The 106294-nt window shown below is 39.6% G+C and overlaps 4 protein-coding genes across 5 annotated transcripts; all 4 read right to left on the bottom strand.

Moving 5' to 3' along the window:
* Positions 1-11217: 11217 nt before the first annotated feature.
* On the bottom strand, positions 11218-34326 carry LOC124877870 (leucyl/cystinyl aminopeptidase). The gene is made up of 22 exons (XM_047381468.1): positions 33938-34326; positions 31570-31664; positions 30089-30291; positions 28004-28115; positions 27650-27907; positions 27373-27563; positions 27078-27216; positions 24030-24164; positions 23786-23906; positions 23549-23700; positions 23340-23453; positions 23133-23264; positions 20743-20877; positions 19800-19954; positions 19636-19724; positions 19369-19552; positions 17902-18058; positions 17500-17684; positions 17151-17312; positions 15548-15688; positions 15354-15435; positions 11218-14008 (listed from the first exon to the last, which is right to left on the bottom strand). The coding sequence occupies exons 1-22, from the start codon at positions 33963-33965 to the stop codon at positions 13877-13879; spliced, it is 3102 nt and encodes a 1033-aa protein (XP_047237424.1). The 5' UTR covers positions 33966-34326; the 3' UTR covers positions 11218-13876.
* A 5484-nt stretch (positions 34327-39810) lies between these two features.
* LOC124877198 (endoplasmic reticulum aminopeptidase 2-like) lies at positions 39811-67173 on the bottom strand. The gene is made up of 21 exons (XM_047380257.1): positions 67086-67173; positions 50662-51013; positions 50369-50555; positions 50126-50295; positions 49907-50045; positions 49690-49824; positions 49463-49583; positions 49226-49380; positions 48994-49107; positions 48751-48882; positions 48369-48500; positions 43240-43308; positions 42969-43144; positions 42786-42865; positions 42518-42701; positions 42284-42440; positions 42014-42198; positions 41120-41281; positions 40850-40990; positions 40534-40615; positions 39811-40167 (listed from the first exon to the last, which is right to left on the bottom strand). The coding sequence occupies exons 2-21, from the start codon at positions 50829-50831 to the stop codon at positions 40021-40023; spliced, it is 2838 nt and encodes a 945-aa protein (XP_047236213.1). The 5' UTR covers positions 50832-51013; positions 67086-67173; the 3' UTR covers positions 39811-40020.
* On the bottom strand, positions 58382-68261 carry LOC124877197 (endoplasmic reticulum aminopeptidase 2-like). Of its 2 annotated transcripts, XM_047380256.1 has the most exons (22): positions 68204-68261; positions 67894-67970; positions 66468-66819; positions 66175-66361; positions 65932-66101; positions 65713-65851; positions 65496-65630; positions 65269-65389; positions 65016-65170; positions 64777-64890; positions 64562-64693; positions 64217-64348; positions 61808-61876; positions 61537-61712; positions 61354-61433; positions 61086-61269; positions 60852-61008; positions 60582-60766; positions 60261-60422; positions 59999-60139; positions 59684-59765; positions 58382-58779 (listed from the first exon to the last, which is right to left on the bottom strand). In XM_047380256.1, the coding sequence occupies exons 3-22, from the start codon at positions 66635-66637 to the stop codon at positions 58633-58635; spliced, it is 2838 nt and encodes a 945-aa protein (XP_047236212.1). In that variant the 5' UTR covers positions 66638-66819; positions 67894-67970; positions 68204-68261; the 3' UTR covers positions 58382-58632. The 2 variants fall into 2 exon arrangements, with proteins under 2 accessions (XP_047236212.1, XP_047236211.1); XM_047380255.1 differs by lacking the exons at positions 67894-67970; positions 68204-68261 and adding an exon at positions 67086-67227.
* Positions 68262-72241: 3980 nt separating this feature from the next.
* Positions 72242-81741, bottom strand: rgmb (repulsive guidance molecule BMP co-receptor b). Its single transcript, XM_047380260.1, has 3 exons — positions 81228-81741; positions 77072-77613; positions 72242-74956 (listed from the first exon to the last, which is right to left on the bottom strand). Exons 1-3 carry the CDS (start codon positions 81343-81345, stop codon positions 74198-74200), a joined length of 1419 nt encoding a protein of 472 aa, XP_047236216.1. The 5' UTR covers positions 81346-81741; the 3' UTR covers positions 72242-74197.
* Between the last annotated feature and the right edge of the window lie 24553 nt (positions 81742-106294).

Raw genomic sequence — 106294 nt, 5'->3', positions numbered from 1 at the left:
CCTAAGACTCAAGGTAGCTGCTACGCAGAAGCAAAACCAGAAAAACCGTCTTTTTAAGTTTGAAATCTTTGACAACCACTTCAGGCTTTTCAATGTCTGTATTACAGCAAGTTGAAAAAAGACAGCAATACAATGAATACAATGAATAACTGCTTGATATTGATGTACTAACTTCGCTGCCATGCAAAGGCGTCTTTGAAACTATCTTTTAAATTTTCATTTTAATTTTATTTTATTGTGATTTTATTTGACAGATCCATGGCAAAGTACTGCATAATTGTGAAATAGTAGGAAAATAATTTTTTTACATTGTCTTTTTAACATGAAAATGTTTTGCTGTGCATGTAGAATCACCTCTAGCTGCCATTTCTGCTGCAAGTCTTCATCTAACAAGCAGTGGACAACATAGCTGCATGTACTGAATAAGATAGGATTGTCAGAATGAACAGGATTTTTTCATCTGGACTCTTTGTGAAACTTTAGAAAAATCTTTGAAGGCTGCAGCTTTCTTACCAGTGTCCAACTGTGCTGTTCAGGGAAGTGGGAACTGATTCAGAAGCTACAGAACTTCTCACTTCTTAGGTATTTCCTACTATTATGTTCTGGGGAACAAAGTTGAAGTCCTGCATGTGGAGGTGTCCAGTAAAACATCGGGGAGGAAGCAGAAAACAAAAGACAAAAGCCCACTTAGGGTTCTTACGGGACACCACAGAAACACTGCAAATAAACTTTAGGGTAGAGCTGATGTGAGATCGGAATCTGATGCCAGGATATTTTTTTGCAGAATATGAGGTACAAAAAAAATAAACTAAATAAAACATTTTAGAACTTGAAGTTCTTTACTGCCCTGCATGTTTTAGACGTTTCCTTGCTTTAACATGCCTACTTCAGGTGATTGCATTTCGGCAAAAACCTGTTAATTATGGAAGAAAGACGGAAACATCTAAAATGTGCAGGCCAGTGTGCCCCGAGGACCAAGGTTGAAAAACACAACAACAAAGTGCTTCCAATACGAACCGTGGAACATGTACAATCTGCATCAAAAGGCATCAATTCTCTAAATACTCCATCTTAGCTGTGTGGTGCACTGATGTCAATTTGCAACAATATAATGCAAAGGCTATTAGTGTAGGACTTTTTTACAGCCAGCAAAGATTTTTTATAAAGAACTCCAAACTGTGTGAACATAAAAGGTTTTTTATTAAAAAAAATTTATTTTATGTGAATATTTCCCTTATATTTTTCTTTATGGTTTTCTTTGCATTTAGTTTTTTATTATTATTTCTTGTGTTCTTTTTATTTGGAGTTATTTCTTTTAGTATTTTTTGTTGGATTATTCATGGTATCTTTGCTTTATCCCAGCTACAGGGGTTGGACAATGAAACTGAAACACCTGTCATTTTAGTGTGGGAGGTTTCATGGCTAAATTGGACCAGCCTGGTAGCCTGTCTTCATTGATTGCACATTGCACCAGTAAGAGCAGAGTGTGAAGGTTCAATTAGCAGGGTAAGAGCACAGTTTTGCTCAAAATATTGAAATGCACACAACATTATGGGTGACATACCAGAGTTCAAAAGAGGACAAATTGTTGGTGCATGTCTTGCTGGCACATCTGTGACCAAGACAGCAAGTCTTTGTGATGTATCAAGAGCCACGGTATCCATGGTAATGTCAGCATACCACCAAGAAGGACGAACCACATCCAACAGGATTAACTGTGGACGCAAGAGGAAGCTGTCTGAAAGGGATGTTCGGGTGCTAACCCGGATTGTATCCAAAAAACATAAAACCACGGCTGCCCAAATCACGGCAGAATTAAATGTGCACCTCAACTCTCCTGTTTCCACCAGAACTGTCCTTTGGGAGCTCCACAGGGTCAATATACACGGCCGGGCTGCTATAGCCAAACCTTTGGTCACTCATGCCAATGCCAAACGTCAGTTTCAATGGTGCAAGGAGCGCAAATCTTGGGCTGTGGACAATGTGAAACATGTATTGTTCTCTTATGAGTCCACCTTTACTGTTTTCCCCACATCCAGGAGAGTTACAGTGTGGAGAAGCCCCAATGAAGCGTACCACCCAGACTGTTGCATGCCCAGAGTGAAGCATGGGGGTGGATCAGTGATGGTTTGGGCTGCCATATCATGGCATTCCCTTGGCCCAATACTTGTGCTAGATGGGCACGTCACTGCCAAGGACTACCGAACCATTCTTGAGGACCATGAGCATCCAATGGTTCAAACATTGTATCCTGAAGGCGGTGCCGTGTATCAGGATGACAATGCACCAATACACACAGCAAGACTGGTGAAAGATTGGTTTGATGAACATGAAAGTGAAGTTGAACATCTCCCATGGCCTGCACAGTCACCAGATCTAAATATTATTGAGCCACTTTGGGGTGTTTTGGAGGAGCGAGTCAGGAAACGTTTTCCTCCACCAGTATCACGTGGAGGAAAACGTGATACTGGTGGAGCCATTCTATCCTGCAAGAAGAATGGCTTAAAATCCCTCTGACCACTGTGCAGGACTTGTATATGTCATTCCCAAGACGAATTGATGCTGTATTGGCCGCAAAAGGAGGCCCTACACCATACTAATACATTATTGTGGTCTAAAACCAGATGTTTCAGTTTCATTGTCCAACCCCTGTATAATTCTACTGTCACTTCCTCCCACTGTCATTGTGATTACCCTCATTCTGCCCGCCTGCGTCATGCCAATCAGTCTCCCTGTCTCACCTGCGTGTGACACTATTTATACTCTTCAATTCTGTTTACTCCTCGCTTGGGAAATCATGTCATAATCATGGCAAATTGTTCATGTTCATGTCCATGTTCTTGCCTGCTCCTGCCACCTCATGCCAAGCTGTATGCTCCTGCTTTTTTATTCAATATTTTCAACTCACCATTTTGCTTCTGCCTGTCTGTCTGCATTTGGGTCCTACTCCAAGAGCTCTTTGTAACAAGCACAGAAACTTATCTTAATGTTAGCAAAGCAAACACAGAAAATGGAGACAGATGTAACTTTCATTTGTAGACTGGCTTGTCTAAAGCTAAAACATTAAATAAAACCCAGAATGACTAGTACGGCAGACTGAACCTGTTTGAACCTTGGTGAGGAAGTAATAGTTTGCTAGGTAAATATCATTACAAACTAATATATGCAGAAGGGTAAATATACTGCTTTATGATATAGAGAAGCATGAAAATGATGAATAAATTGGAAAATGTTACTTAGCTGTCTATATGATTTTATTGATGCAATAACAGGCCCATTGTTAATATTAATTGCCCAAAGTAGGTGTCACGGTTTACTTCATATTGAACCCCACAATGCAGACGAGCAGGCATCGTGATGGTAAGTGAAGAAAAGGTTTAATTACAAAAACTCACACTCAGCAGGAGGCAGGAACAAAACAAACGGGCAGGCAAGACAGGCATGGCATGATCAAAAAAAGACAAGACTTGGTTAGAGAGCTAGACATGAGCATGAGACTGAAAGATGTTTCCGCGAAGACAAACAGAGCAGGTGTGAATATATCGAGTGAAAACCAGGTGGAGCAAGGGGACAGATTAACTTGGACAGGTGAGCCGAATAAACTTAATTGACAGACAGAACAAAACGTGGCTGCGGCAAAAACAGAGACTTTAATAAACAAACTAGAAAAACATGAAGCAAAAGCATAACCAGATCCGAAAACCAAACTTGACAAAACATGAACAAGACGACAAAACTAAAGCATGACCAGGAAAATAACAGAAGCATGATTCAAAATCTAAGAAGAATAATAACAAAAGAACGAGTCAAAACCTTAACTGTGAAAAACATAAGAAGAAACCCGAAACCCGAAACCAAAAACCAAACAACCCTACATCATGACAGTAGGTTTGTCATTTGAAAAGAAAGATGGGTCTTAAGATGAGCTGCCTGACAGTCTGGTGAGGTATATTGATATTGGTAATGGTATACTATTAGTATAATTCTTCAAGATGGGGCCTTGGCACCTCCAACCCCTACCCTGAAGTTCCCCCCTACCAGCCCCCAACCCACGCCATCCAGGAGAGGGACGTCAACAAACTCTTCAGGAGACAGAACCCCCGGAAAGCTACTGGTCCGGATTCTGTCTCACCAGCCAGCCTGAAGCACTGCGCTGATCAGCTGTCTCCAGTCTTCACAGACATTTTTAACACCTCACTGGAGACATGTCATGTGCCAGCCTGCTTCAAGTCCTCCACCATTGTCCCTGTCCCCAAGAAGCCAAGGACCACAGGGCTTAATGACTTCAGACCCGTCGCCCTGACCTCTGTGGTGATGAAGTCCTTTGAGCGCCTTTTGCTCTCACACCTAAAAGACATCACCGACCCCCTCCTGGACCCCCTGCAGTTTGCCTACAGAGCCAACAGGTCTGTAGATGATGCAGTCAACCTAGCCCTTCACTTCATCCTCCGGCACCTGGACTCCACAGGAACCTATGCCAGGATCCTGTTTGTGGATTTCAGCTCTGCCTTCAACACCATCGTCCCAGCTCTGCTCCAGGAGAAGCTCTCCCAGCTGAGTGTGCCCGACTCCACCTGCAGGTGGATCACTGACTTCCTGTCTGACAGGAAGCAGCGCGTGAGGCTGGGGAAGCACGTCTCTGACTCCCTGACCATCAGCACCGGTTCCCCCCAAGGCTGTGTTCTCTCTCCTCTGCTCTTCTCCCTGTACACCAACAGCTGCACCTCCAGTCACCAGTCTGTCAAGCTTCTGAAGTTTGCAGACGACACCACCCTGATCGGACTCATCTCTGATGGTGACGAGTCTGTGTACAGATGGGAGGTGGACCATCTGTTGGACTGGTGCAGCCAGAACAACCTTGAGCTCAACGCTCTAAAGACAGTGGAGATGGTTGTGGACTTCAGGCAGAACCCAGCCCCACCTGCCCCCATCACCCTCTGTGACTCCACAATTGACACTGTGGAATCTTTCCGCTTCCTGGGAACCATCATCTCCCAGGATCTCAAGTGGGAGCCAAACATCAGCTCCCTCATCAAGAAAGCCCAGCAGAGGATGTTCTTCCTGCGGCAGCTGAAGAAATTCAACCTGCCAAAGACTATGATGGTGCACTTCTACACAGCCATCATTGAGTCCATCCTCACCTCCTCCATCACCATCTGGTACGCCGCTGCTACAGCCAAGGATAAGGGCAGGCTGCAGCGTGTCATTCGGTCTGCTGAGAAGGTGATTGGCTGCAGTCTACTGTCGCTCCAGGAACTGTACACCTCCAGGACCCTGAAGCGGGCAAGGAAGATTCTGGCTGCTCCCTCCCACCCTGGTCACAGATTCTTTGAGACTCTCCCCTCTGGCAGGAGGCTGCAGTCCATCCGGACCAAAACCTCACGCCACAAGAACAGTTTTTTCCCATCTGCCACCAGCCTTGTTAACAAAGCCCGGAAACCACCCTGACACTCTCCCTTTCCCCCACACCCCCCCTTTTTTGCTGACAGGACACCTGTAACCTGTAATCTATGCGTTACATTAACGCTCAGCATGGACTCCTGCTTTACTTGCACTGCCATAATTGCACACTGATCATCTGCACTGTTGTATTGCTCTTGCATCCTATACTGCTCTATATTTACTCTCACTCACTTAAAACTGTGCACATATATTTATATTATATTATATTGTAGATATGTTTATACTGTTTAATCTGTATTGTATTGCACCGACTACGCCAAAACAAATTCCTTGTATGTCCAAAAACGTACTTGGCAATAAAGCTTTTCTGATTCTGATTCTGATTCTGATCTATGTCAGAAACAGTAAAATAGTGTATACCGTGGTCTCAGTTTTATGGAGATTCTGTAAAACACTTTTGATTATTATGCACAGCACAACATCGATTTATTTCATTTACATGTTTGGCAGCATAATGTCAAGAAAGCATAAATATATCCTATTGAGTTTTTATTTTATTTTATGAATACATTTGGTGATGGGTGCCCTTGGATGCCCCCAAAAATGTCTGTGCACATGTCTGATGTGTTATGATTTGGGGTTGTTTGGTTTTGGTTGCGGGTTTTTCCTCTTATGTTTCTCACAGTTAAGGTTTTCAATCATGCTTCTGTTTATTATTTTCCTGGTCATGCTTTATTTTTTGTCTTATAGTTCATGTTTTGTCAAGTTAGGTTTTTGGATCTGGTTATGCTTTTGTTTAATGTTTTTCTAGTTATGTTTCTATTAGTATGTATCCTTGAATTTCTGTTTTGGTCCAGGCACGTTGTGTTCTCTCCTGTCTGTCAGTTAACTTTATCTGGTTTACCTGCACTAAGTAAATCACTCTCCTCGTTTAACATGGTTCTTGTTCTATATATACACATCTGTTCTGTTCATTCCTCGCGGAAACATTTTGGATCACCCTCTCTGTTCGTGTACAGTCCTTCGCCCATGACAAGCCTGTCTTGTCAGCCTGTCCATGTTTGTTTTTTTTGCCACCGTCTTATTCAGTGAGTTTTTGTTCAGTAAATCATTTCATTTACTGTCATGCTGCCTGCTCGTCTGCATTCCGGGGTCCTCCATTATACAAGTCCTAACATGATGTTCTCCACTTAATAATCAGCCTTGTTCAGTTTAATGTTTTCACAAATGTAACCTCCATGAGGTCTTAATTTCAAGGTATTAGAGTAGAGGGAGGTGAATACAAATGTAAACTAGAACTCAGTATAAAGCACTGCACCTGCATGTTCTCATGCTGCTGATACAAAAAAAATTAAATAATGTTTATGTTTCCTCGTCCACAGTAATACTGAAAATACTGATGGTGGAGGTGCAGAAACCTTCCATATCTACGTGGAAATTCATCAGATTGTAAGGATATGACGATAGTTGCTGGATGACAGGATGGCCAAGAAGGCCTACCTATGTGCCAAGTACTAAGATTGCAGTAGGGTCGTGCTTGCCCTCATACTGAAATGAGGTTTCCAAATTTGCAGCAATCCCATGTTCAAATGCTCTGGTAGGTCTAGAAGGTTTTAGGGTGTATTTTCTTATCAGGCAATGTAAGTGATTTACACATTTCTGGTCAAGGTTCTAAAATATCACAATATCACAAAAGCTTTGCTCTAATTAACCTATGCAATGACAGCCGTTAAGGAAACCTGCTGCACCTCCTTCATCAATCCAAACATTTGAGCTAGAAAAACATGATAAGTGTTGGATAAGATTAGATAACTGAACATACCATGCCAAAAGCTTCCAGATGCTTCTGCAGGAAACTTGGGCAGTAAAACGGGCAGTCTTTCACAGTCATGTGCCTCACAGAGAGATTATATAACACTCAACAAGTATCATTCCTCTGTCAAATGATGTAACATTGTTCTGCCATTTTGATAAATAACAATGGTCAGATTATGTCCGTATTTTAACAAGAATATAATTTAGAGAGAGACTTAGAGCAACATAAAGCAGCTCCTCCTGACATTTGAAACATTTCTATGTTATTTTTAAGTATTTTACCAGTCCAAAAAAAAACTTTATACTCACGTGTTACTGAACACAGAGCACGGTAGGCTTGATGAACAGTTAGTATCGTTGTCCTATTGCATTAGGTTTTTGAGTTTGAGCTTGCATAATGGTGGGTTGCCTGTCAGTGTTCAGTAGGGGAAGTACTCCATAGTTATATGTCACAACCTGCCACATTTCACTGAAATCCCACTTAGTATATAGGGAAGACAGAAGTTAACCTGCAAGAAATTAAATGTTAATATTCCAGCAAATACCAGGGCCTCAGATTATTCCTCATTGTAATCACAGTTTAATTCTGTCCTGTGTGGTCATCTATGTGCTCACAGCAGATATATTCTCATGATGAGCAAGTTTGTTTTTGTGATGCAGAGTGGACACCGCAAAAATGTTTGCTTTCTTCAGGTTTGGGCGTTTCAATAAAAGGTTAGAAGTTTGGTTCTGCCAAATCAACCGGGATGAGCACCATTTTTTTCTCCCTGGCCACACACACACCAAACATGTGATGTCATTTAGAGAAACCCTTAGTATGGTGGTAGGGGACAACTCCATTAGTGCAAGGCAGCTATGCTATGAATGCCTATGTGACGTCAGTTGAAAAGGCAGTTTGACAAGTCCAACGTTAGACAATCATGCGGACTGAAACTGTATAGTTTAGACATATCATGATGAGCTCTATAGTAAAGACGTAACAGCAAAAAAAGAAGAAAAAAAAAACAAAGTCTGACATTATGAAATTGCACAGGATGTGCAATTTCAAATTCTTAGAATAATAGAATAACTTTATTGTGTCCCCGTAGGGAAATTTGTCTTAAATGTTTTGCATTATTTCCAGTTGAACCTTTCCACATCGTATAACAACCACAAACCTCAGTGTGTTTTAGTATTTTTTGTATTAGACCTACAGGAAATAGAACAGTTATTTTAACGCATTTGTTACAAACAAATATTTGAAAAGTGTGGGAGGCATTTGTATTCAGCCTGTTATAGTCTGAGTAAGACAGAAATTCAATTCAATTCAATTCAAAAATACTTTATTAATCCCAAATGGAAATTAAATGTTGTTGTAGCTCATTATGAGGGTTTCTTCAAAGAGCCGTTGTAGATGTTGATGGCTGTGGGCAGGAAGGATCTCCTGTAGCGCTCCGTCTTACAGCAGATCTGAAGAAGCCTCTGACTGAAGACACTCTGTTGTTGTAGGACAGTCTCATAAAGAGGATGCTCAGGGTTCTCCATAATGTTCTTCATTTTATGAAGAATCCGTCTTTCCACAATGATCTCCAGAGGTTCCAGAGGAGTCCCCAGAACAGAACCAGCCTTCTTTATCAGCTTGTTGAGCTTTTTTAAGTCCCTGGTTCTGATGCTGCTTCCCCAGCAGATGATGGTAGAAGAGATCACACTTTCCACAACAGACTTATAGAAGATATGCAGCATCTTGCTGCAAACACCAAAGGACCTAAGCTTCCTCAACAAGTTCAGTCTGCTCTGTCCCTTCTTGTAGACGTCTTCACAGTTGCATCTCCACTCTAGTCTGTTGTCCAGGTGAACACCAAGGTATTTATACTCCTCCACCACCTCAGGCTTGGTCCAATAAGGCACAAAATCTTGTCTGCGCGTTGCTGGTTAATCCGTCATAGTCCATCTGTTTGGCTCCTTACACTATCTTGTCATCACTCTACACACTCTGTTGCTCGCTGACTTAGCTCTCATCCACACACAAGACCACATCCACATTAGATAGTTATTAGAAAGGTCAGTTCTTATGCTGTTCTTTTTATTTATTTCATTTATTTTTTATGAACAGCTGTTTCTGTTGTATATACAGACATAGAATTGAAACAAAAAGCAGTTTTTCTGCTCCTCAACTCATTTGCTACAACTTTACAACAAAGTTTCTAACATAAAGGTTAATAATTTGGTAAGAAAATATACATTGCCCCCAAACTTAAGCACACAAACAAAAACCACAGAGAAACTTTTTTGAGGAGCCACACTGCCATTTGCTGGTAAGAAATATGGTGGCTTGCAAACATTTAAAAGCAGCAGGAATGCCACTTCAAGCAGTTTTTTTGTTGTTGTTGTTGAAAGCACTGCTGTGGCTCTGAAATTTACGTCTATTTTATATAGATATACATGTAGTTTCTCTCTGTTAGTATGTGAAGATGGGATTTTAGGCTGCTGCTTTCAGATCCCTTTCAGTTTTCATCAGATGAGGTTTTCTTACTGAAAAGCCTAGATTTTCATTTCCAGGCATAACTATGAAATCCATTTTTAACAGCATTTAAATTTTTACTTTTACATTTCTGATTTAGAATGTTTTATTTATAATAACGCTATCAAAACCTAAGGTAAAATGGACTGGTGTCACTTTAACTCTGTACTTTCTTTGTCTTGGTAAACATGCATGTGAAACAAGGGAAGATTACATAACAGGAAAAGTTAAATAATTTCCCTAACTAGAGCTAGCATGTTTAAAAACAGGGTTTTAGAACACATGGTAAGCACACTGATGCAGACTATTGCATTGCATCAAACAGAAAACTAATAAACAAAATTCAAATCAATAAAAATGGACAGAAATCTGTCCATAAGGATCTATCCAATGCATTAACAAAACCTGAAGGGAGAGTGATGAAAAGGTGGGGAAATAAAACCATTTGTCACATAATAATGAGAAATCACTTAAATATTAAAAAAGAACTTGAGGTATTGCATATAAAAATGTGTACTGTTCAGATAACATCTCAACAGTGAAGCTAAAAAATGTTTATTAAGGCTTGAAACTAATATGAGCGATTACAGATATTAGCTGCTATAGAGAGATAGGGGAGCATTTGAACAAGAGCAACAGATAAATTAATGCACCGATTATGCTTTTTCTAATCCTCAGGTTGAAGTATTATGATCTGGGGTTGCTTCAGACGCCCTGGTCCGGCTGGGTCCTGAGGACTAGAGTTGGCTATCAACTGGTTTCATGCAAGATCCATGTATCAGATTGATTATATTCAGATTAGTAAAGAGTGGTTTTTAGAACAGGTGCTAGATATCTATATATATATATCTATATCTATATCTAGATATATCTAGATATAGATATATATAGATAGATAGATATCTAGATATATCTAGATATAGATATATCTATATCTAGATATAGATATATCTATATCCAGATATATCTATATATATCTATCTATCTATATATAGATATATCTATATATCTATATATAGATATATCTATATATCTATCTATATATAGATATATCTATATATCTATCTATATATAGATATATCTATATATAGATATATCTATATATCTATCTATATATAGATATATCTATATATAGATATATCTATATATCTATCTATCTATCTATATATATCTATATATATATATATATATATATAGATATATATATATATATCTATATAGATAGATAGATAGATAGATAATGTTTATATATATCTATATTATAGATATATATAGACATATATAGATATCTATGTATATATAACATATTATGCCTTCTGTCACCACCCCCCAAGAACGTGGTATAGCAAAACAGCTCAGAGGGTACACAAGTCAAAAAAGGAACTACTGAAATACAGAATACTACTAAAATATCAATGAAAACAAAGGTTTTCTTATTTGTAAGGCAGTATATATTACAAAAAACACTGTTGTTGTACAATAATGCCACTGAAGAAAAGTTGGATGCAGCTTAACTTTATTTGGAGTGTCAAAAATTATTATCAATGAACAGTTTGTTTAATCAAAAAGGCTTGCAAAGCAGAGAAACTTGAACTTCGGTCAGTTTTTGGAAGAAAGAAGAAAAAAACTCAGTAAAAATAGAACAGATGAACAATGAAGGAAACTCTGATAGATGATGATGGAGTTCCCTTTCAATTCTATTAAAAACAAAAGCAATGTTTTTCCCAAAACTGCTTAGTTCAACAATTTGTATCCATATCTAGCAATTAAATCTCCACAGCATCTACAGGACACCATCTCAGTGCAAAAACAGACCATCTGACAGTTGCACTACAAACACGGTGCTCTCCTAAAGTCCTGCATATCACAGAAAAGTATCTGAACACTCAATACCATCAAAATAAACAAAAAAACCAAATCTCTCACAAAGTACAGTGAGAGGATGACAAAATGACCGGCTGCAATATTGATGATCTTTAAACAGATTTAAACTGTGATGAGATCCTTTATAGTCTGATTCAGTAATTCGTTTTTGTCTCAATTTCTTATTTGGAAACTTGCAAATTGTTATCCAGGATCAAACCATTACCTTTTACAAATTTCCTAACTTCCAGAATAAAATTTCTAGATTTATTTCTAAATTTTTAAATAAATTTCTACATAACTACTTGAACCTGCTTGAATAATAGTCAGGTTTTATTGTGTGTAGGTGTGATAATGTTTGGAGTCTGGCATTGGGCAAATGCTCTTGAAGGATCTAGACTAACTTCAGCTCTGTTTTAAAATCTAAACTTTTTGGACATGTCAATTAAGTTAATATCCTTAACAAATTGCAGATTTTTAAAAGTTGTTTAGAATGATTGGTGCCTTTATTTTATTTGTATACATTTCTAAAAAATATACGTTTTATATAAGACTTAATATTTTAAACCCAGTTTAGGAACCACAGGTCCAGTTTAATCTAAATTTAAAGCTGTCTAGAGACCAAACAGGGAGTAAAATAGTACGTCTTCAGTAGATTTCTGACTGAGTATGCATTCAGTCATTAACTGAAGCCAAAATACTCACTAGTAACATGTCAACATGTGTGATTTGGCAAGTCAAATGTAAAGCATGGAAATTTAATACAGATCAATGTAAAGACATTTGGAAAATGTATATAAAAAGAAAAAAAAAACACTTTAGCAAATCCATACTTTTTGAACATATTTTTGTCAAGTTGTCTTTGAAGGTAACATTAAGAGGAACGTTTTCACAGATCTCTTGAGATGCCTTTGAGTGTAACTGGCACTCAGTATTATGTAACCACACTGTTTTCAACATGTGAAACAAAAGCTTCAACAGCAACATGTTGATAAAGGTAACAAGAAAGTGAATCTAAAGAAAGTACCTCTCTGGACGTGAATCTGTCTTTAAATAACATTTCAGAAAGAAATTTTGTCACATGTGAATAAATAACTAATTCTGAGGACTGACATGCCTGGTTAACACCACAGCAACCTCTGTGTTTTTTAGACTAATAAACAGCAAATCATTAATAAGCACAAACACATAAACACATATGCCTTGTATCTCTAATATGCACAGTAGCCCTTGTAACACGACATTCATTAGCAAATGACCCCCTTTTGGTTGTCTAAATAAGGAATTATGGAAATAACAAAACAGCTTTGACCTGGACTCAAAATAATTTGGACTTTACACTGTACACAAACAACAGAAATCAAATCGTAAAATATTAAAAGTCAACATGTCCAAAATGGTATTTCCAAAAGCACATTGCTGAACATATTTACATCATAGTTACAACTTTACACAGGAGTGGACAACAAAAAAAAGAGCGGAGACAATAAAAGTAGAGCAAAACATGTGGATCAGAGCTGAAGTTGGAGAAACTAAATAAAGAGACCAGTGGCTCCAGTGTTGGCTGCCTGCTCTCACCTGCTGTAAGACACATTGGGTGATCTAAACCTGCACTGGTTTTCAGTACATCTTTTTCTGCACACAGTGGAAAGGTTTCTTACTACATTCACTAACTAATGCCAAAGCAGTTTGGCATTTTAAGCTATCAACATCTCACCTGATTATGATCAGCATGGCAAAATGCTTTAGTTCCAGGAGTGATAAGGATTTATTTAACGCAACTGCATCTCACAGTTCCTCACTGCTGCGGAGCATCACACGGCTTTGTCTTCCTACACAAACAGGCTGTTCTGACACAGTGATGTCAACGTTAATTTTAACTTGTATTTATCGAGAGAACATTTTAACATTTTATAGCTTAAATGGTTGGGAGCCTGAGATGCAGCAGGGACTAAAGGAGGTTAGTGTCATTATTTGAAGCACGATTGTCTAATAAAGCACAAGGTTTAGATGAGAACTGCAGAAGTTTGGTTGACAGCATAAAACACAAGGCGTGTGAGTTGAGTCTCACAACAATAAGTCAGACGGACAATCAGAACCACCCTGAGCTATCAAGTAAAATTGACAGGACTCATCTCAGAAACTTTTCATCCAGCAAGAGCCGTTGATTAGTGCTCTGGTCTGGATACTGGGAGTTAAGGGACAGAGTCCAAAAATAGTGCAAACACTGCTGCTGTCGTGAAGGTGCACCACACCTGTTTGTTAACAGGGTGAATTACGGTTAAATTAACCTTCCTAATGCCATTTTCCAAAATCTTTCAAGTTGCTCTCCATCCACCGTTTGTTCAGCCTGATGGTTTCCAGAGCCTCCTGCACGCTCCTCATCTGAGAGCCACGCTGCTTCAGGCTAGAGAAGAAAGCCTGAACCTGTATAAGACAGAAAGTGATGAAAGAAGTCGCTCCTAATTCCTCATAACAAGTTTACAGACTTAAATATCCTTTGAACTTATTCACTTTTTGTCACATTACAACCTCAGTGTATTTTATTGGGCGTTTATAATTGTCCATACGACAAGCAGTCCATAATCATGTCTCATACATGGCTTTAAAAAAAAATCTAACAAATAAAAACCCCAAAAAATGTGTGGATCTGTATTTAGCCCCAAAAAGTAAGCGCTTTGTAGATCCACCTTTTTTTAGATGTCCTTCCCAACTTTGCACATCTACAGACATTTCTACAAATTCTTCTTTGTAAAATAGCTCAAGCACAGTCAGATTATAACGAGCCATTAACTGCCACAAATTCCCTACTTCATATCTGGATTAGGACAAGGCCATTCTAACACATGGGTATGTTTTGATCTAAACCATTTCATTGTCACTCTGGCTCTATGTTTAATCTCATTGTTCTGCTGGAAGGTGAACCTCTGCCTCAGTCTCAAGTCTTTTGCAGGCCCCATTAGGCCGTCTTCCAGGATTGACCGTATTTAGCTCCATCCAGCTTTCCATCAACACCTGCCAACTTCCCTGACCTCATTGAAGAAAAACATCCCCAGCGCATGATGCTGCCACCACAATGTGCTTCACTATAGGAATGGTGTGTTCAGGGTGAAACCTCTGAGGCTTTCACAGAACAGCTGGAGTTATATTGAGAATAAATTATACTCAGATGGAGTGTATTAACCTCTTAAGAGGTTTTGTGAAGTTTGTGCTCGAAATAACACACCCAAATCTAATTGAGTTTTTCTCAGAAATTACAAACCTAATGTTAATAATTATATTTTTTAATTGTGAGTGACAATTCTGGTCTTTCTTTGCTGCTGGTTGAGTAAATGTTGGGTGGATTGAGATCTCTGCTTTCAGCAGACATGGTGTTTGTGTGCGTAGAAGCTGTGTGGTGAACAGCGGGGACCCAGTTTTCCAGTGGTGCCATTTTGCGGAGTTTGTTTTCTTTCCGATTCAACTGCTTGTAGTTTCAACTGTGTTTTGTGTTTGTAGAAATGGTTTATATCAGCTTTTAGCCAAGATTCAAACACTTCAGTGGATACCACATATATTTATGTTTAACTAAGGAAACTAACTGTAATAAAAGTAGAAAAATAAAAAAGTAAAATTCTTCCCTCAGTTTGGGAGGCTGGGGGTCAAGGCAACTGGTGTCTTTTGGGTCATCAGAGAAGAGGGGGTTTCTTTCAGTTCACATTTATGTGCTACTTTGTGTTGGTCAATCATATAAAATAATCGTGCATATTTCTGTAATACAGTATATACATACCTGATCAAGGTGTGCCTGTGTGGAGAACTGGGAGGTAGTGGATTTGACGATGGTCTGGATGGCAAAGGAGCCCACAGGAAACCTACAGTCAAAAGCATAGAAAGCTCTAATGACACTCAGAAGTACTGATTGTTTAATTATCAGCTAAATTGATCCTAATATGTATTTTAAGGAATGGATTTGATGAGACTTACTTCTCTATGAGGCGGTCCCAGTTTACTTGTATAAAATCCCAAGCAAACAAATAGCCAGCAAAACCATTACACACGGTGTTGATGATCAGAGGAAGCTCCTGTGTCTGGATGATATCCCCATTCAGACCTGCCTTGAGAATCCTGCACAGATCAACATAAAAAGCACAAATACTGCTCACAATGCACTTCTAATCGAGACCACAATGCAACAAGAGTAAAAGTTTGTAGTAAGAAGGAAGACATTGCGAGAGGAAAAGAAATAAACAGAAAATGTAATCTTGTACAGTGTATGTCAACCATATGTCGGTAAATTGGTTAATGAGTTTCTTAATGTATGAGAATGTATGAGTATGTAATCAATGCATGAGAAATGTATGCAGCTATGAAGCTAATCATATTTACAGCAGCTTGTAAAGTATTTATAACTTTTTAACAATTCTTAATTTTGTCACATTACAGCCACAAACATCTAAGTATTCTACTGGGATTTTATGTGACACACGGACACAAAGTTGTGCATAACTGTCAAGTGGAAGGATTAAAATACATTTACATCCCTCTTAGAAAATACTTTGCAAAACCAACTTTTGCTATAGTTATTGCTGCAACTCTTCTGGTGAACAGTATGTCACTTTTAGCTTTGTACATCTAGAGACTGAAAGTTTGCCCATTCTTCTTTGCAAACTAGCTCAGATTCAGTCAGACTAAATAGAGAGAATCGGTGAAAAACAAGTTTCTTGCCACAGATTTTTAATTGGAAGAAGGTCTGGAGTTTTACTGGGCCCTTCTAAAGCAGAAATTTGCTTTGGTCTAAACCATTCCATTGTAGTTCTGCCTTTATGTTTAGGGTCAATGTCCTGCTGGAAGGTGAACCTCATCCCAAGTCTTTTGCAGCCTCTAACAGCTTTTTTTCTAGGGCTGCCCTGTATTTAGCTCCTTTCATCTTCCCAACACCTTTGACCAGGTTCCTTGTCTCTGCTGAAGACATGCATCCCCACAGCATGGTGCTGCCACCCTCATGTTTACTGCAGAAAAGGTGTGTTCAGGGTGGTGTGCAATGTTTTCCACCACAAATAGTGTTTTGCACTTAGGACAAACTGTTTAGTTTTGGTTTTAATCTGATTAGAGCACCTTCTTCCCCCTGTTTGCTGTGTTTCCATAGCTTGGGGCAAACTGCAAACAAGACTTCTTGAGGCTTTATTTCAACACTCTTCTCATCATTCTTCAGTAAAGGCCAGATTTCTGGAATGCATGACTAATAGTTGTCATGTGAACAGATTCATTCTCTGCAGCTCCTCCAGAGTTACCAGTTAGAGTCCATTTACTAATTCTTCGACTTCTGAAGACAACTTACCGTACTGAATTTTATTTAGGGGCATCAGAGCAAAATTTATATCACCAAAAACAGTTGAAAAACATACCTTATTTCTTCTACACTTCCAGAATTAAGCACTACTTTGTGTTGGTCTGTCACATGAAATCCCAATAAAATACAGTGAGATCTGATTTTGTTATGTTTGTAACACAGAATTTGCAATACTTCAAAGAGCATCAATTAACTTCAATGCAGATATATACCTGTTTAACACAAAGAGACCCTTACCATGCAATACGACGTGGGTCTTGAGTGAATGCCAGGCCTTTTAGCATCTTTCGCTTCTCAGCATCATAGGTGGTAGCTGTGTACAACTGGAGCAAGGTTTCCCAATCATCTTCGGACTGAGCTGCCACTGTAAAGACAGCTTGCTGCAAATCACCTGGAATCCTGCAGAAATAAATATAAAAACACAAATGTAAGAATGTATTCAGTTCAGGGTTTCTGCTTTAGTCTTTATCCTAAAACACATTTACATTCAAGTTCTGTCAATTCTTAGATTATTTCTCTCTGTTAAAAGATGTTTAGGTTATATTGTTCATTTGAAGTCCATGGAGTTCTTGAGTTCCTTGCTTACTTGATGGTGAAATTGGAGTCATGGTACTTTTTGAACAGAGATTTGGCTTGGTCAGTGCAGCTTTCTTCATTCAGGATACAGGCTGTCGAGACGAGGGCTGAGCGCAGTTCCTGTTTTGATAGACTCTGTTCCTCTCCCCAGGATTGATTTTTCATCAGAGAACCAAAATGATTCAGAATGTAAGCCTTTAAAAAAAGAAAAAAAAAATCCTGGATACATTATCGATGAAACGTTTCTCCAGTCAAAAGTAGGCAAACAAAAGTGAGAATATAGTTTACAACTTCATGAATTGTTAACGCTTTTAAATTTGGGACTTACAGACAATCGAAAAACAAGCATTTGAACGTTTTAGATGAAATTTAAACACATACTGACTTTCTAAAACATTTATAAGTAAAGTACCTTCATTCGAGCTGCCAAGCCAGACTCCTGTCTTTTATCCAGCAGTCTGTAGATACTGTTGAGCTGCAGAAGAGCTTCTGTCACAGGAGAAGGCTCTGTTTCACCAGACATGGAGTTCAACAGGTGGAGGACTTGTTGAAAAGGTACACGTCCGAGTCTAATGACCAAGGCAGTGAGAAAAGGTGGAAGATTAAAGTGAAATATTGGAGAAAAAATGCTTTTTGCTTTCACAGAATAAAGATGTATCTCAGCAACGTGGAAGATAACTGAAACATTAATGTATTTAAGTAATTCAATTTAAATCTGTTTGTATCCAGGCATATTAATGGAAAGTTGAGTGGAAGGAAAAAGTGTGGTAGTAAAATGTGAATGAGAAACAGAGATAACCGAAGTCTCCAGAAGCTTATGAAGCAAAGCTCATTCAAGAGCCCGTCTGAGATTCACAAGGTGTGAACTGTATCTGAGTGAGAGGTTCAAGAACCTCGACATACGGAGGTATCCAGGACATGGTCAAAACCGTTACAATTCTGTTGTTATACAACTCCTGAACCAGAAATAACATCGAAAGTGTAGTACCAGGGGTAAGGAGACTGTTGTTCAGGGGCCCAACATCGTCTTGTCAGATTAAAATTTAAGTTTGCATTTTGTTTGGAAATCAAGCTCCCAAATTCTGGAGAAAATGCAGAACCACCAAATCCATGTTGCTTGAGGTCAAGTATTGAGTCTCCACATTCAGTGATGATTTGGAGAGGCAAGTCATCTGCTGGTGTTGGTGCGCTGTGTTTTATCAAGTCCAAATTCAGTGGACCAGTCTACCATGAAATTTTAGATAACTTAATGCTTCCTTCTGCTGTCAAGCTTTATGGAGATGCTGATTTCATTTTCTACTAGGACTTGGCACCTACCTACACTGCAAAAACTATCAATACCTGCTTTAATGACCATGAAATCACTGTGCTTGACAGGTCAGTAGACTGGTCTGACCTTAAACCCCATACAGAATCGATGTGGTAGGAGACAATCCAGATGACCTGAAGGCTGCAATTAAAGTAACTTGGGCTTCCTTCCGGAGCCAAAGGCTGATCACCTCCATGTCATGATGCATTTATTCAGTAATTCAGTTTAAATGAGCCCCAACCAAGTACTGAGTGCATATACAGTACAGTGCATTGACAGAGCTTTCAATAAGCTGACATCTCTATATTAAATATTGCCTTTTATTGTTCTAATGAAATATTCTTGTGTTTTGAGAAACAACTTTGGGTTTTCATTAGCTGTAAGCCAGAATCATCAATATTTACAGAAATCAACGCCTGAGAACATATCATTCTGTGATGAATTCAAGTGATGCTAAATAATGAGTTTGACGTTTTGAATTGAATTATTCAAGTAAATTCACTTTTCAATGATGAAATTTATTTTGGTGAACTAAAGTTAGAAAACAATGTTCAGATGTGTTGTGAGTACCTGGAGAGAGCAAAGATGTTATATATGAGCGAGGCCCGGTCTTCAGGTGTGAGAACACTGATGTTTTTGGACAAAGCCTCAATAAGAGCATTCCAACCGTCATTTCCATAGTCAACAATGTAGAAGCCAGTATTCTTGTAGTTTAATTTTAGCCACTTTACACTTTCTGGCACCTTGAGATTTTCTAAAACACACAAATATTCGTCAATACGCACAGTGTCCTAAACACTGAGATATATTACGGCAGGGTTAAGCTTTGTACTGTACCTGTCTTGTACTTCAGAGTGTACATCTGTCTGCATTCGAGGGCCAAACTACAGCTGTCGTTCACGTATGTGATGGGAATATTCCACAGTCTGAAACAGAGATCGCAGCACAGTTGGGTTTTATGTTGAAATTCTCAGACTGATGAGCATGGTGATGAAACCCACCTGGATTTTTGTGTGGTGTTGTCAGACGTGAGCAGGAAGGGTTCCTGAGAGATGGTCACCTGATCTCCTTTGCGACTCACAGTGACCAATGGGAAGCCTTTCTGTGATGTCCATGAACTCATCATCTCGGAAATATTTTGAGGTGGTGTGGAAACCTCAACATGCAGGCAGGAAAGAAAATAAGCAAGATGGTAGAAGGAATCATTTGAAGTGTTACAGATAAATGATAAAGATTTTATTGAGGAAAAAAAATATCTAACATGAATGACATATAAACACAGGAAAAAAACAGCAAAGCTTTAAACAGCAAAGTATATAAGCTCAAAAGAAACAACCCACTTATCCTGAATAGTAAAGATAACAAAATAAGGTCATTATTAGGTGAAACTAAGTATTGCTTTTAGGCTGCATGAAAGAGTACTGATGATAAAAACCCATGACTAGAGATGCACCGATCAGGTTTTTACATGCCAGTGCCGATTTCCAGATTTCTCAAGGGTTGACCTGTTCATTCCGATTTAGTTTTTAAGCCCTAGATTCAAACTCATTTGTTTAAAATTTTTATTCTGAACTTTAACACTGACCATAAAAGACAAAGTGCTGCAGGCAAATTAACAGAAATTCCTGTTTTAAATGTAGCAGAAAATATACTACTAAAGTATCAAAGTAAATACTCCTCATCTTTAGCTGTTTGTTTTAGTAAACCTGAAAACAAATTGCAAGAACATACTATGTGTTTGCAGAATAAAAAAGGAGTTTTCAGTTTTAATGAATTTACTGAACATGAAATCATTTCTTAAGTGTTTGACCTGCATATAAAGGATAAGAGCCAATCGAGTGGACTAGTAATCAATGACCAACGGATTGGTGCACATTGATAACTTATGAAAACAACATTATAATAAATGCACACATATCAAACCTGGGTAAAGCACACACATACCTGTGTAAGGCTGTTCCAGAGGTTCTCAGTCTCTGTATTTGATCCACTATATGTGTTCAAATACTGAATAATGCCTTTTTTGAACTGCTGCTCCTTTGGCAAGGACGCATTCAGCATCAGGAGAATCGATGCACCCTGGAGAGCAGACCCACAAAGCATGCACAATTAGAACCAAGATAGATCATTAACTACAGCTATAGTATAGTGTTAGGTCCAGTTGAGAAATTTCTTAGAGGTAAATAATCAGATATGAGTGTTTAGCAGAAGGACACAAAATCTTTAGTTAACTAGGCAAGTTATAAACTATCTTACTATATCTTTATACTTCGCCTTTGAGAAATCATTAAAGCTGTCTTGATCAATAGTTCTCCAGGCTTTTAAACACCTTTTAAATCATATTTTAATCATTTTCTGTTCACTTTTTCTGAAAAGTATTTTAAAATAATTGCAAATGTTGCAGTGTGAACTTAAAATAGGAAATCAGACAAATGGGGGACAAAAGGAGAAGCGTCAGGGGAAAACAAACTATCATCAGCAGATAAGGTAAAGGTTATCTCTTCCAGAAACTGAAAATTATCCAGTGAAGACGTAGGACTTGGGAGATGCGTCTTTCTTCTGTTGGTCATATACTGTATGCCAGAAATTTAACTAATAGCTCTTTGGTAATAACCTTGTTGGTGTTAAAATATGATTGTATGTGTCAAACTGTATTATTTTTTAAATGTTTACAAATTAAACATAAAAGATGTTAACAAATCCTTTTTTTAACAGCCTAGATTTCACTCTTTACTCTTGATGAAGGTTGATGAAGATGTGGTGTGGAAGGAGTTTCCCTTTTAAATGGAGAGTAAAAGATGACCTACCAGAGCGACTGGAGATGAGTAATTCCTGACCATGATAACATATATACAACCTAACCTAACACATAGAGCCTAAAATGCATAATATTATATTGATTCATTGACTTCATGCTTTTTTTCAGACATTTTTATGTCTCCACTGAAACATTTATCTCAAGACTTGGGCCGCTCTCTCATAAAACTATAAATGTAATAACATTTTTAAAGAGCAGTTCCTGCTTTTATTTTTCTGGTAGAAAGCTTTTAATATTTGCATGCTGAATTCCTCCTCCATGAAAGAAGGTTTTTTCTGTTGTAAACCAGAATTAAACTGATAAATAGGTTACAGGAAGGAGGTAATGTTCTTCCTATAGTGTGATATTTATTCAGGGGATTTCTCGAGCCGATTGTACCCACTGTGCTAAACGTACTGAACTGTCTAATTTAAATCATGAATTACAATAAGAATTCATTCATTCATCTTCTATATCACTTATTCCATAAGTATGGGTCAAGGGGGGGCTGGTGCATACCTCCAGCAGTCTATGGGCGAGAGGCAGGGTACACCTTGGACAAGTCGCCAATCCATCGCAGGGCAACACAGAGAGATACAGGACAAACAACTATGCACACACTCATTCACACCTAAGAGCAATTTAGAGAGACCAGTTAACTTAACAGTGATGGACTGTGGGAGGAAGCCAGAGTACCCGGTGAAAACCCACAGGAAGAACATGCAAACTCCATGCAGAAAGACCACCAGCCGGGAGTCAAACCCACGACCTTCTTGCTGCAAGGACTGTGCCACCATGCAGCTTTGAAGCAGTGTTTTGTATATTTACTCAATGGTGTGGCAGCGCTAACTTCAATAAAGCACTGTGTACACCAGCTAATGGTGGTCACCTTTTGGCTGTGGTGGAGCTTTTAAGGGTTAAAATCATCAGTGTTTTTGTTACATTGAGCTCTATGACGTAACACATTATTTGCTCTTCATTAAATCTCACATATCAAGTATGTTACGCTACATAATTAAGCTTATCAAGATCACTGTAGCAAATGAATCTAATAAATTTAATTTGGATGAATCTCAACTCCTTAATGGTGGAATAATAGCATCATTCAGGTGGGTGAATATATCTGAAATTTTGAAAGACATCAGCACACCTGTTGATGTCTTGTTTTGCTGACAATCCTCTGGCACGACTGTGTTGATCTGCATTTAAATAACGGGTAACTATGATCCGATTACTCAGGAAGGATTTTATGTCACGTGAGAATAGTTGTGATTTTCACAAGGTCTACTTTTGACAGAAACAGCCAAGATGCACGTTAATACCAGCTCTAAACAGGGCCTGTTTATGCATAACTGATATATATCAGGTATAGGTCAGAGTTAGAAGGCCTTACTAACAAAAAGTGTATATCTTGGAAAAAGTGTATTTCAGGAAAGTCTAAGTCTCCTTGGAAGCAAGATATAAAGCAATGAGGCATTGCCAAATATCTTTGCATCACATTGTATTTCTGTATTGCATATAACACTCAAAGCAGTACCTTTTCATACGAGACAGAGTCAAACATTTCTTCAACTTGTTCAGGTGTATTAACCTCTGTCGACACGGGGTGGGAGGAGTTTAGTGCATCTTTGTCCATGGCTCTGAACCGCACAGACAGGAATAAATTACCCTGCAAAAAATGTAAAAACAACACTTGTTGCAAAAGTACACAAATAAATCTGCCAAGTAAAATGTTCCAACTTACAGTGTCAAGATTAGGCAATATTTCCTGCAGTGACATGTACTCCATGTAGGTGGCGAAGCCTTCGTTGAGCCAGAGGTCATTCCACCAGCTCATGGTTACCAGGTTTCCAAACCACTGCAACACAGAGATGGATCAGCAAAATGAAAATAATCACAGTCTCTGCTCCTTTCACAGAGGTGTCAAATAACCAAATAAATAAAAACAACTACCTGATGAGCGAGCTCATGAGCTATTACAGAAGCTACTACTTGTTTTTCGAGATGGGAAGAATTGCTGTCCAGCAATAAGGTGGTCTCCCGAAAAGTAATAAGCCCCCAGTTCTCCATGGCTCCTGCCAGGAAGTCAGGAATGGCCACCAAATCTGACAAAAGAGAAATGAAGCTAAATAAAATAATACCAAGAGGTGTAATAAGACACTTTTTGTGCAGATGTGTGGTTCTGCTCACCTAGTTTCTTCAGGGGGTATTCAATCTCAAAGAATTCATTGTAAAACTGCAGCAGTTTGGAAGCTGTGGCCAAAGCAAAGCCCGTCTGTTCTTTCTTCTCTGGTATAGAATATACAGAGACCTAAAACCAACAGATGTGGATATACATCACAAAAACATTGAAATTGCACAATGTTTTCAAACTAATTATTGACGATCCTGGCTTGAACTGACAGCAAAAAAAAATGCTCATTTGAAAACCTACATTTGTTCCTTTGGCATTGGTGCTGACAGAAGTGAAGTTACCAACAATGAAGGCCACCAGATATGTGCTCATGTTGACATTGGTCTTCTCAAACTCATCCTGCATAAGGACGTTGGAAATAGGTGTGGTTTTGGCCTGAAACGGAGAGTGCTGGAATTATGTCAATACAAGCCCAACTTGCAGGTAAATAAAGGTGGTTTTGAAAATCAGAAAGCAAGCAATTAAAAACAGTGTGCCGACATTAGGGGCTGCCAATCTCTGTTGGTTATAGTCCTTAGTATAAGCCTAACCATAAATCTGCCTAGCTAACCTTGTATAGATAGTGTTTAGATTATAGTTGGTTCTAGTCATAGACTGTATCATGGTATGAACATAACATTTAACACAAACATGCATAACATGAGCTAGATGTAAAACTGAATATAAAGTATTCCTACTGTGGCAAAAAGTATAATTTATTACATTTCTCAAAAATTATTTACATTGTTATAGATCCAATATACAATTGAAACCAGATATTTACATGCCCAGCATAATCAATCACACTTTATGAGCAGACGTAGGTCCATAATTACACAGAGTTAAATGCACACACTCATTCACACCTTTATCTCAAGACTTGGGCCGCTCTCTCATAAAACTATAAATGTAATAAAAAAATGAAACAAAGCCCCTTTTACTAGAACTGAACGGAAGCTCAACTTAAATCTGATGATCTTTGCCTCACTGTAAAGCTTACAACATTGTCTGTATGCATCATCATCGTTCATTGGATCAGTAATAAATAACCAAGGTATTTCACCTTTTTATAAACCTCAAGAACATTGCTGGACAGTTTAAACACAGGAACATTTTGCCCATTATCCTGCTTGGTTCTACATTTCAAAATAACACGTTTCACAACATTATACCTTATTTCATATTGCACACCATAATCAGTACACATATTAAGAAGCTGCTGAAAACCAGCCCTACTTGGGCTGAAGACCACCAGGTCATCTGCATACATAACATGGTTAATCTGATGTATGCAGCATCCATCCAGTGTTACAGGCTCTTAGCTGCATGGGCAGGCCATCATATAAATTAAATAAAACTGGGGAAAAAAACCCACCCTGTCTAACACCAAAGGAGGCAAAAATACTGCTTCCCCATTAAACCTGCATCTTCTGATGAGCAGTAAGGGAGGACCTTCACAATATACCCAGGAAATCCCTGTCGCTTTAATTTTCCAAAACGTTTTCTGTGGTTCATGTAATCAAAAGCTTTGAAGAATCATACAAAAATGTTATTTTTTTCTTATTAGTGCATATGTAAACACATATCAGTATCATGCTTTGGTTTGAAGCCAAATTGATTATCCAGGGAAGATATGTATACGCATCGACTTTGGAACCTTTGATAAAATGGGTTCTTTCCAGGACGATCTAGCCTTATTCTACCTGACCATTTTATGAAATGGTCTGCAGTATTGTGATCCAAACCACAGGCTTTATTATCAGGTCATTTATGAATGGCCTCGTATACTTCATGGGTCATTATACTTATAGATTCATTGCCCATGTCAGGATCATTCACATATGTTTCACTTTTGAACCAGGCCTTTAATATAAAGGCATCTTCATTGAATACCGGCTAGTCTAATTTTACAATAGTTATACTATTGGTGACTTGATTATTAATATTGCTGGCAATTGCTCCACATTTATAGTAAGAGCAAAATGTACATGGTCTGACAAAGCTACTCGATACTTAGGCATGTTTTCTAATGCTGCATGCTTATCAGCTGCACAGATGCAATGGCCCAGCCATTATCTACTGCGCCAATGTTCAGACAAATAGCCTTTTTTTTCTCACTTACATTAAATCAGACCCATGTATTCCTTTTTTAGGAAAGTTGGGATTTCCAGAATTATTTCAGTAAGCTTCAGGCCAGAAATAATGAGAAATAGGTTTTTAAACTTTATTCAAATTCAAACGTTTCCATGCACTCTCTAGTATTTGGTATGATTTCCTTTTAACTGTCTGACTTGGCTCAAATGTTTTGAATATCCTTCCACAAGCTTCTCACAATAGTTTTCTAGAATTTTGGCCCAATCCTTCAGGCAGAACTGCTGTAAGCCAGTCAGGTTTGTAGGTAAACTTATTTGAACCTTTTCAGCTCTGCTCACCAATTTGTGATTATGGGAATGATACTGGGACTTCAAAACATTGATTGTATTGTCCTCAAGCCATTTTTCAACTAATTTGGGTATATATTTTGGGTCATTGTCCATTTAAAAGACCTGCTGGTACCTAAGCTTTAACTTCCTGGCTGATTTCTTGAGATTTTGCTTTAATGTTAGCACAAATGTTATTTTCTCATTTTGCCATCTCTATTTTGAAGCCCACCAGTCCCTCCTGCAGAAAAACACCCACAAAACTTGATGCTGCAATGCCTGTACCTCACAGTTGGGATAGTGTTCACAGGCTAGTAAGCTTCCCCCTTTTTCTTCAAATGTAACAAAGGTTATTGTGGTTAGATTTTTTATTAGATTTAGATTTATTAGATGTATTTATTTTTCACACCACAGGACATGTATCTAAACTATAAGTCTTTGTCCCTGTGTATATTTGCAAACTGTAATCCATTCTTTTTCTGAAAAAAAAAAATCAGCTCAAATCTAAAGCTGTTTCGCAGCTTCTACCTTTCTTTGACTGGTGGAAACATGTCTTTGCTGTTGGGTTGCTAATCATTTCACACTACCCAAATCCATACAGATTTTGGTTGAAAATGACATTTGATTTGATCGGTTCTGTGCCACTTAACACACTTGCAGTCTCCAGCCTATGCCGAATTCAAGTTCTGCTGATCGTCCCAACTAGTGCAGACAAATGCAGAACTTTCTCAACACAATTGCAGGTAAAATCAGGGGGGGAAAAAACAGTCAGGTCATTTTTCTCCAGCATAAGGTGCAAAAATTACTGTCATACAGACTAATGAGAGCAGAGCACTACAATATGTGCACCCTCTTTATGTTACAGGTTAAATCCCTAGTAGAACTATACCTGAGGCATGTTTGAAAGAGTCATATAGCTTGGATTTCTGTTGATTCTTATCAGGAAAGTGGCTTTGAAAAATGGCTCATCAAAACAAGGGAAGGCCTTTCTGGCTGACAGCGGCTCAAACTGTGTTGCAGCAAGGACTCTATGAATAAAAGATGAAAGTTATTAGGCACATAAAACAGTCAAACATCTGTTTTAAGTTGTTGTCTTTACAGCATTTCCTTCAATTAGGTCCCATTAAGAGTGTAGATAATTTTCTACATGTAGTAATAACACAAATATTACTATTGAAATGTACCTTTTGTTTCCATCTTTATCAGTGTACGAGCTGTTGTAGAAACCATCATAGGTGTGTGAAAGATTAGCAGAGTAATCAAAGATTAAAACACACTGTTGGCCTGTTTTCAGCTCCTCTGGGAACTTAACAGCAATCTGCTGTCGGGGTTTGTACTCCAGCACAGTCACATCATGGGCCTGCCCATCCCCCAGCTGGAAGAGAGGGCATATCCAATCAGCAACAAGACAGAGGGCAAAGTCAGACATAAATGTTTTAACTACTCCCCTTTCAATCCAACCTTAAACATAGCTTTGGTAATGTTGAGATTGGCAGCATGGAGCACAATTCGCTTTGTGCTATGAAGCACAGACATTTTGATTACAGTTCTGCCAGTAAAGGTCATGTTGTCGAGGTCGGGGGTCAAGGTGAGCTCATAGCTGAGTGGTTGGATGCTGTGCGGCAGTCGGAGTTCGGCCCATGGAAACAGTTCACCGTTTGTGGAATTAGGGTAGACTGGCTCAAGAGGTGCAGTCTTATTTGACTTAGGACAGCCAGCCTGCAGAAAGATTAAGGTTAAGAATTGAGCCACGGAGTCAGGCATTGATGGAGCAAGAAGTAGTAGAATAGACTTTTTAAAAATTATTTTTCCTACCCTGGTAAAGGTACAGCCAGGTAAGAGGTACATCACCATGACCAGTGAAGCTACTATCACCAGGACTAACACACATGCAACCATGGTGCAAGCTGAAGGTCGTGAACATGTCCTAAGGCCAAAAATTGATTAACATTATTTTAAAATGCATTTTTTCTAAGTAAAACAAGGTTGCAGTCAGATAAATGTAAGACTTTTTAAGATGAAAATCTTAGATCAACATTAAACAGAAAAAATTAATTATGTTAACCCAACAACTTATAGTTACTTTCTTTAGAGAGGAGGGAGCTCCTGTTTTAGCATTTATTCATTGGCTTTACATTTGACCATCAATTCAAATTTTTTGTCCTCACTTTTAAAGCAGTCGATGGTCTAGCCCCAGCATACATTAATTACGGTACCTTTCAGTGCTCCATCACACATCCTATCTCATCCCAGACCTCAGATCAGTAAACCAGAGGCTGCTGGTGGAACATCTGACTCCTTTTAAAACCAGAAGTGATGTGTCTTTTAAAGTCGAGGTCCACGGTTGTGGAACACCTGGGCCACCTTCGTTACGCTGCACTGATTCACTACGTTCTTATAAAAAGTAGCTAAAGACACCTCTTCTGGACAAGCTTTTACTGAACAAGAACTGGACTGTAAGGTTTTATTTGAATTGTTTATTTTATATCACATGCTTTACACTTTTCTGGGTTTGTCATTTATATTGTAATTATGAAGCACTTTGTTGTTTTTGTCCTGTGATAAGTGCTATATAAATAAAATTTACTTCATTACTTTCTACCTTAATATCTTTATTATGGAAAATATTTTTTCAATTTTTAGGTGGTATGACAGCAGAGGTGGGCAATGTGGCAAAGGTTTCATAACATCAAAACACTGCTCTAAAACAAAATATATTTAGGCAAAAACACATTTTTATCAGATTTTCATCTATTTGTGCAATTTTGCCAACTTGTGTCAAATAAAATGGACTTTTAAGACCTGAGTTACAGACGAACCTAAAAACTGCATTTTGATTTAAAAGTTAAATAACATATCTAGGTAATGTGCATGTTTGTTACATAAATGCTACCCTTATGAAGCTAAAGGGAAATAAAACTAGAAAATAAAACTCCATCTGGACAAGACCACAGAAAAAGGACACAATGTACTTTACAGATGATATTACAGCCTCTCTGCTATGGTGCATTGTTCTCCTTCACATTCAGACATCACCAGAGATGCAGCGAGGAATGGGCCGATCTGACAGGCTGGTCAGAAACTCAATAATCTGATTGTTTTCCATTAGGTAAACCCACCAAACCAACTGGGTCACTCTGACAATATTATTCTTCAGTGTGGATGATGTTAACGAATGAAGAGCATCAGTATAAGAGGAAACAAAGATGTAAAATCTATTAGATGTAAGATGCCGAAAGGTCTATTTGAGACATGTCAATAATTCATTCAGATTGTAAGAAGGCAAGATAGAGCCCAGTAAATAACAGGAAGGCTGAATGGAGCGCAGCAAAAAATCTCTGTTTTTTTTTTTTTTACTTTTGGCCTGTCAGCCTGCGTCTATGATGGAACATCCTGGATTTGGAAATGTAAGTAGCCTTTTGGAAATCTCAGAGTAAAAGTAAGGAACTATAAAGGAATACACACAGGGATGGATAAAATCACTGTAACAGTAAGACCCTTTTTTTACAGACACTTCCCTCTCCTACACAAAGTGTGGCATCAGCTGTGCTCCTAACATAAATAACTATTAATTTTTCAAGGCAGAAATATTTTAATTGTTCTTCTTTTATTTACTTATATTATAGTGCTTAAAGAGAAATCAGAATCAGTAAAAATCATTACCAGCAGGTCTAAGCTTCAGAAAATCCTGTAATCAGAAACTGGACACAACTGTGCATCTCTATAATCATCACGTGAACCCTCCATGTATGAGAATGTTATATGAAAAATTCACTGATAATTCCCAAGACCTGACCATAACTAACTTCCAGAAAACAACTGAAGATAATAAAGTTAAGAAATATATTTTAAGACATCAACAGCAAATAAACATTTTCTAAGACCCTGTTAGAGTGTTACCTCGGTGGAGACTGCCTGATGTAAGGGGAGGAGTTAGATCTGTGAGCAGAGCTGCGGTTCATAAAAGACATTCCTAGGAGACGTGCAGAAGACTCGCAGTCCTCTTCATCATCATCCATGTCGTTTTCTCCCAGGCCACGCACCAGCAACCGTGAGCTGCGAGGCTCATATGCCACCTCATCAGGGTCGAGAGTGGAAAATGCCTACAGAGATGACATCAATTCACTCTGTCATTATTCAGAAAAAAATGCCTTTGTGTGTAAACTATTTAGCATGGTGTGCAGTGGGGAGAGAAGCAGCATAAACAAGTAAAAAGCCAGGAACACAATTACAGGTACAGCTCAATTTTTCACATTATGTCACAATACAGCCACAACTTTTAAAGTATTTTAATGGGATTACATGTGATAGGCCAACACAAATTGGTGCATAATGTGAAGTGGACGGAAAAGCATGTATGGTTTTTAAAAACGTTTAACAAATTAAAATTCTAAAGGTGTGCATTTTATTTCTGTCCGCTTTAGGTCGACACTAAATAAAATCCGGTTAAATCAGCAGCCTTCAGATGTCACCAAATTAGTAAAAGACTCAACCTTGTGTAATATAACCTCTGTATAAATACGGCCATTCTGTTGGTGGCAGCATTATGCTGTGGGGATGCTTGTCTTCAGCACGGAAAAAAAGCTGATTAGATTTGATGACTAAATACAGGACAATCCTGCAAGAAAACCTTTTGAATACAAAAGAATGCAAAAATGCAAAATCCAAAAGAATTGGAAACAAAATAGCAGAGGGTTACCTTCCAGCAGGACATCCAACATAGTTTAGATCAAAGCAAATTATTGTTTTAGAATGGCACAGTCAAAGTACAGAACTAAATCCAATTGGGATTTGAAAATTGCTCTTCACAGATCCCTTCCATCCAAATTGATTGAGCTGGAGCAACTTTGCAAACAAGAATGGGCAAAAACTTCACTCTCTAGATGTGCAAATGTGGTAGACATACCCCAAAGGTTTTGCAGATGTTACTGTGAAAGACACTTCTACGAAGTACTGACTCAGGGTTGTTAAACACACGCAACATTTTTAAATTAGTTTTCTCTAAAAATCTCCTCATATTCCTTCTGCTTCACAATTATGCAAAACTTTGTGTTGGTCTCTCATATAATCCAAATAAAATATAACAAAGTTTAAGTTGTAAAGTGAACAAATATGAAAACATTTGAGGCGTATGAATACGTTTGCACGACTCTATAAATAGGATTCAGTTCCGAACAGACAAAGGTAAAATACAGCAACTAAGTATATGAACACAATAGGAGTAGGCATTACAGTGTTTTGGATTGGCAATCTTTTACCAAACATTCTTCATGTTCGCCACCACATATGTTTGGTGACACTTGGTAGCAACTAAACTTAAACATTTGCCATTTGGTGCAACTTCAGCCTTTTACAATTATCAAAATATGAAACGGGCATACTGGAAATGTGTTGGAGTCTTTGGCTAAATCCACCACATCAGGCTCTTCTTCGAACATGCTGTTCTCGATCATGTTCCTCGGCAGGTTAGTTCGCTCTGCGAAGCACAAAGAAAGAAAAACTGACAAATGATTCTCAAAAAGGGAATCAAGCTGTGTGTGTGGGAGAGGTATACTCTAACAGAATACAAATGTTGAATTATATTGGCACAAGGCGTGTTTGATCTGTTTATGTTTGAGTTTTTTTTTCTCACAATGTGGTGACAAATCTGCAGTATGAATGCAAACACTAGCTTCACTGACTGGATTTCTGCAGTTTCCTGTAAGTGCACTTTCTACTGTTTTTCCCCATTTGTGGCACTCTGACCTCAATAAAACAGGTTTGTCTGCCTGCAGAGATATTTTTGTTCTCATCTATTGAGACTGGCTATCATTAAACAATCTAACCTAGGTGGTTTATTTAGCTGCCACAAAATGAAGCAACTTCAAAAGTCGTTACAAACTGAAGCAGCAAATATTCAGTCCTTGTTTTGTCACATGCCTGCTGAATAGAAAAACTGTCACTTCCTCAAACCAAAATGCATCTTCAGCAACAGGAAAAGAATAAAGCTCTGTTTTACTAAATGCATGGCATTTTGAGGCAGTCAGACTCTTTACTACTGAAGTAATTTGTGAAACAATTGGAAGCATGTTCAGCTTCCTAATTCGATAACTATAGTAGTAACTAGGTAGCAGTGCACTAAGTCCTCACAATTCAAGCTTTTACAGGTGATGACCAGTGCATTATCTCAGTATCTGATGGATGTGAGGGGAAAGCAGAGCGAGTGGAAACACCCACATGCTGTTCACTTTAAGTTAATGACAACAAACAAACACCGCTGAGCTTTAACTCCGCCAAACCATGTCAACAGCCCAGACATGTGAAAGCAGCATTATCTGAGTTTAGTTACAGTGTTTCTGATATGACTTCAGTACCGTCTCTCTGTCTGGACCACACTGCTGTGGTATGAATGTCTATTAATAGGTAATGAGCTAAGTAGTTCAGTGCTGTGTTATTTCCACAACAGTTTATGAAAAAAAAAAAAAAGCCATACAGTCACATTATGCTTTCAGTGCTGGCACAGCTTTAGTGCATTGCTGTGTTATCACAGTAATACAAGTTACGTAAGCCGAAAGACATGTTTGGATGAGAAAGGAACTGAATAGGGTGGTTTTCACCAAACCAGGCAAATATAATTTATGTCTTTAAATATGTTAACGGCTGTCAGTGGTTTTCCTGTCACTCAAAACATGTATCATCTTCACCTTCCGCCACGAGCCTCTACAGTGTCTTGCTAATGTATTTGTACCTCTGTACGTTTTTCACATTTTGTCATTTATGACCACAAACTAAATGGTTTTTTGGTTGCTGCAGCATCACGCTGTTGGGATGCTTTTATTCAGCAGAGACAGGAAAGTTGTTTAGAGCAGGTGAGACAATGGAGGAAGCTATAGATTATTGACTTTGGGGGGGTATAAAAGTGCAGGGCACAATTTTCAGATTTCTATTTTCCTTTCAACTTAGTACAACTTTGTTTTTATCTGCAACATACAACCACCCCAGAAACATTAAAGTGTATGTTTTTAAAGTGACAAAATGTGGATATTCTTACAGTGTATGTCTACTTTTGCAAGGACCTACAGCTACATATGAATCGCTTAGCTACAGTCTGTTCCTTTATTCATCTTATGGTCACCACAGGTCACCACAGTACGTGGCTGCAGAGGACTGACATTTATTTAGAGTTTTGTTTTTATATTCTTTCGCTATCTGATCAAAGATGTGATTGTGAAATTCGTGTTTGGTCTTGTGCTGAAAAAAAAACCTCATAACTAAGATTTCTCAAAGATAAACAAAAAGAGAAGTTGAATGGCTGTGATTTAACTGCTTCTCAGTTTGCTTTAGAGTTGCTGTAGTGTCTGTAATTATTATTGTTTGTTTTAATAACGCCCTGAGACTAAATCAGTGGTTATGAAACAGCTGACTTATATCTCTTTACAAAACATTTCTAGCCTTAAACTAACAGGCTTTTACCTAAGTAAATATATAAGGTAACATCACTGCTGTGCTTTCACTTTGAACAGGAAAACAAGTTCCTGTTTATTAACTGGATCTTATCTTACATATCCTGATCACAGCGTCGTTAAACACAAATAACATGTAAGTTTTCAACTTCATATAAGAACATTTCTGCTTCTCACCCAGTAAAAGAGACAGTGATTGTAGTTGTAAATGTCATCGTGTCACCGCAACACACACTGACCCGATAGTTATTAGCTGGCCTATTGCTGTTAGCTCATGACACTGTTACCCACCGTCTTCCGCTCTTACCTGCAGTGTTACTGTCAAACAGATCCATAGTGATTTATTTCAAAAGACTCCCTCCTGTCCAGACGGAACTAGAAGAACTGAACGTTCAAGGACGTCCGACCGAGGCGATGTTTTATGGAGGGCCACAACCCACCGCAAGCTCACAGTTGTTATCAGCAGCCTCCCCCCACTGTAACAGGCTGAAAAGCATTCAGAGGGCTAATGTTAGCTGCTCACAACTTTACCCCTCATGATTGGCTTTTAAAAAAACAGATAAACACAGTAAATGTTTCTTTATAGTTAATTATAAAAAAAAAAACATAAAACAAATCTCAGTCCAACGTGTTAGGCTAACTACAGCTGGATAAATGACACTTTTCCTCCTCTCCGGACCAGTTGTTGACAACGTTCCGTCTAGTTACAGTGCTAACATCCTATTGGATGACACTATCAGGGGGCGGGGCTAGCACGCAATACGTACAACTGTACTTGAGCACGCTATTTGATGCTGCTGTCATACACTAACATCCGCTAATATAAGAAATGTATACGTTTAAAGGACTTTATAGTAATACAATTGAATACGAAAGGCATGAATGATAAAATAAAATAATTTTGGCTAATAACATCTGAAACCAGATGTTCACATACACTGTAAAAAAAAATTTAAAAAAAAGACACACCACCTTTTATTGATATTGTCAGACATTAATCAGACTTAACCGTTCCTGTATTAAACGACAGAATATTGAGCAAGACAACTAGTAATGAGAATTTTTTTTCACACTTCTTCAAACTCAGAAGTGTAAATAAATGTTCTTAGTATTTGCTAGATTTTTTTAAACTGTACGACCTGGGTCAAACGTTTTGGTTTCCTTCTACAAGCTTCTTTCAAATGTTTGTTGGTATTTGGACTCAGTCATCCTGACGGAAATGGTGTGCCTAAATCAGGATTGTAGGCTGCCTTTCTCACACACACCTTTTCAGCCCAAACTACATATTTTCTACTGTATTTAAGGATGCTTATTCATGACTTTATCTCTTCAAGATTAGTTTATAGTAATGCTCTTTTCTCAAGTTTTACAAAAGAAGAGTCTGTGAGGTCTTAAGATGGCGCAAAATGCAGCAGCAAAGCAAGACAGGTACCAGTAAATATTCACGAATCATTCCAGTTCTATAACCTCTGTACTGGCTTCCGATAGATGTTAAAGTACATTGTAAGGTATTTATTTTAATGTATGAAATAGTCAATGACATTGGGGCTGCATATCTGATCTGTTGATCCCCTATACACCAGCATGTCCGCTGCAGTGGGTAGTGATTTGTTCAGCATCCCCAGGGTTTGCATTAAAAACAGAGGGTGGGCAAGCTTTTTCATATCGGGCACCAAAATTGTGGAACAATCTACCTCTAGTGGCAGGCATGTTCACTCAGTGTTTATAGGTCAAAATAAAGACCCATTTGTTTATAGCTTTGAACTGTCAGTATTCAATTCAATTTTCAATTCAGTTTTATTTATATAGCGCCAATTCACAATACATGTCGTCTCAAGGCACTTCACAACAGTCAGGTTCATACATTCCAATTAATCCTAACAATTGAACAGTGCAGTCAGAGTTAGCTTTTTATTCAAATTGGATAAAAAGTTTTTCTATCTAAGGAAACCCAGCAGATTGCATCCAGTCAGTGACTTGCAGCATTCCCTCCTCCTGGATGAGCATGTAGAGACAGTGGACAGTCACTGGCGTTGACTTTGCAGCAATCCCTCATACTGAGCATGCATGTAGCGACAGCGGAGAGGAAAAACTCCCTTTTAACAGGAAGAAACGTCCAGCAGAAACCAGGCTCAGTGTGAGCGGCCATCTGCCACGACCGACTGGGGGTTTGAGAGAACAGAGCAGAGACACAAAGAGAACACAGAAGCACTGATCCAGGAGTACTTTCTATGGGAAGGAAAAGTAAATGTTAATGGATGTAGCTCCTTTAGTCGTTTCACCTAGAAAGAAAGAACAGATAAACTCTGAGCCAGTTTTCAAGGTTAGAGTCTGAAAAAGAGCACATAGAGTTAGTTACAGTTAAGATCAGTCAATTGCCATGTCTAGGAGAGAGAAAGGGTTAAACACTAAAAGACAGGGCCAAGTGGATCATCGGTAGAGGGTGAGCATTAAGTTGTTGCCAGCAGAAGCTTGGATGATGCCCCTCTCCAAAAAGGTGTCACAGGTAGATACAGAGTCAGGCCAGGTGTAGCTTCTAGGAAGAGAAAAGAGAGAACAAGGTTAAAAGCTGAAATAACAGCAAATAATGCAAAATTGGAGAGTAGTGTGAGAATGTAGCGAAGTGTAAGTGGTCGTTATGTCCTCCAGCAGCCTAAGCCTATAGCAGCATAACTACACAGATAGTTTCAGTTCAGATTATTTAGTTAAGCGGCACTTATTTACAACAATGTCGTCTCAAGGCACCTCACAAAGGGTCCCACTGATGGTCATTGTTATACTAAAAACCACAAGGATTGGGATACTTCCCTCTGTCAGACTGATTATAACCATTGGAAAAGAGAAGGGGTCATACAGGTAGCAGAAATGGAGGGTGTGTTTGCACCTCAACCATAACTGAGCCGGTTTAGGCTAAACCTGACTTCCCCTTACTCCAACCAACAGGGAGGGAAGAAGACGGAGGTAAAAAATAAGGAAGATAGCTCAGGATAAACTAAGCCACTCTAACTATAAGCTTAATCAAAAAGGAAAGTTTTAAGCCTAACCTTAAAAGTAGACAGGGTGTCTGCCTCACGGACTAAAGCTGGAAGCTGGTTCCACAGGAGAGGAGCCTGATAACTAAAGTATCTGCCTCCCATTCTACTTCTAGAGACTCTAGGAACCACCAGTAAACCTGCAGTCTGAGAACGAAGTGCTCTGTTAGGAATATATGGAACAATCAGATCTCTGATGTATGATGGAGCTAAATCATTAAGGGCTTTATATGTGAGGAGGAGAATTTTAAATTCTATTCTGGATTTAACAGGGAGCCAATGTACTTCACACTGTCTTGTTTATGCTTAATTTAGGGTAAATTTGATTACTTTTGATGCGCTGATCTTTTTTAAATTTAGATTTTATTGTTCTTATCTTTACTCTAATCTTTTTTATGTAATTGTTTATGATTTTATTGTCATTTTTATTGATTTCATCTTAACTTTGAGTATATTTGCTTTTTAATTATATGTGTACACTTGCCTGTATGTTTATTCTATGTCTGTAAAGCACTTTGACTAAAAGTGATATACATATTAATGGTTTCTTCTTATTTTTTTATTATATAAATCTATATACGTACTGTATATCTATATAGATATGTATAGATATATATAGTTTATTCTTCTTATTATTGTTGTTATTACTGAGATCAGGTCTTTGTAATGACCACCTACAAAACATTGACTTCGCTGTCCCTTACCCACTTTATAATGAATTCAGCAGTATTAGCAGGGTAATACATTGTCCATTTGGAAGACCCATCTGCACTTATGCTTTACCTTCCAGGCGGATGTCATGAGATGTTGCTTTAATATTTCAATATCATGTTCTTTCCTCATGATGCCATATATTTCATGACATGCACCAGTCCCTCCTACAGCAAAACACACATACACAATGCTGCCACTCCAGTATTTTAGAGTTGGGTCAACATTTTCAAAACTTTAACTTTGGATTGGAGATCAGACCATCCGACCACATTTCCTGTGGTCTGGTGAGTTTTCTTTTAGAATAATGGGTTCTTCCTGTCTCAGTGGCATTTCAGCCCATGTTGGTTCAGGGTTAACTTAACTTTCCTTCTGTCCTTGGTTGAATAGCACATTTCACACCAAAACACGTATATCTCTGGGGCACACAACCTGTCTCATTCATTAACAGGTGGATATTGACATGCTGTTTTTATTAGTGTACTATTGTTTGAATAGATGAAAACAACCCCTTCAGGAACACATCTGGAAGTTATACTCAAGGGTAAACCAGACTTCTAAATACCTTTCCTGATCAACTGGCTGATTTGTTGTGGTTTTCCTATGATGATTCACAAGGAAGCAGTGTGTCTGAGATATACAATATGGTGTGTTCTCCTTCTCCTCGGAAGTCTGAAGAATTTCCGGTCGCAAAAACAGAGGGAACGTCCCCTGAAGTCAGAATTCGAACAGCAAAAGTCAGAGCTTGCTGAGCAATCCTAAATTTTTTGTCCAATATGGCCGCATGTATTTAGAATATAGTAGTTCATGCAAAGGCCAAGGTAGACATTTGGATAGACTGTTGATTAGCGGTTTGTTTCTCATTAAACCAGTGGCACATATAATGCTGTAAATTATCTACATGTAAATGGGTTCTTTTTGTGTTTACATACAGAAGTTGGAGAGAACTTGGCTACATTGTTATTGGCTTGTATTACTAGTAGTTACCATAATAAAAAGCAGATCCTATTGCTTTCTGACTTGCAACAAGAAAGCTTTAAGCTTGAGTGGGACGTCAGTCCCAGTTTTTGAGACAAATCGAATGCAGCATTAAAATACATCCACAGGTGTGCCTCCATTGAATACAGATGTGAATTTGTCACAATGCACTAGTGCTTGGGCTTTGGTTTTCATTTGTTTTTGTATTGCTGTTGTTTTGTTGTATTTGTTTTTTTTCTTTAAATTTCCTAAAGAGATATGCTGTCCAGTACTGTGCAAACACAGTAACAAATGGTACACACACTTTCCAAAAGATGGCATGTTCTCGAGAAAATGAGACAAATTTGTCCCAATAAGGTACTAAAATTTGTAATGTGATAAAAAAAAAAAATAGTGTGATAAACAAAACAAAAATATTTTAACTCTGTCCTGTTAGTGTGATCTGGTCAGGTGCACTGAGAAAGTCTGTCCCATTCAGGCTGTTTCAATTATTCCTTTAAAAACCAGATTTTCTGTTTGTTTTATAATCATTGTCATGTTGGAACATCCAATAGTGCCCAAGTTTTAACCACCCTTTCCAGACTGTCACCCTCAGATGAAAGAAAATAAGGGTTTGGATGTTCAATACCAACGCACTAACTACCAAAGCTAATGTTTACCACAAACTGGAAACTGCTGGAACACAGATTCTATTCTCCACAGTGGAGCCAGTTTTACAGTAATATGGACCAAGTGGATATTAACTAAGAAATAAGAATAAAGCAAATACTCAACTGAAAATATCTGCTGCCCACATGCATAATAAAAAGTAAAGAAAATTGCAGCCAGATGAGACAAAGATTGAGCCATTAATCTACATAATCAAGAGGTATGTTTGGAGGAGTTAATCTGAGGCGTTTAAACCTAAGAACACTGCACCAACTGTCAAGCAGGCATGCGGGCTGTAACAATGTGCTGTTTTTCCTACCAGAGGTATTGGTGCATTGGACAAAGGGACTAGCTAATGAAGGATGACTACCTCCACAATCGTCAACTTCAAATCAACAATTTGGCAGTTGAAACAGGAGCTGGTGCCTATCTCCAGGAGTCTACGGGGTACACCTGGACAGGTTGCCAGTGCTATCGCAGGGCAACATGCAGGACAAACAGGCATACAATTGTGCACCCAAATTCTGTTTTTAAAACTCATTGAAATTGTTTGGTGTCTGTTCAACCCTAAAGAAGGTTAATAAAATAAAATAAAATAATTTAATGGTCATGCCCATGATGTAGATACACCGATAATAACTGAACCCATAAGCACAGGCACAATAAAAGAGTGAACATATTGTATACTCCAATAAACTGCAGCAGTTAACAGAAAAAACAAAGGTGCTAGTTGATACAATAAATCCCTTTATCATCTATTTGTTGATCTTTGCTTTCTCTCAGAATGCACAGACACACACTGACAACAAAGTGTTTATGATATGCACAGTCTGCCATCTGCCAATTTTAATTAACTTTTACTCTAACAAAGATCATCCCTGAAATTTACAATTTCACAAATACAAAATAGTTTTATTATCCTAAAATTAACATTTCCAAGGTTGCACACTCAAAAACCTCAAAGATATTTGGAAAGTCCTCAGATTTTTCCCTCAGATGACTTGCATGTTTCTGCTGTCTGTCATTTCATCTGCTCACTCAGCCAGTTTCTCAGAGTTTCCAAGTTCCTCTGAACCCAGCGAATGTTTTTCTGCAAATTGTCCAGAGCAATCTGCGTTGCTCTCAGCTGAGAAGCCTGCTCTTTGATGGATTCAAAAAACTGCTGCACCTTTAAGACAAAACATACACAAAGAAAATAAATTACCTAAATAAGGGGCTTTATATTTCAAGTTTTTAGCTCAGTTTATATTAAAGAATCATATTTAAAACAAGCTCAGCAAGTTAAAGGACTAGTCCAAGTATATTTGTTGTCCAACAGAAGGACTTGTTTTTAACTGGAATTTCTTTGGGTCTGAAGCCAATTTAATATTAAAGAAAATGTGCATTCCTTAGGCTTTCATACATCTAGCACCCATAGTTGCAAATATTCTAATACTTCCATTAATGCAGTAAATTATTCAATATGTTGTTAATATATGTTACATCTTTAAAATAAACATATAGGTATTAAAAAATTATTAAAGTATTAATTTACTTCATTGAGCTCCTCTGGAAATGAAAACTGTCCCGTGGTCCCAACAATCATGCTCCTGATACAGGATGAACCTAACTGGAATCTGCATGTAAGAAAAAAAGGAGAAAGGATTTCAGAAATCCAAAACCTTACAGGATGGAAATAAAACCCATATCTGCTCCAGCAGATACTGGACCGCACTGAAATGTTAAGTTGGTTTTGCAAGGTTAGAGGCTGTTCATCTGAAAAGTTCGATGGGCAGAAAACAGCTTTCAGAAAATATGTATAGAGCGTGACACTGATGGCATCACATGTTATGAAAATGAGTCATACAAACTTTTCAACCAGTGTGTCCCAGTTCTGTTTGACAAAATTCCAGGCGAGATGATATCCCTTCGGGTTGCGGGCCACCATCCAAACAACATAAGACAGGTCCTGTGATCGGATAACCTCCCCTTCCAGACCCATTACCAGCAGTCTGCAACATAAATACACACAAGAACAAACTATTGATTTTAATCTGCAGCAGTTATGACACCAGACATGTTTTTGGCCATATGATGGCAGCACCATCTGTTTAAAAAAGCTAACAAATACCCTCCAGCACCTTTGCAGCTTGTCTGTGTCTCTGCTGGTTGCCAAAGCAAAGAGGATCTTTTTCTTCTGGGCTTCAGAGAGGGAAATCTTGTATGTGTGTAGGAGCGAGGTCCATCCATAGTCATCCTGAGCTCCCACTGAGAACACCGTCTCTGCCACATCTGTGGGCAAACTATATTAAACACAACACACAGTGATGATGGAGACGCAATGATATTAAAGTATACAGTCCATCCTTTCACAGGACATATATTACTTTTTAACACAAACAGAGAATCAGCTAATCACATGGCATCACCTCAATGCAATTAGCCATTTAACATTGTGAAGATGGCCTGGTGAAAGTCAAACTGAGGATCAGAATGGGGTAGAAATGTACTTTAAATGAATTTTATTTGTGGCCTGGTTGTCAATGATTTAGAGGCAACACCAGCTTAAATAACCACTCGTTACAACCAAAATATGCTAAATAGCATCTCTGAACACACAACACATCAAACCAGAAAGCAGTGACCCCATCAGGTGCAAATCCAGTCAGCTAAGAACAGGAAGCTGAGGTGGCAATTTAAACAAAATTGGGCAATAAGAGTTTGGAAGCCTGGCCAGATAAGTCCTGATTTCAGCTGCAACATTCAGATGCTAGGATCAGAATTTGACATGAACAACATTAAAGCATTCATTAATCCTGTTTCATATTAACCCCACAGACAACCTAATTATTTATGCTTATCATATCCCATAGTTTTTTGACGGGTGCAGCATGCAAGATAATGCACCATGTCACAAAACCCAAATCCTCTCAAACTGGTTTCTTGAACATGAACATTTGACTTGATCGAAGTACATCCAATAAAGATATTGATGAGTGTAGAATGATATTTGTTACAATGTGATTCAAACAGACTTCAATGTTCCGTTGGATCGGAGCCAGTCTTTGAAGTGTTGATTAGCACGCTCCACACAGGGGGGATAGTCCAGGTGACAAGCCAGGGACAGGACCTCTGACCTCAGACGTCGCTCAGACACAGTGCCACTGTCGCTCCATGTCTGCTGGTCGATGACAGTACGGAAAAACTGCAGGATGTACTTCTGCTCAGAGACAGAGAAACAGCACGTCTCATTCAGATATCATAATGAAATACATTTGAAAACCTATGAGATGCAGCTCTCTTACCCCTAGATCTTTAGTTAAACTGGGCTCATCTCTCTTCTCGATAATGTGGTAGAAGAACTCCAGATACCCCAGTCCTTGAAGGAGAGGCACCGTCTGTTTCTCCAGTTGTAGATAACCAATCAGGTCCAAGGCTTTATCAAGTGGGAGATGTCCGGCCCTTTAAAAAGATAGAAAACCAAATCATTACTTTTGCAGACATACAGAAAACTTGCGTGTGCAAACATTCTTACTTACGTGACCAGCTGAAATGCATTGTGTATCAAGTGAGTCCTGTCCTTGTAGCTCAGAGCTGTGTGATTTTCCCTCAGTAGTTTAACCATCACATCCCAACCATCATCAGCATAATGAACCACATAATAACCAGTCATATCAGAGTTTATTTTCACCCAGCTGGCTTCTTCTCCAATGTGTATACTGTCTAAATAAAACAAACAGCAAGTGTTGGATAATCACAAAGTAAAGCTGAAAACGAGCTAACTTTATACAGGATGTTATCTCTTACCTGTGGGAGAAGTCATCAGATGTCTGTGGATGGTGCTGGATGTATCGGTCTTGTATGTCAGAGGAATATGCCAAAGGAAACTATTCAAAAGAAATGTGTGTATAAATCTGAAAATGTGTTCATTTTACAAAATAAACCCACATTTTGAAAGGCACCTTAAATTACTAATAGTTGTGAAGTTACCCCTGTTGCACAGCAGACCACTGAGGATCAGAAGGAAGAACTGTCCTCAAGAACCGATCCTGTCTCAGCAGCAGTCGAGGCCCCTTTCTGGTTACAGTCACCAGAGGAATCCCTTTCTGTAAAGTCCAAGTGTTCATCATGGCTGTCAGGTTCAGGTGTTCCCCTGCAAACAGATACTGCAGGAGGGCATAAACACTCAACACTTGTAAATACAACTGTGTAAATGTTGCAACATCAGGACGGTGAGTGAAGGTTTAGATGTTTTACTCACTGCATTCTTAGAGGCCTGGTCACTGCTGTAACAGTGTTTTCCTGAGATGAAGTCATCTTCTGAGCATGTCTGAAAAATAATGAACAAGATTCATCTTTTTATAAACTACATCACTTTGGATGTAGTTTGTTTGAATAACATGGTCAGTGCTATGACCTATGCATACATATGAACCTTTTTACATTGTGTCATGTTACAGCCAAAAACTTGAATGTGTTTACCTGGATTTTATGTAGTAGACAAACACAAACCAGGGACATTTTTTTCTTTTTCATTTGATTTATCAGTAATAACTGTCTAAAATGTTATTTGGACTGCTTGTACTTCACAAATTTAAAAAGATTGTACCTTTAGCATTAGTCTTTTCTAAAGGAGTTTTTACACTTTTTATCACTAATCAGAATAATTTATTTTGCTCCACTAAAACCAGTTTTCTTTTTCATGAATACATGTGTCAGTGTTGATACTGTAGTCCTATGTTTTCATCATAAATACACTCAAAGCAGAGATGTCTTTTTTTAATTAGTTTTGGTAGGTAAAACCAGTTCTTCTTTAAAAATGTTTATGGTTGTAAAAAAAAAACATATTTTATTATTTTATGTTCTTGCACATCTCAACCGGCCAAAGGCACCTGCATTTTAATATTTCCTTCTTGTTTTAGAGCTTGTTGATGCCTGATTTTATTGTATTTCTAATTTAATGTGTCCCCGAATTCAAATTAACACTTTGAACAACTCAAAAAATGTAACAATCACATCTTTTACCATATTTCAAATAAAGTCTTCCAATAAAAAATATTTTACAAGGACAAATGGTGATAATGGTAATCTTGTTTGGCTTCTATGTACTGAGTTATATACCAGTCATTTAAGGACATTATTATAATAAGTAGCCTAACAGTACTTCTACAGTGATTTCAGTGAGTTAATCTACATATTCTAACATATTTTTCACAAATAAAAATCTGAAGTGACTACATTAATTAACATCCAGTTCAACCAATTGCCTTTGGAAGTCTCCTCATTAGGAAATAGAGTGCATCTATGTTTAATTTAATTCCATTATATGACCAGATGTTCTGTGAAGACCTCAGAGCTTTGGTAGAGATCATTAGTGAATGAACGGCATCATGAAAAGAAAGGAACAAAGCAGACAAGTTACGGACAAGTTAAGAGGATTGGTGGTTTTAAAATAATCCCCCTAAGTTTTCAAACCTATCAAGACATAAACTGACAGGCAGGGAAAAGATTAATTGGATTAGTTAAAGAGGAAGCCAAGAGGCAAATGTAATAATTCTGAAAGAGCTGCAGAGATAGAACGCTCAGGTGGGAGAATCTAACAGTGGGACCATTATTTATCATGCATTTAACAGATCTGGAACTTCATTGACTAGTGACAAAGAGAAAGATATTATGCTAGTCAGAGACCATGTAATATAACACAGCAAATGGTCTGGTCAGATGAGACCAAAATGTAACTTTATGGCATGAAAGCAAATTGTTATTTATGGTGGAAAACTAATGCTGCACGTCACCCTGAGCACACTACCCACTCTGTAAAACAAGACAGTGGCAGCCTCATATTGTGGAAGGCTTTTTTTCCTTAAGAACAGGACAGTTAATCAGCGTTAATGGGAACTACAGGGGTTGGACAATGAAACTGAAACACCTGTCATTTTAGTGTGGGAGGTTTCATGGCTAAATTGGACCAGCCTGGTAGCCAGTCTTCATTGATAGCACATTGCACCAGTAAGAGCAGAGTGTGAAGGTTCAATTAGCAGGGTAAGAGCACAGTTTTGCTCAAAAATATTGAAATGCACACACCATTATGGGTGACATACTAGAGTTCAAAAGAGGACAAATTATTGGTGCACGTCTTGCTGGCGCATCTGTGACCAAGACAGCAAGTCTTTGTGATGTATCAAGAGCCACGGCATCCAGGGTGTCAGCATACCACCAAGAAGGACGAACCACATCCAACAGGATTAACTGTGGACGCAAGAGGAAGCTGTCTGAAAGGGATGTTCGGGTGCTAACCCGAATTGTATCCAAAAAACATAAAACCACGGCTGCCCAAATCACAGCAGAATTAAATGTGCACCTCAACTCTCCTGTTTCCACCAGAACTGTCCGTCAGGAGCTCCACAGGGTCAATATACACGGCCGGGCTGCTGAAGCCAAACCTTTGGTCACTCATGCCAATGCCAAACGTCAGTTTCAATGGTGCACGGAGCGCAAATCTTGGGCTGTGGACAATGTGAAACATGTATTGTTCTCTGATGAGTCCACCTTTACTGTTTTCCCCACATCCGGGAGAGTTACGGTGTGGAGAAGCCCCAAAGAAGCGTACCACCCAGACTGTTGCATGCCCAGAGTGAAGCATGGGGGTGGATCAGTGATGGTTTGGGCTGCCATATCATGGCATTCCCTTGGCCCAATACTTGTGCTAGATGGGTGCGTCACTGCCAAGGACTACCGAACCATTCTTGAGGACCATGTGCATCCAATGGTTCAAACATTGTATCCTGAAGGCAGTGCCGTGTATCAGGATGACAATGCACCAATACACACAGCAAGACTGGTGAAAGATTGGTTTGATGAACATGAAAGTGAAGTTGAACATCTCCCATGGCCTGCACAGTCACCAGATCTAAATATTATTGAACCACTTTGGGGTGTTTTGGAGGAGCGAGTCAGGAAACGTTTTCCTCCACCAGTATCACGTAGTGACCTGACCACTATCCTGCAAGAAGAATGGCTTAAAATCCCTCTGACCCCTGTGCAGGACTTGTATATGTCATTCCCAAGACGAATTGACGCTGTATTGGCCGCAAAAGGAGGCCCTACACCATACTAATAAATTATTGTGGTCTAGAACCAGGTGTTTCAGTTTCATTGTCCAACCCCTGTAATTGTCAGAACTAACGGATTGAGGTAAATGCAAGACAACCCTGAAAAAACCTGTTAGAGGCTTAAAAGAAGTTGACATTGGGGGTCCAACAGGACAATAACTCTGCAATGAAGACACAGCATACCCATGTGTTAGAAAGGCCCAGCCCAAATCCAGACATAAATCTGATTGGGCATATGTAGCAAAACTTGAAAAAGTTGACATGCTTCAAAATACTTGCAGCAGCAATTGCATTAAAATGTGGCACTAAATAGTTTAAATTTATATTGTATTTATATATAACCTTTAAGCAAATATTAAATAAACTTCATTAAGCATACAGTACAGACCAAAAGTTTGGACACACCTTCTCATTCAAAGAGTTGTCTTTATTTTCATGACTATGAATATTGTAGCTTCACACTGAAGGCATCAAAACTATGAATTAACACATGTGGAATTATATACTGAACAAAAAAGTGTGAAACAACTGAAAATATGTCTTAAATTCTAGGTTCTTCAAAGTAGCCACCTTTTGCTTTGATTAATGCTCCGCACACTCTTGGCATTCTGTTGATGAGCTTCAAGAGGTAGTCACCTGAAATGGTTTTCACTTCACAGGTGTGCCCTGTCAGGTTTAATAAGTGGGATTTCAAGCCTTATAAATGGGGTTGGGACCATCAGTTGTGTTGTGCAGGAGGTGGATACAGTACACAGCTGATAGTCCTACTGAATAGACTGTTAGAATTTGTATTATGGCAAGAAAAAATCAGCTAAGTAAAGAAAAACGATTGGCCATCATTACTTTAAGAAATGAAGGTCAGTCAGTCCGAACAATTGGGAAAACTTTGAAAGTGTCCCCAAGTGCAGTTGCAAAAACCATCAAGCGCTACAGAGAAACTCGCTCACATGAGGACCGCCCCAGGAAAGGAAGACCAAGAGTCACCTCTGCTGCGGACGATAAGTTCATCCGAGTCACCGGCCTCAGAAATCGCAGGTTAACAGCAGCTCAGATTAGAGAACAGGTCAATGCCACAGAGTTCTAGCAGCAGACACATCTCTAGAACAACTGTTAAGAGGAGACTGTGTGAATCAGGCCTTCATGGTAAAATAGCTGCTAGGAAACCACTGCTGAGGACAGGCAACAAGCAGAAGAGACTTGTTTGGGCTAAAGAACACAAGGAATGGACAGTAGACCAGTGGAAATCTGTGCTTTGGTCTGATGAGTCCAAGTTTGAGATCTTTGGTTCCAACCACCGTGTCTTTGTGCGGCACAGAAGAGGTGAACAGATGGACTCTACATGCCTGGTTCCCACCATAAAGCATGGAGGAGGAGGTGTGATGGTGTGGGGGTGCTTTGCTGGTGACACTGTTGGGGATTTATTTAAAATTGAAGGCATACTGAACCAGCATGGCTACCACAGCATCTTGCAGTGGCATACTATTCCATCCGGTTTGCGTTTAGTTGGACCATCATTTATTTTTCAACAGGACAATGACCCCAAACACACCTCCAGGCTGTGTAAGGGCTACTTGACCAAGAAGGAGAGTGATGGGGTGCTGCGCCAGAAGACCTGGCCTCCACAGTCACCGGACCTGAACCCAATTGAGATGGTTTGGGGTGAGCTGGACCACACAGTGAAGGCAAAAGGGCCAACAAGTGCTAAGCATCTCTGGGAACTCCTTCAAGACTGTTGGAAAAGGTGACTACCTCTTGAAGCTCATCAACAGAATGCCAAGAGTGTGCGGAGCAGTAATCAAAGCAAAAGGTGGCTACTTTGAAGAACCTAGAATATAAGACATATTTTCAGTTGTTTCACACTTAGTATATAATTCCACATGTGTTAATTCATAGTTGTGATGCCTTCAGTGTGAAGCTACAATATTCATAGTCACGAAAATAAAGAAAACTCTTTGAATGAGAAGGTGTGTCCAAACCTTTGGTCTGTACTGTATATATATATATATATATATATATATATATATATATATATATATATATATATATATATATATATATATATATATATATATATATATATATATATATATATATATATATGACAAAATGAACAGGAAATTAATAATGCATAATTTTGTTCCTTTTTTGACGAAAAGAACTTGTTCAACTGCAAAAGCAGAAGAGCAAACAAATATGACAGATGCACTGCACAGGTCTATAATGCTGCTTCTTTTCAAGATGAATACATGATAAAAGGAAATAAAATAGTTAATCTTACATTAGATAGACTGTCCCACAGGTCCTGATTGTGGGCATTTCCATAGCTGTACTTGCGGAGGTATCGCACTATCCCTCCCTGAAACACCTCTTCAGTCAGGAAGTGTCGCAGCATGTGCAGGACGCACGCTCCCTGGAAAGGTTTTAGCTATTAACTATGAGATGACATGAATACCAGACTGAGGATGTGTGGGTGTTGTTTTCTCCAAATGTGTAAAAAGTGCTTTTGCAACATCAAATATAGTTAGGTCACTCATTAGACTGTTATATTCAAATTGTATGAACATTTGAACTCAAAAAGGGCAAATTAAATGATGTAATGAATATTCTCTACTTTTGTTATTTTTGTGTCTGCTTTTGTGACTTAAACAGAGAGATCATACCTTGTCATAGGAAACTGTATCAAACATCTCTTCAATTTGGGTGGGGCTCTCTGCTGGGCTTGAGATTGGCCGAGAGGAGGTCAAAGAATCAAGACCAATCGCTGCAAAACATGTGTGCAGCAGATACTCCTCCTGCCAGAATAGGTTAGGTAACCTCAATATCAATCATCTACTTAGGGAATAATTGTGATATATATAGAGAGAGATATAGATATAGTTATAGTCAAGCAATTAACAATTTACCACTTTGAGAATAGGGTAGGTGGCCTCTACTGAAATGTACTCCATGTATCTGGCAAAACCTTCATTCAACCAAAGATCGTTCCACCAATCCATGGTGACCAAGTTTCCAAACCACTGCAGAGCAAACCAAAGACTTTAAGATCTGACTCTTCGTCAAACTCTATTAAATCTAAACTAGAAAAGTTAGACAGTGATCCTAATCCACCATGGATTTCCATTTTTATGTTCCCACCTGATGGGCAAGTTCATGACCAATGACCATTGTAACCCAGAGTTCATCAGAAATGGAAGATGTGAGGGGGTCATAGAGAAGGCTGGTCTCTCTGTAGGTGGTCAGGCCCCAGTTCTCCATTGCACCGACCTGGAAATCTGGGATTGCAATCAGATCTAAAAGAGTACAAATAAGTAATAAAGAACAAAGAGTAAAGATTGGACATAAGAAATAAGACAGAAAATGATTTATTGTTACCTTGTTTTGGTAAAGGATAGCGAATGTTGAAGTACTCCTCATAGAAGTTCAGCATTTTAACAGCAACCTCCAAAGCATAGTGGGTTTGCATCCACTTCTCAGGGGCTGCATAGATGGACACCTACAGTGAAATCAAAACCAAACTGTTGAACCAGAATTTATGATTGAGACAGTAATAGTTTAAACAAAAAAAGTAACAACATGTTAGAGGATCATGAAGATCTTACCTTCACCCCAGACGATGTTGTTGCACTGACAGACTTGAAGTCACAAACAATGAAAGCTACGAGGTATGTGCTCATCGTTACGCTTGGGGCGAACTGATCTTCAAGAAGGTTTCTGTTCAGTTGTGTTGTCTTGATCTGAAACCCAGAAGAACTTTGAGGACTTTTTTCTATAAATATTTGAAACCTATACAATATCTTTCAAAGGTTCAGCACGCACTACAGGCATGTTGGAGAGAGAAATGTACTCCGGGCTCCTCCTGATCCTCACAGAGAAATTGGCTTTGAAGCTCGGCTCGTCGAAACAAGGAAAGGCCATTCGAGCGCTTGTGGGTTCAAAGTGAGTGGAAGCTAGGTTTCTGAAAAGAGATTGTTGTGCTGTTGTTGTGTGTTGGATAATTTCTCCAGTGATGCTGGGAAACAGGAATCCTGCTCTTACCTGGTCTCTCCTTCACTGGTGATGTAGGTGCTTTTATAGAACCCATAAAATCCCTCAGCTAGCGCTGCTTCAAACTCTATATACAAAAAATACTTTTGCCCGCTGCTGAGAACCTTAGGAGAAAAAATTCCTATTTGCTCGTGGGAAGGGTTGTGAAGAACTGGAAGAACCTAAAACAGGATAAGATTGTTAAGTTGATAAGTGACAATAAGAAAAGGTAATCCCCCTTGTATTTCCAAATACCTGATCAGATAGATGAGCAAGGTTATGGTCTAAAATTGTGGCCTTGGAGATTTGAAGACCCTTGCTGTGTAAAACAACCCAGTTTGTATTGTTCTGGACATCAATCTGGATCTGCACCGTGCCTGTGAAGCTGAGAGTGGTGAGGTCGGGGTGCAGGAGGAGGTGGTAGTGAAGAGGAACGATGTACCTGAGACATAGAAACATGACAGTTAATAAGTGAGTCAAAATACTGATATTTCTGGGATTTTTTTCCATCTGATTGAAAATGGCCATAGAAAATGTGCAGAGTATACCTTGGCAGGCGAAGACGGCTCCAGGGAAAGGACAGATTACCATCATCCAGGGGAGATTGTTCTCCAGTAGGACTAGGGGGGCTTGTTACCTGCTGTGAACTCTGGGAGGGCTGAGACCTAACCAGACACACCTTGAAAGCCAAAACCACTAAAAGCCTAACTGGAATCATTGCAAAGAGAATGTCTGTCAGCAAAAAATCTAAATGATGCCAACCCGTGTGACAGGCCAAGTGTCAGCAATGAACTCATTTAATCATAATCTCAACATTGGGGTCAAGCACAGTAAGGACCACCCAATATCAATGGTAAATAGAAATAGAGTGACTACTCCTTTGGGATTTGTCTTTTGAACCTGAAAGACATAAACCAAGAAATCAAAAAGTCAGAAACCTCTTGAAAGATAATGTATCTATGCATATATTAATTTTATTTCCGGTTACAAAGTAAAAAACCTTTCCCATAGAAAGTATTCCTCCCTCAACACTGAATCTCACTGTATCTAACTGGAGCTAAATATGACTATATGATTGGATTATTTTAAAATAAATTCAACAGAACGACCAAAATGTTTTGTGTAACTGAATATGGCTGGGACTCATTTGTCTTGTTTTGTTTTGAGATGTTTCTTATGAACATGGCTAATAATGATAAAGAAACAATTGTTTTAATATAGACAATAAATTATAAAACTAGGTTTTAACAGGTTTTTTTTTTTTTCTTTGAATAATTGTGCTGAATTTTCAGAACAGACTTCCATTAAATTTACCAGTAACTTTTTTTAAATCTATTTTCTTGTCATTAGGTTGGAAACAATCTGCTTGTTTTTTTTTACATTATTTCCCACAGTTATCCAAATGCCATAGAAGAAAATATATCCATCCTCAAAGGTGCAAAGGTTTTATGTTTTTCTTAATTTAAACCATAGAAAAGAAATAAAACAGGGATTCATTAAATATGCCAACAAATATCCTTTAGTATATTTAGCAAAATTCTAAGTTGTCTTTTTCCAAAGGTTATGTAACAGTTGTGGCTCTAAACGAGTTTATTTAGCAGGACTGAGGGCATAAATGGCTCCTTGAATTATAAAGGTTTTAGACTTCTGCTTTAGAAACTCTTGTAGCTATGAATTAGATTTCTAACTCAGTACACAAAATAAATAGACTAAATTATTCTTATGGAGCAGGTGTAGAAAAAACTGCTAAGAATAACTGGGCCGTACTGAGCACATGCTTAGTTAATTCTGGCACATAGAGCTTAGCTGAAAACCAGACCACAGCAAATCTCTTCCTTTAAGAGATTCAAACATGATGGCAAAAACAAGACAGCCTTCATTGTGTGGTCAGATAGAAAGAACAGGATGGAGCTATAACTGAGAGTAGGTGACAGCAGCTGCCGGAGCTCAGCTACAGTTCAAATCAGGTTGCAGGAGCATTCTTAAAGCAACACTGTGCCAAACTTATCATTTAAAGCTATAGTTGCAGCCTCTGACATATCCACACCCTAAATACAATGTTAGAGATGAGACAGATCTTAGCTCTGCTTCTGCTGTAGGAGATTTAAAGAATTGCAAAATGAGTATTACCTCGATTATTTTAGCTTCATCATGCTTCCTTAAAGCTCCTGTTGTTCAGTTTCACTTTCTGTTTAAAATGCCGCCCGCTGAAGATAAAAAAACTGCTTGTTTGTGTGTGTGTGTGTGTGTGTGTGTGTGTGTGTGTGTGTGTGTGTGTGTATTTGAGCCATCAGTCCATCCACTGTCTTTAAATAATGTGAGGTTGGGTTGCTGACGCAACTGGTTCAGGAGAAAAACCCTGACATTCCACTCCACAGCGACCCTCACTAGTCATACTGTGGGATTCCAAGTAGTTCTCAGGCCAGAGGGGAAATATAATACCTCTAATGAGTTCTGGGGCTGCCACAAAGTCTGACTTCCCAGTGATACATGCCAAAATGTGTCACAAACATTTAACCCTAATCATACTGTGAAATTAGTTACAAACTGACCCAAGGACAATGAATTCAATGTTTAGGAGAGGTCATCACAAAGCCCTGATCTTAGTAACATAGAAAATTTAAGGTGTGTGTGAGCAAGATGGCTGATAAACCCAACATTTACACCAGATTTTTAAGAAGGAAATGGGCTAGAATGTTAGCACCAGTCTGCTGGACTGAGGTTGTAGTGCAGTTTATTTTCGCAACTTCCCCATAAAAACAAGCAATTTTACCCCTAATATAGTATTAAATACATTAATTTCAGGAAACCTGGTTTATGTGGGTGAAATTCACAACAAAAGTTCAATCATCTGTATTAAGTAAGATTCATATTTTTATTAAACGGTGAAAAACAGAACCAAGGTTTGTTAATACCATATAAAGATCTTTCTTTATGTATATATTTTGATAAAATTCAGTATAAAATATCAAACTATAAATATCAAATACCCATGTAGTTCTTTACTACAAGTGTGTGCATTAACACCATTTTACTGCTATTTGTAATATAGAAACAAAATAAAGAAAGCAAAATGTAACAAGATAGAAGAGAAAAAAAGAGCACTTGAGTTGCTTTGGCAAGAACAATAATCACCAACCGCACCATAAAATATAACAATTAAAGCAAAGCACAAACGGTAAACAACACTTAACTGTAAAAATTTACCAAATAAAGTATGCAAACATTTTGTTGCCCCACTCATTGTTATGTTCTTGAGCAAGGAGCATATTGTGTCCATCCTCCTCCTCTCTCCCACTGCATGCGTCGGCAATGTTGTGGCACCCAGTTCGCACTGAGGGTGTCACACACGTGTCTGCCACCATGACACATGACGAAAACAAACAGTGAGCAATAAGGAAACGCTCACTTCACTCTTTCTGTTTCCGCATTTAATCGCCTAAGTTATTTAAATCATAATTATAATAATAAATATTATTTTAAATTAAATTAATTTGAAAATGTAGTGTTATAAGCAAGCAAAGTAGTAAAAAACAAAGAATGTCACTAACTAATACTTGAGTCCTGTTGTTCGAGGTTAACAGCCGTTCAAAAGAATCGGATCGTTCGTGAACGTCACATCAATGATAAATCATGGGTCTCTGTTTGACAGTAACACTGCAGGTAAGAATGGAACACGGTGGGTTTCATAATTTACTCACTTTACAATTTAAAACTTTAATATATTTCATTGGGATTTTATGTATGAGGCCACATAGTTTTGCATAATTGTAAACCAGTAGAACGATAGGTGTTTTTCAGATGTTTACAATAAACTAATTTGAAAATTTTGCGTGTATTTGTTTTCAACTTCCCTGAGTCAGTGCAGTACTTAATTAAAATTGCTGCGGGGTATGTCTCTACCAGCTTTGCCCATATAGAGACTGACGTTTTTGCACATTCTGGTTTGCAAAGTTGGTCCAGCTCAATCATTTGGATGGAAGGCGCCTGTGAAGATCTATTTTCAAGATTGCCACCAGTTCCCAATTGGATATAGTTCTGTACCTTGACAGGGCCTTTCTAACACAGTAATATGCTTTGATCTAAACTATGCTCAATGTCCTTGTTGTGCTGCAAGGTGAACCTCTGCTCTTTTGCAGTATTTAACAGGATTTCTTGAAGGGTTGTCCTGTATTTAGTCATAAAATCTAATCAGTTTTCTTTTTCCTGCTGAAGAAAAGCAGCCCCACTGCTGCATTATGCTGTAAAAATGCATATTCTGCTGGTGAATAAATTAGGACTTCACACCATAAGTGGGGACCAACAGCTGTTCTGGTGGTCAGAAGAAACAGCTGTATTTATACAGAGGTTAATTTACACTCACAAACACACACACACACACACACACACACACACACACACACACACACTAATATTAATACCCTTTAGCAAGAGGCACCTCAAATGCTGACTCAGAATCAGGTTCAGCTTTATTGCCAAGTTCGTACAAACAACAAACGAGGAATTTGACACTTTGCTCTCTGGGTTTCTTTTTTTTTGTTTTTTGCGTTATAAGATATTTTCTGCATATATCTTTATGTCCTTAAATACATATATACAATATACACATATACAAGGTGGAATTGCGACTTCAGAATGAGGTTGTTTTGTACTCTATTGAATGTTCATCAGAGAAACAGCCTGGGGGAAGAAACTGTCTCTGTGGCGGCTGGTTTTAGTGAACAGTGCTCTGTAGCGGCGGCCTGAAGGTAAAACTCTAAACAGTTTATGTGCAAGGTGTGTGGGGTCTGCAGAGATTTTAGCAGCTCTTTTCCTGACCCTAGACCTGTATAAGTCCTGGATGGAGGGAAGGTCAGCCCTGATTATTCTCTCTGCAGTCCTGATTATTCATTGCAGTCTGGACCTGTCCTGTTTTGTGGATGAGCCAAACCACACTGAGATGGATGAAGACAGGAGAGATTGAATGATGGCAGTGTAGAAGATCACCAGCAGCTCCTGTGGAAGGTTGAACTTCTTGAGTTGCCTCAGGAAGTACAGTCTCTGCTGGGCCTTCTTTCGAACAGTGTCTATGTGTGAAGACCATCTCAGGTCCTCAGAGATGGTGGTTCCTAAGAACCTGAAGTGGTCCACGGCTGACATGGTGATGTTGAGGATGGTGAGGGGGGTGTATGGAGTGGTGTTCTCTGAAAGTCCACCACCATTTCCACAGTCTTGAGTGGGTTGAGTTCAAGGTAGTTCTGACAACACCAGTGTACCAGCCGATCCACCTCCTATCTGTATGCAGACTCATCGCCGTCCTGGATCAGTCCAATAACAGTGGTGTCATCTGCAAACTTCAGGAGTTTCACGGACGAGTCTGATGAGGTGCAGTCATTTGTGTACAGGGAGAAAAGGAGTGGGGATAGAACACACCCCTGTGGGGCACCAGTACTTATTGATCTGGATCGGGAGAAGATGCTCCCCAGTCTCACCTGCTGCTGTCGGTCCGTCAGGAAGCTGTTGATCCACTGACAGGTGGAGGCTGGGACGTTAAGCTGCGTGAGCTTCTGGTGGAGGATGTCTGGTATGATGGTGTTGAAGGCCGAGCTGAAGTCTACAAACAGGATCCTGGCGTACGTCCCTGATTGGTCGAGGTGTTGCAGGATGAAGTGTAGACCTAAGTTAACAGCATCATCTGCCGACCTGTTTGCTCGGTAAGCAAACTGCAGGGGGTCCAGCAGGGGGCCTGTGATGTCTTTCAGGTGCTTCAACACCAGCCGCTCAAAGGATTTCATGACCACAGACGTCAGGGCTACAGGCCTTGTAGTCATTTAATCCTAGGATGGTGGGTTTCTTGGGCACTGGGATGATGGTGGATCGTTTGAAGCAGGAGGGGACCTCACACGTCTCCAGTGACTTGTTGAAGAAACAAGCCACTGGATCATGGTGGCACAGTTGGTAGCACTGTTGCCTTGCAGCAAAGAGGTCCTGGGGTGAAATACTGGCCTTGAGATGAAGTTTCCCTGCTCTCCTCTGCCTACCCCAGCTTCCTCCCCCGCTGTCCAAAAACAGTTAGGTTTATAGGTCTCTCTGAATTGTCTTTAGTTATAAGTGTGTGCGCATGGTTGTGTGTCCCTTGATGAAGAAATGTGAAGAAATCCTGACTGAATATTTTACTTTTCTTATCAGAAACGGTAGATTTCTGTTCAATTATTTTGCTGTCTTGTATGATTCTGGCCTTTAAATATACGTCACAAATTATTCATAAGGTTAAGGTGAAGGTTATAGGAAGGACATTCCAGTGTTGTTTCACATATTTGTTCCACCTCAAAACAAATAAAAAATATAAATGAACACAAATTTTAAATTTTCAGGCATTTGGACAGTGATAAATATTTAATGTTTTTTATCATAATGTGAACCCCTCACCTCTAACACATATTCTATCTAGTCTATCTACACATATTATTTGCCAGCACATGGTAAGGAATGTTTTCTTGAGTATTTACCAAAACAATTCTGGATTTTCTTGTTTTGCATTTTTTTGTTGTTGTTGTGTTGTCCGGTTCTGTGGTAATAAAGTAATGGATGGTGCGAGTACAGAGAAATTGGGACCAATTTGTCCTCATTAGGTCCAAACATTTCTAAGATTATATATCTGCTGCCCAAATGTATAATCAAAATGTCTTCTAAACAACAGCAGTCAGATGAGACAAAGATTGACAGAAAGCATGGTGGCAATAACAGAGGGGTGTTTTCCCTGCCAGAGATATTGGTGTGTTTGCACAAAGGGACTACAATAATGAAGGAGGACTACCTCCACAGCCAACAACTTCAAATCAAATCAACAATTTCATAGTTGCAACAGGACAATGATTTGTTTTTGGAACTGATACATGTACATATTACTCCTTTTAACCTTATTTTTATCTCAACTAAAGTTTATGTATTTCTAATTAATGTCAGTATGCTGTGAAAACTTAAAACAGAAGTCATTCCTTATTTGTGCACATAATCCTGGCTAATAAGGCTGATTCTGATGAACCAGACTGTTACGACCCCACTTGGTCTAGGGGTAGGGGGAAGTAAACATTCAAACCAGGTGTTGTTGGTTTTATGAAAGAAAGAGTAATTTATTTCTTTTTAGTTCAGTTTCCGTTACTTTTAACAAAACAAACAAAAGGAGGACACTTAACAAAGTACAAACCGTTTGAAAATAAAAAGGGGTAAAACCCAAAATACACAATAACCATAAATTTAACAAAATACACAACCATCAGTAATTTAACTAAAAATAATCCCCCAAAAGGAGGGACAAACTAATTCAACAGTTTCCTAAATCAAAAACGTCCCTGCTAACAAAAAGCAAACAAACAAATCAAGACAAAGCCCAATCAACTTTAAAGAGACTCCTTTGAGCCAAGATGGAGTCATCAAGCAGGTGAGCACACAAAAATAACCAAGCTTCCCAACGAGCAGGCATACAAAATACCCAAGCTTCCCAACAAGCAGGTAAGCATACAAAAATAACCAAGCTTCAAAATTTTACAACATCAAAGTCAGAAGTGGCGAGCTGTTCTGTCCAAATACCAGCTGCCTTTAGTGGCAGGTGCAGAGAGTTTATATAATGTAGTCCCTTCTTGATTGGCGGCGAATTCAGAAGAACCAGGAAATGAATAGTCCAACATGAACTCCCGGAGACGTCCAGCAGGAGGAGTGCAGAGCACGCAGGGAGATCAGAGTCCGTCAGGAACAGCGAAGAAGAGGGTATCCAGCGAAGAAGAAATCCGATCCTATCAGAAACAGCGGTACCGATAGCACGGAGGAAAACGGTGCTTTTCAGCGACATCGGCTGGCCAGTCTGTTGATGATGGTACAAAACAAACACACATACGGCCACCAGCCGTAACACAGACTAACATAAAGCTCCTGGAATGGCCTTCCCAAATCCACAAGCAAATAACAACAGAAAACACTGTTAGATGAGTGGCTGAATAAAGAACCTAAAACCAAAAATTAGTCGGGTTGTATGTGTACATTTCAGCCTGTATGTGTAATTTTAGCCAGTATTCATAAATTCTGAATTGTGCACCCAAACCCGAAGTTGTTTTTTTTTGTCTGTTCATTCCACCCTAAAAATGGTTCAAAAATAAAAGATTAATAATATTAATTGTGATGCCCATGATGACTGTATATACTCCTTTGACAACAACTGAACCCATAAGCATAGACACAAATGTATCCTCGAATCAAATGCAGCAGGTAACACAACACAAAGGTGCCAGGAGGTACAACGAATCCCTTTATTGTCTACTTGCTGATCTTTGTTTTCTCTCTGATGCAAGTGTTCATATTATCCACAATCTACCATCTCCCATTTTTACCAATCACATTGTTTGCTTTATTTCACGTAAAAAACTGTTTAATTATCTTAAACAAGAACATTTCCAAAGCCACATAAACAAAACCCTCAAAGTTATTTGTAACACTGTAACTTTTTTGTGGTTTTTGGTCAACTGGACCCTTCTTTTTGCTGTCTGTCATTTCATCTGCTCATTCAGCCAGTTTCTCAGTGATTTCAAGTTCCTCTGAACCCAGCGGATATTTTTTTGCACATTGTCCAGAGCAAGCTGTGTTGATCTCAGCTGAGAAGCCTGCTCTTTGATGGATTCAAAAAACTGCTGCACCTGTAAGACAAAACACACTCAACTAACAACAAATAAGCCAATCATATTTATCAAAATACTAGCACACGACAATGAGGACTAACTGAAGTAAATGTAGTTTTTTTGTACAGAATCAGTTTTTATAACTGTCATTTTATAGCTGCGGGCCTGCATGGTGGCACAGTTGGTAGCACTGTTGCCTTGCAGCAAAGAGGTCCTGGGGTGAAATACTGGCCTTGAGATGAAGTTTCCCTGCTCTCCTCTGCCTACCCCAGCTTCCTCCCCCGCTGTCCAAAAACGGTTAGGTTTATAGGTTTCTCTGAATTGTCTTTAGTTATAAGTGTGTGCGCATGGTTGTGTGTCCCTGTTCTTTAAAAGCTCAGTGGAGAAAATATGCTAGAGTCTATAAAAGTGGCAGGAGGTCCACCTTTCAGCAGTAAAGAAACACTAGAGGCCATGTTGAACTCTAGATTTAATTACAATTGAGAATTTGAGGCAAGACTTAATTTTTTTCAAAGAAACTCAATCCAATCTGACTAAGTAACACCCCTTGCAAATAAGAAAATTCAGTCAGATGTGTAAAGCTAAAAAATACACCCAGCTCCTGGTTCAGTTTATGGTCATCTCCCACCATGACTACTGCAATGGCCTCCTAACTGGTCTCTCAACCTGTGCCTCTGCAGAGTCCAGAATGGGGCTTCTGGTCTTCAATCAGCCTAAAAGAGCACACCTCTCTGTTTGTTGAGCTCCATTGGCTACCTTTAGACGACCGCATTAAATTCAAGTCACTGATATAAAACGCCTTGCTATATCCTCATTTGTAAGTCGTTTGAACAAAAGCGTCAGCCAAATGCATGAACATGAACATTGCGTAAAATATATTTAATATTTAAATAATAAAGAATATGAAGAAAGTGTGAATTACTTCAGTGAGCTCTTCAGGAGATGAAAACTGTCCTGTTGTTCCTATAATGATGTTTCTGATGCAGAATGAGCCTAACTGGAACCTGAATGTTAGAAAGAAAAGATAAGAAAATAAAGCAAAATAAAATTGCTGCTTGTAGAATATAAAAGATATCTGCACTGTTAGAGGCTTGAAATACTAATACAACTTCTACTACCTATACAAATCTAAGCTGCACAGTTGGATCCTATTCCCCTGAGTAGATTGATGAGAAAAAACTTTTTAAAAGTCTATATACTTTTTTGCCATCATGGTATAACAATTATTTACACTGACTTTTTAACCAGTGTGTCCCAGTTCTTTTTGACAAAGTTCCAGGCGAGGTGATGTCCTTTTGGGTTCCTGGCAATCATCAAAACAAGACTGGAGAGGTCCTGTGATCGGATCACGTTCCCTTCTAGACCCATTGCTAATAGTCTGAAACACAAATACATCGATCCACATTATTTTTGTAATCCACTGTGATGAAATTCATCTTTTTGCCACATGATTACAGCACCATCAATTAAAACTAAAGCTGGAGAAGGTCCTAGAGCACCTTTGTAGCTTGTCTTTGTTTCTACTGCTTGTCAAAGCAGAAAGGATCTTTTCTTTTTGGGCTTCAGAGAGGGAAATCTTGTACGTGTTTAAGAGCGAGGTCCAGCCATGGTCATGCTGTGCTCCTACTGAAAACACAGTTTCTGCCACATCTGTAGGTAGGCTACAGAAACAAAGACAGTCATGTTATGGACCCAATAACACACCAAAGCATGCATTCTTTACTTTCAACAAATAGCATGATTGGGATTGGGATTCATTTAGGTATTTCTCTGGTGCAGGCTTATAATGACATTTATTACAATATGATTCAAAAACAGACTTCAATGTTCCGTTGGATCGGAGCCAGTCTTTGAAGTGTTGATTAGCACGCTCCACACAGGGGGGATAGTCCAGGTGACAAGCCAGGGACAGGACCTCTGACCTCAGACGTCGCTCAGGCACAGTGCCACTGTCGCTCCATGTCTGCTGGTCGATGACAGTACGGAAAAACTGCAGGATGTACTTCTGCTCAGAGACAGAGAAACAGCACGTCTCATTCAGATATCATAATGAAATACATTTGAAAACCTATGAGATGCAGCTCTCTTACCCCTAGATCTTTAGTTAAACTGGGCTCATCTCTCTTCTCGATAATGTGGTAGAAGGCCTCCAGATACCCCAGTCCTTGAAGGAGAGGCACCGTCTGTTTCTCCAGTTGTAGATAACCAATCAGGTCCAAGGCTTTATCAAGTGGGAGATGTCCGGCCCTTTAAAAAGATAGAAAACCAAATCATTACTTTTGCAGACATACAGAAAACTTGCGTGTGCAAACATTCTTACTTACGTGACCAGCTGAAATGCATTGTGTATCAAGTGAGTCCTGTCCTTGTAGCTCAGAGCTGTGTGATTTTCCCTCAGTAGTTTAACCATCACATCCCAACCATCATCAGCATAATGAACCACATAATAACCAGTCATATCAGAGTTTATTTTCACCCAGCTGGCTTCTTCTCCAATGTGTATACTGTCTAAATAAAACAAACAGCAAGTGTTGGATAATCACAAAGTAAAGCTGAAAACGAGCTAACTTTATACAGGATGTTATCTCTTACCTGTGGGAGAAGTCATCAGATGTCTGTGGATGGTGCTGGATGTATCGGTCTTGTATGTCAGAGGAATATGCCAAAGGAAACTATTCAAAAGAAATGTGTGTATAAATCTGAAAATGTGTTCATTTTACAAAATAAACCCACATTTTGAAAGGCACCTTAAATTACTAATAGTTGTGAAGTTACCCCTGTTGCACAGCGGGCCACTGAGGATCAGAAGGAAGAACTGTCCTCAAGAACCGATCCTGTCTCAGCAGCAGTCGAGGCCCCTTTCTGGTTACAGTCACCAGAGGAATCCCTTTCTGTAAAGTCCAAGTGTTCATCATGGCTGTCAGGTTCAGGTGTTCCCCTGCAAACAGATACTGCAGGAGGGCATAAACACTCAACACTTGTAAATACAACTGTGTAAATGTTGCGACATCAGGACGGTGAGTGAAGGTTTAGATGTTTTACTCACTGCATTCTTAGAGGCCTGGTCACTGCTGTAACAGTGTTTTCCTGAGGTGAAGTCATCTTCTGAGCATGTCTGAAAAATTATAGAAATTTCTCTTTTTTAAGAAATATTTGACTGTGTGTGATGTAATTCATTTGAATCACATGCACATTACTATTTATACTGACTCATTAAAAATATTTAAAATGAAGAAAAGTCAATGTTTCCAAATGTTTTGTTGCATGTTGTAATCTTTCAGTGCAGTTTGGACCCAGTGTTTCTTATTACAGGGCTGCACTGTTGTAGCATATATATAATGTGGATTGGCAAAAAAAAAAAAAAAAAGTAGCAAATAAACAAAATTAGTGGTACCAAAGCACGTATACTGTTTCTGTATTCACAGATGTGTATTTTCCCAAATGCTCTAACATATCTACATACTGTTACTGATGCTACGTTTTGAGCTCCTATTTATCCCACAGCACATAACTTCTTGGCCCATTACAACGAAATACAGAGACACACAGGACAAAGAACCATCCACTCAAACTCAAGGAACATTTAGTGTAACCAGTCAATCTAAAAGTCATGTTGGGAGGAAGCTGGAGTACCTGGGGAGAACCCACGCATGCATGGGCAGAACATGCAAATTCTATGCAGAAAGATCTCAGGTGGGGATACGAGCCCAGGACTTTCTTGCGACAAGGCAACAGTGCTACCAACTACGACACAGTGCAGGTAACAGGAAGCTTAATAAAAGTAAAACAGATGCGGACATAGAGTCAAAATATTTCAAGAACTCTCAGAATTGACTAAAGTGGACATAGACTTAACCAAGACTTAAGCAATGTTAACAAACCCAAGCTAAACCAGAAAACCAGATGGATATGTTAACTTCTGTGCTGAGAGACTAGCAAACTAATGTTAGCAATACAAGTTAGAGACAGAGTTTTTCTTTGCATTTTAAGTATTGAAACACACAAGGGAAAATATAAACTTTATAACTTTCAAATAAACAGCTTATTAGTACAGCTGTTGCTATGTTTTAAAAACACAACAGGCATATTTGTCAGGATCTGTCTGTGTTAGGTTTTTGCTTTTGTTAACTTTCCGCTCAGCCAGGTGCTTTTTGGTTTATTTATGGTTCCTGAGATTCCTTCTGGTTAGTTTTGTTGTTTTTCTGTGTTCTGGAGTTAGATACGTTTAGTTATATTCTGATAAATCTGGTTCTTCTTGTTTATGTTCTTAAGTCTAGTCACTGTTTTCTTGTAATCTGGTCACCTCCCTGCTCTCCTTGCTCATTTGTGTTAATTGGTCACTCTCCTCAGTTCTCTTGCATCCCTGGTCACCAGCTGTCTCACATTCTCCTGATTAGCTCCTCTCCCAGTTCATTGGTTCACACTCCCTCAGTATTTAAACTCTCTGTGTTTTATTGTTTGCTTCTGGTTCCTCCTGATATCTACATGGTTTGTTTATCACACTGATCGCTACCTGAATATTACGCTGTTTGCTACCTGGTCTGTTTGTCATCCGGATATCTTCCTGGACATTATCCTTCTTGCTACCTGGTTCCAAGTCCTCTGGTCATATACCTTTCCTGGCTGTTTTCCTGTACCAGGTCAATCTGTAAGTTTATGACAAATTAAATCCTCCTCATCTACTACGCTCTGCATTTCTGTACATTTTTTAAATGCATCATGACAATAAGATTTTGATGCCAGGGTTGGTAAGAGGCCTTTGACTCTCCCACTTGGAATTTTGACTTCAGAAGACTCTGCGTCCATTTTGAACTTAGAAAATCCCACGGTAGTGTTTAAAAATGCCATTCAGTGTGGTATCACTTATTATTCAGTATTTAATGATCTTATAACTATTATAGAATTTAAATAACTATTGATATGAACTAAAAAAAATAATATCTTTGAGTCACTGTTAAATACCGGTTAACCTGAGACTTTTGTTATTAGCAGTATTTTGACACTCATTCCTATATGTAGTTTATTAGCATTAATAATAACAAATTGGGCAATAAAAGCAGACATATTCTTTTCACTGATTTATTAGAATTGACAAAAGTCTCTGAAGATGAGTTATTTTTCATAACAAAGTAAGTAACCACCTAAAATCTGTAAGGATAAAAGCCAAAAATGCCTTTTTAGAAGAAGTTTAAAGCAACCCAAATTTGTAATACCTGTATCGTCAAGACAATAAGAATGAATTTGGAGCTTAAATATTCTGTGGATGAAACTTTACCTCCTTTTTGTGATAATATGCAATAGTGCAAATGCAGACAAAGAAGAACACATAAAACCTGCTCACCTGTAGCTACAATTTAAACAAATACTGTTTATTGTACAGCTCCACTAAGCAGCTTGTTTTCTAAGAGGCCTCTAAGAATACAAAAAGATGAGAAATGACTTCAGACTCTCTTACATTGGCAAGGCTGTCCCACAGATCCTGATTGTGGGCATTTCCGTAGCTGTACTTGCGGAGGTATCGCACTATCCCGCTCTGAAACACTTCTTTGGTCAGGAAGTGCCGCAGCATGTGCAGGACGCATGCTCCCTGACAGGAGGCAGAGAAGGTATTTATTTTTAACAAGAGTCATGAAACGTAATGAAGGCAGACATTAATCTTTGTTGATGTTCTATAGGTAAGCTGTTTTGTGTTCCTAAATACAAACAAGCCACTAACTTTACTATCAATCGATATTTTAAGGTAAGGCAGCTGCATGTGATAAAAACACGTTTCATGTTTTTTTATGCACAGAAAACATACTTTGTCATAGGAGACTGTGTCAAACATCTCCTTGATCTGGGTGGGGTTCTCTGCTGGGCTTGAGATAGGTCGAGAGGAATTCAAAGAATCGTGACCAACTGCAACAAAACATGTGTGCAGTAGATACTCCTCCTGCCAAAATAGGTCAAACATGAAGGTCAAACATCTCTTGGTAGCTTATTACTGATTTATCTACAAATGATTAAAGCACATACCACTTTAAGTTCAGGGTAGGTGGCCTCTACTGAAATGTACTCCATGTATCTGGCAAATCCTTCATTCAGCCAGATGTCGTTCCACCAATCCATGGTGACCAAGTTCCCAAACCACTGCAGGCAAGATGGAGAATACAGAATAAGCTCCTACGTTAATTAGGGATTCTGGGCCACCTGAATTAAGGCAGAATACATTATTTAATTTAATTTGTTGTTATACGGCACTCTCATGTTCCCACCTGATGGGCAAGTTCATGACCAATGACCATTGTAACCCAGAGTTCATCAGAAATGGAAGATGTGAGGGGGTCATAGAGAAGGCTGGTCTCTCTGTAGGTGGTCAGGCCCCAGTTCTCCATTGCACCAGACTGGAAGTCTGGGATTGCAATCAGATCTGAAAGAGTGAAAATATGTAATAAAGAACAAAGAGTAAAGATTGGACAGAGTAAAGATTGGACATAAGAAATAAGACAGAAAATGATTTATTGTTACCTTGTTTTGGTAAAGGATAGCGAATGTTGAAGTACTCCTCATAGAAGTCCAGCATTTTAACAGCAACCTCCAAAGCATAGTGGGTTTGCATCCACTTCTCAGGGGCTGCATAGATGGACACCTACAGTGAAATCAAAACCAAACTGTTGAACCAGAATTTATGATTGAGACAGTAATAGTTTAAACAAAAAAAGTAACAACATGTTAGAGGATCATGAAGATCTTACCTTCACCCCAGACGATGTTGTTGCACTGACAGACTTGAAGTCACAAACAATGAAAGCTACGAGGTATGTGCTCATCGTTACGCTCGGGGCGAACTGATCTTCAAGAAGGTTTCTGTTCAGTTGTGTTGTCTTGATCTGAAACCCAGAAGAACTTTGAGGACTTTTTTCTATAAATATTTGAAACCTATACAATATCTTTCAAAGGTTCAGCACGCACTACAGGCATGTTGGAGAGAGAAATGTACTCCGGGCTCCTCCTGATCCTCACAGAGAAATTGGCTTTGAAGCTCGGCTCGTCGAAACAAGGAAAGGCCATTCGAGCGCTTGTGGGTTCAAAGTGAGTGGAAGCTAGGTTTCTGAAAAGAGATTGTTGTGCTGTTGTTGTGTGTTGGATAATTTCTCCAGTGATGCTGGGAAACAGGAATCCTGCTCTTACCTGGTCTCTCCTTCACTGGTGATGTAGGTGCTTTTATAGAACCCATAAAATCCCTCAGCTAGCGCTGCTTCAAACTCTATATACAAAAAATACTTTTGCCCGCTGCTGAGAACCTTAGGAGAAAAAATTCCTATTTGCTCGTGGGAAGGGTTGTGAAGAACTGGAAGAACCTAAAACAGGATAAGATTGTTAAGTTGATAAGTGACAATAAGAAAAGGTAATCCCCCTTGTATTTCCAAATACCTGATCAGATAGATGAGCAAGGTTATGGTCTAAAATTGTGGCCTTGGAGATTTGAAGACCCTTGCTGTGTAAAACAACCCAGTTTGTATTGTTCTGGACATCAATCTGGATCTGCACCGTGCCTGTGAAGCTGAGAGTGGTGAGGTCGGGGTGCAGGAGGAGGTGGTAGTGAAGAGGAACGATGTACCTGAGACATAGAAACATGACAGTTAATAAGTGAGTCAAAATACTGATATTTCTGGGATTTTTTTCCATCTGATTGAAAATGGCCATAGAAAATGTGCAGAGTATACCTTGGCAGGCGAAGACGGCTCCAGGGAAAGGACAGATTACCATCATCCAGGGGAGATTGTTCTCCAGTAGGACTAGGGGGGCTTGTTACCTGCTGTGAACTCTGGGAGGACTGAGACCTAACCAGACACACCTTGAAAGCCAAAACCACTAAAAGCCCAACTGGAATCATTGCAAAGAGAATGTCTGTCAGCAAAAAATCTAAATGATGCCAACCCGTGTGACAGGCCAAGTGTCAGCAATGAACTCATTTAATCATAATCTCAACATTGGGGTCAAGCACAGTAAGGACTACCCAATATCAATGGTAAATAGAAATAGAGTGACTACTCCTTTGGGATTTGTCTTTTGAACCTGAAAGACATAAACCAAGAAATCAAAAAGTCAGAAACCTCTTGAAAGATAATGTATCTATGCATATATTAATTTTATTTCCGGTTACAAAGTAAAAAGCCTTTCCCATAGAAAGTATTCCTTGCTCAGCACTTCTGGTTAAGTTGTGTCTTTGTCCCGGGCAAAGCCATCAGCAGAGATATTGCCAACATCTTTTATGTGTTTTTCTTTTCTTTACTACTAGTTCTGTCATTAAGCCTAGTATTTCTTTCAAAAAACGCACTCACTGCCAGTGGTTCTCTGGTTTTGAATGTTGTTCCTGCCTCCGAAACCTCAGCCAGGTATGGCAGGTGGTTGCTTATTCTTCCTGTTAACAGGGAGTTGTTCCTCTCCACTGTTGCCTCATGTTTGCCAGGGATTGCTATATGACCTGGAACTAGACTGTATATAACTGCAGGTAAACATGAAAAGATGATTGGATTGTTTTAGTAACATTAAACTGAAAGAGCAAAATGTTTTCTGTGTAACGAAATATGGCTGGGACTGATTTGTCTTGTCTAAGATGTTTCTTATGAACATACACTCTAACAAACTAAGCACAACATAATTACAGAGTCATAAATATGTGTATTATATGTTTTGTTCAATTTAGAAACTCTTGTAGCTATGAATTAGATTTCTTACTCAGCGCCCAAAATAAATAGACTAAATTATTCTGAGGGAGTAGGTGGAGAAAAGCTGCTAAGAATAACTGGGCCGTACTGAGCACATGCTTTGTTCAGACCACAGCAAATCTCTTCCTTTAAGAGATTCAAACATGATGGCAAAAACAAGACAGCGTTCATTGTGTGGTCAGATGGAAAGAACAGGATGGAGCTATAACTGAGAGTAGGTGACAGCAGCTGCCGGAGCTCAGCTACAGTTCAAATCAGGTTGCAGGAGCATTCTTAAAGCAACACTGTGCCAAACTTATCATTTAAAGCTATAGTTGCGGCCTCTGACATATCAACACCCTAAATACAATGTTAGAGATGAGACAGATCTTAGCTCTGCTTCTGCTGTAGGAGATTTAAAGAATTACAAAATGAGTATTACCTCGATTATTTTAGCTTCATCATGCTTCCTTAAAGCTCCTGTTGTTCAGTTTCACTTTCTGTTTAAAATGCCGCCCGCTGAAGATAAAAAAAAAAAACGGCTCAAATGAGTTTGTAGTTGTGTTGTGTCTTTGTGTAATAAAGATGAGATAGTGGAGCTTAGATACCAGGATACAGACTATTGTGTTTTGTTATGAGTTACTGAGCAATAAATGTTAAGCAAAATATCATAATTAATCTACATGTTTACATTTATCACTTTACAGAACCATGTGTGTCTGTGTGCGCAGGTGTTGCTGGTATCATCTCACCTCAGATGCAACAGCCAAACACAGGTGGGTCTCAGTATTATTCTTAATGCCCTCTTCTCACTTTCCTGCAGTTTTAATCAATCCCAACAGAGCTTCATATGTGTAACGAGTCACATTGGCTTTCTCTCTTCCTCTCCGTGTTTCTGGCTGTTAGAGAGAGTGTGTGTGTGTGGTGGGAAAGTGTAAGGGCTTTCCATTGTTAGTATAAGGTCACAACAATGAGACATGTCAATCCCCCACAATGCAATGCTCCTGGCCAAGCCCTATTTTAATGCACTCACACAAGGCACACAAACATAAACTTTGACACACATACAGCAAGCACTGATCAGGGCTCACTGCTGTCAAAGTAACCACAAGTTAGAAATGACTGAGCCACTCAGAGGATTCATTTATCTTCCTATTATCTATCTATGGACAGGTAAGACCTTTCGACTATCCTCCTTATTTAATTGGGAAGAAAAAAATTGCTATATAATTTCCTGGTAAAAACTCAGCCTTTACAGGGGTGCAGCTGGATTTGTTGTTGCTTATTACATTTTCATATTTGATGCGTTATTACCAACATCATTAAGAAAATTAAAATTTGTGTTTTGTATCTGTTATAATAATGTTAGATTCATAATTAAGGTTGGAGGTATCACATTGCTCCAATTTCCAAGTCTCTGCTTCGACTACTTGTTCATTTTAGAACTGATTTTAAGGTGTTTTTAATGACGTTTAAAATCATTAATAGTCTTCGTTCCACAAATTTATCAGATTTGCTTTTATTGTGCAAGTCATCCCAAAGCAAAAACAAGGAAAAGCCTTCCAGAAGATGTGATGGCAGGAGAGACCTCTGATGTGTTAAAAAGCAAACAAAAAATTATTAATCTTTGTGTTTGGTATTTGCCTTTAGTCATTTAAATAAAACAGCTCTAATGTAACCTTGTTTTGGACTAATCATATCTAATGTTTTATTGAAATTATACTTTTAATTTTAAGTTGTATTAAATTTACATAATTTGTTAAATATACACATTTATTTTCTTCTATTGCTGTGTTTTATCTACTGATATCTCATTCTCGTTCTTTGTTATTTGTGACACTTATCGGGACTTTTTCTTTATGCATCGGAGATTACTGTCTGCCTTCATTACCTAATGTGTTTGCTCAGTCCTTGAAACAAACCTCACCTCTGTTAAAAACACATTTTCACTCCATTTTTCTTTTCCCCCTAATGCTTGGTGTTGTTTAGCTCCTCATTTTGTGTCACTGTCTGTTTTTAATTGGCCCGTTTTGTTTTAAAAATAAAGAATGACTGATTGATTCATTCTCTTATTTTCTCATCTCAACTGATGAACATTTTTGGAGCATATGTGCCACTCAGTTTGCGACCTCCATCTTCCTTCATTTGTTTCAGTTTACTTTAAACCTTTTGATGTGATCTGTTCTACTTTTTTGTTTCAGTAGGGGTGGAGGGTAATGTGCTGGCTTCACTGGCCCCTCCAGTCCACCTCTCAGGAGAGAGGCTTGGCTTGACCCTGCTGGTCTGTGTGGTGAGCGACTTCAGGAGAGGTCACCTGGAGATCAGCTGGAGGTCAGCCTCTGATGAGGATTACACCAACATTGCTCCATACAATGGTGCTGTAACCAGAAGGCATCGTGGCCACAGTCCTGTGGCGATGATCACTGTGGTCACTAGTGACTGGCCATCATACAGCTGCTCTGTGCGCCGCAGGAAACACTCAAAAGCCAAAAAAAGGCACCGCATCACCTCGACAGGTGAGTTTACTTGTCATAATGTGGTGCAACAGCACTGTGAGGTAGTTTCCAAATCTTTCTATTATTCTTGTAGGTGAAGATAAAATGTGCAACAATGATGAAGAAAGAGAAGGTAAAACATTAAAGATCCTCAATGAAAAATTGCCAGTTTGTTAAGCAGATTCAACATGTTTATTGGAAGTTTTATCACCAGATGTTGCTGTGAGGACGAACAATGTGGTGGTCCTGTATATGCGGCTCCTTCTAATGAAGATAATAGTCTTTGATGTACTGATGACTATTTCTGTTGTTATTAAGTGGTAAGTCATTAAACAGAACACTATGATGTAAAGAATTATAAAGTACAGTAGGTGCATCATGTTTCATAAAAAAGAGTGGAAAATTTAATTGGTGAATTCAAAAAAAATTAGGGTCTCAACAAAATGTTTGCATTTTTTAGATATTTGAAAAGAAACCAGAGCAACTGAAGCCTCTTCTTTTGTCCACTCTGAGATTATTTCTACACCCGAAGATGAAAGGAATGCTCCCATCCTTTATGGATGACTTCACAAAGATGGTTTTTCCGTGAGTTTTTGGAAGATGCAGAAAAGAAAGAAGTAATCCTCAAGAGTTTACAGCTCTGAATTGGTAGTGGCGCCATTTTTCAGGTTTTTTTTTTTTTCACATCCCAGGTGTCGTTGACTGTGGCAGTTGAAAAGAGATCTTGTTTGTGAGGCCAAGTCTGATGGTATCTGACTTAGACATAACCTCACACAGGTGGATCAATGCTTGTAACTTCAGTGGGCTTTTTAAGATGTGTGTGGAGTTCCAGTGTTTAGTTTTAATAGATTCACAAGATATAACAACAAACATGTTAAGAATTAGAAAATATAATTATATATAATTTCTGTTTAAATTTCATACAGTTTAGTTACAAAGGATTCACAGCATATTCATATTTATCAAACTACACCCACAAATGTCAATGTATTTTATTGATGATTGTTTTCATGCTCTGACAGGTTTTCTTTCATGACTGGCCTGTATTAAGCTCCATTATCTCTGAACAGGTTCCTTGTCACTGGTGAATGCATCCTCACAGCATGCCATGTATGAACTAATTAGGTGACAGAAGATAATTGGTTGCCCTGGAATTTGTTTTCAGGTATGAAAGCAATGGGGGCTGAATCAGAATTAAAATATTTATCTGTAAAAACAAAATTGCAAACCATGTATTATTTTCCATCCACTTCACAATTACGGGCTACTTTTCATTGGTCTATTACACAAAATCCCAATGAAATACATTGGAGTTTGTAGTTTGGGAATAGTTCAAGGTGTTTGTAAACTTCTACAAAGTACTGTACAATATAAATTTGATGTGTCACCAGTTCGACACAAACTGGATGAACAGATTGAATTAAGCTATAAATAAAATTTCAAAATAAAAGATAAAACATCTAGTTAGTATTATCATTGCATTGCTTTCTTTCAGGAAAATGCTGTAGCATCTTAAGATATTGTACTACTGTTTATTTTTTATGATTTCACTATTCTTACACTGAATGATGGGGAAACAAAATTAAAAGCAGACGTCGGTAGTAACTAGTTAAGCTTACTTGGTAAAAAAAACAATTGGAAATGTATTGTTCCGGCATTAATGTGTTGTTTTGCATTGATGTACCTTATTTGTACTCATTTTTATTTTATTCTTTATTTTATACATGTTTATTCTGATTGTCCAATTACACCACATTTACAAACTGAATTAGATGTTCAGATCAAACATTTTTTTTAATAGCTTTTTTTGCAAAAAACTTTTTACTCATGAGTCATTTTTGGGATGACTACTTTTTACTTATATTTCAGTACAAATATACAGAAGTAAAGCTACTCTTACTTGAGTGCAAATATTTGGCTACTCTCTCCACTTCGGATGAAAACCCGTTGGAAAAACTGACCAGACCAGAGATCCCACACAAGAAAATACCCTTGGGACGTAGTCTAGAAGCTGTTACTTCTTAATTGTTGTTTGTTAATTTGTCTTGTGTAACTATTTTTTATTCAATCCCTTGCAATTTAATGTTGAAAACATGTTTTAGATCATCAACCTAACATGGTCTGCAAAAGAAATTGGCCTGTAAGGCTTTTAAATAAGGCATATTTACATGTTTTACTACAGTGGTTATGTTTATTGTGACATTTTACACACAACCAGTATTTTAGCTTTAAATATTAAATAATAACTGTTTTATCTTAATATTGTTTTTAAAAAAAAGACCAGCACACACTTCGTTTCTTCCATTCTTTTTTAGTTTGTTTTTTGAGCGCATTTAGTAACACACTGACTTAGCAAGGGAGCACCACTAGGTGGCAGCACAATCACATCTGACATTTTATTTAAATAATTATCCAACAGCAAGAATATGGAGCTTAACTTTCCCTATAGGACACTACGTTCATAAATAAGTTAAGGTATTTCAACACTGACCAGTCACTCTTCACCAAACCGACACTCAGATGATGAAAGGGGATTACACAATGACTAAAACTAAAGCTGATCGAACAAACTGGGAATAAATATACAGAATGTTACATGTTTGATGGAGCAGAAAATTCTACAAGGCATTGATTCCCACATCACAGTGCTTATACAGACACATTTCAATAATCTGTAGAGTTTTCTTTACATCCAGTATTTTACTTGCATCCCAAAATGAAACACCTGGCCAAAGGATAAACTGGTTTACAGTAGCAAATTTTAAAAAGAGGGGGGATGAAGGTGCTGGTTTGGTGGAGGGTCATGATTCCTGTGTACATTGAACATGCCATTTGTCTTTGGTAAAAATCAAAACTACAAATGGTAGCACATCATAATACAGTCTGTACTTTCCTGGGACTTGTGGGTCAGTTTTTGTCACATACCAGATGCTTTACTAGAACGTTTATTAAACTTACTGGTTCCTTTCCAGGAATCGACCAGGTACTCCTTGGATTCTTAGAGCTTGCATTCAGCAACTTATCATGAACTCTACCGGAACTTACCAACAAGTACACTATCCTGAAAATATAGCCCCGCTGCTGACAGTAGCTCCTGGTAAAGTGCCTGGTTAGTTCTGAAATAGCTAATTTTCATAAACTAACCTTTAAGCTCCAGGGAAGTACTTCCTAAATTCCAGGAAAGTAGTCAGTAAACCCATGAAATTTCCAGGAAAGTACCTTATAAGTTTCTGGAAAGCAATCTGTATGCTCTAGAAATTGCCCAGAAAAATCTGGTATGTTCCTGTGAAGTAATCAATATACTTCATGAATGTTTATGGAAAATAATTAGTAAACTAAATGAAAGTTGCAGGAAAGTTCTTGGAAAGTTTTGGGGAAATGCTTGGTAAGTTCCAAGAAAGTTCCTAAAAGTAAGCTCTCACTTCCAGAAAAGTACCAGCTGTATTATGTTGAGCGATAAAAACAAAATAGTGTGGCAAAAGTTTGAAATATCTGTATTGTGAGTCACATAAAATAAAGCAAACATTCATCAGCTGTTAGAAAATATCCAAATCCCTTGCAAACACCCACAGACACACAGCTGGAATCAAATAACAACCCAGTAGGACTGGTGGCATTTGCTGCAACAAGAAAGATAATACATTCAACAGAAAAGCTCACATTTAACTGACTTTAATGAGATGCTGAACCTGATCAGCAGCTGGAAGAATGGTTAATTTTAGTATCAGTGGCAGCTCCTTCAATTCAGCTCATTCTGAAAGGAGCAAAAAACAACTAAACACAAATACTTGAATAGTGATTGGTTTTTGGTGAAGAAACAGAAACACTGCCTGGCATTGTGTAAAAAATGGTAAAAATAAAGTGCTTTCATTAAAACAAACTTCCTCTGACTGAGGTATTTAAAAAATCACATGAAATGACCTAAACAAAACAATCTCTATACTATCACACTGTGCACTTGAGAAAAAAGATAACTATTTACAGATGATTTACCCACACAGAAACATTTGTCTCATTGTCAGTTGCATCTGATGGTTCTGACTGCCAGGTGAAATGCAGTTAGTGCTGCCAGGCATTCCTGTGCACATAGGGGTGGGGGTGTCATGCCCACCCCGCATTTAAAAACTTGCTGTTTTTTTCTCTTCATCAGTGCTCAGTATCAGTGCTCAGCTAAACAAATTGTCTCTAAACTCCCTCTGTAGTGCACATACACAAGCCTACTTGCATTCAGGCACGCAGGGACTGCTATTCTCACATGAATACAACGCTCAGAGCACACAGCAGGAGCAGAGCGAGCTTTTTGATAAGCTGAAAGTCGGAGTGGAAGTAGGAGTTTGCAGAGCCACGGGGATATATTCTCCATCTATCCCGGTGCGGATGAAGGCTCTCCATGTCCTTCTGGGCGCTGTGTGCAGCCAATGTGAAGTTAGCATCTCCAGTGGTCAGGAGATCAAACACACAAGAGTGAAAGTAGATGTCCAGGACTTCCAGCTGCTTGCTGCAGCGCTCCTTCGCCCCTTCCATGCCTAAAACATGTGAAGCACCAAAGGGGTATGCCTGTGTCTGTGAGGAGTAGATGGGTCGGCGTAGCTGCTGTCGCTGCAGGCCAAGTGCAGGTGGAGAAAGCGGCAAAGGGAGGTGTCCCGCTTGGTCGATGCGTTCGCTGCTGGGACAGCCATTCAGGCAGAGCTGCAGATCCTGGGTATCATCGTAGGCCTGAGCCAACTCCTCAGGGATCCGCACGGCCAACGTCAGGTAACGCCCCAGCTGCCGAATAATTACAGTCACACCAATGTAGCCAGCGTGCAGCTCCACATGGTGTCCAGGGCTGCGTTCAGAGATCCACAGAGCCCGGACCTTCCCAACTGCACCGTCAGCACCGAAGGAGGTGTGGATGGGGTCACCGCTGCTCACTGTTCCATCATCAAAGGCAGCTGGGAGGCTGTCTGTGACAGCCTGGTAGACCCTCTGGTCTGTGCAGCCCTCATAAGGCTTGAAGATGATGGTGATCTACAATGAGAAACGGTATAGAAATTGTTTGCATTGTCAGTATTCAGAATCAGAGGGACAAATTTGAAAAACAGCCTTTCCTGTCATACTATTCAGGCCTTTTACTCATTCTTGTGCCTGATTATTAATCTGACCCATCTTGTTTACGTTTGCTCACCTGCTTTGCTACAGCAGTGGTTAATGGATTTGAGCGCCTGTCCTCTAGGGTGGGGGTGGTGCCGTTTTGTTTTTGTTTATATGATTTTCTTTTTGGTAAAAAACAGCTTTTAAACATTTTTTGGAACTAAGCAAATGTAAATCTAAAAATATTCCAAATATGAGGTTAGAGTCGGCATTGAAATAAAAAGCCACACACACTGAGACACAATCATCTCAATATTTGAGAAATGACTTGATGACTTTCTAACAAGTTGTAATTTGCACAGCTATGAAAACATGCTGACAAATGAACACATACACATGCTCCAGGGGTGTGCAGACGCAGCGGTGGATGTAGGGTGTGGAGTGTGAGCATTACGGTTAGCTCCGGCATCATAGTTCCGGTGAATGGCTGCTTTGTTCACATGACAGCCGTGAGGAATGAGCCCAAGCAGCCCATTAAGCCTGGAGGGCTGTTAATGTGGGTGTATATGAAAGTGTGTGTGTGTTTGAGTCTAATAGTCGTGACTAATAACTCGCCCCACCTCTGACACAAGGTTAAGCCTTCAGCTGCAAAGTGTAGAAACCTGCTTTTTGCTCTCTCTGCGTGTGCGAGTGTATGCCACGGTGTTGGTAATAGATGTGTGTGCATGTGCTTTAATAATTAAAGCTATCCACTAAGCTAGAGAGGGCAGATCATCAGGGGAAACATCAACATTACTTCTTTAACACCACAAAGATCACCTTGTGTGGCTTGTCCTCCATGTAGTGCTGTGCTCAGATGTATGTACGCATATCTTTGCTGTTGCACAGGGACCTTTTAACAAACATAGTGCTTTAAGCTGACTGCAAGGAGTGCTACTTATGAACGTATAGGACCCACTCAGATAGACACACAAATGCTTCCGAATGCGCTTGTAGATAAACAGTGGCTCCGTTCACGCATCTCATTCTGCCGTATTAATGGTCAGGCTTATATGCATCTGTTAACCGAGTTAGGTTTGCTGCACTGCTGGAGTCACAAGAGCCGGTCACAAGATTGAGGCCGCTTGCCTTGCACCTGTGTGCCTGTGGAAGCCAGAGACATACAGAGGGAGTCTTGAAGAGAGTTAAGTAGAGCAAGGGTTTTTTCTAGTTTCCCACTGATAAGATTTCTTATTTTGTGGCAAGGAAAAGCAGCAAATAAAAGCACACACAAAGAGAAAAAAACTATGTCAGCTTCGCTCTCTTAGTAGGCTCTTTTAGCCTTAATACCAAAAAATTACATATGTGCAGAACCTTACTTTCAGCTTGATTGGCCCTGACCCCTGACAGGTGGATCTGGAAATCAAAAAAATAATCTTTTTCTGATGCACTGTACTATGCACTACAAACAACACTCCTCAGTGTGGACCCTGTTACTAAGGGGAGAAGACTCAAAGCTAGCCATTTTCACTATAAAAGCACAGAACACAGAGATATGAGATGCCAATTAAAAGGAAACTGCATTTTCGATGTCATACTGAGCCATGAATACAACTCATTTAGGTTGCCAAAGAGAGAGCAAGAATATCAGTAGATAACCGGGAGTCTGAAATCTGAAATAATTCTTTTATCTGTTTGTTATCTGTCTGTTATGGAACATGCTGGATTTGGAAATGTTGGGAGTTTTTTCTAAATCTTAGTTGCTGCAGTATTAGCAGTGCTGACCGCAAGAAAATGATGCTAATGACAGTTTAAAATGCCAACCCTGTAATCATTTAATCTTTGTTATAAAATATTTGTAACCTCGTCTCACAACACTGTTGTCTTCGATTCACTGCTGGACATTGCCTCTTAATTGATACTAAATGACAGCAAGCTAGAACAAAATATCTTCAATGTTGTTCCTACAGTCCTTAAAGAGAAATGGGAACCGGCTAAAATGGGTATTGACAGGTCAAAGTTTAAAAGGAACAAAAAGAAAAACACACAACATACAATTTTAAAAGCTCTCACCTTGTTGGTTGCGGTTGCACTGGAGCCAGGAACCACTGGAACATTAGTGACCTGCACCGACAGATAGTCATTATCAATAAGAGGCCATGCACCCTCCACCTTACAAGTCTGGAAGCTGTCCTTAAATGTTCTCAGATGCGGGTCCCCGAACAGCCCACAGAACAAGTACCCAAGCCGAGGGCGGCCGTGGCCATGGCTGTGAGAGTGAGAGAGGATGTGGGAGTGTGTGTGGGTGTGCTGGGTACGGCTGTGATAGTTGCAAGGTTCTGGGTGGACTTCGGGCCGCGCAGAGGGAGTTGGGCCATCTCTGGAACAGTTCCGCTGACTCATGAGATCCGAGATGCCCAGCACGGCTGAGTGGAAAACCAGGTTTCCTCGGCAGGCCTTTGCTGTCCTCTGGGTGCAGGCCGAGTATGCACGCAGAGCCTTGCAAAACTCAGTGTGAAATCCATCCACGGTGGGCATCAGGTGGGAGGTAAGGGAGACGAAGTCAGTGGTGCACTTCTGAATGCGACACTGGGTGGTGGCCACTTGGCACTGGCCTGAACGGGACAAACAAAGGTAGTCAGTCTTTTAAAGAAAAAATGACCGTGAACAGGCTATGGTTGATGTGTAAGAAACCTTTCTTTGATCTTATACTCGCAATGCCCTATGCTGTTAGAGTCTAATCCAATAAAAGTAGAAAGAGAACCAGCAGCCGATTAAAAATCTTGATCAATCAGCAGTGCCGCTTTGTAAGTGCAATAAACCTAAAGTGTAATAAACCAAAGAGCGCCCAGACAAGAACAATGAAGCAACTTTACCCCAAAAGCAATGAGATGACACTGCCTGCACAGCCAAGAAGCACATAAAACTGAGTTTCACAGTGAGATGGAGCAAGACTTACAGAGCTACAGAGCTTTGCAAAAATATTCATACCCCCTGAACATTTTGTTTCGAGTAAGAGGTTCAAGAAGAAAGATGTTGAAAGAAAGCGATAACAAGCCCAGCTTGCACTTTGCCATGAAGAGCACACAACCCTGAACACACCATCCCCACCCTGAAACATGCTGTGGGGAGGTTTTAGTAGGGATAGGCAGGCTGGTAAGAGCTGATAGGAAGATGAATGAGCAAATACGGGAAAAAACCAGCAGGTTCTCTTTTCACTGTCACTTAAGATACAGGGTTAAAGTGGCATAGTCAAAGCCCAGATTTAAATCCAATTAAGACTCTTTGTCGAAACTTGAAATTATTGAGGCATAGATGGTAATTTTCCTTCTACGTCTTCATAGTTGGAGGCTAGAAATAAGCTGCAAAATGTAATCTGTGAGCCAAATTGTTTTTTGTTTATATAGTTTTTACACTGTTAAATAAATAAGAGTGCAATAGAGAGAAAATAAAGCATCAAAAGACATTTATAAGATGTGTGGCCAATTTTCATCGGGCCTGTGCAGTTATACCATGCGTTTGAGATATTTATTTGTATACCTATCCTTATCCTTATCCTTCCACTTAACAATAAATTGCTAATTTGTGCTGGCCTACCACATAAAATGTTCCAATAAAACACACTCAGGTTCATAGCTGTAACGTGACAAACTGCAAAAAAGCTCAAGGGGAATGAATGCCACATATTATTATTTTTCTGGAAACTTTGATGTGTGGTGTGTTTGTAACGCTCACTTTAAAAAGAATAAACACATGATCAAAAATTCACCATAACACCCCTGAGGAACTGATTTCTTTCTGAAATTTTATCTGTGATTTTTTATCTGTTCCCACATTTCTAAGTGGAAAGTGGGTCAAAACAGGCCTTTTGTATCACTGACCATCAGATGTACAGGGACAGTTAGAGCCAGAGAGAGATTAGAGACTAGACCTAATGCATCAGTCACAGCGTGCTCCTATTAGATTAGTCCAGAGAGAAAGAGAGGGAGAGGAAGGCTCTGCAAAGAGGAGCCAGCTGCACACAAACACAAAAATGGTGTTATGACTCTGATGTCCAAGTAAAAGTAGAAAAAATCGGCCATCAGTATCACACATTCGCTTAGATTACTGCCATCAATTAGGCCTACCAAGTAGCAAAGTCCACAAGCTTTGTGAATTATGAAGGGCTTGTGTTCCACCATGTGAGGGCAGTGCTGCTCTAAATTTTAAAAAATTAAAAACCAGGGTGCAAATGTAGACCCCCCACTCACAGCAGACTTCAGAATCTCTCCACTGCCTGTTAAATACTGACACCAGCCAAAAGATATGCCCTCACATACATGCACAGGGTGCACAGACTGTCTGAGCTCTGAGGGCGCATTGTGTCTCCAAAAGCCAGTCTTCTTTTTCTTCCTATCAGACCTGCAGCACCCAAATACTGCTGCTAGGAGCCTAATCAGAACCACCTTTCAACCACATTTAGATCTCAATAGAAGTCTTTTTGCAGACGCCTGTTTACATTTTGCTTTTTAACCACAATTTCACAACACTCAGATGGAAGGCAAAATCATCTTTTATTATTTTTTCAATTACCTCAATTGACTTGCAAAGACTAAAAGCAAAAAGAAACCTCTGAAGAAACATTTGTACCAGCTCCAAATAAAATACTGAAGAGTCGTAGCTGGATTCTGGTCTTCCATAAGGAAATTTTCATGCGATAATTAAATTCTAATGATTCTAATGATATTATGAAGTATTCATAGCTGTTCTTTCAAAAGAAAATCCAACCTATGCATATAAATAAGGAACCTATGGTAACGTAAAGGTGGTGAATACTGAAAAGGCTTAAAACTGCTATTAAAGAAATCCCCATGTGAGGATCTAATGTGGTCAGAGGCTTGTTTGTATTACCCCCTGCAGCAAAGTCTCTATTAAATGCACAATAGTAGTTAGAACATTCTACACAATTACTACCTCCTTCTCCATATTTCTATTATTTTTGATTTTTTTTCTTCACTTTACCATCTTACTACCATCAGACAGAGGTCAGGAGACTCCAGATGTGAATTCGTTTATCTGTTGTCTCTGAACCTTTTCTGATCTCCAGAGATCAGGGAAAAACAGATCTACTGGGATCATCTCTCAGTCAAAGAAACAGCTTGTGAAGTGCATATTGATCACCTTATTGTGTGCACTCTTTCACGTTCTCTACCAGCATGCACTCGCCTAAACCCAGGGAACAATAACTCCTAATTATCCAGATGCTGTGCACTTCCTGTGCAAACACCCGTAGAGCTGACAGCTTATGACATATGTCTCCACAAAAATAATAATAATAAACATTATTCACACCTTTTAGCAAATAAACCTTTCTGTTTGCCTTAGCAAACCAAATAATACACATTCTTTCCTAGTGAGGCATGTGTGGCAGGAGGTGTCGAGAGGGTTTTAAAGCGAGCTGGGTTCTGTGTGCTCCACAAGGCTGTGTGTGTGTGTGTGTGTGTGTGCAGACAAGGTGGTGGTGGTGGGGGGGTTCTCCTGCTGCCGAGCAGTGTTAAACTAATTACAGGAGGTGTGACTGCCCAACAAATAGCTAAAATCCCCTCTGCACACACTGAAAGACAGAAATGCTGAGGAAACAGCAGTTTTTTTTTTTGCACTCAACATAAAGCTATCTCTAAAAGAAAAGTGATTTTTTTTCTTAGATAAACTAAACATTTGACTCTCTGCTCAAACCTGTGTCAATAAAGCACTTGCCTAAACGGTTCCTGGTGCAGATTACTAAAAGATCTACTTTAAATATGATAATGAGTAAATAAATGGATATTTGGTGAGTTTTAATGCTTTATTCTCCAATCCAGTCAGAAAAAATCCTATCCTACTTTATTGTGCTTTTATGTCCAACACAACATACTGAACTTCTCTCCCTATTTCCCCATTCTCTTCCCCTCCTCCATAAGCCATTAAGGGGCAGACAGGAGAATGACGGCCCAGGAGAGAGGAGGAGAAACTCGATCCGGACTCAGACTGCTGCACTGCCGTTTTGGAGAGAGGCATTGTCAGGCAGTAGTGGTGCTGGGGCCCGACACAAAATGCTTACATACGTTTAATAACTAATTAATTATTTAAAGTCATAATAAAAAAGTGAACTGGAATAGAGTTTAATTGTATAAGGTTGCATAAAATAGAGCGAAGTGTGTAAATAAAGTGTCAAATGAGTGTTTGACCTAAAGATTCGAGGTTTAGTTACCTATGTGTGCACCGCAGCAGAGACCGATGATCAGCAGCAACAGCGGCCGGAAGCGGCGCACCACAGACGGGGAAGCGAGGCGCTCAGCCCCGCGGCAACAGCATCCGGCTCTCCCCATCCCCGTCCATGCAGGGCCAGGAGGGGAGAGTGGACGCAGTCCCACAGAGCGGGGGCGGGTGGTGTCCAGGCCTCCTCACCTTCTCGTCTGCCTCTTCTTCCTCACTCCTTTCTCCGTCCTCTCCTTCTCGGGTGCGTAGGGGCATTAAAGCACAGCTGCTCAGCGGAATGCAGGGCGGAGGAAGAGGACGACGAGGAGAAGACTGAAGGAGAAACAAACAATGTACGAAGTCACTTTACTCCGACGACACTTTTACTTTTCTCCCAGGTCCCATGTGTTTGGGAGCGCTCCCTGGCTCAGCGGTCCGACTTTTGCTCTGATTGTGATCAGTCTCCTCTCCTCTAAGACACCCAACAATCACATCTCTCCCTCCCCTCGTCAAACAGGGATTTCTCCTCCACTCTTTCACTCCACTCCCCTTTCACTTTCTCCTCCTCCTCCTCCTCCTCCTCCTCCTCCTCCTCCTCCTCATCCCCCCCCCCCTGCTCTGGCTCTCCAACAAATCAATACAGAATCAACCAAACCCTGCTGGCGGAAAACCCGCCTACCCTGAGAATAGAGGAGACAAATTTAACATTGAAGACTGCAATAAAAGTACTAAAACAGTAAAAAGCAATGATTTCACTAGAAAGCGCGTCAATAAATTAGAATATAATTGAAGAGTTAATTAACTTCCATAATTCAATTCAAATATTGACACTCATAATATGCTGACCAACACACTCAGCGATTTATTTCTGTTAGTGTTGAAAATTAAAAAGAGAGATCATATTTCTCCTATTTTAGCTTCCCTTCATTGACTCCCTGTTAAATCCAGAATAGAATTTAAAATTCTCCTCCTCACATATAAAGCCCTTAATGATCTAGCTCCATCATACATCAGAGATCTGATTGTTCCATATGTTCCTAACAGAGCACTTCGTTCTCAGACTGCAGGTTTACTGGTGGTTCCTAGAGTCTCTAGAAGTAGAATGGGAGGCAGATCCTTCAGTTATTAGGCTCCTCTCCTGTGGAACCAGCTCCAAGTTTTAGTCCGTGAGGCAGACACCCTGTCTACTTTTAAGGCCAGGCTTAAAACTTTCCTTTTTGATAAAGCTTATAGTTAGAGTGGCTTAGTTTATCAGGGAGGGAGCCTTCCAACGTCCCTGTTGGTTGAAGTAAGGGGGAGTCAGGTTTAGCCTAAACCGGCTCAGTTATGGTTGAGGTGCAAACACACCCTCCATTTCTGCTACCTGTATGACCCCTTCTCTATTCCAATGGTTATAATCAGTCTGACAGAGGGAGGTATCCCAATCGTTGTAGTTTTTAGTATAACAATGACCATCAGTGGGACCCTTTGTGGGGTGCCTTGAGACGACATTGTTGTAAATAAGCGCCGTTTAACTAAATAATCTGAACTGAAACTATCTGTGTAGTTATGCTGCTATAGGCTTAGGCTGCTGGAGGACATAATGACCACTTTCACCCTCTTCACTACATTCTCACACTACTCTCCAATTTTGCATTATTTGCTGTTATTTCAGCTTTTAACCTTGTTCTCTCTATTCTCTTCCTAGAAGCTACACCTGGCCTGACTGTGTCTACCTGTGACACCTTTCTGGAGAGGGGAATCGTCCGAGCTTCTGCTGGCAACAACTTAATGCTCACCCTCTACCGATGATCCACATAGCCCTGTCTTTTAGTGTTTAACCCTTTCTCTCTCCTAGACATGGCGATTGACTGATCGTAACTGTAACAAACTATATGTGCTCTTTTTCAGACTCTAACCTTGAAAACTGGCTCAGAGTTTATCTGTTCTTTCTTTCTAGGTGAAACGACTAAAGGAGCTAAATCCATCAACATTTACTTTTCCTTCCCATAGAAAGTACCCCTGGATCAGTGCTTCTTTGTTCTCTTTGTGTCTCTGCTCTGTTCTCTCAAACCCCCAGTCGGTCGTGGCAGATGGCCGCTCACACTGAGCCCGGTTCTGCTGCAGGTTTCTTCCTGTTAAAAGGAGTTTTTCCTCTCCGCTGTCGCTACATGCATGCTCAGTATGAGGGATTGCTGCAAAGTCAACGCCAGTGACTGTCCACTGTCTCTACATGCTCATCCGGGAGGAGGGAATGCTGCACGTCACTGACTGGATGCAATCTGCTGGGTTTCCTTAGATAGAAAAACGTTTTATCCAATTTGAATAAAAAGCTAACTCTGTACTCTGCACTGTTCAATGGTTAGGATTAATTGGAATGTATGTACCTGACTGTTGTGAAGTGCCTTGAGACAACATGTGTTGTGATTTGGCACTATATAAATAAAACTGAATTGAATTGAATAATATGCTGACCAACACACTCAGCAATATATTTCTTAGTGTTGATAATGGCTAAATGACACCCCCTCCCAACAAAAAACAAGACAAACAATAACAAAACGCAGTTTATCTGAAACAGTACATAAAACCAATAAAGAAGACTTTTAATAGACAACATGTCAACCTACTGAAAAATATGTATTCTATTTTGTACAATATACCCTCCACACTTTGGCTCATTTTGCATGAATTACTGCATCAATGCAATGACTCATGGAGGCTCTGCTGAGCTTTGGTTGCTTTCTTTAGCGTTCTTGAGTTGGTCTGCATTTTTGGGTCTAGTTTCTCTCAGCTTTCTCTTGTCAATACCCCATAGATTCCCTCTGCGGTTTAGGTCAAGTGAGTTTACTGGCCAATCAAGCTCCGTGACACCATGGGCATTAAAGCACAAATTGGTAGTTTTGGCAGAATGGGCAGGTGCCAAGTCCAGCCTGAAAATGAAAACATCATCTCCAAAAAAATTGTCAGCAAAGAAAAGTATGAAGTGCTCTAAAATTTCCTGTTAGATCAATGTCCTGACTTTGGACTTGATAAAACACAGTGGACCAACAACAGAATATGATATATAAACTCCAATTAGCATAGACCTCACACTGGAAAACAGATAACCTTGCTTTCCTTGATTTAAAAATGAAATGCAAAATGTAGAGAAGGAGTCCGTGTATCTCGGGCTCTTGTTTACGAGTGAGGGGAGAATGGAGCGGGAGATTGACAGACGGATCAGTGCGGCTGCCGCAGTAATGGGGAGGCTGTGCCAATCCGTTGTGGTGAAGAGAGAGCAGATCCGAAAAGCGAAACTCTCCATTTACCGGTCGGTCTACGTTCCTACCCTCACCTATGGCCATGAACTTTGGGTCATGACCGAAAGAACGAGATCATGGATACAAGCGGCTGAAATGAGCTTCCTCCATAGGTTGGCCGGGCATTCCCTTAGAGATAGGGAGAGGAGCTCGGCCATCTGGGAGGGGCTCGGAGTAGAGCCGCTGCTCCTCCACATTGAGAGGAGCCAGTTGAGGTGGCTCGGGCATCTACACCGGATGCCTCCTGGACACCTTCCTCAGGAGGTGTTCCAGACACGCCCCACCAGGAGGAGGCCCAGGGGATGGCCCAGGACAGTCTGGAGGGACTATGTCTCTTGGCTGGCCTGGGAATGCCTTGGGCTCCCCCCGGAGGAACTGGAGTAGGTGTCTGGGGAGAGCGACGTCTGGGCGTCTCTGCTGAGTCTGCTGCCCCCACGACCCGGTCCCGAATGAAGCGGAAGACGACGAGTACGAGTACGATGCAAAATGTAGGACTTTAATTAATTTATCTGAATATGAAAATATGACCGTGGACAATTGAGCAACATTTCAATCCTTTTTCTCTTTACCACTGGTAAAACACGTTTTACATTGTCTCCAGTTCAGAGAGGTTTAACAGAAGGAATGTGACCATTGTATGTGACTGTTGCCCATCGCTTGAATGAACTATGCCTTTCTAACCCGGTTTTTATTTCCACTCAGTTTTCTATTAATATGTCTGAATACAGCTTTCTGAACAAATAGTTTCCATAGCAATAACCTTTGTAGTGTGTAAATAGTTGAAGCCAGATATTAGCATCCTCTATCAGAGATCTGGGGTTTGTCTGTTTGGTGTTTTTCCCCCTTCCTCTGAGCTGCAGGTCCTGGAGCGTGGGGCTGAGGGTGTGCTCCTACACACCTGCTTTCAATTTCTGATCTGCTGGAGCTCAAGCTGGTTGCCAGTCATTCAATTCCATTGTGTTTACCACCAGCCCCTAGATCTTTTTAGGGTTTATCCCTTGTGATATTCTCAAGCGTTTGTTAAGCAAACTCTCTTTTACTGCTTTCTGAAGGTTACCTCCTTGACCCAGTTATTGACCAGCCTCCCTGAGACACCATCTGGAACATCTGTGAAAGCTCCTTATGCCATAAACCTCTGGATCAGTCACTTCCAACTGTATCCTACATCCTCTGAACCTTAAGCAACCTGTTCACCCTCCAATGCTCAAAGCTCCACACTGGAACGTGGCTCACCACTCAGACCCACTCCCAGACTCTGCTCACTCCCCCCTGGCTCTCACCTCCATAACTACCACAGTAAGGCATTATCAGTCTTAATTATTCTGCTCAGCCACATGCTCCGTTTACTCACCTTTCGCCTTTCCCTTCTCAGTGATCCGCTGTCTTAAGATCCCAGATCTCCTCTCAAACCCAGCTGTCATCCTTCCTACTTTCCAATAAACTTGTTAAAAGTTCATTAGTGGGTCCTGAGAGATCTTTGCATATGCGTCCAAAAATTGTCTAAAACCATGACAGAATGAAAAAACACATAACCTTTTTTCCACTGTCTAACATTAAATCAAACTATGCTTTTGTGTTTTAGGTCAGGTAGGATTACCATTATTTCTATTTCCTCAATAACATAATTATTACTGGGAGAATTGTTTTTAATTTATTCAAATTGAAAGTTTACATACATCTTCTTAGTATTTGGTGGAATTGCGCTTCAAACTGTATGACTTTAGGTATCATTTCACAAGTTTCTCATAATATTATGCCGAAGTTTTGGCTCATTCCTTTGACAGAATGGGTGTAACTGGGTCAGGTTTGTAGGCCAATCTGCTTACAAACACCTTTTAAGCTATGTCCACAATTTTTCTGTATGACTGATTTCAGGGCTTTGTGATCGCCACTTCAAAACATTGACTTTGTTGTCCTTAAGCCACTTTGTAACTTATATGATGGTATGCTTATAAATTCATAGTCCATTTGGAAGACCCATCTCACATCCTGTCTGATATCTTGAGATGTTATGCCTGGTTCAGATGGCAGGATTTTTATGCAGATGGCTCTTGAAAATAATCCTGTCATGTGTGTTGTTACACCTATGATTTTTCATTTTCGCATCTGGGGTCTCTCAAGTTTTGAAAATCAGTTGACAATTTGAAAATCCTGCCATGTGACCCAGGCATTACTTCAAATCAAAAACATTGTCTCCAAATAATGTTCTTTGCTCCTGGTGCCATCTATGTTGTGAAATGCACCTGTCCCTCCGACAGAAATTCACTCACACAACATGATGCTGCCATCCATGTTGTTCACATCAGGGATCTGATGTTTGCAAACTTTCCCCTTTATCTTCTAAATGTAACAAATTAGAGCCAAACATTTTTGTTTTAGTTTAATCAGACAAGACATGTCTCCACAGGATGGTAAAAGGAAGGCTCCAACGCTGTCTTAAATATTGAAAACACACCTTCTCTTGTAAAAACTACCTAGTGGTAATAATATTGTATAATTAAAAAAATAATAAAATTAACAAAAAAATTGATTTTCTAACTGCAACCGTCAGAATTAAAAGAATTAGGTAAATTAGATTAAATCTTTAAAAACTAAATATTTTGCAGTCTGAATAATTAATGCCCAGTATTTTGGTCTGCTATGATCACATTTAATGCAGAATGATTCTTCCCTGTTTAATATTAATCTGCTGTGTGGCTTTGATGTATTTATGGATTCAAATAAGTTGACTAGTACACCAATTAACATATTTCTTTAGACTTTTGTTTTTTATACGTTGATTAAATAATTTTCGAACTAATGTACAATATATTTCTGAACATTATTCTGTAATCGGGCAGAAAATGTTTCTCCCGGTATCGTGATGTCAAACAGAGCACAGCTTTGAGAGAAGCTCTGTGAGACACAGACAGTAAACTGAACACAGACAACAAAGAGTCAACATGACCAGCACTCACGAATCATAAAGTCAAGTCAAGAAAAGTGCCGAAAGGTGCACAGGTGGTGCAAACACCATTCAGAGATTATCGCAGATACTGAATATATGCAAAGCAACCTCTTCTTCTGAAATGGATAAATGAATAACTTCACGCCCTGTTTCAAGATGTATTATGAAATGTTTTTTTATTGCAAAGGTTTGAACCTGAGCCAAAACTTACCCAACTAAAGGATATAAAGTAGGTCAGGCATCAAAGGGAGCACCGAACTTCTAAAGTCCTAGATAATCTTTTACACGCCGTAAATTGTGCAAATCTGTGTTTGGTCTGTGTGCTGTATGTGTGTTCAGGGTTGTTTTCTGCTTTTCTCATTCTGGCTCAACTTGTGTCTCTGCAGTAACTAAAGCCTCTCTGTCGTTGATAGTTTATGAGCTTCTATGCGAGTCAAATTCAGCCAGTTTCACTCTGACGTTACTCATAACCAATGGGTTAACTCAAATCACTGCTGGCAATAGATTCAGTCATGGTTACCCATTTTATCCTGAATGTGTCAGAAAAAATAAACACAAACAGAGTGACTTTAAAGCTCATGGATATTTCACAGTAAGTAGTGCCATAGGAGATGTTGTGTGCAGCTCAAACAGACTCTCCTTTTAGATTATGTTTGCTTCCTGTTTGTGCCAGGAGTCTCTGATCTCACCAGCGAAATGGGCTGCATATGTGTGTTAGTGTTTAGGGGAAATCATATGATATCGTTGTTCATGCATACTTTCAAACAAGCCTGAAATAGGTCAAGAGGCTTGAAACTATATTAAAGTATGTTTATTTATTTATTTTTAAATGGGACATTACATATTATTTAACATGAGCACAAGTTCACATGTAAATATGCCAGATTTGGCCATAAAGGCAAATTTTCATCTGCAATCATCAGGTTGATGTTTTCTTTATCAGTGGAATAACTAATATCTACAAGCCCCTGTTAACAAGAAAGTTGGACTAAATTGTAAAATAAATAAATAAATAAATTGTATATAGATATTGTTTTACGCTCACTAATAGATTATACAAAGTGTTAAGCAATGTGTTCATACCCACAAAATCAGGCTTTCGGTTCCACTCTCTATATACACAACACCTTTTATTTTTGCTAATCTAACAACAAGCATATCAAGGGCGTAAGAATCTCGGTACAATCATGGCTGAGGATCAATCCTCCACATTTTGATGGGAAATCAACCTGCTACTCAAACAAAGTCATCAAGCTAATGTTTCAATAAGTTTTGAAATATTTTGGGCCCTATATTTGAGACCAACTGCAAACTAAACTGACAAAGAGTCCTTGGACTGCTGAGCAGATGACATGCATATGCAATGTTGACATTAAATTTGTTTCTTGTGCATAAGTTTTTACATTTTGCCTTTTCAACAAGGCTTTAACATTATTGAAAAAACTGTACCGTAAAGGAAAAAGTTCACGTCTTTCTTCAAACATATTCTTTTTTTCCGAAACAGGCTGGTGTTCCTCACAACTATTCTTTGTTTCTGTATTACCTTTCTATTTCTTTTTAATATTTCACCATGCAGTATTTCATATAAAGCATTAATGACTCTATGCTGCTCAAAATGACAAGGATCTCGAAAGATTCAATAGAAAAGAAACAGTGGGCAACTTAGATGATGTCACAATGTAGACAAATTCAGTTCACGCCAAGAAAACTATCTGTCAGCGTTTGTGTAGCGAAGGACCCCGGAATGCAGACTAGCAGGCAGCATGATGGTAAGTGGAAAAAGATTTAATGAATAAAAAACAAAAACTCACTCACAGATGAGGCAGGAACAAAACAGAAACAGGCAGGCGAGACAGGCATGGCGTGATCCAAAAAGCAAGACTTGAGCATGATTTGACAATAATTCCGCGATGAATAACTGAACAGGTGTGTATATATGAAGTGTGAACCAGGTGGAGCAAGGAGACAGATTAGCTTAGAGCAGATGAACCGAATAAAGATAATTGACAGACATAACAAAACGTGGCTGGAGCTAAACAGAGACTCTTGAATACAAACTAACAGAAGCTAGAAAAACATGAAACTAAAGCGTAACCAAGAAAATAATAAACAGAAGGTCCGATGCATGCAGGGCTGGGGGCCCGTGATGCATTGGTGGACCTATTGGCCTCCTAAACTGGCGGGGAGGTACCATCTCATTGCAGGTGCTCTCTCCTTCAGAGAGTGCATTCTGCTGGCAGGGCGAAGGGTCTGCGGGAAGTGCGATATCAACCTGGGTGTCTAATGTATTTCGGGTTTTGGGAGATGTTTGAATGTTGGGGTAGTTGTAGCTTTTTCTTCTGGGGTGGGGGTGTGTGGTCGGCCCTGGGTGGGGATAGGATTTGGATTTGGGTGGTTCTGGTTTGGATTCTTATTCCTTGTTTTGGTTCCAGTTCCGAATAGTTCTCAGATCCAATTCTGTTTGATTGGAGGGATGGGGGGGGGGGTCGATGGTTTGGGCAGACTGACCAGAGTTGTTCTTGGGATGGAGTGGTCTCAGCTTTTCGGTGGGTTTTGGCTCTGTGGGCTCTCTGCTTTTTGTTGGCTTCGATGTAAGTTTTCTGGCGGGGCTTCTTCTGGCTGGTGTAAGGGTGTCTGGTGGGGGTGCAAGGATGGTGAGGGCTTTGTCCTGCTTCGGTCACAGTTGGTTGGGGGGCGGTGGTTGCAGGGGTGGTGAGTCGGGGCAGAGGGCTGGAGGGTGGCGTGCAGGGGTTGCAGCGTGTGGGGTGGGGGGGATGTGTCCTTTTTTAGGATGTGTGGTCACTGGCATTTGGATCAGCTGAGTGGTGATGGTGGAGTGGAGCTTGTTGGTGTTTCTCCCTGGGCTGTCATTGCAGTGGCATTGATGTGGTGTGTTTGTGTGGTTGCGGCATCATGGTGGGGTCCATCAGCCCCAGGTGTGTCTCGCTGGGCAGGGACAGCTTGCTGGGTGAGTTGGTCACGGCTTGGTGTGTGGTCGGGGTGACTGTTGTGAGTACGGGGCTGGGTGGTGTCTGCTCTGTTGCACTTGTGAACAGAGGCTTGGGTGGCTTTGCACAGGGCCCTTGCCTTGCCATCACAACGTGCTGTGTGGTGGGAAGCGGGATGCAGCGAGGGTGCTTGGAGCTTTCCTGTGGGGGAGGGGATTCATGAGATTTAGGTTTGGGGGCACGTGGTTCATATCTGTGTTCTGGTTGGGGGAGAGCCTCTGGGGAAATTTGTACTGGGGTTTATGGGGGATGGAAGGTTCATGTGGTTGAGATCGAAATTCGAGGTGGGGACTGTTCCGTCCTGGGACGGCGCTGGTTGGCGGGCTCGTTTGGACCGGGTGGACCCCTCTTTGTTTCGTGGCATCCTCTCTGGATGGGGACAAGGGTCTTTGGGGCTCAGGGTCGTTCAGGTTCAGGCGGCGCCGGTCCTAGTGTGGACTGGTGCGTGGGCGGTGTTCCTGTCTCCACCCCAGAATGAAGGGGACCACCTCTTCGGTCCGGGGGCTGTTTGCCCTCTGGGCTACTTGGACCTGGGAGTATAAAGTATGAATGGGAAGTGCGAGTAAGTATATGCCATCCATTGTTTTGTGTTTTTACGTTGGGTGTGTTGGTGTGAGTGTTGTTTGTGTATGTATGAGGGTGAGAATGTGTGATTGTCACTGTGTGTGCCAAGTTGTGTCAAGTTGAGTTTTGGACTGCTCCCTCTCCTGGATCATCTTAGGCCATGCTATCTAGGGGTAAGTCTGTGGCTCCTCACACTCGCTATTGCTTATTTTTATGGAGAAACCTTATATACACAAGTGCGCTTACACATACACCCACAAGTGTTTGGCTTCAGGTATTAACAGATACACAGATACTCTATATTAAGCTACGGTTGTCACTAAATCCATCTTGCATTTTGTCACTTAGGCCAAAATCATTAAATATACAATAAACTAAGATTTTTTTTGTAGGAAAGAAATGTGTAAATGACAGTAGATTCAAAACTTAAAAAGAGTTTTGCACATTTGCTTTATTAAAAGAAAGACATTTTGCAAAATTTTCAACTGAAAAGCCATTTGTCAATTCTCAGCAAAAAAAAACTGAATTTGGTTCACTCTTTCTTTGAAAAGACTTCTTGTATTTCTCCAAGTTCAATAAATTATTTAAAGGCAGGTTTGGGTTCACCAAAGTCCGCTTTTGAGTAAGAGTCACTGAATAGATGGTGCTATGAAATTAAAGAGAAAGCAAAAACTATGGTTATTTAAAGACAGTTACTTTGTTTTCCATTGTGAGAAGATTTAAATTTGAGGGTAATCATTTTGCCCCAATAAAAAAAGATAAAAATTGTCCATCTGCATCAACCACCTGTGTTGGCAGGCCAAATTTGCAGCGTTCCTGAATTGCAGTCGGGGGCCACACAAAATCCATCCAGGGACCACACAGTGGGCACGGTGAGTTTTTAGAGATTCTAGATTGCAGTTGTGCACCTCCAGTTCAAAATTTTAAATACTAAAATGGGCAAGCCTGATCGGATTTTTTTCATATAGAGATTTGTTAAAACACAATTTGAGCTTTACTTTATTTTTAAAGCCCAGAATGTCAAGATATCCAGGTGTTTTGGGTTTTGATTTTCTTTTGTGTGTATTTTTGACCATTTTCTTGCTGTTGGGCTCTTAGATTGCGTAGGATCTCTGCTCCTCCCCTTCTGGTTGGTTCTGGCAGCTCATTGTTTGCAGCTGTAACGCATTCTCCTAATGAGCTCATGGGCTTCTTAAGGTAGCTGCTGATACAGACCTTTGCTGGTTGCTCACTATTTGCTGATGATGGAGCTATATGGAAAAGGGGTCGCAATATCAAACTTATTGAAAAGAAAATACAGGATGAGATTATTAGAATAGAACAATGGGCAAATCAATGGGGATTTAAATTCTCAGTAGAAAAAACAAAAGTAATGGTGTTTACACAGAAAAGGAAAAGAGAAAATATAAAACTAAAATTATACAATCAAGTTTTAGAACAAGTAAAAAATATAAAATTTTTAGGTATATGGTTTGATGAAAAAATTATATGGAAAGTACATATAGAAAAAATCATAGATAAATGCAAAAAAATATTAAACATTATGAGATGTATGGCTGGTATTGATTGGGGAGCAGATCGAACATCATTAAAAAGAATTTATACAGGATTAATTAGATCAAATATTGATTATGGAAGTATAATTTATGGATCAGCAGCAAACACTCATCTTATAAAATTAGACAATATACAACATCAAGCTTTAAGAATTTGTACAGGAGCAATCAGAACCAGTCCAATAGCAGCACTTCAGGTAGAGATGGGAGAGATGCCATTAGATCTAAGAAGGAAACAGTTAGCAATAAATTACTGGATAGACTTTCAAAGCAATAATCCGGATCATCCCACACGTGATATTTTAAAACCATGCTGGGAAAATGAAAAAAAACAAGTTAAGAGTTTTGGTTGGATTATCAATAATATAGCAGAAGAATTTCAAATATGTGAAAAAGAAATAAGTTCAATGTTGCCTTTGCCAGTAGTGCCACCGTGGCTGTTACCAGAAGCAGTGGTGGATATGGCATTGATGAAAAAGAAAAAGGATACAAAATGTAGTTTAGATTCAAGTATAATACAAGAATATATAAACAATTACTATCATTATGTCCAGATTTACACAGATGCATCAAAAACAGATGAAAAAATAGGAGTAGCATTTGTAATACCAGAATTTAAAATAAAAGTAGGAAAAAGAATTACAGATGGATTATCAGTATATTCAGGAGAATTATTAGCCATATTGTTAGCAGTGCAGTGGGTGGAGGATATAAAACCATTAAAAACAATCATTTGTTCAGATTCAAGTTCAGCATTATTAAGTTTAAAACATAATCATTCAGAGGGTAGACCAGACATTTTGTTGGAAATAAAACATACTTTATTTAGAATACAAAGAATGGGATTAATATTAGTGTTTTTATGGGTACCGGTACACGTAGGAGTTGGAGGGAATGAGATGGCGGACAGGATGGCAAAGAAGGCAACACAAAACAACATTAGCTTTATAATAAATATTAGTAGGTCAGAGGCAAGAAATATAATTAAACAGAGAATCAGGAAAGAGTGGCAAAAAAGGTGGGATGAAGAAAAGAAAGGAAGATGGTTTTACAGAATCAACAAGATAGTAGGAGAAGTAAGAACAGGAAGAAGGAGTAGAAAAGAGGAAAGATTAATTACAAGATTAAGAATAGGACATACAGGACTTAATTCTACATTGTTCAAGATAAAGAAACATAATACAGGAAAATGTGATTATTGTGGAGAGGAGGAAACAATAGAACATGTAATATTGAAGTGTCAGAAATATGAACAAGAAAGAACAATTTTAAGGAGAGAATTTGTAGGTATTAAAGAAAATTTTATTTTGAGAGATACTTTGCAAAGAAGTTTAGGTAGCAAACATATTCAAATTATAATTAGATTTTTCAAAAGCACTAAATTAATAAATAGAATTTGATTGTTGTAATAGTAAATAAGATTTAAAACCATGAAGAACCACACTCCATACCAGTCGGTGGCGGTAATGCACATCTTCAAGTTATTTGCCAACTGCCAAAAAATAACACAGAAGAAGAAGAAGACCTTTGCTGGAACATAACCTCAGTTATGTGGACTCCTGTCTGCCTGCCTATCCGTCTGCCTGCCTGCCAACATCTGGTAATACTCCCTCCTAAGGACTGCACTGTAAATATTCTCATCACCAGTACTCTCTCTCTCTCTCTCTCCTTGGATTCTGGGTTTACCTCCTCCTCCTCTGGCTTCTGGACAACTCCAACTCAAGATTCCTTAAACAAAGTCTACAGTAGAAATAAACCTCATTTACCGTCTTATCCTGTGTGCTGAGTCTGTTTCATACTCTGGTTTTGTTCTACTTCGACTATTTAAGCAATTCATGATAGTATGTTCCAGCCATCTAACATGTCGAAGAACAATTCAGATGATGAACAGACTTCCTTAAAGGAACGCCTACAATCTACTGAAACCATGCTTCAACAGCTACTGCAACAACAAAGGACTACGGATTCTCATCTCACGGAACTTGGTGGTATGGTTCATGCTTTAAGCGAAATCCCAACCAAACTCTCACCTGCCTCTTCCAATCCTCCAGTTCGTTTAGAGAATCCTCAGCCACCCACAATTCTATCTTCTGGGATCCGAGAGCCTGACTTCCGTCCGTCTGAACTGTTTGATGGTAATCCTAAGAATTTTGGTGGTTTTTCTCTCCAGTGTGAATTAACATTTAGTTGTTCCCCCTCCCTTTTCCCTACTGCTCCCTCCAAGATTACTTATATTGTTACCTCGCTAAAGGGATCTGCTCTGCGCTGGACGCACGCCTATTTGGCATCTAACCCTGTTGAGTCTCTTAGTTATGCAATTTTTTTTCAGTCACTTCAAGAGAGTCTTCGATCAACCACTCCAGCAGGAGGCAGCGGCTAAGAAGATACTCACCCTCAAACAGGGAAGGAGAGCGTTGGCGGAGTTCGCCGTCGACTTCCGGGTGGCAGCGCAGGAGGTGGGTTGGGATGAAGCGGCACTCAAGGGTATTTTTGTTAATTCCCTTGCAGATCAAGTAAAGGACCGGTTGGTTTTGAGAGATGAACCCGAAAGACTGGATGAATTAATCAACCTATCGATCCGCATTGACAACCGTCTAAGAGAGAGACAAACAGAAAGGAACTACAATTCACAGTGGCAGCACTCTCTGGCGCCTCGAACCACTTTTCTCGACGCACCCACTTCCTCTTCAGAGGGATCTGCGGGACCGGAGCCGATGCAGATTGGTCACACTCGACTCTCCCCAGAGGAACGACAACGTCGCTTTGAGGGTGGTCTTTGCCTATATTGTGGACGAGGAGGACATTTTATCACAAAATGCCCCAAGAAGGGAAAAGAGAGGGCTCGTCAATAGGTCAGGGGACTTTGGTGAGCATATCCCATTCTTCCCCTGTCTCTCGTCTGTGTTTTCCGGTCACTATTATTGTTGGCTAAGAGAAGTTTCCTGTTGAAGCTTTTACTGATTCTGGTGCTGAACAGAATCTTATTTCCTCGGATCTGGTTGATAAACTTCAAATACCCTCTCAGCCTCTCAACCATTCCCTTTCTGTCACTGGCATCACTGGTCAAACCATGTCTCAAGTGAGATTTAAAGTGCCTCAGCTTCACATCATCACTTCTGGTAACCATCATGAATGGGGTGAGTTCTTTGTTGTCTCTTCCATCTCTCCACAATTAGTTTTGGGGTTTCCCTGGTTGCAGAAACATAATCCCGCTATTAATTGGGTGGAGGGCAGAGTAGAGAGATGGAGTAATCTCTGTCTCCAGAACTGCTTAAGAACTGCTGCCTCTCACTCTATCAAACAACTCAAACCTTCTGAGCCTGTTGATCTGTCCAAAGTTCCACCTGAATACTACAATCTCGCACGTGTTTAGCAAACAAGGGGCTCTTTCTTTACCTCTGCATCGCCCCTATGACTGCCCTATTGATCTCTTCCCAGGCGCTCCGCTACCATCCAGCAGACTCTTTAATCTCTCCGGACCCGAGAGAAAGGTCATGAAAGAGTACATTGAGGATTATTTAGCATCTGGGATCATTCGTCCGTCTACCTCCCCTGTTGGCGCCGGATTCTTCTTCGTGGGTAAGAGGGACGGCACATTAAGACCTTGTATTGATTATAGAGGATTGAATCAAATCACTATTAAACATAAATACCCAATACCACTTATTGATTCCATACATGAACAATTACATTCTGCCAAGATCTTCACTAAACTCGACCTGCGCAATGCTTACCATTTGGTCCGGATCCAAGAGGGTAATGAGTGGAAAACGGCTTTCAAAACCCCCCTGGGACATTTTGAGTATTTGGTTATGCCTGTCGGGTTGACTAATGCACCCGCTGTTTTCCAGGCTCTTATTAATGATGTTCTTCGTGACTTTCTCAACCTCTTTGTTTTCGTTTATCTGGATGACATTTTGATTTTTTCCCAGGACATAGAACAACATTGCCAGCATGTCAGAACAGTTCTCCAGAGGCTTTTTGAGAATCAACTCTTTGTTAAAGCCGAAAAGTGCGAATTCAGTGTCACATCCGTGTCTTTTTTGGGTTTTATTTTTGAGGCAGGCAGGTACAGAACTGATCCCGAGAAAACCAAGGCAGTGGCAGAGTGGCCTACTCCAACTGATCGCAGGCAACTTCAAAAGTTCTCGGGATTTGCAAATTTTTATAGGAGATTTATAAGGAACTACAGTCAGGTCACTGCACCTCTCACTCAACTCACCTCCTCTCTGAAAACGTTCCATTGGACTCCTGAGGCAGAAAGGGCATTTGGTGAGTTAAAGACTCTATTTTCTTCAGCACCCATATTGACCCATCCTGATCCATGTGCACAATTTATTGTAGAGGTTGATGCTTCTGACATTGGAGTAGGGGCTATTCTATCTCAACGGTCTCCTCTGGATGATAAAGTACATCCATGTGCCTATTTTTCTCGTCGCTTGTCTCCAGCAGAGCAAAATTATGATGTGGGCAACCGTGAACTTTTAGCCATCAAGTTGGTGCTTGAGAAATGGCGGCATTGGTTAGAGGGTACTGAAGTCCCTTTTTTCATTTGGACTAATCACAAGAACCTCTCCTACATTCAAAATGCCAAGAGACTTAACCCCAGACAAGCCCGTTGGTCTCTGTTTTTTGCTCGTTTTCATTTTTCTATCTCCTACAGACCCGGTTCCAAGAACATTAAGCCTGACGCTCTCTCTCGCCAGTTCTCTCATTCTGACCAACTCAAGACTGAAGCTTCCATCTTACCGGATTCTTGTATTGTGGGCCCCCTCACCTGGGCCATTGAAAAGGACATCAGGGAGGCACAGAGGTCCGAACCTGACCCAGGTACTGGCCCAGTGGGCAAGCTGTTCGTTCCCAACTCTGTCGTCAATAAAGTTCTGGATTGGGTGCACAACAATGAACTGACTTGTCATCCTGGGGTGACTCGTATGATCACATTTACCAAAAGGTATTTCTGGTGGCCGACTATGAGCCTCAACATTAAAGATTTTGTTGCAGCTTGTCCCACATGTGCTCGAAACAAGAACACTAATCAACTCCCTGCTGGTCTTCTTCAACCTCTGCCCACCCCTAGCCGCCCCTGGTCCCACATTTCCGTTGATTTAATCACTGGTCTCCCGCCATCTGACGGTAACACAGTCATCCTTACTGTTGTTGACAGATTCTCTAAAACAGCTCATTTTGTTCCTTTACCCAAGCTTCCGTCTGCATTGGAGACTGCCCAACTCTTGGTTCTCCACGTTTTCCACATCCATGGCATACCTTTGGACATTGTTTCTGACCGAGGCCCGCAGTTCATCTCGCAAGTTTGGAAGGAGTTTTGCAAAGCTCTTGGTGCCTCCGTAAGTCTTTCGTCTGGATACCACCCCCAATCTAATAGACAGACAGAAAGATGCAACCAGGAACTTGAAGTCGCCTTGAGGTGTGTAATAAATAACAACCCCTCTTCTTGGTGCAAACATCTCACATGGATCGAATATGCTCACAACACACATACTTCCTCTGCTACTGGTTTGTCCCCCTTTGAGGCTTCACTGGGCTATCTACCTCCGCTGTTTCCTAGTGTTGAATCTGACATCCTGGTCCCCTCTGTTCAGCATTATGTTTCCAGGTGTCATAGAATCTGGCAACAGACCAGGAGGACCCTCCTACGCACTCTGGAACAAAATAAGAGGTTCGCTAACCATCACCGTTCTGCTGCACCGGTCTACCGCGTCAATCAGAGAGTCTAGCTTTTCACCAGGAATATTAAATTAAAAGATACTCCTAGAAAGTTGGCCCCCCGTTTCATTGGCCCTTTTCTCATTGAGAGGATCATCAACCCATCTGCGGTGAGACTCAAACTACCATCTTCCATGCACATTCACCCTACTTTCCATGTTTCCCAGATCAAGCCAGTCTCAGAAAGCCCCCTGAGTCCTCCCACCAAGCCCCCTCCCACTGCTCGACTCATTGATGACCACCCTGCATATACGGTCAATCGTATCCTGGATGTTCGGCGTAGAGGGCATGGTTTTCAATATCTTGTGGATTGGGCAGGATATGGACCTGAAGAGAGAACCTGGGTTCCCCGTTCTCACATCCTGGACCCTGCTCTCATCACGCCCTTTTACAAACGCCATCCTGAAAAACGTTCTGGATTGCCTGGAGGCAATCGTTGAGGGGAGGGTACTGTAGGATCTCTGCTCCTCCCCTTCTGGTTGGTTCTGGCAGCTCATTGTCTGCAGCTGTAACGCATTCTCCTAATGAGCTCATGGGCTTCTTAAGGTAGCTGCTGATACAGACCTTTGCTGGAACATAACCTCAGTTATGCGGACTCCTGTCTGCCTGTCGACCTGCCTATCGGCCTACCTGCCTGCCAACATCTGGTAATACTCCCTCCTAAGGACTGCACTGTAAATATTCTCATCACCAGTACTCTCTCTCTCTCTCCTTGGATTCTGGGTTTACCTCCTCCTCCTCTGGCTTCTGGACAACTCCAACTCAAGATTCCTTAAACAAAGTCTACAGTAGAAATAAACCTCATTTACCGTCTTATCCTGTGTGCTGAGTCTGTTTCATCCTCTGGTTTTGTTCTACTTCGACTATTTAAGCAATTCATGATAGATTGTGTATTCTTAAGTTCAGTTCCCTGTGTCCATTATTGCTAAGTGCATTTTTCAGTTTATTCTTTTATGTTTTACCTGCTGGTTAACTTTAGTGTTTATGTACATTTTTGTATTACCAATACTAATACCTCTGTTGCTCTGCCCAGTTCTCTGTCCTTGTTCCACGCCTGTTCCTGTTTGTTAGTTCTTTTTATTTTATTACTGAAGGACTTTATTTACCCTCAACTAGGTTCTGCTCTTGGATGCTCCTTTAAGCACATTATGACATAGGAAAGCATTTGAAAGGTTATTTTTTGGTATTTGGAACAACTCTGATTGAAACAAGCACCAGAACTGCAGGATAGTAACTGGTAAGACGTCGACTGAAGACGTTAATTTAAGATTCTTTAAAATCTAGCTTGTGATTTGAGAAACCTTAACTCTATTTCTGAACAAAAAGGATTTTTAGTTTTTCTAAAACAATTACAACAATTTCATCACATCTTATTTTACTGAACCCATTGTTGTTTAATGATGCATCTTCTGAGCTGGTTGTATCATGAAACCTCTTGTCATTTATGGATTTCACATTGGACTGGAGCATGCCAGATGTGTAGATGCAAAGATGAATTCTTGCTGGTGCAGCAAAGCATTTGGAGCAAGTACCTGCCAGTTTGTTAGTTTAGTACTGTAATTAATTCCAGACTGGTGGTTTGGGAAGTTTGCAAGTTTGTTGCAGCTACTCTTGTTTCTGGGACAGTCCCAGATTTTTTTCTGCATTATAAAGTGTACTAGAATAATCTCCTGCAGATTACTGTATTATTGAAGAGAGGGTGAGTAGCCAACAGCTGGCAGACAGTGGCAATGATTGGTTGGGGACACGCATAATGTGGTCTGTTTGGAGACCGAGGCCTGACAAAGCTACAAGCTAGGTGTGACATGGATTATTAAAAAAACTACCTGTGGTGCCATTTTCCTGCCTGTCTTCATCACTTGGATAACAAAATAAACAATCTAATGCTGTAAGCATACATGCACCACATACATCTACAGGTAGGACAAGGCTGTGCTTTTGTTTTTGACTGGCTCCATAGCCCAGTGTAACTATGGAATCCATCTGGACATTCTAGGTCCTAGTAGCTAAAATCCTTTTGTGCAGATGAAACAATGGTTCTGCTGCATGACTGTCCTGTTAGAAGCTCAAATACATAATCAAAAGTTTCAGCACTGAACCTTGCAATATATGATAATCTGGTCATCATGCTACATTATGTCAGTTTTCACATATGGCAGTGGTTATTTCTTAAAAGTACTTACCTTCAACCAAACTCATGAAATGTTTAGACATGACTAAGCATCCATTACTATTAGAAACAGCAAATAAAAGCTATAAATGATCTAAAGTGGTTAGTTTTGCCAGTGTAGTAGCTTCCTTGTGGTCCGGTCCCTCCCGATACACTTAATGCTGTTTAACTTTAATTTGCCACCCAGCTGTACATCCTGGATACCAAATGTTGGGGCCTGCATTAAACAAGCCAAGATCTGACTGTTTGACAGCTTCTCTCTCCATCCTGTCAGCGAGTAGAGTAGCTCACTGCAGAATGAAGCACAAACACAGGTGAACATTTCATTCACACTAACACACCAAACATAGGGGTCTAATTCAATTACATGCATACAAATGATGTTATTAATCAACACAGATTTAATATTTCACTCTAATCACCCATCTGCTTAAACATACAGACACCTAGACAACACATGATACCCTGTTCATGAAGATTAATACAATATTCTATACAGATTCATCTAATCAATTATACCACAGCTGAGACAAGGAGCAGAGAAAGCCAACAACACCCCCTTCCCTACACACAGACACGCACCTCCTCATGTGCTGTTTTACTGCACAAAGACAGTCTGTTTCTGAACGTCGAGCTTGTCTTCACCTCCACACCTTTGCCTCGTTTCTCCACTTCTACCTCTATTCACCCCCACACCCTACCCCAAGTCCAAACAGACCATCCCTCAACAGCTTGCCCAATTCCACAAAGCACGTGTGTGTCTGAGTGTGTGTGGTGGGTATACAGGTGTTAAGAGCTTGAATTGTTGCAAACACATGAAAGGCTGAGTTAGGACAAGGCAGAGTGATTATTTTTTTCAGCATTACATAGTTTGCTTGACTAAAAAAATATCAAAGAAAAGCTACAAGGAACATTTCCAAAATCTATAAATAAATTACAAATATCAACAGTATACTGACTGTTAAATGAAAATCTTTCTCACTGATTATGTATTTATGTGCAAAAAGAATCTTTATTGCAGAACGTCTACGTGCTGAAAAGTCAATTAGCTAAGTTCCAAAAAATAATCTAAACATAAATGTTAGAAATGCTTTAAAGTGGGATATTTAATAAGAATAACAAGCCTTTTTAAACCTTAAAATATTTCTCATGTTTTAGTAGTTTCACATCAATGACATTCAAACAATGCTAACATCTTAATACATCAATATCGTTGCAATTTGTGATATTACACATCAATATTTGGATACTAAGCAAAGGTGGGTTATGCTCAACCCCTTCGAGAAACTCAGAGAGTCACAGGAATAGATGATTTGTACTTGGAAACAATCATTGGAAGACATACATGTTAATGCATGAAAATGAACATAAATAAATTTAAAATACTAAGTAACTTAATACTAAATAAATAATAATAAATAAATTATAGATCTCTATGCTCCTAAGTGCCCCAACGTTGTCAGCAGTTCACACCTCTATTTTACACAATACCACATATTACACTAAATTCTACATCATTTTATTCTCAGTGTGAGGCATCTAAGCACCCAGCCATCTGAATACTGAGCTATACATGTGTGGTATAGGTAAAAGGAGGCACTGCAAGCGTGTGGGGTTAAATTCCTGATGTGAGACGATAATAGAACAGATAAAATCAAAGTATTAAAGCCTGTAGTAATGTGACTGGAAACAACATCCTTCAATATCCTGTTTGATAGCTGTGCCTCTCCAGGGCCAAACTTGTATAGTGTTTTACCTGAGTGAATCTTATCAGGCCCCCATGTGTCCTCGCACATTTACTCCTCTTTTACAAACAGGAGAGTTCGACTAATGTTGGATTTCAGTTCCAGAAAGGGAAAACACAGAATTTAAAAAATGGGAAACTTAAAATCTTCTCAGCAAACCCAGATCAGTGTGAGAATGGGAAATTATGACATTGATCTTCTTTTCTCACACTATAAGCCCCGTTGTCATTTACTCTGACCTGTATGTCAAAGTGCACTGATTGATGACAGTGACCTAAAACCACAATACAATATGGACAATACAGTTTAAAGGCTTTATCCCTCTGATCTGTACATGATGCTTCTGTGTTACTACTTCATTTGTATTTTACATTGTTAAGACAAAAAATATTCTCAGACATTGAAAATTAACAACATTGATTGTATTGTTGCAGTGCAATGTGCATATGGCCCAAAGGACAATTTACTACATCCCACTGCATAAAACTCATCACAATTCACTCATGGAACAAGAGCTAAGGGCCTGGACTCGACCTCCGACCTTCCCAGATGTAAATCCTATCAAGCATCTGTGGGATGTATTTGAACAACTCTGATACATGGTGAGGACATAGGATCCATTTTCAACATCCTGGTGCTAAAGACCACAGGACATAAAGAGGCCTCATGTCCCAACAAATCAAAGCTAGAGAATGATCTACTCAGCAACTGATAATACAAGAGGAATATATAGCAGATTACATAAGCCAGAAACAACATACAAACAATGCATACATGTTAATGCATATTGATTATTCATCATAACAAAGTATATGTAGTCAACTCTATTGGCCATTTAGGTGCTCTTGTCCAAATATCTGTTTACACAAATAATGAATTCGCCAATCACACAGCAGCACCAAAATGCATTTAGATATCAAAACCTGGTGAAGACGTGAGCATCAGAATGGAGTAGAAAAGCAATTTATGTAACTTAAACATTAATGGTTTTTGGTGCCATTTACATTAGAGTTTAGATTAGAGTTTCAGAAACGACTGATTAACTCGGCGGACAATAAAGGAAATATTTATTCTGCGATGAGTCTCGATATCAGCTGTTAATTCAGTTCGTAGGGTCAGAATCTGGCATTAACAACATGAAAGCATGGATCCAACCAATGAACCGAGAATGATTTTAACACCACAGAGTGAGAATTATCCCCATCTTCTGATTGTTCCTACCCGCCAGATAATGTGACATGTCAAAAAGGTAAATTCATTAATAAACGAATTCCTAAACTAATTTATTGAACAAGGCAATGTTCAGCTGACATGCAGCTGACAAACCTTCAGCAACTGAGGGATGATAACATATAGGTTTAGACAAAAATGTCTGAGTAAATATTTAAGACATTTTGAATTTCTTCTGTGAAAATATAAGACAGTTCTGAGTGGAAAAGGGGGTCCAGCCCTTTACTAGCAAGATGTGCCTGATAAACTGAGAGTTCATCAGATCTTCAGTCAGTTTAAACCGAAATATTTCTTCATCTTGCTGAAGCAATTTGTTGACATTGAAATTTGTTTTGCATTTCAAACAGATGTTTTTCCGTCACATGTCCATTAAAAAAACACTACAATGCCCATTTTTGTAAAAATTATGTGAGGGTTAAAACAGCATCAGAGAGAATAACAATCCACGATCCCCAGGGACAGTTTCCATTTTTAGAATGAAGTGAGTTTATTTTTTAAAGAAAAATATGCTGATGATTTGCCAGAACAACCAAACTGTGAGATTAATAGACACTACTGACACAGTTTTTTTTTTTATTAAACTCTGCATTAGCTTTGTTTTGTATTCCTTAGACTTTACTTGTCTTTCACTTCATCCTTTGTGTAAAAACATCTGAAGCGTACACAGCTGCATCTGACAGCGCAGTCACAACGAGGCCTTTGTTTTCCCTGGGCAAACACACACACACATTAACATTTGCGCACACAGAGCTGTAAGAAGGAAACAGCTGAAGGATGTAACAGGGCAGATGAGGATCATGGGGTTGCAGTTTGGTTTGGGTCAGGCTGAATGTTTGGCAGCTGTGAGACAAAAGACGCGCTGATAAAACTGCTCCCATCTCGCCTCCAGCTTGTTCCTCAGTAAAACTTGTTTTGTCACTCACTCTGCCAGTTTCAAGAAACTGAAGTCTCGTGATTTTTTTAACAATAGTTTAGTTATGAGAAGCATCATTTTTTTATGTGTGTGTACCACTTCAGGGCATCTAAAAACAGGAACATCATTGAGGCTATGCTCTCTTTGAATCTCTACTTTAATCTCAATTGCCCACACGCACAAAAGCTGCTTACTTTTTTTGTTATATTTCTGTCAAAGCAAGAGATCCTTCTTCGACACATGCACATGTACACAGACTTAAGCCTCACGGGTATTTGGAATCTACAGATGGTCATCTTACATCTTCTGCTCCTGTCTTCTTCAGGGAGTAAACACATACCTTTTTCAACACACATACTCACAGAAACTATAGGAATCTATAAATCACTCATACTCCAGAGCCATATGCTCATACCTGTCTGTAAGGAGGAAGCCCAAACACAGGTGAGCACCTTGCATTCCTTCAACTTGTAAACCTCACAGAAATACAGATTGGGAAGCAGACACGGAGAGGGGGATAACACCAATCTCCCCACCTATCCCTCCCAAATCCAGCTGTGAGTGCCTTCCTCTCTTTTCCTACACCCTCTCCTCCCATCTCTTCCCCTTGGGATAGAGCGCTCACAGAGAGGCAGATGGGTAGAATGCATAATAGATAGACGATTTTGGGGGGCTGGGGGGATTTGTGTGTGTGTGTGTGTGTTCCTGTCTTGGCATCACAGTGAGAACCATTTTCCCGATTTCACCATCAAATTGAGGACCGTTTGTACCAAAGTGAGGACATTTTGCTGGTCCTCATGACCTATTTTGCTAACGGTTAGGTTTAGGACTAAGGTGTGAATTGACTTTAGGTTAAGGTTAGGGTTAGGCATGCACTGGTAATGGTTAGGTTTAGGGTTATTGTCAGGGTTAGGGCATAGAAAGGGTTGAAAATGACTGAAAATCAATGGAAGTCAATGGGAGTCAACACATGGTCCTCACTACATATAGCAAAACAAGAGTGTGTGTGTGTGTGTGTGTGTGTGTGTATTGTCAGTCCGTTGGGACTAGGCTGCAGAGTCATTATAGATGTAATGGTTGTGTTTTAGACGCTGCACCCTGTTAATCTCATTTGAAGTGTAAAACCCAGATATGTGTGAAATGTTTCATTGTTCATGCTCTGTGCATTCAGTCACAACTTTGAAACCTGCATGTAAATAAATACAAAGTGTGTCAGTTTGTGTAGACATTCATTATGAATGGGACTGTTCTAAAGAAAAGTCTAATTTTACATCGTCTAGAGTAATCTTTTGTTCTTCTCAGACGTGGTTGCTCTGCTTCCTCGATCATGCAGACCTCATGTAGACATTATTTCTCTAATTACTCTGATTACAGTAATGTATCATAATGCTGTGTAATTAGCAATCCTTTGTAACTTAACAAGACCTCCTCAGGCATAGGTAATGGATTTTGGAAAGACAAGTTGAGCTGAGGCATGACTAATTTAAAACGGGTAAGTATAATTAAAGACTTCTCACTAAAAGGAGATTTTGTATCTCACCAGCCCAGCTGCTGCTATGATATGCTGGTATTTCATTTTTCTGCTGATGATAGATAAGCAAGATCTCAGCTACACTACCAGTCAAACGTTTTAGACACACTTTCTTATTTAATGGTTTTCTTTATGTTTATGACTATAGTTTTTTTATTTTAGATTCCTTAAAGTAGCTACCCTTTGCTGTGCTAACTGAAATGTTAAACTTTAGCTGTCTCTCAATGAACCTTTGGGAAGTTCCTTCAAGATTGCCTGGAAAACTATTTCAGATGACCCCCTCATGAAGCTCATGGAGAGAATGCTCAGAGAGCAAAGCAGTGATCAAAGCAAAGGGTGACTATTTGGAAGATTCTAAAATATAAACATTGTTAGAGTTATTTCACACTTTCTGTATACTATATAATT

This window comes from Girardinichthys multiradiatus, chromosome 12, assembly GCF_021462225.1.
Source record: "Girardinichthys multiradiatus isolate DD_20200921_A chromosome 12, DD_fGirMul_XY1, whole genome shotgun sequence".
In the NCBI taxonomy this organism is placed as follows: domain Eukaryota; kingdom Metazoa; phylum Chordata; class Actinopteri; order Cyprinodontiformes; family Goodeidae; genus Girardinichthys; species Girardinichthys multiradiatus.
Note: the sequence above shows the minus strand (reverse complement) of the source record. Positions and strands in the feature narration are given on the sequence as shown.

What these genes read in the sequence shown, in the direction of transcription:
- LOC124877197 (XM_047380256.1), bottom strand. Translation starts at nt 66,637, where the DNA reads ATGATTCCAGTTGGGCTTTTAGTGGTTTTGGCTTTCAAGGTGTGTCTG. An exon ending in ACCAGGCCTCTAAGAATGCA is followed by an intron (nt 61,713 to 61,807) that starts GTGAGTAAAACA and finishes GCCCTCCTGCAG; the next exon opens with TATCTGTTTGCAGGGGAACA. An exon ending in CTCCTGAAGAGCTCACTGAA is followed by an intron (nt 58,780 to 59,683) that starts GTAATTCACACT and finishes TTTGTCTTACAG; the next exon opens with GTGCAGCAGTTTTTTGAATC.
- LOC124877198 (XM_047380257.1), bottom strand. Translation starts at nt 50,831, where the DNA reads ATGATTCCAGTTAGGCTTTTAGTGGTTTTGGCTTTCAAGGTGTGTCTG. An exon ending in ACCAGTGAAGGAGAGACCAG is followed by an intron (nt 50,046 to 50,125) that starts GTAAGAGCAGGA and finishes ATCTCTTTTCAG; the next exon opens with AAACCTAGCTTCCACTCACT. An exon ending in CTCTCTCCAACATGCCTGTA is followed by an intron (nt 49,825 to 49,906) that starts GTGCGTGCTGAA and finishes TCTGGGTTTCAG; the next exon opens with ATCAAGACAACACAACTGAA.
- LOC124877870 (XM_047381468.1), bottom strand. Translation starts at nt 33,965, where the DNA reads ATGGATCTGTTTGACAGTAACACTGCAG. An exon ending in CTGGCTGTACCTTTACCAGG is followed by an intron (nt 27,908 to 28,003) that starts GTAGGAAAAATA and finishes ATCTTTCTGCAG; the next exon opens with GCTGGCTGTCCTAAGTCAAA. An exon ending in GATAAAGATGGAAACAAAAG is followed by an intron (nt 27,217 to 27,372) that starts GTACATTTCAAT and finishes TTTTATTCATAG; the next exon opens with AGTCCTTGCTGCAACACAGT.
- rgmb (XM_047380260.1), bottom strand. Translation starts at nt 81,345, where the DNA reads ATGGGGAGAGCCGGATGCTGTTGCCGCGGGGCTGAGCGCCTCGCTTCC. An exon ending in CTGCTGCGGTGCACACATAG is followed by an intron (nt 77,614 to 81,227) that starts GTAACTAAACCT and finishes TGTCCCGTTCAG; the next exon opens with GCCAGTGCCAAGTGGCCACC. An exon ending in GTGCAACCGCAACCAACAAG is followed by an intron (nt 74,957 to 77,071) that starts GTGAGAGCTTTT and finishes TTCTCATTGTAG; the next exon opens with ATCACCATCATCTTCAAGCC.